This window comes from Oncorhynchus kisutch, linkage group LG19 (assembly GCF_002021735.2).
Source record: "Oncorhynchus kisutch isolate 150728-3 linkage group LG19, Okis_V2, whole genome shotgun sequence".
Lineage (NCBI taxonomy): Eukaryota > Metazoa > Chordata > Actinopteri > Salmoniformes > Salmonidae > Oncorhynchus > Oncorhynchus kisutch.
This window is the reverse complement of record NC_034192.2, coordinates 11,060,317-11,200,555: the sequence shown is the minus strand read 5'-3', so window position 1 is coordinate 11,200,555 and position 140,239 is coordinate 11,060,317. Positions and strand designations below refer to the sequence as shown.

Sequence of the window (140,239 nt, the reverse complement as noted above, 5' to 3'; positions counted from 1 at the left end):
GTCGCAGAGAAACAGCAAGCAGAGGTAAGGGTAAATCCAGAGGTTTCTGTCAATACTTTAAGTAAATAAGGCAACAGCACAATAGTGCACAAAAACAAAACATAAGACCTAAGCAAGGATCCAGGCCAACAGAGGAACCAAAGTAGCCAGGTGAACAGAGGGGGAAATCAAACACAGGTGAAACCAATAAGAAACAATCAGGGTAACCTGGAAACTAGAAACAAGGTAAGGGTGCCCTCCAGTGGTAACCTAAGGAAATACACTCAAAATAAAACAAACTGTGACAGACTCAGAACTGGGTACTTACTATATACATGTATGCACAGTTATTATTTGATCTTAAACACGTTTTAGTGTGTGTGGCTATCAATGCCAACCGGTCAATCAATAAAATGTATTTAAGGTGTCCTAGGCTATAAAGTCCTTTTCATGTCAACATTTGTCACAAAATGCTTTACAGTAAATCCTTGTTATGTTTGATAGTAAACCAGTCCCATGTTGTTTTGTGAAAATAACCACATCTTGTGTATTTGACAGAAGCCAGGGTTGTGTGTGATAACTAAACCCCTGGTGTTTGTGTCTGTCCTGTAGAGTAATGAGATGTTGGAGCTGCAGCGGAGCCGGATGAGAGAGGAGATCAGGGAATATAAGTTCAGAGAGGCGCGACTCCTACAGGACTACACTGAGCTGGAGGAGGAGAACATCACCCTGCAGAAACTAGTGTCCACTCTCAAACAGAATCAGGCGAGGGAACACACACACATGCATGCGGTTGCACACACACACACACACACTGTATCCCCATCCCTACCACCACATGATGCCTCTCCCTCTCTGCTTACCTCTTCCTCCCCTCCCCCTTTCCACTCTCTCCTTCCCACCCCCTTCCTTCCTCCCCCTTCCTCCCTTCCTCCCTCCTTCCCACCCCCTTCCTCCCTCCTTCCCACCCCCTTCCTCCCTCCTACCCTCCCCCTTCCCACCCCCTTCCTTCCTCCCTCCTACCCACCCCTTCCTCCCTCCTACCCACCCCCTTCCTCCCTCCTTCCCACCTCCCTCCTACCCTCCCCCTTCCTCCCTCCTTCCCACCTCCCTCCTACCCTCCCCCTTCCTCCCTCCTTCCCTCCCTCAGGTGGAGTACGAGGGGTTAAAGCATGAGATCAAGGTTCTGGAGGAGGAGACCGAGCTGCTGAACAGTCAGTTAGAAGACGCCTTACGTCTCAAAGACATCTCCGAGGCCCAGCTAGAGGAGGCCCTGGACTCCCTGAAGAGCGAGCGGGAGCAGAAGAAGCACCTCCGCAAGGAGCTGGTCCACCACCTCAGCCTGTGTGATGTCCAATACACGGGCAGCGCCCACCTCACTTTCACCTCAGCTCCACCTAGTGGCACGGCTACGCCTGTCTCCGCCCTGTCGCCCAGCTCAGAGGAGCCGGGCAGGTGTAACGGGCATCTACATGGAGGGTCAGGAACTGGGACGGGGACAGGGTCACTGCCCAGGGCCAATGGAGAGTGTCGGGGAGCGGGGAGGAAAGGAGAGGGGATGGTGTCGGATCTGTTCAGTGAGATGAACCTGACAGAGATACAGAAGCTCAAGCAGCAGCTGCTACAGGTGGGTGGAGAAGTACGGTTCACTCGGTTAGAATGAGTAGAGTGGAGTTTCGGGAGCCTCTGGAGTTTGGTGCTCAGATTTGTCAGTGTTATAAGCATGTAACAATGACAGGAGGATATCTGAACACTTTGGCAAACATAAACATACTCATTCAAACTCATTAATGTACACACAAACAATATTACAAAGTGAACACATGTACACACTGAAACTGTACAAATGAACACGTCTATATCCCCACATCAGCCCCATATTGTAGATGTGGGAATAAGTGTTGAATTATTCAGTGAGAGAGACTGCTGACATAACCTCACTGCATACAGCTCTCTATTCCTGCTCTCCCTCTCTCTCTCTATCGCTCCCTAACTCTTCTCAGTCTCTCCGTCTCTCTCTGTCTCACTCGGCCTGCCCCTCCCTTTCTCTGTCTCTTTTAAGACTATAAATAATACAGTTTATCCCAGCAGTCAAATAAAGCACCAGTTAGAAGCACCAGTGAGAAGTTGTGGGAACAGCTGTTACTGAACCTCTGGCTGTTACATGGACTCTAATCTAAATGTCCGCCATTTTGTTTTATAGTGGGTGTCTTCTCTTCTGTAGTTTCCTCCAGCCCAGTGGGCCAGTGAGATGAAGATGCAGTAGGATGTGTGTGGGGTTGATATGTGTCCAACCATTCACTGCAGTTCCGCAAGGTGAAACTGCATCTCCCCACACATTCCCTCAGCCTCTATCCGATTGGCTGGACTGGAGGAAAGGCTTATTTATATCCTCACTGACACACTAGACTATCGATTCACCCCCAGTAGTGTGCAAGGTTTACTGTTCCCTCTGAAAGTGTGCAGGGTTTAGGCCCTGCTGAAATAAAACTGCATAGATCAGCATACATTTCAAGCTGGTCCATGCTGGTATTTGCTGGTCTATGCTGATTAGTGCTGGTCGGATGCTGGTCAAGCTGGTCAGACAAGAATGGTCTAGCTGGTCACGCTAGTCTGTCCAGCATGGTCTAAGCTGGGTATGCCGGTTTACTAGGATAGTAAACTAGCTGGTTTTGCTGGTGACCAGCCTTCGCTGTGTTTTGGACACATACCAGCTTATGCTGGTGATGTTGGTATGCAAGTGACCAAGCTGGTCCATGCAGGTCTACGATGGTCTAGCTGGTCAAGCTGGCCTGACCATGCCCATCAGTATTACACTTCCCAGCATGCTCTATTGCAGTAGATTTTTTTATTGTTTGTTTCAATATCTCTTTTGTTTGTTGGGTTTTTGCATCTGTTAGTTGGACTTATTGCACCCATTACTGAAATGGCTGTTCCAGTTCTGAATACATGTTGTGTGTGAAGAAAAGTTAAAATTATTGGATATCCCCACACTGGCTGGATTCCAATAGGAATTAAGCATCACTTTGAAAGCCAGCATGTTGGGACTTGATGCTGGTTTTGCTGGTGACCCAGCTTATGCAGGTCACCGTGTCCAAAACACAGTGACGGTTGGTCACCTGCAAAAACAATACAAAGGCACCAAAAAATTAGAGTGAAGGCTGGTCCCCAGCAAAACCAACACCTATGCTTGTCTGTGCTGTTTATTTTCATCAGGGGGGTTGCCTGAGGGATGAGGTGGATGGTGCTGAGTGTGCAGGGAAATTCTGCAGCTTATTTAAGGTTATGGGGCTGGGGATGATAAAGAAAGCTACTAGTTTAACAATAGGCTGAAAATCGCTGTGTGTGTGTGTGCGTGTCCATAGGTGGAGCGAGAGAAAACAGCGCTGTTGATCAGCCTGCAAGAGTGTCAGACGCAGCTGCAGCATACACAGGGTGCCCTGAACGAGCAGCACGAAAGGGCCCAACGCCTCAGCGAGAGAGTCACCGCCCTCAGGCGCCTGCACCAGGAGGCCCAGCTCGCCCAGGAGACACACCTCAACCGAGAGGCCCTGATGGAGCAAGGAGAAGAGGAAGAGGAGGAGAAAGAGAAGGGATTAATACACAGCAGGGGCCAGGCATTCTGCCACCAGACCCCGGGTCTGGAGATCCTCCAGTGTAAATACAGGGTGGCTGTAACCGAGGTGGTCGAGCTAAAGGCTGAGCTGAAGTCTCTGAGAGAGAGGTACAACCAGTCTGTGGAGGGCGGAGTGGAGGAGAGGACCCGCGGAGAGGCCCAGCACAGATCACTGGAGCAGCAGGTGGGGAGGCTGGAGAGGAGCTGCCGGGAAGGTAGGGACAAGGTAGGGGGCCTGGAGACGGAGCTGAGAACAGCCAAGAACATGGCCAGCGAGAGCCAGGGGGCACTCAATGCAGCACAGGACGAACTGGTCACCTTCAGCGAGGAGCTGGCTCAACTTTACCACCACGTCTGCCTCTGTAACAACGAGACGCCCAACCGGGTGATGCTAGACTACTACAGACACGGCAGAGGACTAAGGGGTATCAGTGCCTCGCTCAAGGGTGACGACACCCGCGTTCTACTCACGCCCCGCCTCGCCCGGCGGCTCGCAGCCGTTGCCGCAGCAACCTCATCGTCCACGGCGGAGTCTCGTAGCCCCTCGGATTCTCCATCCAAAGAGCGGTTGTCAGGAGAGGGAGGCCGGGACGGGGGGAGGGACAGGGACAGTCCTGTACCCCGCACCCCTCCTACGGGCTCCCCCAGCATCAGTGCCTCTTCCTCATCTTCATCATCATCATCGCCTGCGGTAGAGCCAGCTGGAGACCTGCGTAGGGAACCCATGAACATCTATAACCTCAACGCCATCATCAGAGAGCAGGTGAATCATTTGAATAAACATGTCAAACTAAGCATTTGCCATACTTAAACACCAATATAATTTCACACGCATATATCATTACATCTTTGTTTTCATTAGCAGTTGAAACCGGAATCAGTTTATCACAGTTTGTGTGCCGGGTGTCACCTTTAGCCTTTGAAATGGTCCTCATGAAGCAGACACAGATTTGAGTGTATATGACAACATCAGCTAATGTTTGCTAACAACCTCCCTTGATGAACATGCTGCAGGTGAGGCACCTCCAGAGGGCAGTGGACCGGTCACTCCAGCTGTCCAGACAGAGGGCTGCAGCCAGGGAACTGGCCCCACTGTTTGACAAGGACAAAGAGGCCTGTATGGAGGAGATACTGAAGCTCAAGTCCCTGCTCAGCACCAAGAGAGAACAGATAGCTACCCTCAGACTGGTGCTCAAAGCGAACAAACAGGTCAGACATGGACAGGGTGTCCACAATATGGATACCTATGGATGGTCATACGCTGTCTAATACTGCCTTGCAAGAATCTACTTTGAGGCTCGTCACGAGAAATCTCCGAAAGCTGTAGATGGTTCTCACACCAAGCTAGCAGGCTACAGTAGCCATGAGGATATATAGAGTATATAGAGGCTGCCGTCACAGTCACACTAATGTCCTCACTTAGAAAACAATTGAAAATTCAAACTCCCTTGGGGGTAACAATGTATTCAGACTTCAATGGGACTTTCTGTTTAAATAAAGGTGAAAGAAATGTCCCTGTTCCCTTGTTCTTGCAGACTGCAGAGAATGCCCTGGCCAACCTGAAGAGTAAGTATGAGAATGAGAAGCACATGGTGACAGACACCATGATGAAGCTGAGGAACGAACTGAAGGCCCTGAAGGAGGATGCTGCCACCTTCTCATCGCTCAGAGCCATGTTCGCTACCAGGTGACTATTTCCCTCCTCGCTCTATCCCTTCATCTCTCTTTCTTCTATTGACTTCTTGTTGTTCACTACCAGGAGAGAGACAAAGGACTAGTTCTACATCCTACCCTTACTATATCTCCTCCGCTCTCTCCATTCTTCTCTCTCTTCTCTACTTCTTCTTATCATGTTATTTTTTCTGAACCCATCTCCACCTACGCTGTGTAACCAAAACGTTTGTTCTTTGCAAGCACCCAACCCCTCTCCTTGAAACTTCTCAGGTGTGACGAGTATGTGACTCAGCTGGATGAGATGCAGAGGCAGCTGGCTGCGGCGGAGGACGAGAAGAAGACGCTCAACTCCCTCCTGCGGATGGCCATCCAGCAGAAACTTGCCCTGACCCAGCGTCTGGAGGACCTAGCCTTCGACCAGGAGCAGTCGCACTGCACCCGCAGCGGCAAGGTGGCCCGCATGAAGAGAAGCACCCCCAAAGTAAGTCCTGGTCCTCCCTCCAGCCCCACCACCGGCACTGGCACCCCTTTAAGCCTGACCTCTGCTACTACAGATGCCACAGCCCTAGCTCTGAGCTCCCCTACGACACATCATAGACACCCCCTCAGCCCCTCCTCCACGGCCCCCTCAGGCCCCACAATACCAGGCAGTCCCCCCTCCCTGGAGGCACCCTCCTCCTCCTGGACCCCCCCATCCACCCCCCACAGGCAGGCTCACTCCCAGTGGGCACTGGGTGTCCGGACGTTAGAGGTCGACTCCCATAGTTTTAGTTTAGAACGTGGCAGTACTGGGCTCTCCAGGCATTACTCCTCAGACACACGGCCGTCTCCTGGCAGGGGTGCTCAGCCTGGCTCGGCCCCCTCCTCCCCCTACCGTTCTCCCATTCTGGGGTCTCGCCGGTTGACATGGAGCTCCCCTCGAACTCGCCCCCTTAGCAACCTGACGCGTACCTCAGCCCTTTACACCCCTACTAGTTCCTATACCCCTTCTAGTTCCTACACCCCTTCCTCCCCTTATACCCCCTCCAGTTCCTATACCCCTTCATCTGCTCATTACTCTCCTTCATCATATATCCCATCCTCTTCATACACCCCCCACACTTCATATAGCCACACCAGCAGCTACAGTCCACTATACCCTAGGTACTACGGTTCCCATCGGCCCCCTCACTGACACTAAACTACAGTTCCCATAAACCTCCTCACTGACAACACTACAAATCCAATGAGTCTCCTCTCTAAACAGAACTACAGATTCCATTGGCCCCTTCCCAGACACTAAACTACAATTCCCATCAACCTCACTGACACTACTACAAATCCCATCCGCCTCTTTAATGACGCTAAATTACATTTCCCATCAGCCCCTGGGGGAGTGGGTGGGGCTCACAGAGAGGAGGACAGACTGGTTTTCTGTTTCTTGTGCCTAAGCCTCTGGTGTCGATGCAGCATCTGGATGAGGCTCTGTATCGGCGTGAATGTTCAGACTGAATTTCCTCAGGGATTTAACACAACATGGAGCACAAGTGGCCCTGCCTTCCTCTTATTCACAGACTGTTGATCGGTCTAAACTACAGGAGAGACAGAACACTTTTCAGACTATACATCAGTAGTTTTGGTCTTGCCCTTTAAATCAAATCACCATCCACACAAGCAAGTGAATATGAGTGCAGGACCTTACCGCTGTTTGGAAAGACAGATGAGAAGGACATTTAAAGGAATTTGTTCAAATGTTGGACTGAGGTCTCCACAGATCAACCACTTGACAGTGTTATTCTCTCTCTGTTTTTAATGAAAATCACACAGATACTGTAACCAAATGTCATTCAAAGCAAGTACTGGATAAGACAGGTCAATGATTATGGATTGTTTGCTATTTTTAATTGTTCAGTTATTACTCACAGCTCTGTAACACTGTCCTCACAATGTTATTGCAATCATCCTCACATCTGCTCTGTAAACCTGGCACATATTTAGAGTCTAGCACCACCCAATGGCAGTTTGTAATATCACTATATATATTCAGGACTTAGACTGAAGACTTCCGTCAAGGTTCAATATCATATTAAACCTGTAACATAAATGACCTGGAATCAGCACACCATGATGGTTTGAATGATAGCATTATGAGACAGAGCGAGATGGGTGATTCTGGGTTTCATATCAGTAGGCGAGACAGACAGTAAGCTGTGGCTACGTAGCACCCCTAGTGCCTCGGAGGGTAACTCCAGAGGAACACATAGATGGATGAATGTAATTAATAGATAGAAAACTCAGGAAGCTGACACACACACTTTTCAACTGGGGTTCGACAAGGACGTATTGTTAACCAGAATTATCATTACACTGTTATAGAAATATAGACAAATTTGAATGACATTTAGGCTATGGGTTAGTTAGTGTAGAGCTACTGTATGATGCATAGATGGGATTCCACAGTTTCTGCACACACGATAGTGTGTCACCTGTGTATGTGTGTGCCTTAACAACTACAGCACCTGATCAGTGCAACGACAATGACTGATCAGACATCATTTCTATCAGCTCACTGCTTTTCTTTAACAACCCTTCTTTTCATGCCAACAACAACAGTTTTCACATGTTTTTTTGGGCCCTATCCAATAGGTTAGAATGGACAATAACAAAGCCTTGCCAAATTATCAGCGTAAGTGTCTCTAAACAGTGCTCTTGATGAGGGATACACTGCTACTGGGTGTTGGCCAGTGAGTAGGCTTTGCCAACTTTGGCCCAATCCATGCACAGTTTGGTTTTGACGGGAAGAACTAAGGGGACGTGGCTGACGCGCAAACCAATATTTCATTTTTGAATTGGTTAAAACTAGGTTAAGGTTATGAGTTTGGTTAAGGTAAGGGTCAGTTATAGATTTTGGCTAGTTGTGCTGTCAATGGGATGCTGGTCAGAAAAGTCTCCTTCGTCTCTCCCTGTTTTGACTCCCCTCTCTAGTATTGGCCCAGTCCAGTCTCCCCCTCCGCCACCAGTCCCAAGTTTGGAGCCCAGAGTACCACAACAACTCTGTGTCTATTCTCTAACAATCCCAGTCTCCATTGGTTCAAGTGATCTACATGTTGTTATAACAGGCAATATGGAGCAACAAAAAAAAACGCATTTGACAGGACTCCTCTTAGCTACTTTGTTGACAACGTTTGGTGAACATTTACATTTGTTCCATAACAGAAATACTGACTGTTCTTGCACTCATTTGTTGGGCTGATTGAATGTTTTTTTTCTTCCAATAGTAAGCCAATGGTGACTGTACAGAAACACAATGAACACTGTAGATTTGGCGTGGGAACCACCTCAGTGACCTTCATGTTTCTATACATGGAGTTAGTATTACTCTGTTTCATTCATTACCCTTCATCACGTTGGCACCATCTACCTGCCTTGGCACAACACTGTACACCTGTTACTTTGAGCAGAACACCTTTGTAGTTGTAGTATAGTGTGTGTTACAATATGGAACATTTCCATTGTAGGGTAAATTAGCTGGATATAGATCTTTTCTGCAACAAGGGAATGAAAAGTGAAGGATTGTCAAAGATCAAATAGATGCTAGGGGTCGCTGTCTTCGCTTCTCAAGAAAGGAAACCAGTGTGACCTCCTCTCTGTGAAACCCTCCTCGTTCCGCCCAACTCGCACTCTCCAATACACACACACACACACACACCAAACTCATTCCAATTTTCGGTCCCGCTACATCAAAGTTCATGCAAGAGGCTCTTAATCCTGTCAAATGCGTTGTTCCCCTTTCAGATGTATTTGTGTCCCACCAGATCTATTGGCCTGTGATTTCTCCCTCTATGTGAATACAGTGAATGCCATTTTCCTCCTCTGCTCTGTTTCAGGAGTCTTTCATAATGTGAAACATTGCCAATCCCTGTGCTAACGCCATATCCATTTTCAGGCAGACTGTTAATAGTTACCATTCATTGTCAGCCAGTTAGCTTTTGAGCACTTTCTATGCATGTGTATATAACACAGAGTATTGGAAAGCTGTATCCTGTGTACAGTGCTATGTTCATACTCTTCGTATATATACTGTAAATATCATGTATAAATCACCCGTATTTTGTGTGTCGTCGTCTTTTCTGTTTTGAGTGGCCTTGAACATCTCTCTCATGTGTTCTCCTCTCATGGGTTAGGGAGGAATGCTTTACACAGCCTGCTCAGTTATTGCACAAGCACACGGGTTCATCATAGCATACTGTAAGCGTACATTCCGTGGAACAGACAATATCAAATACATGAGTTTTTTGGCATTTGAGAATATTTAAGAATTGGAACATTCTTGCAGAACTGTTGAATGTGCTTCTTGAAAATGCTGATATTGGGGTGATTTTCTTTGGTAAGTAGTCTGTATTTTTCCCTTCCTGGATATGATCATCTGTGATGTCCCCTACTCCCCATTCCTGTCACCTCTCTCCAGTACTGTCTCTCCATCTAATCTGTCAGTCTCTCATAGATCGTCAGGAGTCTGCTGCCACAGTGCCGCCAGTCTCCTCACAGCTAAGGTGGGAGAAGGCCTCCCAAGCCAGCAGGTAAACAAATTAGACCAGTACAGGCTAAAACTAGCCTGAATCCCAGTCTGTTTGTGCTATCATGCTAACTCCTCACTCATTATCATGCCACAAAGAAACAATGAGTTGGCAAGAGCACAAACAGATCTAGGACCAGGCTAAAACTTTACATGGGACTGAAACGTTGCATGTGTTTACAGTTTAAGTACATTTCCCCATGTAATTTTGCTTGTACAGTATAGCCAGGGTACAGCATCAGGAATTCCCCCCCGTGTGTTTTGTGTGTGAGTTTTTTTATGCCTTGACCTAACATGAACTACCATTGTAAATTACCACTGATACCTCCTTTTGTCTGTGAGTAATCGAGGTGATGTCTGAGATCTTTGTCAGGTACCGTGTATCTCCTGTTATCTCCTCTCCTCTTCCTCTTGTCTTCTGGTTGTCTCTGGTCATGCTCCTCCCAGACGTAGCATTGTGTCAGTTATCCAGGAGCACCGAGCTCACTGCCCGCTGAGCAGCTACCGCAGCGGCCCCCCACGAGTGCCTCTCCTTTGGCTCGCCCAGCCGCCTTGTCCCCCTGGTCCTCTATAACCCTGGAACTACTACACCCTGACCTCCAACCACATCACAGCACTCTGCAGGGCAGAGCCAGAGCAGTGCCTCTCGCTGTGGAAGAGAAGGACGACGCTCACAAAGACTTTTAAGAGACTGTCTGACTGAGGATTTGTGGGAGAAAAGAGCGACATGCCGCCATCTTTGCTACCAAGCTAGCTATTAGTCATTGTTCATCATGTCTTTGTCTATGGTGTTTTGGGGGTTGTTGAAACATACTTTTATGTTACGACCAGTGATGATTATTTTGTTTGGGTTCAAGAGGTGGACAACTGTTGGGTTTTGCTGAATGTAGCTGTACAATCATTAACGGTACCATACAGTTTGTCGCGAACGCCAAGGTGGCAGTGGACAAAGCCATAACTGTGTATTTGAAATGCATGTAAAAAAGAAAAGAAAGAAGTATTAGCTTTCACAAACACAGATTGTTTAAGTCATTTTCATCGATTGTCCCCACCCCTCACCAAGATCGTAGTTTTTTATATTCTATGGAATTGCTTTCAAACGCACTTTGCTCACGCACCCTACGTTATATGAATATGTTTCTATTGCACTTTTAATGTGTTTTACAGGATAAGAGATTTACAAACATTGTAAAGGCTGACAGTGTTTGTACCATCATCGTCCTTCCTTGCTTCTACAGTATCTATGTTGAAGCATCATCTACGTCCCAAATGACACCACATTCGCCAAAGTAGTGCACTACATAGGGCATAGGGTGCCATTCGGGACGTACTTTTCGTCTCTCTCTCTGAAGGCCTCAATCAACCTGAATGTCAAGCACAAACTGACCAATGCATTCCAATACTAGTTGTGATCGACTGTTTACCCCCACTGGGTTAAATAATGATGTTGAAAGTAGATCTCTATCCAAGATTGCCTTTTGTTTTCTACATCCTGTGTATGGAAGTAACCATGCTGGATTGGCGTGTAGATAGCTTTCGCTATAGAATAGTAGTACTAGTAGCACTGTAGTTGTAGTAATAGTAGAGGTAGTTGGCAGTTTATGCTGTACTGTATTCAACCATGATGCTATGTATCCTAACCTAGAAATACCAATTTGGAGCTTTTCTCAAACCACCACCCAGCAACTTTTAACCATCTATATCAAACGTCCACTCAGTCACAGCTCATAAGCGTGGCAAAATGGGATGAATTCACACACCTCAGCCTGGCTTTAGACAGAAGATTCTGTTTCTAAAGGATCTCTGACCAGAACTGTGGTTGCTAAGTGCAGTTGGGTTTCAAAAACATTGGGTTTTGACATGCTTTTGTGTTATTCTGGTGAATGCTGTCTGCTCCATTCCTTACTAGGCTTCTCAGACATCACGTGAAGTAGATGAAGGAGAAGGAAGGGGTTTTGTGTAACCAGCCGGAGACTGTATTAACCCACAGAGCTAAAAACCCAACGCATTCGTTTGGGAGAGCAAACTTGCTTTTGGAGCCCAATGGCTTTAAACTTATCAGATGGTTCAAATACCATTGAAGGTATACATAGGCCAACTGGAAATACAGTAAGCTATGAAGAAAATGATTCATGTTACTAGCTACCTTTTTCTGGACCTGGAGTGTATAAGTACTCAGGGCACAAAGATGAAACTCTGAATGTGTGTCCCATAATAAAGATGAACGGACTGGCTTGCACAATTTCAACACTACTCGACAACTCAATAAAAACCATTAGACATTCAGACAGCAATATATAAATGTATGGTATCTTTCAAATCATTTTTATTGCATATTTAACCATGTAAAGGCTACATTTCAAAACACAATAAATCCCCCCCTAATCTTATAGGGGACTGCTAAACACTTTCGCATATTTATTTTGAAACATTACCATCAACACCTTTAGGAAAATGGCATTCGAGTTTCGGCCACCAAAGGCTCACAGGGGGCGCAGGGTTTATTGCTGCCATTGTTAAGATCTATCGGATTCGACATCACTGATGTAGATTCATAGCATGTGGAAATTTGTATTGGACTTTTGGAATTTGGTACGCCTATTTACGTTTCTGTTGGAGGAGCAGCTCGGTAATTAACGTTACCTGAGTAAATCCTAACGGCGCCTCGAATCCGATCTCTATTCACGATCAGGTGAACAATACGTTGTATAAAGGTTATTACAAATCATATTACCATGTTTGACGGTGACCTGATGAAGAGGGGGAGTGTGAAGACCACTCATCGTGAGAAGGAGGAGTTTAGGCGGACGGCGGTGAGGAGAAAGGGAAGGGAATACCGCAGGACACAGAAGGTCAGCCGTCTCCAACTGCAGTTGTCTTTTGGAAACGTTGAGTGAGTGCGTCAGCGCAAATAGAACTCACTGGACACATTTCAAATGTATCCTACTATAGCCTAGGTTGTCTGTGTGGTTTTTGCATCTCTTGTTATGATGGATTTAACTCGTTTTGAGCAGATTAGTGGAGATGGATATTCAGTAGCTCCTGATCTGAAGTCATATGTTTAGGAAACGGTGAAGAAGATGCCCACAGCCAACTCATCTTTAGATAGAAAGTCTGACCGGAGAGAGGCAAACACTGGTGTGGTGTGTTGACATGAACGAGTTGTGCATGTCATTGGGGAGCACAATATAATGCTGTCGGGAACTGACTGGTCTGGTCAACCCTGTACAGTTGTGGCAGAACACCAGCCATTCAGTGACGGCCCTAGTGCCTCCTAGTTAGTCCCTAGTTGATGGCTTTCTGTCATGGCCACAATGGAGACACTATTAGCGCCTATTCTCTAATTGTAAACTAACTCAGGCAATGTATTATTAGTGGTTGAGTTACCCTACACTTTTTGTTTTTAGGGTGGCTAGCACAAGTGCATTGAAACTAGCCCATGTTATTTTTTTACTGAAGTGGGTGAACTCAGCCATGTCTAAGGCAGAAGAGGAACATGTTGGTAATTTCACTAGTTATGTTAATCTACCACTGGCATGCCCTGGTGGGTGTGTATCCTGACACAACACTAGTTATGTTAATCTACCACTGGCATGCCCTGGTGGGTGTGTATCCTGACACAACACTAGTTATGTTAATCTACCACTGGCATGCCCTGGTGGGTGTGTATCCTGACACAACACTAGTTATGTTAATCTACCACTGGCATGCCCTGATGGGTGTGTATCCTGACACAACACTAGTTATGTTAATCTACCACTGGCATGCCCTGGTGGGTGTGTATCCTGACACAACACTAGTTATGTTAATCTACCACTGGCATGCCCTGGCGGGTGTGTATCCTGACACAACACTAGTTAAGATAATCTACCACTGGCATGCCCTGGTGGGTGTGTATCCTGACACAACACTAGTTATGTTAATCTACCACTGGCATGCCCTGGTGGGTGTGTATCCTGACACAACACTAGTTATGTTAAAATACCACTGGCATGCCCTGATGGGTGTGTATCCTGACAGAACACTAGTTATGTTAATCTACCACTGGCATGCCCTGGTGGGTGTGTATCCTGACACAACACTGGTTATGTTAATCTACCACTGGCATGCCATGATGGGTGTGTATCCTGACACAACACTAGTTATGTTAATCTACCACTGGCATGCCATGATGGGTGTGTATCCTGACACAACACTAGTTATGTTAATCTACCACTGGCATGCCATGATGGGTGTGTATCCTGACACAACACTAGTTATGTTAATCTACCACTGGCATGCCATGATGGGTGTGTATCCTGACACAACACTGGTTATGTTTGTAAACAACGTTCTCTGGGTGTTGTGTGTTTGTCTGTGCAAATTAGCAGCAGCAGGGCTCAGCTCTTCGGGTTTACTGAAGTTGAGCTAAACTGAAATCTCCTTCTTTCCCCTGCACAAAATGACTGGAGGTTGCCTGTGGCTCTCTAGATTTAGTCTACATAGTGCTGAAGCCATAACAGAGAGTGTCTGGGATGTCTGCCAAGGCATTGACTAAGTACAGCTGACTGGTATAATATGTTACTGTGATTTACTGTCCCTTACATGCTAATGTACTGGTTTATTGTTTGTGAAGATGTAGTGGAGGTGGCAGTATTTCTCACCATGTTTCCTCACTGGACAATAGCCTCATGTTAATGTTATTGCCCCCAGTAATAATCTGGAGACAGTAGGTCCTAGGTCAAAAATCTACCTAGGTAAGATGTTAACCAAATACTCTTGAGTTATTGATGGAACTGTTTTGTCACCTGATTTCACTCAGGAAGCTCTGCCCCTTACACATCCTCTGACAAGACAGTCACACACTGACCATTCTGACAGACTGACCACTCAGTCAAAAAGGGACACTCGCTGATAAGCAATGAGTGGGTTTGGGTGTGTATGAGTCTTAGAGACTGATGCAGGACTCAATTCAAGAACAGCAGTGGTGTGTGTGTGAGCGAAGCGCTCCTCTGTCCTATGGAATGGTGTATGTGAGAAGCGAGGAGACATTTGTCAGATCTGCCAATACTGAAGGGTCAGCGTTATTAGGCTAAACTCGTGTTGGCAGTTGGCTCTTTCCATCTAATTTTTACCTAGCCCGGGTAGCAGTCTGTCTGACTTATCATGCCACTCCTTATCATGGTAAACAGCATGACTGAGTACATGGACTGGAATGTTAGCCTGAAATCCAGAACCTGTTTTGCTAACTTTTGCCCACTTCAAAACAACACGGTCACTTTTGTCGTCCTCTCCTCCTCAGTAGACACCGACTACAGTCTGTTGGTTAAAACATGTAGCCGATTATCTTTCCAGTGACGTAAGAAAGAAATGGAAACTAGAAATGGTTAACACGTTGAGAGAAGTGAGAATGAAAAGCAGTCTGGGGACTGGGAGAAACACCATCTCAGCGACGCGTGGGGAATTTAGCTGTTTCACTTTGATTCCTGGCATTGTTAATAATATCGCTAAGCTTGGCATCATTTTGTCCAGGAATGCAGTTGTTAGTATTTCATTTCTCCTGACATCATTGGGAAAACTCCCGAAAGCATTGGAAACTCGTAGAATAAGCGAGCTAACGACTTCAGTTAAAGAACAATGTCCTCTTTATCATAATAAAAAATGAGGCCACTTCATTTACAAAGGAATTCAGAGGCACCACATTTGGAGTAAAGAACGGTCTAGTAGTGCGCTACACCCATTATGAATTCTGTAACAAGGTGACAGACCATTCTCCTGCTTTTTATTTTTTTTACTGTTTATTCAGTTTTACAGACAATTCACTCATTAGTCAACCCAATTTAAACAATATAATTAACCAAAAAGAAAAGGGGAGGGGAAAAAACTGTCACCTTTTAAAGATACCGTACTTTACACAAGGTACAACGGTTGAAGGGGCAATCTACATTTCAAACAACAAAGCAGCCACCCCGCTAATGTTTCTGTGAACAGCTAAAGAATAGGGGTGGAGAAATGCAACCACTCTCACATTCATAGACCCCAGCTATGGATGCAAAGACTGAGCATCCAGTAGACCAAAACTATAGTTTTAACCATTTGAGGCTATAGTGTTTTGTTTACAAGTACATTGTTCACAAACAACGGGGCAAAACACGCTTACATTTTGCGTTCCGCAAAACGGTTGAACCAAGCTCATGAGTCATCTGCAAGTTACATTATTCAAGAATCAATGGGCACATTTCACCAATCTCAAAGTCCAGAAATGGATGTAGCAATCACAGATTGCCCCTCCAACCAATGTCACAGGGGTGTCGATTACAGATTGATTTTGTAAGTATGCCATCAGGATGGTGGGAGCATCATTACCTCATAGAGAGGAGGTCAATGGAAAGAGCCCTGTCAAGAAATCCCCACTCAAAGCACAGTACAGGGACTGAAAGGAGTGTGGTTTAACGTGCACTGCAAGATAAATGTAGCCTGGTCCTATATCTGTTTGTGCTGTTTTGCCAACTTCTATGGTCATTGTCATGCCAATAGGAGTTGGCAAGACAGCACAAATATAAACGCAACATGCAACAATTTCAAAGATTTTGCTGAGTTACAGTTCACTTAAAGTAATCAGTCAAATGAAATCAATAAATTAGGCCCTAAACTATGGATTTCACATGACTGGGCAGGGGTTCAGGATTGGCTGGACCTGGGAGGGCACAGGCCCACCCACTGGGGAGCCAGACCCAGCCAATCAGAATGAGTTTTTTTCTCTCACTGAAATACTCCTCAGCTTTTTGGAGCATTTCTGGGATTTGTTTTATTTCAGCTCATGAAATATGGGAGTAACACTTTACATGTTGCATTTTTATTTTTGTTCTGGAACCAGGCTAGGATAGATCCCTTACTCAGCTTCTCCCTCCTCCCTCCTTGTCTGCAGTGTCTCCTCAACCTGCCCATCTCCAGAGCCCTGGGAAGAGCCCAGTCCAGGGGCCAGGAGGAGCTCTACTCACAGGGAAGGGATCAGGACCCCAAGGGAGGGGTCTAGCAGTCCACAGCCCAGGAAAGTGTCCTGGGACCAGGCCTAGCCATAGACTGGTGAAGGGGGTACCACCAGGGACCCAGAGCCCAAGAAAGGGACTAGGAATCCACAGCCCAGGAAAGAGCTCCATACAGGGGGGACTAGGATCTCAGTCCCCAGGGAAGGGAGCGGGATCCAGGCTGAACCAGCTGAGAAGCCCTGGAGCCAGGATAAAGAGACATAGACTGATGGCAGGATCACCCTGCAGCCTGCCTGACCTCATTCACCTTGAGGAAAACCAGTCTGTGCTCAGATCCGCTAACAGCAGCCCAACACATACCACCACTTCTATAAGCCTGGACCAGCCTAGAGACCCAGGCAGTGGGTCTACCGACAGCTCACACACAGGACTGAATGCTCACAGTCCAGACAGGGCAGAAGTAGTGGCCTGTAGGGAGGGCAGAGCGAGGGAAATCTCTCCCATAAATATGTTCGGTTTGGACCTGATGTGGGACGCTGTACTGGTCAACGGCCATGTAGGAGACAGAGGGAAGGTGGATACAGGGCTCAACGTGGAACTGTCCCCCTCTCACAGAGCTGCGACTGGGACGGAGGAGGCCATGCTTCAGGAGAGCTCTACAGAAGAGAAGAAGATGAAGAGAGGGAGTGAGGAGGTGAGGTTGCAGGACTCCACTGAACAGAAGCTGTATAAGATTGCCAACGAGCTTCTACTCACAGAGAGGGCCTATGTTGCTCGCCTTCACCTGCTAGACCAGGTCAGTGTGTCACTGTCAACTTCACTGTTCCTGTTCATCCACTGTAGTTATCACCACATGACTTGACAGTATGTATTAATTAGCAGTGTTTTAACACTGTGTGTGCAGGTGTTCTGTGCTCGGCTGACTCAGGAGGCCGGTAAAGGCTTGTTCCCTGTAGATGTGGTGAGGACCATCTTCTCCAACATCTCCTCTATCCACACCTTCCACAGCCAGTTCCTACTGCCAGACCTGGAGACACACATGGGCCAATGGTGAGACAACCCGAATAGATGATGCAATTGAAGTCCTTATCTATAATGGGACTGAAGGACATGATTGGAACCTTTTTATTCAATTAAAAATATGGTTATATTTTATGTAATTCATCCGGCCTCACAAAGACCACAGTAGTTTTAACATTCCTACATTAAATCGCTAGCATATCTAAACTGATTAAATAATCATTTTTTGAACTTTGATCTCCGACCCTTGACCCCACAGGTCTGTGAGCCCTCGTCTGGGTGATGTCATGCAGCAGCATGCTCCCTTCCTCAGGATGTATGCTGAGTACGTGATGAGCTTCGACCACGCCATGGAGCTGCTTAGAGTCTGGACGGAGAGGTCCGCACCATTCAGGAACGTCATACAGGATATACAGGTAGGCCAGTATTTAACCAGGTAGGCCAGTTGAGAACAAGTTCTCATTTACAACTGCGACCTGGCCAAGATAAAGCAAAGCAGTGCGACACAAACAACACAGAGTTACACATGGGATAAACAAACATACAGTCAATAACACAATATAAAAATATATATACAGTGTGTGCAAATGTAAGATTAGGGAGGTATGGCAATAAATAGGCCATAGTGGCGAATTAATTACAAGTTAGTTGGGTGTACTATTTACAGGTGGGCTGTGTACAGGTGCAATGATCGGTAGGCTGCTCTGACAGCTGATGCTTAAAGTTAGAGAGGGAGATATGTCTCCAGCTTCAGTGATTTTTGATTCATTGGCAGCAAAGAACTGGAAGGAAAGGCGGCCAAATGAGGTGTTGGCTTTGGGGATGATCAGTGAAATATACCTGCTGGAGTGCGTGCTATGGGTGAGTGTTGCTATGGTGACCAGTGAGCTGAGATAAGGTGGAGCTTTACCTCGCAAAGACTTACAGATGGCCTGGAGCCAGTGGGTTTGACAACGAATAGGTAGCAAGGACCAGCCAACGAGAGCATACAGGTCGCAGTGATGGGTAGTATATGGGGCTTTGGTGACAAAACGGATGGCGCTGTGATAGACTGCATCCAATTTGCTGAGTAGAGTGTTGGAGGCTATTTTGTAAATGACAGCCGATGTCCACATATTCTAAGTCAGAACCGTCCACAGTAGTGATGAATATCTTATTCATTCTCTTAATCTGCATTTCACCATTCACCTAATGAAAATCAATAGGTGCTAACTTTCCAGTGGTGGAAACATTTAGTCAATCTTGCCCTGTTGTTGATTTTCTGTTATCTTCCAGAGTCGGGAGGTGTGTGGTAGTCTGACCCTGCAGCACCACATGTTGGAGCCGGTCCAGAGACTACCTCGTTATGAGATGCTGCTGAGAGACTACCTCAAGAGACTGCCTGATGACGACTCAGACCACAGCCATGCAGAGAGTGAGTTGACACCTGCCTTACTGTAGCTTAGACATAGTCCAACATACAGTAGATCCACAAAGGCTGGCCTCACTCTTACTGTAGCATAGACATGGTCCAACATGCAGTAGATCCACAAAGGCTGGCCTCACTCTTACTGTAGCATAGACATGGTCCAACATGCAGTAGATCCACAAAGGCCGGTCTCACTGTAGCATAGACATAGTCCAACATACAGTAGATCCACAAAGGCTGGCCTCACTCTTACTGTAGCATAGACGTAGTCCAACATACAGTAGATCCACAAAGGCCGGCCTCACTCTTACTGTAGCATAGACATGGTCCAACATACAGTAGATCCACAAAGGCTGGCCTCACTCTTACTGTAGCATAGACATAGTCCTACATACAGTAGATCCACAAAGGCTGGCCTCACTCTTACTGTAGCAGAGTTCAGGTAGTCCTCATTTACTAGCCAAGACTCACGCAGTGTCATCACTTTTGCTCAGACTTGTAGTAACTTTCACAGAAACCATAATAGATTAGGTTTTGTGGTTTTGTGGTTTTCTAAAAAAATAAGCTGTTGATCTCTTTGCCTGCCTTCAGAGTCTCTGCAGGTCATCTCCATGGCAGCAACACACTCCAACAGCGCCATCCGCCAATCAGTACGTGCAGAACTAATATGCTAATCCTCTACTTACTGCAGATAGCAATTGTCAGTACAGTATATCTAGAGACCATTTCTCTTTAGGCATAGAGGTTACTACTGTTAACCACTACCATCTGTACTTTGTAATTTTGCTATCGGTTTGGACAGAAGTTTGGGATCTGCTTTGTTGTCTAACATCCTCTGTTCTGCTGCGTTGTCCTCTAGGAGAACCTGAAGAAGCTGCTGGAGATCTACGAGATGTTGGGGGAGGAGGACGTGATGAACCCCTCCAATGAGTTCATCAGGGAGGGACGCGTCCTGATGCTGGCTGCCAGGAACTCTGCCATGGAGAGACACCTCTTCCTGGTTAGACCAGCTCACAATATTTTAACCTTTTAATTTACCAGGAAGTCCCATTGAGGTCAGACCGCCTCTTTCCCAATGGAGACCTTATGGAGTTTAGGAACACGCAACATTACATAATGTTGCTATGTATAGGGTAGAACAGACATGATTTTCTGCTATGTATAATGTGAACTGAAATCATCTCTATTTTGTCAGAATCTTGCACTTCACTGACTAGGAACCACTGAACATCCATCCATTTAACCCACACGTGTCAAACTCATTCCACGGAGGGCGGGGTTTCGCTCCACCCTTGTGCTTGATGAATTAAGGTCACTAATTAGTAAGCAACTCCCTCATCTGGTTGTCTAGGTCTTAATTGAAAGGAAAAAACAAAAACCTGCAGACACTCGGCCCTCTGTGGAATGAGATCGACACTCCTGCATTAACGGCTCATTCAGGAGACTCTTGTGGCTCATACTTAAAACCCTTATGTCTTTCTTGCCCCCCCCCCCCCCCCCCCCCCCCCCGCTGTCCATCCAGTTTAACAACATACTACTGTGCTGCACTCCTCGGTTCAGCCTGGGGGGGCAGCGGTTCACCGTGCGGACACGGATTGACTTGGAGGGCATGACGGTGCAGCGCACCACCAACGAACACCACCCCCACACCTTCCAGGTGTCTGGCAAGGAGATGACCCTGGAGAGGACTCTGGACCTACAGGCCAGGTGAGGGGAGGGGGGGGGGTGTCACAATAATATAACTCACCTGAAGGTCTTGGATGGATGTGTATATGTTTTGTATAAATGTTAACATGTGGCTTTGTTTTCCAGCTCTGAACAAGACAAAGAGGACTGGTTAAAGGTAACAGTGCTTTGTCATATTTTGAAACATGTTTAAATGACCAATGGCACATGATGAGTATATAGAGAGAGTACACATGGTCTGACGTGCCTTGTACTTTCAGGCTTTCCAGGACACTATTGATGTTTTCCGACAGAAGAATGAGACTTTTAAGTCTGCTTCTAAAGAAGTAGAGGTATCTGTAAGGATCCTTTATTTTTGTGCAAAACAGAGACTGATAGAATGTTTTCTTCCATTCTTTTGTGTGTGTTCCTCCATCTGTACGGTATGCTCCCTGACTTAATATAGAGGGATAAATCACTGGCAAATGGGTGTGGAGGGGAACTGATCATTTAGCAAAAGGGAAGGAGAAACAACTCATTTGAGATCCTCTTGCATGTACGGGTGGTAAAACAACATGGCGAGACTGAACTGATTTTGAGTGTTGGTCTTTGTTCCTGTGTGCGTGAACAGATGGAGGAGCTGGGTCGGCGTGCCCCTCGATGGATCAGGGACAATGAGGTGACCATGTGTATGAAGTGTAGCGAACCCTTCAACGCCCTCACCCGATGGAGACACCACTGCAGAGCCTGTGGCTGTGTGAGTTAACACACACGTACACACAACACACACTTCACATTCACTAAGGCTGGGGTGAGGTTATGATTAGTTGAAATGGCATTCACGTTCAGTGTTGTACTTCCGTTCTTTCTAACATAACCAGACCGATATGACCATGACTTCCTGTGTGTCCACCTGTCTGTCAGGTGGTGTGTTGGAGGTGTTCAGACAACAAAGTAACTCTGGAGTACGATGGCAACAAGGTGAACAAGGTGTGTCTAGACTGCCACTCCGCCCTGATCCTCCGGGCCAACAGAGGGGAGAGGGCATGGAGGGGGGGCATTCTAGAGGTTCCACACCTCACCTCCACATTTCCATCCCTGCCCTTTCCCCAGGATGTGAAGGTCTTGTCTAGGGTCCCCTTCTAAGGGACAGGTGATGAAAATGGGATGGTGGTTAAGGACATCGCCATGGTTGGCAAGGGGACGGTCATCAATGGCAACGAAAGTGTCACTGATAATGGTTACGGGAGTGTCGCCAATAGAAACGGGATAGCTGTCAATGACAGCGAGGCCTCTCGCTCAAACAGCCTCCGTGTTCAAACACAAGCTATCCCCCAGTCTCTGCACTTGTGTTCAGTGTTAAGGCCTTAATGAGATGCAGTGAGCTCCAAAAGTATATGGATAGTGACATATTTGAAATGATACAATGACTGAGGTTAAAGTGCAGACTATCTGCTTTAATTTAAGGGTATTTTCATCCATATCGGGTGACCTGTTTATAAATTACAGCACGTGTCGTACATAGTCCCCCCATGTTAGGGGACCCATGTATAAGGACACATTCACTTATATGGATATTAAAGTAATGCACAGTATTGGCTCCCATATTCCTAGCATGCAATGGTTACATCAAGCTTGTGACTCTACAATCTTGTTGGATGCATTTGCTGTTTGTTTTTCGTTGTGTTTCAGATTATTTTGTTCCAAATAGAAATGTATGGTAAATTAATATATTATGTAATTTTGGAGTCACTTGTATTGTAAATAATAATATATGTTTCTAAACACTTCTACATTAATGTGGATGCTACCATGATTCTGGAACTTTCTACTACTTTAATACACATAAGTGAGTTTTTTCCCAATACTTTTGTTCCCCTAAAATGGGGAGGACTATGTACAAAAGGTACTGCAATTTCTAAATGTTGGATGAAAATACCCTCAAATTAAAGCTGGCAGTCTGCACTTTAACCCCATAGTCATTGTATCATTTGAAATCCAAAGTGCTGGAATACAGAGCCAAAATAAACAAGCATGTCACTGTCCTAATACTTTTGGCCCTCTCTGTATACCGTAATGGGCTGGCAATGAGATGTATTTTGTGTAAAAACTCGAGAGAAGCAATGTGTTCTGCCTATCCCTATCTGAATAAGAAAATCAATGAACCTTATTTTTTGTATTTGAAATTATTTACCTTTTTGAATAAATAAAGTTGAACTTGTTTAAAAGTGAAGCAAGGTGTTCATTTGAACTAGAAAATTAAAGTTGGAAACTTATCAGCTAAGTTTCTTATGCTAGCAGTATGTGTTATTAAAGAGATTCTCCTATACTTTTGTATACTTTTTTCCACAGTAGTTCTGAAAGTAGCACTCACAACCCAACAATGGTCCCTGAAAATTGCGTACTACATGCAGATATGTGGATCACGTCATTGCTCTCTCGATTAATCCCGCAAGTGTAGGCGTGTTTTGCATCAGCTGGAAGTTGATTGCCTTCGATTTGGAACCAGGCTGCATCCTGGGTTTGAACCAGGTGCCCATTTCAAAGCCCACTGCGAAGTCTGCTCAAAACAAAACTGACGTGTATGTATGTAATTACTAGGATTCTGTGTTTTCCCATGCAAAAGGGATTGCTTTTGATAAAAAGGCTTTTATCTGTCTTCCCAATTAGACATTTTTTTTTTTATTCTAACATTTTAGTTTATGGAAAAGAGAGATTTTTCTGGAAGATGCACCTTGCTGCCTTGTTGACAAAATGACAGAGCGGCGCAGATTACTGTTCCATTTGAGAAGGGTGCTCCTCTCTCCCCGCTTTCGCCCAATGATGTAAGGGGCCATAGACCGGTGTCCCGCCGGCTTATAATAATAGGCTGCAACCGTTCTCTGCTGTGGCCACTGAGCCGTTGGGTCCGCCCTGCAACAACATTGGATAACGCTGGGCAGGCCTCTTGCTAGCTCTTGCTCAGATACGAAAGGCTGAAGCTCATTGGCTAGAACTCGAATTGACAGGAGGCTGGCCCACGTGGAGGGAAATGTAGGGAAGTGGTGCAGCACAGCTTCAAGAAAAGTTGCTTTCAATCTAGGGATTTCGTAGCTAATTGATGTAATAAAGTAATTATTCTCATAGATTATGCATGTATGAACACATTCAGCCCAAAGTGGGAGGTTTAGAAAATACTTTCACCGAAGTACAGGAGCATGTCTTTAAGTAAATATATTCCTATGGAAAACTTTTAAGTCTACACATTTTATGGAGATGGAGACCTTCCACTAAATACACTACATGACCAAAAGTATGTGGACACCTGCTTGTTGAACATCTCATTCCAAATCATGGGTGTTTAATATGGAGTTGGTCCCCCATTTTGCTGCTATAATAGCCTCCACCCTTCTGGGAAGGCTTTCCACTAGATGTTGGAACATTTCTGCGAGTACTTGTTTCCATTCAGCTACACGAGCATTAGTTTGGTCGGACACTGACGTTGGGCGATAAGACCTGGCTCGCAGTCAGCGTTCCAATATATCCCAAAGGTGTTCAATGGGGTTGAGGTCAGGGCTCTGTGCAGGCCAGTCAAGTTCTTCCACACCAATCTCGACAAACCATTCCTAAATATACCTTGCTTTGTACACAGGGGCATTGTCATGCTGAAAATAGGAAAGGGCCCTCCCCAAACTGTTGCTAGAAAGTTGGAAGCACAGAATCGTCTAGAATGTCATTGTATACGTTTTTTTTAACTTTATCAGTATCCTTGACATTATTTTTCTCCTGTTACATCACAAACATGTTACATTTCTCCTGCAGTGCCTAACTATGTTTTGTATGTGTGTAGATAAATGGACAGAATGCAGTCTTTGCTAACGCGAGAACGTTGCTTTTCAGTCTCGCTGTAACGCTGAACTTCTGCGACACGGATTGAATAGAGCCCCAAAAGATTTTGAGAATTTCTGACCATAATTGCAGCCATAAGTGCCATACTGAAAGCCAGTGAGGAGGAAGTAGAGCTAAAGAGAGAGAATGCAGTTTCAAGTCATTTGGCCAACAACTGTTTCGCATGTGTTTCCTTTCATATCATTTTAGCCCTGGAGGCCATTGTGACATCCATTGTGTGGCAACACAGGTAATCAAACTTAGTAAAAAACAACATTATACTTAAGGTAGGTTTAACAAATGTTACGTTTACTAATGAGTCCTTTCCTGTAATCACAGCTTTGGAAGCCAGGCGGAGTGTCAGTGAGAGGAGCTGAAGAGAGAGAACGCAGGTAAAACCGATACAGAAAAGGAGTATTGTTTTCCAGTCAGAAGTGCTGCACCGAGAAGGTGTTTATACCTGCTGTTAACATGCGCCCTCATCTTGTCTTTTTTACACTTTTAACATCTGATCACATCACACTGCGTCATTTAGAATGTGGGCACAATCAGAATGTGGACAACGTCAGGACAAAGACTGCATGTTAGAACCAGGTATTAACAGGGCTGATCCCTCCCTCCTCTGATGCAGGTATCTTCACAGCACCAGTGAGAGGAGTCTACTACATCAGATTCACTGCCATGGATTACCTCACATCACATTCATGTGTGTATATCTTTACCACAATTACAAGAGAGTTCTGTTAAATAACTAATATGGTACCCATGGAGATCTTCAGTACAGGTCTAATGCATTGACTCTAGAGCTGGACGAGGGTGATGTGATCTACATGCGTCTCCCCTCAGGCAGGAGGCTCTTTGATAATTCTAATAACTACACCTTCAGTGGCTTCCTGCTCTTCCCTATGTGAAGGGAGCACTGTCAATTATGTAATGATTTCTGATGTGAACAGTTCGGATGAATCAATAAAGAGCATCGTAAAAAAATAAAAGCCAGACAATTATTTTGTTTACATTTTTATTTCAATGTTTTTTTGTAATTTAGCAGACACTCTTATTCAGAGCGATTTACAGGAGCAATTAGGGTTAAGTGCCTTGCTCAAGGGCATTGACAGATTTTTCACTTATTCGGTATTGGGCTTCAAACCAGCGACCATTCGGTTACTGGTCCAACGCTCATAACCGCTAGGCTACCTGCCACCCTCAGTCATTCACAGTTTACCAACATTGATGTAAAGTGTCTCCATCACAGGAGGTTGGTGGAACCTTAATTGGGGAGGATGGGCTTGTGGTAATGGCTGGAGCAGAATAAATGGAATCAATACATCCATTATTATGAGCCGTCCTCCCCTCACCAGCCTCCACTGGTCCATTACTGTAGATATGCTTTTCTTTGTATTTCTGCCAGTCACAATTGCAGAGGCGCAAACCCAAAACAATTTAAACCTCAACAGAAATGGAGACAGTCGTTTTTACCATTCCCTTCGTATGTTTGACATCGAGAGTTGCGGAAACACACACAAAAGCAGATTTTTTTTGTTTTGAACCCACAACCTCTAAGCGTTGAGGTAGAGATAGAACCACTACACCACCATCACATTGTTTACACTTCTTTGTATGTTTGACAATTAAAGTTGCGGAAATGTACACAAAAGCTAAGTAGACGAGGTTTAAAGCTAGAACCTCTTGGTCTCAAGGCAGTAATTCAACCATTGCACCACCACCTTCATTACATTTTATACCATACTCTTTGTATGTTTGACATTGAGTTGCTGAAACGTACACGATAGTATAGGAAATTAGGTTTGAACTTACAACCTCTTGGTGTCAAGGATGGGATTTAACCATTGAGCCAGCAGCTCATTCACATTTTTCACTCTTTGTGTATTTGACATAGAGAACTGCGGAAACACACAAAAGCATACGTTTAGATTTGAGCCCAAAACCTCTTGGTCAAACAGCAGTGATTTAAAGGTACATTTTTAAAGTCATATAAAGTTGTTACAATTCTATGTTGGACATCATAAAAAAGTGTGCTGGTGAGTCCAGACCCCTCTTTCACCAGAAACCAAATTATTATGTTGATGGCCATTTCTATACAATGCTGACCACAGAGGTTCTGGGCTTAGCAGTGACTTAATGGGATCATTTTATAATTAAACACATTCTACAGATCCCTTTCTATTTACAGACAAAAAGCTTGGTGATTTCTTCTCTCAAAAAACATAGACGTCCTATTAAGAGAAGTGACAAATCCTCCCTCGGTTTGAGGACATGACCACAGACTTTAGATTTAACTCCCCATTTGAAAACATAAGGAAACCTAAGCATGACTTCCTTGGTAAGTTCCTGCTCATAGGCACAGAATCTCCAGAGTTCCAGGATGTTTGTGGTTGGCTCCACTCCTCCAGAAAAAGAGGGTTGGGGATAGACGTGAATGACATTCCTCGGTACTGTACATTTTATTGACAGGCAGGAAGGCGATGGTTAACAGTCCAGACTAAGCATCCATGAATGTCATAGGACAGTACCAAGAACCAAACTCCATTAGTCTTTTCTTGTTCAGTGGCTCTCTCCATTCATTTTTTTGGGGCCTGAGGGTCTCCCATATTCATAAAGCATCGGAGTAGGAATGCTGATCTAGGATCAGGTCCCCCCTGTCTTATTCAATGAGCTCTAAAAGACTAAACAGATCTGAGATCAGCACTACTGAGACGCTTTATGAATACAGGCTCTGGTCTCAGCCTTGCCAAAGTATTCTGACCTCTCATAGTCCAGACTGTCTGTATTGAGTCTGTGTGTCTGAGTGTGTAGGACCCTGTATGTCAGTCAGTGTGCCACCCAGGCCTCAGCTGCAGCAAGGGTGATCGGTGACCAGGAGGCTGTCATAGCCATATGTCTCCAGCAGGTGGAGCAGGAAGAGCCTGTCTCCGTGAGGGTCTAGCCCCATGGCCCTCACACTCTCCTGGGTTAGGATGGGCTCAGGGCTCCCTGCCACCTCACTGAGCGTCTGGAAGATGCGGTTATTCTGCTCCAGGAAAAACCTACAACGGTAAGGAAAAGTAACTTTAAAAATAAGAAATACTTAAAAAATAATTTTTTACAATGTTTTCATGGACATTTGTATTTAGTTTATATGTAGAAATAAACAGCTTAAATTTAAAAAAATAAATAATAATAATAATAATTCAAATTTGAAGGGTTCTTTATAACGCCAGTTGTAGACTGGGTCCTGGTGTAATACACTCACAGAATGAAGTGGTCCTCTTCACTGGACACACAGTCTCCATTCTCCTCCTGAGAATATAACAGCATCTGCCTGGAAACACAATGCTGTCATTATTATCATCACTTATATCCTCTGTATCGACTACAAGAAGATAACATTAACAACATTCTCCCCCTCGGGTTGTTTTGCAGACTGTAATGTACCTCTGTTCAGTGAGTCTGCGGTACTTCTCTCGGTCTGCAGTGTTGAGCCGCAGTAAAGGCTTCAGACTCTCTCTGGTCGTCCTCACATTCTGGTTATCCACATAGACGTCGTACAGGTCCCGCTTCTCCTCAAAGATCTTCTCTGTGGTGCCTACACACACAAGCCCCTCAGGTTTATTGTAATGAGGGTAAAAAGACTCAAGTGTATTCCGCTCAGTCTCGCATAGATGTGAAAGAAATAGACTGGTTGTAGAAGTGATAACAAAACCCTACAATGCATCCACCATATTGCTTTCAGCCATCTTCAGTTTTCAGATCAGTGTAGATGAATTAAAGGGGAAGTTTAAGACTATGAAAATGCCCTATTCCCTGACTCCAGACACTCACACGCTACGTAGGACAGTTCCGTATCCAGGGTATCGATGTCTGCCACGTTGACATAGAAGAAGGGGCGGAACTCTGGCACGGCCACGCCCACCCCCGGGATGGACACGTTGGCCAGGCAACAGCAGCAGTACACTAGGGAGGACAGGAAATAGAGAAATTTAATGATATGTATATAAAAGTGTATGTTTAAAAGTACATAGGTGAGTAGCATTGTGTTCTTTTGAGCATGAAGAAAACAAACGCAACTGAGAAGTTACTGTGTATGTCTGTGTCTGTGCTTGCATCCGTGTCCGTGTGTGTGTCTGTGTCTGCATCCGTGTCAGTGTGTCTGTGCACGTGCATGCGTTAGTGCTCCCCCTCACCTCTATAACAGACCACGCCCACAGGTGGAGGAGAGAAGATGAGGATTCGTCTCCTCAGCAGAGCTAACTTCCACAGGACCATGATCTGCTCCCCAAAGAACTGGATGAACTGAGACATGCAGCCAGCTGGGTGGGTGATCTGGAGGGAGGAGAGCTACTGTCATCATCATCACCATCAATACTAGCAGGACAATGACACACACACAGAACCCTACCACCTGAAAAACCATTTCATATTCCCGTAATAGTAAACCACAACCTCTAACCTTCATCTCAGGGTGCATGCAGTGGTTGATTGCTGCTCCCCAGGCACTGCCAGGACATGCAGTAACCACACTCTCCCCATCGGGGGGCAGCACTGATCTCTTATCCTCAAAGAACGCCTCCAGGGGAGAGTACTGGCCAGGAGTTTTCAACTGGAGCCTGGATCAGACACACACACACACACGTACGCACACACACAAATTGAAAGTCATAGAGGCAATGTAAGCAGAATGCATGCAGGTCCTTATATTCGAGCAAGGGCCTGAGATGGACAGGAAAAGACAGGCAGAACGAAAGAACGAGACTGGGATAGAGATTCACATCAGGGGGTTCTAATATCACCTCTGAAGGGTTAATTCCAAAATATGGTCTATTTTAACCAAAGATTAACCAAACCAGTGGTAACATAAGATTTGGGCTAATTTATAGCTATCTAATGTAAAGCCATTGTGTATCTGTCAGGGAATGGGTCTGTTTAGGAGTCTGGAGGTAGATTACCGTAATGGGGTCTCTCCTTGTCACGCTATAATAACAGCGTAGGTAGAAGTTGCTCCTAAACACTGATACAGGAACAGTTGTTCCCATCCCCCCTAATGATAAATTAGGATTGGGAGTAGGGTTCTCAGCATTCAGCATTCTCTCTTCAACTCTACTAAGGGTTGACATCTAAATTTCAATCTGTGTGTATAACATTGACAACTGAAAATGTGAGTTATGCATGCAGAGTAGACCTCATGTCAGGATCCATCCTGGCCTATCAATGCAACAGTAGTGTCCTTGAAACAACAGATGAGCATGCTACTCACACTAAAAAGTGATGGGCTTGGCTTCCTGTTAAGGCAAGGGCTGATTTCATGGTTTTACTGCTAACCTACAAAGCATTACATGGGCTTGCTCCTACCTATCTTTCCGATTTGGTCCTGCCGTACATACCTACCTACACATACGCTGCGGTCACAAGACGCAGGCCTCCTAACTGTCCCTAGAATTTCTAAACAAACAGCTGGAGGCAGGGCTTTCTCCTATAGAGCTCCATTTTTATGGAATGGTCTGCCTACCCATGTGAGAGACGCAGACTCGGTCTCAACATTTAATTCTTTATTGAAGACTCTTCAGTAGGTCCTACGATTGACTGTAGTCTGGCCCAGGAGTGTGAAGGTGGTTGAAGATATCCCTCTAGTGGTGTGGGGGCTGCGCTTTGGCAAAGTGGGTGGGGGTTATATCCTGCCTGTTTAGCCCTGTCCGGGGGTCTCCCGACCCCTCCTTTCTATCCAGTATTTATGCTGCAGTTCTCTCTCTCTCTCTCTCTCTCTCTCTGCTCCAGTTTTAACTGTTCTGCCTGCGGCTAGCCCTGACCTCCTGACAGCAGGAGTGGTAGAGATACTCTTAATGATCGGCTATGAAAAGCCAACTGACATTTACTCCTGAGGTGCTGACTTGCTGCACCCTCGACATCCAGTGTGATTATTATTATTTGACCCTGCTGGTCATCTATGAACATTTGAACATTTTGGCCATGTTCTGTTATAATCTCCACCCGGCACAGCCAGAAAAGGACTGGCCACCCCTCATAGCCTGGTTCCACTCTAGGTTTCTTCCTAGGTTCTGGCCTTTCTAGGGAGTTTTTCCTAGCCATGTGCTTCTACATCTGCATTGCTTGCTGTTTGGGGTTTTAGGCTGGGTTTCTGTACAGCACTTTGAGATATCAGGTGATGTAATGTAAAATAATGGACAGAACATATGTTGGGTTATTTTGACCCAGCCAATTGGGTTACATGTATAGCCCAACAAATTGGGATTACCCAAACATGGGTTAATTTAACCATCAATTGGTTATTTTTACTCTCATGCTGGTTGACCTAGCAGGTGGGTATTTTCCAGAGGCTTGGTTTATTAGTGTGAGTAAATGTAATTCCTGTTCATCATGTTAAGTTTACATACTGCAAATTAAAATGTTGCTTTTTATTTCAATTTTTATTACACATCCTTCTATAATATTAAAGATGCACTACGCTGAAATCACTCTACCATTTCCTGGTTGATACAATTCTAATAGTTAGCCTAATTTCAGTTTATGTGACAAAACGAGCAAGTATAGTGTAGAGAATCATTGTACCATGTAAACCAGGGTTTCCTAAAAATCTATCCCCGGTCAGGTCGCCCCAAAAGTTGCAGATTTAAGATGATTTATTACTTTTATTACGGTATACCGCCTTATTGGATCCCAACAATGGGGTTTACATAGGCTTTAAGGGAACTCATATACTTCTGTAAGCAGCTACAAAAATGCAAATGTTTAACCATAACATGTGATAACTATGCAATAGAACAGATCAACAGGAATCACATTTACTCTCATGGGAGCCTAAAAAGAGGAAGCGCGAGGAAGAGAGAAAAATAGAAAGTGTATTTTTTTACTCGACAGTATGTTTGTGTACAAAATAGACTGAGTCTGAAATTGGCACCCTATTCCCTATTAGTACACTACTTTTGACCAGAGGTTGCCAGCACAACTTTTGACTCTGGTCAAATGTAGTGCACTATATAGGGAATAGGGTGCCACTTTCAGACTGAGCCTGTCTTGTTGAGCAGGATATCTGACACCCCTTGACTCTCACACACCATGTTTAATGCATGAGATAATTATAAATACCCAGGGAGACGACTGTGACTTGGGGAGAAAGAAAGAGAGAGACTGACATGAGAGAGGATACAGAGAGTGAGAGAAAGTGAGAGAGAGTGAAAGAGAGCATGGGGGATATAGAGCACAAGAAACAGAGAAAGAGAGATCCAGAGAAAGATTGGGAGAGGGGGAGAGAGGGTAGAGGGTGGGTGAAAGAGAGATCCAGAGAAAGATTGGGAGAGGGGGAGAGAGGGTAGAGGGTGGGTGAAAGAGAGATCCAGAGAAAGATTGGGAGAGGGGGAGAGAGGGTAGAGGGTGGGTGAAAGAGAGATCCAGAGAAAGATTGGGAGAGGGGGAGAGAGGGTAGAGGGTGGGTGAAAGAGAGATCCAGAGAAAGATTGGGAGAGGGGGAGAGAGGGTAGAGGGTGGGTGAAAGAGAGATCCAGAGAAAGATTGGGAGAGGGGGAGAGAGGGTAGAGGGTGGGTGAAAGAGAGATCCAGAGAAAGATTGGGAGAGGGGGAGAGAGGGTAGAGGGTGGGTGAAAGAGAGATCCAGAGAAAGATTGGGAGAGGGGGAGAGAGGGTAGAGGGTGGGTGAAAGAGAGATCCAGAGAAAGATTGGGAGAGGGGGAGAGAGGGTAGAGGGTGGGTGAAAGAGAGATCCAGAGAAAGATTGGGAGAGGGGGAGAGAGGGTAGAGGGTGGGTGAAAGAGAGATCCAGAGAAAGATTGGGAGAGGGGGAGAGAGGGTAGAGGGTGGGTGAAAGAGAGATCCAGTGAAAGATTGGGAGAGGGGGAGAGAGGGTAGAGGGTGGGTGAAAGAGAGATCCAGAGAAAGATTGGGAGAGGGGGAGAGAGGGTAGAGGGTGGGTGAAAGAGAGATCCAGAGAAAGATTGGGAGAGGGGGAGAGAGGGTAGAGGGTGGGTGAAAGAGAGATCCAGTGATAGAAATAGAGAGAGTGATGGGGAAAGAGCATGTGTGAAAAACAGCGACCAAAAAAAAGAGAAAGAGCGAGATAAAGACAGAGAGCAAAAAACAGAGAGGATATTATCGACAGATAACATAACTTCAACGGGTTCTACCTGACTTGGTGTTCCAGGAAGCTCATGTATCGGTACAGCAGGGTGTAAGAGGTTGACAGGATACCCACAGACTTCATTCTTGCCCCCCTCTCCACCACACTCTCCACCACCATGTTGGCAAAGCACGCCAGGCCAAAGTACCCACCCTTACGGAAGTATCTGTGGGGGGCCAGAGAGAGGACCATGAGTCAAGCCAAGGGAACATACTGCCCTGACATTTGGCTGTTGTTTCTGCTGACCATCAGATATAACGTTTTGCTGTCCTGCCAAGGAGGCACAGGGGGTGCATCTAAATGTTTAATCTAAAAACTCCTCCTCGCCTTCACTTGTGTGCTTTCCTTCATCAGCTTTGCTATGAAAGAACACGGCAGAGGAGAACAGGACACCGGTAGCATTCCCTATTGTCATGGCTGTTCCTGTGATTTCAAATGAGTTTAAATGAAGGAGACGAGGACAGGCAGCCTATTAGACTACTGAGGTGCATCCATACAGCGAAAGGATGCCACTTTATACTATTGAGATGCACTCGGGATAGGTTCAAAATAAAGGAATCCAGTTAATATGATTGAGATGCGGCCGGGTGTACTTGCATGAAGTCGCTGGAGACTCTGTGGGAGCCGCTGGCCATAGCCTTGAACTCTACTCCCTCCAGGTTCATGTCCCCTGGCAGACACCACTCTAACATGTTACCTAAACAGTAAACACACACATAAAGGGGAGTGAAATTAGGCAATACTGTAGCTATGGTTACCACAACAACTGTCCTAAAATGGGGTGGAAATCTGTGCAAATCTGCATGTAGATCAACCAACCAACCATAGGCCTCAAACTATTTGGAATAAGCCGTCATTACCAAATGAAGTCAATGCCCTCGTTGATTAAAGTCATTCAATCTGCAGTGAAATCCACAGGCTGATTCCCTCTCTCTCCTACTCACTCATTAAGAATGTATAGTCCCAGACAGTCTCAAGAATACGTACATAACAACTCATTGGTTGTAAAGCCGGTGGTCAGACATTATCAATAGATGTGTATATCTAGTCTACTATGGCTTATCTCTCTCCGATATTCCGAGGTGAATGACAGGGGATGCCGTTAGGGTGTGGTCATAGAGAATTCACACATCCCCTGTGACTTTGGGGTTCCTGAGTAAGAATACAGAGGTCTTTGTGTTCAAGAGCATCCTCAAGGCGTAGGTGAATACACACATTATGACCATTGCATCCCATGGTTGGGGTCATCAATTCTCTGGCCTAGTTCAAATGAATCCATCCCAAGTTCTCTGATGCAATTTCTGCAAACAATAACCAGTAGGCCTATAATGAACAATATAAATAATTATTACATGCATGGATGCTATAGGCCTATAGATGTTACATATTGATATACGAGTGTGACCATGCAGGTGTGACCATTCTCTAGGCAGCAGCACAGCACGAAAAAAGATCCGAGGTCCTCGACTCACCTGATCTTGTATCAAATGTCACCACAAACACGGCCACGATCGGATCCTTTTCCTCCCATTTCACCATGATATCGTGCGGCACCTCTCCTTGTCCTGGGGCCGGGGTATGGTCATCCTTGTCAAGACACTGAGCATCCCATTCCGCAGGGGTGGGGACCGTGCTCCTGGATGAGAGGGATGTGTCTATGCTAGAGACTGCTGATGTGAAAGACCCAGGACCCCCCGGACTGGTGCTCCACCCTATCCCCGGCGCAGTGCATCCCAACGCCCGATTGTTGGCAGGGCTCGGTCCCTTGACGTCCTTCTCCTGTTCTGGTGTGGGAACAGGTTTCTCTGCGGGAGGAACCTCCTCCCAGTCCAGTAGCGGTGCCCGGTCGGACTTCTCCACCATTGCGGCTCAGCTGTCAGCGACCCCCGGCTTGACTCTGTGACGAAGGGATGCAGGAGAACAGAATCGTGTACAGACACCGAGCGGAGGCCATTCGTAATGTATTAGCTACGCGTTGGTTGAAATAAATCCATACTCACAATTGCAAATGTTAAATTGATTGATTCCGTTGAAACACAAGCTGTCTACTTTGTGTATGATAGCCTGCTCCTTTTGCACAGGGCCATCTAAAGATGCACATCCACTTAGGTATAAAAAGAGTGTACATAAATTATTATTTCGTTCTTTTGGCGTGCGTTCAAGAATCCACAGTATTATACGTGCTATTTGGAGGTGTTTCTACAAGAAAAAACGTTTTGAAACGTTGTCATCTTGAATACAGCTCATTGTAGGTCTCTAGTTCCTAATCAACGCACATTCAATTTAGTATTTTTTTTAATCGGAACTTGCAACTAAATACTAAGGGGACAATTTGCTATAAAACAAATAATATTTATAGTTTCATGCAATTGTGTTTGAACTATTTAACATTTCAAAATACATGTCCGTTGTTGAATGTACTGACAATGAAACCGGATTTTCCATTAATGACGTGTTCCTGCGACACGTCACTGAATTCCATCAACTAGGGAAGCGGTGCCGTGTCGAGATCTACAACACTGTTGATCAAGGGTTTAGTGTCTTCAGAATGGGTACGTTTTTAAAATATATCTTTTTAATATCTTTTGAAAACGATACTGGGAATGCGCGAGCTATTCTGCCAGCTCCCGCTACGAACCATGCAATTGGGTCAATTGCTAAGTAACATAAATAGGTAGCAAACGCAATCATTATTGTCGTCTCACGGACAGCCACTGTTATTAAGTTGATCAAACTATCAAATCCCATTGAGTCTGAGTCAATTCTAATCACTAACTGGTCGTGATTCGTAAATACTGACAGTCGCTAGCTAGCTGTACTGTTAACTCGATGTGCCAACACGCTGAGTACTTGTAGCCCAGCTAACTTAGCGTTAAATCTCAACCTGATTAGTTGACAAAGGTTAATCACTGGTTATCTATCGCTAGTTATGTATTCCGCTAGTTTTTTAAAGTTAAAATGCAGGAATGTGACACGTATGTATATCATAGTAACCTTGTGTAGCCTCCCTGTATGCTGACTTCACGTCTACCAATAGGTCTGGACCTTTATGGCACAGACAGAACAGGATATAGCCAGCAAGACACTAGCTAGCCAATATAAACTCAGCAAAAAAAGAAACGTCCTCTCACTGTCAACTGCGTTTATTTTCAGCAAACTTAACGTGTAAATATTTGTATGAACATAACAACATTCAACAACAGACATAAACTGAACAAGTTCCACAGACATGTAACTAACCGAAATGGAATAATGTGTCCCTGAACAAAGGGGGAGGGGGGGTCAAAATCAAAAGTAAGTCAGTATCTGGTGTGGCCACCAGCTGCATTAAGTACTGCAGTGCATCTCCTCCTCATGGATTGCACCATATTAAATCATTCATGCTGTGAGATGTTACCCCACTCTTCCACCAAGGCACCTGCAAGTTCCCTGACATTTCTGGGGGAAATGGCCTTAGTCCTCACCCTCCGTTCCAACAGGTCCCAGATGTGCTCAATGGGACTGTGATCCGGGCTCTTCGCTGGCCTTGGCAGAACACTGACATTCCTGTCTTGCAGGAAATCATACACAGATCAAGCAGTATGGCTGGTGGCATTATCATACTGGAGGATCATGTCAGGATGAGCCTGCAGGAATGGTACCACATGAGGGGGAGGATGTCTTCCCTGTAACGCACAGCGCTGAGATTTCCTTCAATGACAACAAGCTCAGTCCGATGATGCTGTGACACACCGCCCCAGACCGTGACGCACCCTCCACATTCAAATCGATCCCGCTCCAGGGTAACGCTCATTCCTTCAACGATAAACACAAATCCGACCGTCACCCCTGGTGAGACAAAACTGAGACTCGTCAGTGAAGAGCACTTTTTGCCTGGTCAAGCGACGGTGGGTTTGTGCCCATAGGCGACATTGTTGCCGGTGATATCTGGTATGACCTGCCTTACAACAGGCCTACAAGCCCTCAGTACAGCCTCTCTCGGCCTATTGCGGACAGTCTGAGCACTGATGGAGGGATTGTGTGTTCCTGGCGTAACTCGGGCAGTTGTTGTTGCCATCCTGTACCTGTCCCGCAGGTGTGATGTTCGGATGTATCGATCCTGTGCAGGTGTTGTTACACGTGGTCTGCCACTGCGAGGACGATCAGCTGTCTGTCCCGTCTACCTGTAGCACTGTCTTGGGAGTCTCACAGTACGGACATTGCAATTTATTGCCCTGGCCACATCTGCAGTCCTCATGCCGAAAGCACGTTCATGCAGATGAGCAGGGACCCCATTTTGGTCTGTAGCGGTAGCCGTGTGATCTACAATTCTGACCGTGTTAAAACATCAATTGTCCATTCCTAAACGGTTTTCTAAACATATGGCCCTTTCTTATCAGCGAGAACTAACCTTTCAAATAAAGATACACTTACCGAGTTGACGTACTACACTTTCACCCCAGTTACAATCAGGTGTTCGGAGCGCTAGATAGACTGAGATTACCTGTGTAATTACCTGCCTTCTGTAAACAAGCGCTGTAATGTGGCGATATAGGTTTAGTGTTCCCACACGGCCATAAAGGTGTGTAGTAATTTAACCTTTTTTTGTGTTTTGAAAGTGATTTCTCGCCGATATGAAAGATGCTTGACTTTCCAAAACCATACCACATGCGATGCTTGTCTGTCAACACTTATAGCAAGCGTCGGGGCTCTTAACAAAAGTCAGCCTGGAAGAAGATACCTTCATCAATTGGCGCTAAAGGTAGTTAACGTCTATGAATGGGCTATACTAGCACGGATTGTCTGTGTAACCCATCTCATGTCCATATGCTCTAGGTGGGTGGTTTTCCAGTCTCTTCTCTGGCCTGTTTGGTACCAAAGAGATGAGGATCCTGATCCTGGGGTTGGACGGAGCTGGTAAAACTACCATCCTGTACCGCCTGCAGGTCGGAGAGGTGGTCACCACCATTCCAAGTAATTAACTTTTTTCCTAATTTGAAAGACTGTTCACACAAGATCTGTTACCTAGTTCCAGGCGCATACATGGAAAATCCATTAGTGTGCTCCAAAATGAGTTGAATGAGTCTCATAAATAGAGGGGTGGTTAAAGTGCATTCCTTTCTTTGCCATTTGTGCTCAAGGTTTTTAAATCTCTGCCATTGTGTCGTACAGCGATCGGCTTCAACGTGGAGACGGTGACGTACAAGAACCTGAAGTTCCAGGTGTGGGATCTTGGTGGACAGACGAGTATCAGGTAATTTCTATGAATATCACAACAAGCGTTTCCTGTTTATGTATACACACATAGACATTGTTCAGTGTGAAAGGTAGACAGACGCTTCCTCAAGACAGCGCAACTTTCCATTCATTATTGTGCCATACCTCTTTACAATTTAGAGGGTTTGGCCTACTTGTTTCTGCCCTTCGTTCTCCCTCTAACCTTCGTCTCTCTCCTTCAAACACTTGTATCTCTCTCCCAGGCCATACTGGCGTTGTTATTACTCCAACACAGATGCTGTCATCTACGTGGTGGACAGCAGTGACCGAGACAGGATGGGCATCTCTAAGTCTGAGCTTGTCACCATGCTGGAGGTAGGTCGTGTGGATAGGCCTATATTCATTGCATTGATAAGAGTGCCGGTGTCAATTTGTGTATGAGGCAGGTATACTGACCGTTGGTTGAGGTGCTCTGGAGAGCAACTTTGGGCAAATAGTAATGCTCAATGTATTTTCTCCATATGACTCTCTCTCTCACGTTGTGTGTGTTTGTCTCTTCAGGAAGAGGAGTTGAAGAAAGCCATCCTGGTGGTGTTTGCAAACAAGCAGGACATGGAACAGTCCATGACCCCGGCTGAGGTGGCCAACTCCCTGGGCCTCCCCGCCCTCAAAGACAGGAAGTGGCAGATCTTCAAGACCTCCGCCACCAAGGGCACGGGCCTGGACGAGGCCATGGAGTGGTGAGGGTTTGCTTGACATTATAGCCATGTAGCAGGCGCTCTTTTCAACAGCGATTTACTACACCCGGATTTAACATCAGCGATTTGAGTTCTCCTGGTCTAGAACACGCTGTCATCTCCAGTTGGTTAACCAGAGTCCCACTCACTGTGGGTGAAATAATAACCACATAGCATATTAAGAGGTAGAGTAGAGGTTATTTTATCACATGTAGAAGAGACATGTCCTGTCCTCGTGGGGGTAGAAGCTGTTTAGAAGCCTCTTTAGAAGCCTCTTGAACCTAGACTTGATGCTCTGGTACCGCTTGCCGTGCGATAGTAGAGGAACAGTCTATGACTAGGGTGGCTGGAGTCTTTGACAATTTTTAGGGCCTTCCTCTGACACCGCCTGGTATATAGGTCCTGCATGGCAGGAAGCTTGGCTCCAGTGATGTACTGGGCCGTACGCACTACTCTGTAGTGCCTTGCGGTCGGAGGCCGAGCAATTGCCGTACCAGGCGATGGTGCAGCTGTAAAAACCTTTTGAGGATCTGAGGATCCATGCCAAATCTTTTCAGTCTCCTGAGGGGGAATAGGTTTTGTCGTGCCCTCTTCACAACTGTCTTGGTGTGCTTGGACCATGTTAGTTTGTTCGTGATGCGGACACCAAGTAACTTGAAGCTCTCAACCTGCTCCACTAAAGCCCCGTCGATGAGAATGGGGGCATGCTCAGTCCTCCTTTTCCTGTAGTTCACGATCATCTCCTTTGTCTTGATCAGGTTGAGGGAGAGGTTGTTGTCCTTGCATCACATGGTCAGGTCTCTGACCTCCCTATAGGCTGTCTTGTCGGTGATCAGGTCTACCACTGTTGTGTCATCAGCAAACTTAATGGTGTTGGAGTTGTGCCTGGCCATGCAGTCATGAGTGAACAGGGAGTACAGGAGGGGACTGAGCACGCACCCCTGAGGGGCCCCAGTGTTGAGGATCAGCGTGGCGAATGTGTTGTTACCTACCCTTACCACTTGGGGGCGGCCCGTCAGGAAGTCCAGGATCCAGTTGCAGAGGGAGGTGTTTAGTCCCAGGGTCCTTAGTTTAGTGATGAGGAATCATGTAATCTGCATGTTGATGTACTATTACTCAACAATGTTTGCTCTCTCTCTCTCTCCATAGGCTGGTGGAAGCCCTGAAGAGCAGGCAGTAAAGACAGCCCACACCTCTTGTTTTCTGTAAATACTCCTGTATAAAATATTTCCTGATTGGACCGCTCAGGAGGACCAGTGACTGCACTCCTTCCAGGGGCACGTTCAGTACGCAAATAGAAATGTCATGAATAGAGCTGACGTGAATCCTTACTCTACATGTCACAGGTTCTACACAATACATTTCTATATGAAGGTTCCAAAACATTGTGCCCTGCTGAACACAGCCCCGCCCTATCCCTGAAGCCTTCACCATGCCTAGCCCCTCCATGCCTTCCAGCCTGGAATAGAGAGGCTGCAATATAGTATATTACCTTGTCCCAAAACACTTACCGCCCATAGCCCTGTGGTGTTTGCAGATCTGAAGAGGACCAAGTAATGTGGTGATGGCTCCACATTAGACCTCCAATTGGATGTATGGCACACATAGATTATATAGTATCTTCTGCCATTTTTGGTGAACCCTTCCAGTTCCTTCTGATCTGTAAGCACCGGGGCAAAGAACTGACTGGCCCCTTCAAGGAAGAGGACCTGAGCAACGTTACTGCAGCTGGTGCTGTTTTTTATTGTACTACTCATACTGAATTATTTTTTTTTCATTCAACTTCTGTTGGGCGTGTAAATAAAGTTTGAGGTTGTTAGTTTAGGCCTTTTCATTGGAATGCTCAAACTTTAATGTCAGTTGTTGGACACTAACTGCTTAATTTGTATGCTACAACTTTTATTGCATATTTGAGCTTGTACAGTGAAAATGACCCTCAGTAACACGGATTTCAGACTGAATACCTTTGTGGTCAAATTATTTATCTCCCACCCAAGAAGCATTATTGTAATGTTCAACAGGACCACTGATACTTTTCCAATAAGATTGTTCAACGAAAGCAGCACAATATAGTATTTAATTGAAAAAGTTGTGTTTGTGTGTAAACCCCTTAGGCAATCTTGGACTTCTCAAATCCTTGACTGAGAATTCATACAGAGGTGACTGTCAGCTCCTGCATTAAGCAGGATATGGTTGCCTGGTCTTCTCATCCATCCTTGCTAGAAAATGGATAATATCATTTCACCATAGCCAAGTCCTTGAGTGAGTTCCTCTGTCTCTTGGCTTTGTAGTCAGGCCTCGATCTTGTTTTTGTGTTTCTTCCTGGCTGCGATGTCAGGGTTAACCACCGCCTGAGAGCAGAATAAAAGGTTAGTGTCTGCTGTTCATCACTTACTCAACGATTTACCAGTTTGGTCACATAGAGCAGGGTTCTCACAACAGATCTGAAAATAATCTGTGGAATAATTTGAAGGTGTAATACAATGTAATATTTATGTTCATGGGCCTGGGGGGCTACCAGGGATATTAGTATCCACCAATGTTATATTTTTTGTTAAACAAGAATAGGCAACTTTTATGGGGCCACAACAAAAATCTGAACTCATGATGGGCTGCAGTTGCTTGTGGGTCTGCATACACAATAGGCAAATGTTGATGACATAAGAGGAAAACTGCTGATGCACAATCAAATTTGTGTGTTCTACCTCGCAACAGTAAATTGAGACGCTGACTGAGTTCCGTATCCCTGCTGTGATTTACGTTTTAAATGTATGTTTTCTCTCTTCCTCGTGTTGAATTGCAGGATATTAGCTTAAAAGCTGTAACAAAAAGTCTGCCACATGACAAAATCTGTTGAATTGCAGGTAATGAGCTTGAAAACTGCAAAACTCTCCCTCTGTGCCAAGAGGCAGGCCTGTAAAGTGTTCCTTTCCAGGGCCTGAGACTTCATTCAAACATGCACTGTCGAATTCAGTGCATGTATGCTATTTTTTTCTCCCTCGAGATGTGTTCTGATTATGAGGGGGTCCCTGATGAATTTGCTGTCACAAAAAGGGGTCCCCAGACCCAAAAAGTTTGAGACCCCTGCCATAGAGTACATACCTGCATAGCCTTGTGTTTCTTGCGGTGGGCCGCCCTCTGTGAGGCATCCTTCTGAACAGCTGAGAAGGTCTGCAGCCCCACCTGCTTCTTCAACAGCTCCTGGGACAGGTTTTTCAGGGTGGGGTCTGGAGTACAACACAGAGATACATTCAATTAGTGCTCTATTTAATCTCTCTCCAGCGGGCAACCAGCATACAGATGACCAAACAGTTGAGAGGCGGTCAGCCACACCCAACAGTGAGGGTAGCGCAGGTGTGTCTCAACATGACCTGGTGGAGGGGGAAAACACATTGCTCCGTTACACCAAGGGGAAGCCAGCCTGTTTAGAGGGTAAAATATTACATTCAATGATCCATGATGTAGATCTATAGTTCTAGACTGTATCATCAACCCATAGAACAAGTGTAGGCACATGGGTTTAATCACACTGCTATACAGAGCAGGCAATAAGCTTAACATACCACAGTACTTTAGGACTTTTTATCTCACCCCAGACAACGGAGATGCCGAAGGTGATTTTCAGACCAGGCCCATCTGATAATTACGTGATGGTTGATCTACAACCAGCGCTCCGACCATAGGAAAGACAGCACAAACAGATGTGGTGCCAGGCTAGAGGTAGTGTCTTACCCAGGATGTTAGTGAGTGGGTCTTGAGGCTTGCTGAGCTCCAGTAGGCTACAGTCCTTGGTGAGTTTGGTGACCAGGGTGAGGTAACTGAACAGCAGTCTGTCTGCTGCCTTCTCCTCCTCCTCAATCTGACAGACACACAGATATAGAGCAGCCGTTAGTACAGGTGATATAAAACATCCTGCTGAGATAATGCTTTTGAAAGTATAACTTTCCACATAGTTTATATCTTAAAAGTTTGATTTGCAAAATACTTCATGTTCGACTCACGTCTTCAAAGTTGTCGGGGTGGATCTCTTTCTCGATGAGGGGCAGCAGGGCATCGAAGCGGAGGCCAAACCGAACCCCCTCTACCTCCACAAACAGCCCACACACCTGGGCCCCCAGACGACGCAGAGACACCTGAGGGTAGGGGTCAGAGGTCACAGCAGGAGGACATGGGGTGCATCTCAAATAGTCTCGAGTGGATTTCTCTCCTTTATTTGCACTTCATCAGACATTTACATTGCTTTATTAGATGCATAGAGAAAGACAATTAAGACTAGTGTGTGTGTGTGTCTGCATGTGTGTCTGTCCGTGCGTCCATACCTTGTCTCCAGACAGCCAAGTGTTGACCAGGGTGAAAAGAGTGTTCTGGTGTTCCTGGTCCAGTTGACTCAGCAGTGATTTGATAGCCATGGCGTCCATCTTCTTACAGCGAGCCGAGTCATCGTTAACCATGGCCAGAGCCAGAGGGACGAAGAACAACCCACTGTGCTGCAGCAGCAGGTTCCAGGACAGAGACTAATCAGTTACACACAGGAGTAGAATTAGGTTGTCCCAAAACAAACTGATCTAAGGTCAGTTTTGAGTTTATTCCCTCTAAATGGTTAGTATGTGGGATCTGTTTCTATAGCCAACTTCAACCAGGAGCAGTGGGTATAGAAAGCGACCAGAGTTACTTACTCGAACTCAAGTAATTATGGGATGTGTGTGTGTCAGGAGGATTGTTGTGGATACCTGAGAGAAGGTCTGGAAGATATAGACCATCAGCTCCAGAGAAGCCTCTCTTCCTGTGTCAAACTCATAACTAAAACAGAGAGAGATTTTAGTATCAAAAGTCACAATCGACTTACATCTAAAACAACGAATCCCTTCAAACACAAATATATCCTACCGGAGCTGGGCCACGATGAAGTCCAGACGTGATCTCAGTTTCTTCCCCAGAGGATGATCCAGGATATACTTCTGGTAAATCTACAGGTGAAAATAACACTCAAATAACTTTTTACAAGACACCTTCAAAATAAAATACAAACGGTAAAATACAGGTTTGAAAATGTATATAAAAAGAAACAAAACCGTACATGTCTGCACTGGACCCTGATCATGCCGTTCTGCCCGGCAACAGACAGCTTGGCCACTTTCTTCATCAGCTCCTACCAGAGATGGTACTACCAGCTTCCTGGACAGGATGGCCTGTAGGTGGCGATAGAGAGGATATAGTACATATTACAGAGGACAGATTAAGAATTTCATTATACACTTTGAAAGCAAATACATCAATATGTCTGGTTAAATAAAGGTATAAAATGCTGGGGTCTGATGTATTAGGTGTAGCAATCAAATATGGTCTCAGGTGAAGAGTGAGGGTGTTAGCTACCTTTAGCAGGCCGAAGGTTGTCGCCTGACGTGATTGGTCATAAATGTCCTCCTCAGTGTATCCCAGCAGCACTTGCAGCTGCGTCTCAGTTATCGTGTGTGTCTTCATTTTCTTTACTAGGATGGTGATGGACTGACAGCAAAAAGAAGGATAATTCAATCAATTTGATACAGACAAATTTCTGTCATTTCTGTGGTGGCAGACGGGCTCCAGCAGGAGGTCAATGAACATGCTCAGCTCCTCAGACTGGCATCCTGCCAGAAACCTCAGCACAATGGAGGAACGCTGCACAGCGCCAGACTGGCCCTGGAACTTACTGCCAGTCTTACTGCGCATCGGCCCAAACAGAACCCTACAGAGGTTAGAGGAGAGGGGGGATGGGTTGGTTATATTGGAGTAGTAAAGGTGACACATATATAGGCTACAAGTTTAAGTTCACTTGAAGATGCAACACACATACACACACGAGTAATCACAAACACACACCTCATAAGCAGTGGGACAAGCTGTGCCCTGTGTGAGGCGTCCACCACGGCCTGCTCCTCTGAGATGTTGAAGTGAACGATCTCATCCTTGAAGTGTTTGTCATCCAGCAGCCTCTCCAGATTCTCCCTGAACACAACAGTCAGCACATCAGTCAGAGACGTTCAATAACGCAGGACTGTAGGTCCAGAAGCACAGGACATGTCAGATATAGTAATAAAAATGTATTTTTCTGTATCACATCAAACACAGAAAGACAGTGTATCAAATGTCCACCAGATATTGAATCCTGATATATTAGCAACTCTATGAGCCTATCGGCCTGGACAGCTTCAAAGAGGCAGCAGAGCAACATTGTTGACAGGGTCTCCACAGGGTCTCCACAGGGTCTACACAGGGTCTACACAGGGTCTCCAGAGTGATTCTGTGAACTAGGTCAGTGGTACATTACGGGAAATGAAATAACAGAACATCACAACTCCTGTTAGATGAGAAATTGAAAGTAAATGGATAGTTTAATAAGGGAATATAGGAACTCCTGTCGGATCTGTGGTTCCTTGGGGGAGGTTAACATTCCAGCTCAGTGATGACTCCGATCTATATCAGTACTGGTAACAATGACTCCCATTGAGAGACCGGGAGTCCATAACGAATAGTATCCCTTACTCTTACTCCAATCACCTGAACAAAAATGTTAAATGGTGATAGTGGAAAGTACATTCTATGCCTGGCACACTGTAAAAGGACTGAAGGTATGTTAAAACAAGAGTTAAGATGAGATGTTGAGTGACAGTGTCGTTTGGAAATAACCCAGAGAGCAGACTTACATGTAGGGGAGGACGTTGGGGTCTTTGTAGGTCAGAACACACTCCAATGCTGCCCTCTGAATCTGCTGGTCCTGGTGACACAGCAACTGAACAGACACACAGTCACACACTGATAGCAGTACACTGACGGAGACTACCTGCTGTTTAGGTAGATAGGCTGATAACGGGTCAGATAAGTACGTTTAATTGAGCATGCAGTTGATATGCAGGCTAAATGGGCATATAGCGAGAACAGCTGAGAGTGAATTGACGCGAGTAGCCGATGTGAGTGCGACCTTTAACGACAAAAACGTCATTTTTAACACGTTTAATAGGGGATCTGCAGTCTCAGAGCATAACATACTTCATTATAACTCTCAGTTCTGTCATGTGTTAAATGCAATAGCTAAGCAGTCGACGCTACCTATGCTAACAGCGGTGCTGCAGTTTCCCAACAACATGAATGTGTTCTCAGATTTATGAGACGACGACTTGGATCTTCATTTTTGACGTGTCTCTTTTTCTGATATATGCAAAAAGAAAAGTATATATATATATATATATATATATATATATAAAAACAAAATACATATATATTTGTGTGTAATCCAGAATTCAAATGTGTATGAAAACAACAATGTATAGGCTAAATATGTTTACACACATGTCTGATGCAGGGGCGCAGCCATGTTGGATGAAGCATCATGGGAACGTTTTGCTTTTCCACGTGGTGAGAAGACACAGAATGGGGTGTGGTTTTGAAACAACTTCAAGGATGACTTTCTGGATACTATATGGATACTGACTGACAGCTCAGTCAGTATCCATATAGTGTCCAAACAGCGTCCATACCAGTGGCTGCTCCTGAGGGGAGGACGGCTCATAATAACGGGTGCAACAGAGCAAATCGAATTGCATCTAACACATGGGTGTATTTGCTACCATTCCAACTATGCTGCTCCAGCCATTACCACAAGCCTGTCCTCCCCAATTAAGGTGCCACCAACCTCCTCTGGTCCATACATGTACTAACTAGTGGAAATGACATGCTGAACACCTGACACATTATACTGGACTGGACATGTTAGTATAAAGATAGCTATATTTTCTCTGGGGCCCAAAAAATGTTCAGAAGTGTGTGTGTGTGTGCATGTGTGTGCGCGGATGTGTGTGTGTACGCATGGGTATGCCTCTGTGTGTGTCCGTGTGTACTAGCCATCCAAAGGGTAGGGCTGATGACAGGGGTACTTATCGGTTCAGCCAACAGAACAATCCCAGCTCTTGATTTCGTGGAGAGTTGGAGAGGTGTGCTCACTGCTACCTGCTAGTAATGTCTTTGAGAAACACACAGGCACACTGAAGACTTCAGAGCTCACTGCTATCCTGTTTCAGCTCATATCCTGTCTGTGACAAGGACATATGGACAAGGACAACATTCTATCTGAACGCACAGCAGCCTACTGCGAGCTATCGTAGATTTCACAGAGAAATACAGATTCTCTGCCGTTCATTGCATTCCAATAACAGAAACCACAAGGGACTACAAGTTGTGGAATAGGACAATCTTCCAGTGAGTACAGTCGCCTATACCTCACAATCAGAAGGCTACAATGGCAGCCTCTCCAGTGATTGGATCCTTTGTGGCTGCGGACTATGCAGTCTTTGCTCTGATGCTGCTGGTGTCTGCAGCCATCGGGGTGTACTATGCCATCGTCGGAAGGGGCCAGAGCAGCTCCAGAGAGTTTCTGATGGGGGGCCAGAGTATGACAGCCGTACCTGTGGCTCTGTCCCTGACTGCCAGCTTCATGTCGGCTATCACAGTGCTGGCCACCCCAGCCGAGGTGTACCGATACGGGGCAAGCTACGGCCTCTTCAGCCTCTCCTATGTGCTGGTGGTGGTGGTCAGCTCAGAGGTCTTCCTCCCTGTCTTCTACAGGCTGGGCATCACAAGTACCTATGAGGTTAGAATCAATCCACCCTGTTGAGTTGATTTGTGTTCTATTCAATTCAACAGAAATTGTATAACATGTTTGGTAGAGATTAGCCAGATGAATTGCAATGCACATTCTAAGCAATTCTAAATCCCTGAAATTAATATATTGGGGGTCACAAAGTATTGTTCAATGTGACCAATTGACAAATGCAATCTATTCAGGAAATAAAATACTGACCTAATTGTGTAATCTTTCTATAAAACAAACAGACTGCTGTTACAGGTAAAATCATAGTAGTCACGGCTCCATTGCTTAATATCTCTGCACCTGTCCATTCCTTAGTCTTGTTGAGATGCTTATGGTGAGATTATGATTGTGATTCAAACAGCTAAAATATGGGTCTGTGTTTTATCTTCATTAGCTGACTGAATCATCCTCTTACTGACTGTACTCTTTGCTTTGTCTTTTGGGCATCACACATGAATTCATGTCCCTGTCCTGTCCATGGGAAATGTAACAGAAAGGTGTCCTATTTCTTTTTTTCTCCTCATGGTCATCATTCTGCAGTATCTGGAGATACGGTTCAACAGAGCCACCCGTCTGTTAGGGACAGTGATGTTCATTGTTCAGACTGTGAGTTCCTTATCACAACACTCTCCTACTCCATATTATGAATTACATGAATATGAGGTGATTATAAGAGCCACCATGTGTTATGTCTCTCTGTCTCACAGATACTATACACAGGAATAGTCATTTATGCTCCAGCTCTGGCATTAAACCAAGGTGCAGTAGTCTCTAAAAGTCATGAAAGAATTTCATTTCGTGCCCCATCGGCATTGAGTGCACTTGAAACCACTCCTCTGCTCAATGATGTCCCTCTCTCTCTCTTTTTCCTCCTCTCTCCAGTGACTGGGATGGATCTCTGGGGTGCTGTCATTTCAACAGGAGTGGTTTGCACGTTTTACTGCACTATGGTACTGGACAGGCAGTGATGTCAATAAATAATGCTGTAAACATAATTTTATGTGACATTTATTTTATCAACATTTACTCCCTGATATAAGGGAGATACAGATGGAGGTTAGATTGAGACTTGATTTGTGTAGCACTGTGGTGACCTTTGAGGTGACCTTTAAACCATGTATGTAACACGGCTGTGGTGTGTATTGTGACAGGGCGGTCTGAAGGCGGTGGTGTGGACGGACGTGTTCCAGGTGGGCATCATGGTGGCAGGCTTCCTGTCTGTCATCATCAGAGCCGTGTTCCTGCAGGGAGGAGTCTCCAACATCCTCAACCACGCAGAGCTCGGAGGACGACTCAACTTCTGGGAGTGAGTGGATTGTCATGTAGATTATAGATGTAAAAGAGTAGGAGAAGATCTGCACCTGGACTTTGCGCAGTATGTTGGCGCAAAATATAAAACATTGCAAATGTCTGAATCTCTCTCTCTTTCTCTCTCGCTCTCGCTCTCTGTCTCTGTCTCTCCTTTATAGCTTTGATGCTAGTCCACTGAGGAGGCACACCTTCTGGACAATCACATTTGGAGGCACGTTTGTCTGGACCAGTATCTATGGGATTAACCAAGCCCAGGTGCAGAGATACATCTCTTGCAAATCCATGACTCACGCCAAAATGTGAGTCATCATCTTCCTGGAAGCATAGAGTAAAGCATGAAGATCTAATTCCTGTTTTTCCCCAGTGTTTAAAGTGGAACTGACAGCATTTTAGCAACATGAAATCTTATTCAAATGTGTTGATTTTTGACACACACAAAAAAAATCTGGCAAGCGAGCACTAACATATGGTTATTTTAATGTTCATACATTCTTAGAATGTTTGGGAATCACGTATAGTAAGGCATTTATGACAGCCGGCCGTGACCGGGAGACCCATGAAGCGGTGCACAATTGGCCCAGTGTCATCTGGGTTAAGGGAGGGTTTGGCCGGCCGGGATTTCCTTGTCCCATCGCGCTCTGGCAACTCCTTGTGGCGGTCTGGGCGCCTACAAGCTGACTTCGTTTGCCAGCTGGACGATGTTTCCTCTGACACATTGCAGCTGTCTTCCGGGTAAGCGAGCAGTGTGTCAAGAAGCCGTGTTTTGTAGGACGCGTGGCTCTCGACCTTCGCCTCTCCCGAGTCAGTACGGGACTTGCAGCGATGGGACAAGACTGTAACTACCAATTAGGGGGAGACTGTAACTACCAACTACCAATTAGGGGTAAATAGACACTGCAGTAAATCAAATCTAATATAAACGACTGTCTCGTCCAAGTCTACACACACCGGTGCGCTATAGCAAATCAGAGCTATGGTAGGGCTGTGTACAAACAAGCCATTTGAGTAAAAGTCTGAAAGTATTTGTTTATAAATATACTTAAGTATCAAAAGTAAACCAGATGGTACTATTGTCTTGTTTTTTAATTTAGGGATAGCTAGGGACACACTCCAACACATGTAATTTACAACAACAAAACACATTTGTGTTTAGTGAGTCCACCAGACCAGAGGCAGTAGGGATGACCGTGGATGTGAATTGGACCATTTTCCTGTCCTGCTAAGCATTCCAAATGTAACGAGTACTTTTGCGTGTCATGGAAAATGTTTGGTGTAAAAAGTACATTATTTCCTTTAGGAATGTAGTGAAGTAAAAGTAAAAGTAGTCAAACAATATAAATAGCAAAGTACAGATACCCCAAAAAAACTACTTAACTAGTCATTTAAAGTATTTCCACTTAAGTACTTTACACCACTGGTGTTTACAGCCAGTTGCAACAGCGCAACAATATCAACAACTAATGCTAGCCAGAGCAAGATTAGCTCAAATGTAACGAAGGAACATAAGATAAACCCTCTCAAACCTTTTCAGATAGTTGGCCGCCAAAATTGCACTGATAAACGATGGGGAAGTTGAAGCCTATTCATCTTTCTGATAACACAAACTCTCTCTCCCCATTCTCTCAATCTTTCTCTCTTTTTTCTCTCTATCCCCTCTTTCTGTCACTCTTCTCTTTCTCTCTCTCTCTCTCTCTCTCTGTATTTTCTTACCAGGTCTCTCTACATAAACCTATTAGGACTGTGGGTCATCATGCTGTGTTCTGTGTTTGCGGGGCTGTGTCTGTACTCCGTCTACAAGCACTGTGACCCCTGGACAGCAGGCATGGTGTCAGCGCCAGATCAGGTTGAGGACACGAACCAGGAAATAACACTTTAATAAAGACCGCAGGTTGATGTTTATTGGGATGAGTTTTGTCCTGGAGGCAGAACTGAGCGATTACTGCTAGATTGGCCAGGTTAGGGTTAGGTAGATTTTATGACAGATTTTGTGGTTGTGTCAGGTAGTGACCCCTCTGCAGAGCTGCCTCCAGAACAAGATTCAAGACAAAAAAAACATTAACCTGTATAAATACCAGGCACTGTGTCGTGTAAATTTGCTGTATTACCAAATCATGAGAGAGCAAACCACACACAAGTCAGAGTTATCATAAAGTCCATCTTTAATTATATGAGCTTCACCATAGCCCTGTGACGCTCAGATCAATTCAGTGTATATAAATGAATTCTCTGAGAGTGCTTACAAAACAGTTCCTAGTATCATTTATAGCCAAGACACACATAGCCAGACAGCATTGGCTATAAATGATCGTTCAGTTTGGTCTCCTAAACCAAAGTTCTTATCTCATTCTTGGTACCACTTAGAACCAAAACATTACACCATCCAATGGCATATATCAATTGTCAATTCTAGACACTCCCATCAAAAATACAACCCCTCCTGGACAAGCTCACAGAGAGAAGAGTGAGCCTCTAGGTCAAGATAAGGGCAACCTCAGAGGGAACATACAATGGTTCCAAACACTGCCATCCTCCTCTCCCCAATGGGAAAAGTAGGGAGTGACTGGCACACAGACATTGTGGAGCGAAGAGATAATTGGTTCCCCCTCAATCATCCCTTCACATGGTTTAAAAGATACGTTTACATATGAAGACAAGCCTGACCTCTCCCCTCACTGGGGCCCAAGTAACCTTTTTCCCACATAAGCATACTTGTGAAAATTGATAAAACATCTTATTTATCAATGTTACCTAAAGGATTCTGATTCTGCTACCACAACTGTCAATATTACTATTCTGCCAGACTGACACTTTCAGGAAATATTTTTTATCAGTTTCAACTGATAACTTTACCAGCCACTAGGTGTAACCACCTTAAACATTTTTTTGTGGTAAAACTTTTTTCCCCGCATCGGCCACACATCCAGACTGTTCCCAGGAAAATATCTCAAATAACCCAAACCCAGGGGTACCACTCAGATAGTCACTGACCATTGACCACACACTTTTTCTCTGTACAGCTGATGCCATATATGGTGATGGACATCCTGAGAGACTACCCTGGACTGCCAGGATTGTTTGTGGCTGCAGCCTACAGTGGGACCCTAAGGTGACTATTCCCATCTAATCCTTATACTGTATGTCAAACTTAATCTTACGTTTGCTTATTGCTACTGTTTATAATGTTAATATGTAACATTATGTTATATGTCTACTAGATTAAGTGTCCTTTTGTTACTATGTGTGCTGAATGCAATATCTCAAGGTTCACAATATCACTACTATGACTTAATATTTACTCTCGCAGCCTATGGTGGGGCACAAAGATGACTATTTCCATAGCACTCACGCACACTGTATGTTATATTTCTGGGTAAATAATAGCACTATATTTGCTCTCTCTTGTCCACAGTACGGTATCGTCCAGTGTCAATGCTCTGGCTGCCGTGACTATTGAAGACCTGATCAAGCCGTACATACACATGTCAGAGAAACACCTGTCCTGGACCTCTAAAGGCCTTAGTGAGTGTATAATATCCATACGTGTCTTTGCTTTTAAGCAGAGCGACACAGGGGAACCCAAGAGCAGACTCAGATGAGGAAACAGGGATGAATGAACCAAAATATTCATTGTTACACAGGGAGATATGGAGTGCAGATCCGGGGAAGCTCAGATGAGTTGCAGAAAAAGAAAATGTGGAGACGGAGGTTGGAGTTAGCTGAGTAGAACAGGGTTAACAGGTCCCGAGGGGAATCCAAGGTAGTGGTTGGGAGTAAAATCCAGAGCAAGGTAGTTGGATGGTGAAATGTGGAACGGGAGACAGGAGCCAGAGGTAAACTGCAATGAGAGTTTTTAACTCTCTAGAGACAGCAGGAGCGGTAGAGATACTCTTAATGATCGGCTATGAAAAGCCAACTGACATTTACTCCTGATGTGCGGACTTGCTGCACCCTCGACAACTACTGTGATTATTATTATTTGACCATGCTGGTCATTTATGAACATTTGAACATCTTGGCCATGTTCTGTTATAATCTCCACCCGGCACAGCCAGAAGAGGACTGGCCACCCCTCATAGCCTGGTTCCTCTCTAGGTTTCTTCCTAGGTTTTGGTCTTTCTAGGGAGTTTTTCCTAGCCACCGTGCTTCTACATCTGCATGGCTTGCTGTATGGGGTTTTAGGCTGAGTTTCTGTACAGCACTTTGAGATATCAGCTGATGTAAGAAGGGCTATATAAATAAATTTGATTGAGAGGATAAACAGTGTCAGGCAGGGAAACAGGCACAGCCGAGTAACAGGATCTTGTCTAATCATAAATGGCTAGAATCATGAACTGACTGAGCAGAGATTACAATCAAGCAGAACAGAAGTGACAGGACTGAATATTTGTAGAGGTCTTGATTATGGAACGAGTTGCAGCTGGTAGGGATCTGCTCTGACTCCAGCACACCTGTCTTCAACCAGAAAGAGGGGGAGAATGTACAGGGGGAGTAACTGCAGGTCAAGAAGACACTAGATGAACACCAGAGGGCATAGCAGGAGCAGATGTGACATTTGCATTTACCACAGAACTCAGAGAGCTATATTCATGTTTGATGATATATTTATCTTCGTATTGATATATTCTTGCTGATATTAGAAATGAATAAACCATGATTTATCATGATTTTAACTGCTATCCCTATGCACCATTCTAGGCTTTCTGTATGGGGCTCTCTGTATTGGAATGGCTGGCATAGCCTCACTCATGGGAAGTCTGCTGCAGGTATGCGATACAACAAAAACATAAAATATGTTGTGTTGAGGTATGCAACTCTAAAAATATGTCTCTGTCTCCCCATGTAGGCAGCTATCAGTATCTTTGGGATCATCGGGGGGCCTTTACTGGGTCTCTTCTCACTGGGGATCCTCTGTCCATACGCCAATGCCACAGTCAGTACAGTCTCTTTAACAAAAGCAGGATTATAAGCATGCAACCAATCTAACTGTTAGCTAATCTCGCTGAACGTTTATGTTGAAGTGCTGATGTGTTATTTCTGTGTGTTCTGTGCTGCAGGGGGGCTTGGCTGGTCTGCTCTCTGGGCTGGTTATGTCTCTGTGGGTGGGGATAGGGGCCCAGTTTTACCCTCCTCTACCAGAGCAGAGTAGGCCTCTGGGTCTGACCACACATGGCTGTAACTTCACAACCGCAGCCGATGCGTTCAACTGGACCACATCCCCAACAGAACCAAGCCTATATACTACAGTACTACAGCAAAATACAGCAGAGAGGTACGTTGTGGGCTTCAGTATCTTTGGTTAAGGACAGGACCGACTTTTTCTGTAGGGAACAAGTATATTGATATGGGCACAGTTAAAACAATTATTCAGTTAGAAATGTACTGTAGAACAGGAATAATTTTGTCATGTTAGAATAGCGAACTGCATCAGCTGTAAACAATATATGCAATGTTATAACTGTTGGATGCCACTATGTTTGTCTCCCCTGCAGACCCTTCCTGGCTGATAACTGGTACTCCCTGTCTTATCTCTACTTCAGTCCTATTGGGTCACTTACAACACTGGTTGTTGGACTGTTGGTCAGTCTACTTTCAGGTACTCTTCCCCAAATGGTAGTGTTGCTTCTTACCATATTACATGTTGTGTCTAATTAACATGTTTTTCACACTAAAATGTGTCTCTTTCCAGGGGGTATGAAGTTGAAGTTGGAACCAAGGGTGACTTTGATGAAAGAAGATACAATGTTATTTTGCTTTTACAAGCTCTTTAAAGCAAGGGTAAGTGATATGAGTGTTTCAATAAATAACCTCCAAGACGTTCTCTCTCTTTCAACCACTTTCCTGTATTCATTTAGCTCTCATCCATACCTAGGCCATGAGACGAGCAGGAAAGCTGGACCTCACAAAAAACAGAGAGAACAAATGTGGAAACAATAACCCCGGCTTCTGCGATGTCCACGAGTTGGATTTCACAAAGAGCAGTCTTCCTACATAACATACTGATAAAACCATGACTTAACAGTTGCTCTTTCTTCTCATACTTCTCCCTCCGCAGTGCCGCTGTTTTTCATGTGACTCATGAATGTCCTGACAGATTGTATCAATATCTCATCTATATCCTCATATTTCTATATACAGTGCCTTCAGAAAGTATTTTATTCCACACTTTGTTGTGTTACAGCCTGAATTCCCCCCCAAAATCCTCACCACACAATACCCCACAATGACAAAGTAAAAACTTGTTTTTTGAAAAAGAAATACAGAAATATCTAATTTACATAAGTATTCACACCCCTGAGTCAATACATTTTAGAATCACATTTGGTAGGGATTATAGCTGTGTGTCTTTCAGGGTAAGTCTCTAAGAGCTTTGCACATCTGGATTGTACAATATTTGCCAATTATTATTTTTTTGCGGTTCTTCAAGCTCTGTCAAATTGGTTGTTGATCATTGTTAGACCACCAAGTCTTGCCATAGATTTTCAAGCAGATTTAAGTCAAACTGTAACTCGGCCACTTAGGAACATTCACTGTCTTCTTGGTAAGCAACTCCAGTGTAGATTTGGCCTTGTTTTTAGGTTATTGTCCTGCTGAAAGGTGAATTAATCTCCCAGTGTCTGGTGGAAAGCAGACTGAACCAGGTTTTCCTCTAGGATTTTCCCTGTGTCATTTATTTGTTATACTGAAAAACTCCCCAGTCTTTATTGATTACAAGCATATCCATAACATGATGCAGCCACCATCATGCTTGAAAATATGGAGAGTTGTACTCAGTAACGTGTTGTACTGGATTTGCCCCAAACATAACTCTTTGTATTCAGGACAAAAAGTGAATTGCTGTACCACATTTTTTGCAGTTTTACTTTAGTGCCTTGTTGCAAACAGGATGCATTTAAAAAAAACTATTTTATTCTGTACAGGCTTCCTGCTTTTCACTATTTCAATTAGGTTAGTATTGTGGAGTAACTACAATGTTGCTGATCCATCCTCAGTTTTCTCTTATCATAGCTTTTAAACTCAGGTTTAAACCGTTTAAAGTCACCACTGGCCTCATGGTGAAATCCCTGAGCGGTTTCCTTCCTCTCTGGCAACTGAGTTAGGAAGGACACCTTTATCTTTGTACTGACTGGGTGTACTGATACACCCTCCAAAGTGTAATTAAAAACTTCACCATGCTCAAAGGGATATTCAATGTCAGATTTTTTTAAATATACCAATAGGTCCCATTCTTTGTGAGGCATTGGTAAACCTCTCTTGTCTTTGTGGTTGAATCTGTGTTTGAAATTCACTGCTGGACTGAGGGACCTTACATATAATTGTATGTGTGGGGTAGAGGAGGTAGTCCCAAAAAATCATTTTAAACACTATTATTGCACACAGAATCCATGCAACTTATGTGATTTTTACTCAACTTATATAGGCGTGTCATAACAAAGGGGTTGAATAGTTACTGACTCAAGACATGACAGCTTTATTTTTAATGAATCTGTTAATTTCAAAGATAATTCCATTGACATTATAGGGTAATTTCTGTAGGCCACTGACAAACAAATCTAAATGTAATACATTTTAAATTCAGGCTGTAACACAACAAAATGTGGAAAAAGGCAATGGGTGTGAATACTTTCTGAAGGTAGTGGATGTAGTAGCCTACATCACATCGACTTGAAAAGACACGTAAAGTTAGGATTGTTAAAAATGAAATATCTTTGACTTGACTTACGTTTCTCATTTATTAAAAAAAATAGGACTATCAGTGTTGTACATTTAAAATAAACATTCATTTGTAATAGCCGTGTCTCATTTATATAATTAAATTACATTGTACATTCTATCATGTATTATTTACAATTATGTACACGAGAGAACTGTAGTCATTTGAACTGTATGATGTCATTTGGTGGATGTCATTCCACAGCTCGAGGTGGGTGGCAAGTGTAGCTCATAACACTTGTCTGTAATATATACCTAACATTTGTGTTTAATTAAGGACGTTTGTGTTGCTAATAACACTTTTGTTCAGGGACGACTAAACTAAAACTTGCACACTGAAGATTCAGCCACCAAATAGCTAGGCTATCAGTCTACCGGTCTGCCTATATTCAGCTCGGCGGACAATTCTTCTTCGTAGTAACGCTTCTTCATGGCTCTGTACTTCCTCAGATAGTACAGGGCCTCCAGTTCCTTGATCACAAACTCCCCACGGTCGACTAGCTTTTTGATCTCCTTAGGGTCTGTGACATCTTTGTTCTTCATAAAGGCACCCTTCAGACGTTCCCTGAAGTAGTCTGCGCCTTTGGGGTATTCCCGTCCCAAAAACAGGAGCTGTCAATGGAAGAAGACAGGTTACCAACGATAATTCCAGGCTTTGGGGATTGTTTTGGAAAGACAGCTAAATATTGCATGAGTGGAAGCAAATTTGGTGTGTGTGTAACAACGGTTGGGTGCATTGACAGCAGTCAGCGTTTAACTTACATTCTTGTACAGCTGTCTAACCTCACTCCTCAGAGGGTTGGCCATGTCACTGCCTGAGACCGTAGCAGCCTTCACTACTGGGATGGAAGAAAAGGACAAAACATACAACAGGTGATTTAGCTGATTATGTAAAACAACAACAGCTCAGAAATGGGCATATGTCTGATTGCTGTCACACATCACATATCCTGTGAGCCTCACAATCTTAGCTGTGTCATGCATACATTTGAGCTTTACCTTGGTTCACTTAGCAGGTAGGTTAGTTAACAGTGCAAATGGGCCACATTGCGACTAGGTCGCAAAGCGAATGATTAGTTAGCTGGCTAGATAATTGGCAGGTGCAATTCAACCAATAATTGCCTTTTGACATTGTGCTGGGAGACATACAAGTAACGTTATTTCTCCCAGCACAACAACGTCAACAGACAAGTCTTGTTCGAATCGTAGCTAATTAGCTAAACTCCCTCGGTTATAAAAACATCCATTGTGATTCATTCACACGATATAATCAATATTCCATTACATTATAATAAGTCCCTTGTCAATAAATCCTTGCAATTAAGTAGTGTCGATAGCTGGTTACTTCGCCCTTCGTCCACACGAGTTCAAATAGGAGTTAATAAACAACGCCGTAAATCTTTTTACATGTCGCAAACCATGGTAACTTGGACGCGAAGACTTGACGGATATCCCAACAAGAGAAGATAGTAACCAACAAATGTTATTTCATTTTACCCATATAGCAAGCTAACCAGAGAGTTATACAATTAATATTGTGGTTAGGTTGATATGTTTACAAGCCAAGTAGCTCGTTTTATAAGTCGACAGCTGTTACTAGCCAGAGTAAGTTAGATTACCAGTTAGCTAGCTAGATAGGACTCAAGGTGAGCAAGTGACTGCAAATCAGCTTCCTTTTACTGCAAGCGTGCTGCACCGTCGGTGTTGTTTCTACTTTGCTTCTTTCAGCCTTATCTTGCTACAACTAAATATTATACAGGAGCGTCAAGTCTAGAACCAAAAGGCTCATTAATAGCTTCTACCCCCAAGCCATAAGACTGCTAAACAATTAATAAAATCGCCACCGAACAATTTACATTGAACCCCCTCCCTTTTTGTACACTGCTGCTACTCGCTGTTTATTATCTATGTAGTCACTTTACCCCCACCTACATGTATAAATTACCTCAACTAACCTGTACCAGTGATGCCAATGACACAAAAACGATTTTCTGTCACACTGTGCCTAGCTGCAAAAGTGCATTGTGAGTGACGTCAGCAGCAAATGACAAATCATTGTTGTCTGACTGCAGCAGCAGTAGTACGGGTTCGACGAGCCAGACCCAATGATTCGTACCCTACAAAAATAAATTGAACTGTATTTTAAGACGGTTAAATGCTCTACTAACAAAAAAGCTGTTAGAATTGTAAGTATATGTATGTCCCTTAAGGTCCTTGTGTAATTGTAATGTGATATTGTACCCCCTAGCTCGATTGTCTAATGTTTGTAATCTATGTAAGCTTGTGTTCCCTCATGTGCTTTATGTATTGATTTGTTAATAAAAATAAAATAAAAATATCAGCGGGAAATAAAAATGGCGAATGTAAAAAAAAAGATTTAAAAAAGAGCCAAACCCAATGAATAGAGTTGGTCATGAATGTTTGATCTTGAACAAACTTGCAACGTCAATCAACATGTCTCAATCAAAATTGTACAGCCAGAAGTACAGAAAAGAGTGGGAGTCTGTACCTGAACAAATGTCAAATCAAATGTTTTGCAGAGATGGCCAGTCAATTTTAGTATTTTTTACATTTATTTTTTATTAAAAACAAATCAATACATAAAGCACATGAGGGAACACAAGCATACATAGATTACAAACAATGGACAATCGAGCTAGGAGGTACAATATCACATTACAATTACACAAGGACCTTAAGGGACATGCATATACTTACAATTCTAACAGCTTTTTTGTTAGTAGAGCATTTAACAGTCTTAAAATAAAGTTCAATTTCTTTTTGTCGGGTAAGAAAATGTGGTTTTCTGTTTGTAAATTTACATTTGTGTATATGAAATTTGGCCATATGAAATTAATTACATAAAAATGTTTCCGCTTATTTCTATCGTATGTTAAGAATCCTAACAGTACATCTCTCAACAATAGTGTAAAATCCTCATAAATGTGTTCAATTATAAACCTACTGATGTCTTGCCACAGTTTTCTTACCTGCATACAATGCCAAAAAAGATGCAACACTGTTTCTGGGTGGTCATTACAAAAGGAGCAATTTGAGTTGATGTTTTCCTTAAACTTCTTCATATAGTGGTTGGCAGGATAATGTTTATGAATAATTTTAAAGGAAACTTCCTTAATTTTGTTAACAAGTAGGTATGTGTGTGGCAACATCCAAACTTTTTTCCAACAGATATTATCAATAAATCCATTCCAATAAGGCATGACATAAGGAACAACAAGGTTCGTATCGCTCTGTTGTTGAATGGACCAAAAGATAAACAAATCTTTCCTACTGATGAGTCAACAGGGTCAATAGAAGGTAGGCTCTGAGGGTCAGGTCTTGACACGTTCCTGAATAACATAGCAACACCTGAGGGAATGGCATCTAAAACAATTGCAAAATCTTTAGGTGTTACAGGGACCTTGTAAAGTGACAAGAATTCCTTATAACTGAGTAAAAGACCCTCTGCATTTACCAGTTGGCTCAACAATAGGACATTATTTCAGAACCAATATTATAAAAACAAATAATTATTTTTATACAATATATCCCGATTATTCCATATATAATATCTGTGTGGAGAAATATCGTGTTTATAAATTAAGGACCATGATAAGAAAACCTGCTGATGAAAAGCAGAAAGTTTCACCGGAACTTTGTCAATATTATAATTGCAAAACAACATGAAGTTAAGGCCACCAAAAGTAGAGAAGACATGATGAGGAATACAATTCCAGATAGAAGTGGGTCTTCTTAGGAATTGTTTTATCCAATTGATCTTAAAAGTATTATTTAAAGTAGTAATGTCCAGAAAATTCAGTCCGCCATTCTCATAAGTGTTCATTACAACAGTTTTCCTAATGTAATGGGTACGGTTTCTCCAAAGAAAGTTGAAAAGCATCTGGTCTATCTCCTTGTTTATTTTACTGTCAAGATATAAAGATAGGGTGCCATATGTTAGTCTAGAGAAACCTTCAGCCTTGGTTATTAGGACTCTACCTTTTAAAGATAAGTCCCTCTGTAGCCATTGATTTAGCTTCTTCTGGGTTTTTTTAATTAGAGGGTTAAAATTGAGTAAGCCTCTAGACTTCTGATCCTTTGTAATGGTTATGCCTAAATATGTAAGTTCTTCTTTTACTGAAATACCATAATATGAAGGTGTCACATAATCTTTGACAGCTATGAGTTCACATTTATTAATGTTAAGATATAGACCAGACGCTTTGGAAAAGGATTGTATCACATTGATCGATATGGAAATTTGGTTAGTGTCTTTCAGAAAAAGTGTAGTATCATCAGCCAGCTGGCTTATAATAATTCCAGCTATGGAAATACCTTGTACAGGACTATTATTTAAAGAATTTGTAAGAAGTTGGGTGATTAATAAAAACAGGTACAGAGAGATAGGACAAACTTGCCTAATTCCTCTCTTTAACTCAAATCTAGGTGAGGTGCCATATTTCAATTTGATAGAGATGTTACCATTTGCATAGAGTCTTAATAGCCTTACAGAAACAATCCCCAAAGCCAAGTCTCTCAAGGGAGTGGAAGAGAAACTGATGCTCTACTGTGTCAAATGCTTTATAAAAATCAAAAAACAATATGAAGCTATCCTCAGTTATTAGGTCTGAGTAGTCAAGTACGGCTACGTTATCACGCAATGACATCACAACGTCATTTAGAAACAAATTAACCTGCCTCCATCAACTTACCCTGATAATTAGTTGGCAACACTGGCCTGTACCCCGGCACACTGACTCGGTACAGGTGTCCCTGTATATAGCCTGGTTACTGTTATTCTTATTGTGTTATTTTTTATTATTACATTTTATTTTAGTCTACTTGGTAAATATTTTCTTAACTCTTCTTGAACTGCACTGGTTAAGGGCTTGTAAGTAAGCATTTCACGGTAAAGTCTACACTTATGTATTCATGTGACAAATAACGTTTGATTTGATATCTCCTAACTTTCTATTCTCTATGTTCTTTCCTTGTAAGCCACCCAAGGATGCAAAGTTAACTTTGTTACTGTTTTGAATAGCATAGCTCTCTCTACATTAGATTCATGAGATATTAGACCTAGTAGATATAGGCCTAGCTAGCTAAATAGATTATAACATGTTTCAATTTCTCCCCAGCATCCGTGAGTCTACTCTTTAGTTATGTTATTTATCTGTACTCACTTTTGCAATGCCCACAAATTGCAAGCATACAGTAGCTTGCAAATTTGTTTATGATCACATTTATGTTCATCAAGTTGAATTGTTGACTTGGTTCAAGTCTGCCAAAAAGAAAGGAGGCAAGCTCATTAAGGCTGAAAAGGAGCAACTTCAGAAAGAATAGGTGAGAAGACAAAAGGAAGGTGGTACTCTAGGACTTCTCATTTAATTCAATCAGAGCACATCAAGCATAACATGTCAACCCTGTTACCCTGAAATATTTTTTTAACATTTTATTTTTTTGTGAAGCTTGCATTTCGAAAGGGGATTTATGGCAAATTTAAGACGAAAACCACAAACCTGTTACGTCAACCCTGTAACTTTAATGGCACTTACTAGTCATTAGTTTTATTTAAGCCCTTGACATGGATTTTTTTTTGGAAAGTTGGACATGTGCTCTTTATGACAGAATGTTAAAATTAGGTGAAAACAATATTTTTGGGGGACCAAGTTACACTACCCAAAATGTTCTCTATTCATGGAACAACCCACATACTGAAGATTCAGCTGCCAAACATCTAGGCTATCAGTCTGTCGGTCTGCCTATATTCAGCAGGCCTAACAATTCTTCTTCGTAGAAACGCTTTTTCATGATGCTATATTCCCTCAGATAGTACATGGTCCCCAGTTCCTTAATCACATCCTCTCCACAATCGACAAGCTTTCTGATCTCCTTGGGGTCTGTGACATATTTGTTCTTCATAAAGGCACTGTTCAGACGCTCCCTGAAGTAGTCTGCTCCTTGGGGGTATTCCCGTCCCAGATACAGTAGCTGTCAGTGGGAAGGAGGCAGGTTACTAGTGATAATCCCAGTGCTTTGGAGATTGTTTGGGACAGATAGTAAAAGATAGCATGAGTGGAAGCAAATCTCATATTGAAAGTAAGTGTGGGTAACAACAAAGCGTGGGTGCATTGACAGCAGTCAGTCAGTGTTGAACTCACATTCTTGTACAGCTGTCTAACCTCTTTCCTCAGAGGGTTGGCCATGTCACTGCCTGAGACAGTATCAGCCTTCACCACTGGGATGGAAGAAAAAGACAAGATTCAACAGGTGAATTACTATTCAGCAGCTGATGTAAAACAGCTCAGAAAGAAATATGCTTATGTCCAATTGTTGTCACATCACGTATCCTGTGAGCCTTATAATATTTAGCTATCCGTGTGTCATGCATAGTGCATTTTAGCTCATTCTACCTTTGTTCACTTAGCAGGTGGGTTAGGTAACAGTACAAAGTCTTACGGCTAGGTGGTAAAGCGAATGATTAGCCAGCTAATAGTAACGTAATTGGCTAAACACCCTCGGTAATAAAAACAGTAATTTGCTTTATTATTAGTCGATTTATTCACACGATATAATTTAGTTTCGTTACATTATCGCTAGGCTCCCTTATCGATAAAATCCTCGCAGTGCTGTGCTGAACCCTATCTGTCTTGCTGAAAACTGGCTACCTGGGAGCATTACGTCAAACAGCGCGTCGATTCCAGAGTCACGGCTAGAAGGGATCCAGCTTTTGTCAAATTAACATCAGATTTGACTTTTCATAGAAGGTTAGAAAACTGGTTCATGGTTAGCTAAAATAAAAAATTTAAAATGAACTTTTTACGTTAATTTGACGAAAGTTGGATCCCATCTAGCCATATCCGAATACAGCTGTTTGAGGGACGAGCGTCGCATAGGAGTGACACGTTCTGAAGCGTTGCAGACAGCCGACCGTGCAATGAGGATGGTGGACTGAATTTTCTGGACTTTACTACTTTAAATAATACTTTTAAGATCAATTGGATAAAACAATTCCTAAGACCCACTTCTATCTGGAATTTTATTCCTCATCATGTCTTCTCTACTTTTGGTGGCCTTAACTTCATGTTGTTTTGCAATTATAATATTGACAAAGTTCCAGTGAAACTTTCTTATCATGGTCCTTAATTTATAAACACAATTTTTCTCCACACAGATATTATATATGGAATAATCGGGATATATTGTATAAAAATACCTCTCTGTTTTTAGAATATTGGTTCTGAAATAATGTCCTATTGGGGAGCCAACTGGTAAATGCAGAGGGTCTTTCACTCAGTTATAAAGAATTCTTATCACTTTACAAGGTCCCTGTAACACCTAAAGATTTTGCAATTGTTTTAGATGACATTCCCTCAGGTGTTGCTATGTTATTCAGGAACGTGTCAAGACCTGACCCTCAGAGCCTACCTTCTATTGACCCTGTTGACTCATCAGTAGGAAAGATTTGTTTCTCTTTTGGTCCATTCAACAACAGAGCTATACGATCTGTTTGCTTGTTTCTGTTTGCTTGTTTCAGCAGGATGTTGTACCTTATGTCATGCCTTATTGGAATGGATTTATTGATAATATCTGTTGGAAAAAAGTTTGGATGTTGCCACACACATACCTACTTGTTAACAAAATTAAGGAAGTTTCCTTTAAAATTATTCATAAATATTATCCTGCCAACCACTATATGAAGAAGTTTAAGGAAAATATCAACTCAAATTGCTCCTTTTGTAATGACCACCCAGAAACAGTTTTGCATCTTTTTTTGGCATTGTATGCATGTAAGAAAACTGTGGCAAGACATCAGTAGGTTTATAATTGAACACATTTATGAAGATTTTACACTATTGTTGAGAGATGTACTGTTTGGATTCTTTACATACAATTAGAAATAAATGGAATCATTTTTGTAATTAATTTACATTTTTTGGCCAAATTTCATATATACAAATGTAAATTTACAAACAGAAAACCACATTTTCGTACCCTACAAAAAGAAATTGAACTGTATTTTAAGACGGTTAAATGCTCTACTAACAAAAAAGCTGTTAGAATTGTAAGTATATGCATGTCCCTTAAGGTCCTTGTGTAATTGTAATGTGATATTGTACCCCCTAGCTCGATTGTCTATTGTTTGTAATCTATGTAAGCTTGTGTTCCCTCATGTGCTTTATGTATTGATTTGTTGTTAATAAAAAATAATTTTAAAAAACGTGCAAGCGACTGCCGACTGATTCCGGTTCATATGCAAGTCGGAACTAGGAAACTCTGACATTTCCTACTTGTTGATTCGTTGAATGCGGCACGCATATTACTACAACCAGTTAGCACATCGGACATGTTAGAGTTGTATAGTTTCAACTAGAACATGAACGCGGCATGACTGATCTACAAAGAACCTTGCGTGATAAATAACTACTCACTGGGAGCGTTTGAGTGGTAAGGCTAAATTAACCGACTGTAGAGGAAAGTCGCGGAGTGAAGTCGGGGAGGTGCATCTGCGACAGCCGAAGGTCTGACACGAATCTGGTTTTCCAACAGCAACGCTCAGATTAATCTGTCAGTGTTGCCATTGTTTATACGTTTTTCTTTATGTCGAAATAAACATGTTTTCAAACCCCATATCATACACTAACAAACTGACATGTGTGTATTGTACAATCAATTAGTGTGAGGGCCTCAAACATCACATGAATTTATCCACTGTATACATTAATCATGGCAAAATTGGTTCCTGTTTAAATGATTTTCTTTGGTTACTTTTGCACGAGTAAAAAAACAACAAATAATTGGTTAACAATGTACAGTAGCTGTCTACAATGCAGGCAATGGCTGCAGGATGAAATTGGTGAAGAGCAACCGCAGAAACTTGCAGTGGACTTCAGTCAAAACGTCATGATCTCATGACAAGTTGGACAATTTTTATTGCAACACACTTTGTCACCGACTTGACAAAGTGATTGGCTCGAACGCGCCCATTATTATTTGTAGTCAGTCAGTTCAAGAGCATAAAACGGTGTTGTATCATGGTTAAATTGGCCTTTAAAGCTGGCTGCAATGTCAAATGCACCCAGTCAGTCAGTCATAATTTAGCCAATGGGTAAAATAATTGGCTCATTCGACATTGAAGCCGACTTTAAAGGCGAGTTGAGACTTGACTGATCTACAAATCACCTTGCATCCTAAATAACTACACAATATCATTTGTAGATCAGTGGAGGCTGGTGGGCGGCGCTATAGTAGGACGGGCTCATTATAATGGCTGGAATGGAATGAAATCAAACACGTTAAACATATGGAAACCACGTTTGACTCTGTTCCATTTCTTCCATTCCAGCCATTACAATGAGCCCGTCCTACTATAGCTCCTCCCATCAGCCTCCACTGTTGTAGATCAGTCAGTCAGTCCCAATTTACCCATGTTACATCACAGTTCTGACGCTCCATTTAATCCTCTATGAAAACCAAATGGTCCAAACATCATGTCTACCATAATCCATTCAAAAGTTATTTAAGTTTTTACCCTTGTAGGATGGACAGAATTTGGGTAACTACTGTAAATCAATGGAGGCCAGAGAAAAAAAACTGTCAAAAATCCTAGAGAGATTTACCCGGTTACCAAAACGTCACACCAGGGTAAGCCTACACAAAACACGACCCTTATTTTAAGTGTTTCTAAGATCCCCTATGGGAAAAATGAATGGTGGAAAAACGATTGGAACCATTTCCCTGTTTGACCGCTAGCTTTTATGGATATTATGACTCATACTATGGTACTCTGTTAGGTGATTTCTTCCCTCAGCTGTCTATCATGGACTCCTGGTTTCAGCCAATCGGTGTGCCCGAATGGACATTTGGACTCTGGCCCTTCCCACTCTAGCTCAGAGTGATCAACATCAGCTGATGAGGATGCAAAGTTTTCAGTGTTTTCTAGAAGTGTTTTGCGTTCATCTGCCATAAGAAGTGATTTTGTGTTTCTATGTGTGTGCTAATGTGTCGTGGTGAACTAGACTGGAGAATAAAACTCTGGATATGGACAGATCTGCCTGGTTCTTGCCAGATCGCCTGTAGTGGGTCAGACCAAAGTAGAGTCCGTTTAAATTACTAGCGGATAAGGGCATCTTCAGCCAACCGCTCAGACGGGTCCAACTAGCCGTTTTTACACCTGTTCTTTTTCAAAGATTTCTCACAAAAACAAGGGTATCTCTGTGAAATGTCAACGAAACACTGAACATATACCAAGCTTTTTATTTTCAAAGCCTTTTACATTAAATTCCGCTTGTGTCATCCTAATTTAGTTTTTTTGCGACCCGCGGAAACAACTTTGAAGACGACGATCACAATGTAAAATCCTCAATAGATGTTACGAGAAACCTGCATTGCAATGTCAACAGAGCTCGGTGCTTATTATCAGATGTATTTGGAGACGAAATCCGAGTTTTGGGATATAGTATCAATAAAATGTTAGAGAAGGAGCCCACTGAACGATTCAGAACATGAATAATCATATTTCTCTTTGTAAAACGGGCAGAGTGGGTGGAGACCCTATGACCTATGTCATTGACCGTGTTCGAGAGCATCAAAACGACTGCAGGTGACTGCCGACTGACTCATCGACAAAATCACATTTCATCATAAATAACGACTCATTAATATTTGTAGGTCAGTCAAACTTTACCCATAATACGGTTTTGATCCTCTTGAACACGGCCAATGTCTTACGTCAGAAAGCACAAAGAGCGTCACTCTTCTTGACGTGAGACAATATGCACCCGATGTATCAAAAACTGGGAACTCGGAAAAATACTATTTCCGACTTCAGTGCATTCACGACAAATGAGAACTCGGGAAAAAACGAGCTCCAACCTGGAAAAATCGCTTTGAACGGTAATCCCACTCGGAATTCCATGTCGGCAACCCAGGCCTCTTTCTAGAGCGCAGACTTTGCGACCTGAAGATCACTGACGTCGAATTTCCCAGATGTAATGAAAGCACAAAAATATACAGTACATTATGGGTTTGAACCTCTCGACACGTGCTTACATGGACCTGTGTGTCAAGATTTTGATTGTATGACTTAATTTGCCTTTTTATTGACGTTTTATTTTGATTGTATGACAAAAACATTTTTGAAAAAAGGGCATTTTACGTTATACAATCAAAATGTAACAGTCCCCAGCTCAGGCCTTTAGCTTACGACCTCGGCACTCCAGTCAAGCCCCATGGGGGAAAGATGAGGCCAAGAGGGTATGTCACTTCTTGAGATGCAAAACAATATTTTAGTGCTTTTGACAGCAAAGATAGATGAAAGGGCAAATGGCTTGGAGGTAGGGAGAATACGATAAAAATTGAGGCCATTAAAAAATCTGTTGACTATCTTCGGAGAAGTGAAATCCCTCAAAAGTGACATGAAGAAAGTGGAAGTTATCTGCCAGGAAAATGAAAAGGTGGCTGAACTCGAGCAAAAGGTGAATGAGGCGGAGAGACACCAGCGCAGGTGGAACCTGAGGCTCCATGGAATTCCAGAGCAGGCGGGTGAGGACATCAAATGAAGAGTTGTTGACATCTGTGGAGCTGTCATTCCCAAATCAAAAGCCAAACTTCAGGAAAATGTAGACAGCGTCCATCGTTTGGGAAGACTTAAGGATCAAGACAAGAGACCGAGGACAACCGTCATCCGGTTCACCAACAGATCTACACGGGATCTTCTTTGGAGGCGAGCGAAGAATTGAGAATTCCTCATCATGCAAAAAATTTAGGTTCACGGAGGATCTGACCTCAGCAGACAAAGTGACAAGAGAGAAACTGTGGTCGATGGTGGCTGCAGCTCGAAAGCCATGGAAAACTTCCTTTTTAAAAATGTATTTTTATTTTTTTAAATCGGTGCAAGAGTGATCATCGATGGGAAAGAAATGTGGCCAAATCAGAACATTTGAGTGAGAGCCAGAGTCTAACTCGGACAGAACTGTCAGGCCAAAAAAAACGATTACCAGGTGAAAAGCAGCCTTTTATTATAAAAATGTACACAAACACTTGAATGAGAAAAGGCTGACCTGAGAACTGGTAAGCTAAACACTAACTATAGGTGAATAACTGCTTATTCTAAAGTCTACGCAATGTCTCCCCCTCGTGGGAGTTTATTTTGATTTATTTCACCTTTATTTAACCAGGTAGGCTAGTTGAGAACAAGTTCTCATTTGCAACTGCGACCTGGCCAAGTAAGAATACTTTGGTAACTTTATGACCATTTTTGTTGTTTTTTGTTGTTGGAGAGGTTAATAATGGGATGGAAATCCTTTTGAGTTACATATCCTTAGGAAAAACGTATATTAGCATAACAAGGTTGTTGGTTGAAGTTTGTCTTATCTCTTTGTTCAATTCATGTCAGGGGTATTCATAATTTACTCAAGCGTAAAGCTATTTTCTTGTATTGCATACAGTTTAATCCAGACTTTTATTTACAAGAGACTCATGCTTGTTCTTCCGATCTTTCTTTTTGGAAAAAATCAATGGGGTAATGATATCTGGTTATCATATGGCAACAACCACTTTGCAGGTGTAGCAGTTTTAAGAGGTGCATTTAAAGGGAAGGTCATCAGTAGTAAGACTCACCACTCTGGACGTTGGTTCATTTTAACAGTACATTTCAACAGTGAAATCTTTTTATTAGGGAATATTTATGCATCCAACAACAAACAAAACAACATGATATTATTTCAAGAATTTGAAGAAATTCATAGAGTTATAGGTGTATTTCAGGATATCAAAATTATCTTATCTTAGGTGGAGATTTTAATTCTGTATCTAATGTGATGATTGACAGATATCCCCCTCGTAACGGATCCAGCATAGTTAATCCTGAGTTTAATAACCGCCGTCTTGGTCTTGGATTAGTAGATATTTGGAGATCTAAATGTCCTGATAAAAAGGACTTCACTTGGAGTAACAAGGACATGTCCAGACAGTCAAGAATTGACTTCTGGTTGATTTCTAATTCAGTAGATAATTCTGTATTCAAGGTATCAATTGAACCATCAATTCTCACTGATCATAAAGTTATATTCTTATCTTTAAATATGAATGGATCTGAAGTTAAACCGAATCGCAGTTATTGGAAACTCAATAGTAGACTGTTGGAAGATGATCATTTCAAGATGGATGCCAAAGATATTAAACAAGACAATTGGAGGAAAGCCCAACTATTTAAGTCTTATGGGGAATGAATGAAGTATGAAATAAGACAAACAGCCAGGAAGAGAGGTAAAGAAATAGCTGAACTTAAAAGATTGAGGGATGATAAACTTAAGGAAATACTTTCTCTAATCTCTATGGAGGACCTTGATGAAGAAGGAAAGTCTGTTATTCTCTTTACAACTACAAATGGACTGAATGTATGAAGAGAGAGCAAAAGGGGCATTTGTAAGATAGCTTTGCTTTATTTGTAGACTTTTACAAGGCATTTGATACAGAACATTATTTTCTTTTTGATAATTAGATTTTTTGGTTTTGGTCAATATTTTCAAAGTGTAATTAAGACACTTTACAATAATAGTAACAGCTCTGTAAAATATCCCATGGAACTTCACAAAGATTCAACATTAGACATGGAATTAAACAAGGATGCCCAATTTCTCCTTATTTTTATTGGTCACACAAGTTATGGCACTTCATATAAATAAGGATAGTTTTAGGGGTATTCAGATACAAGACAAAGAGATAAAATGTTCACAATTGGCTGACAACACCACCATATTTTTTTGAAAGATCATAATGAAGTCAAGAAAGCTATTGAGTGTATTAATGCCTTCACACATGGATCAGGTTTATCTCTAAATATTAGGAAATGTGAATTACTTCCGTTGAAAAGATGTGACTTAAACTCAGGATGTAATATCCCTGTAAAAGATGTGGTCACATATCTTGGTATTACAGTTAGCAAAGATCAGAAAGAAAGGGCCAACTTAAATTTCTCTCCTATTGTAGAGAAAATTGCAAAGAGATTTAGAGGGTTGAACACTCTGGATTTTAAAACCTCTAATATAATATTATAATATAATATTTAAGATTAAATGGATACAAAACTATTTAAGAAATAAGGATTGCATCTGGAATATCATCCCTAATTTAATATTCCAACAAATTGGTGGTCTAGAATTCTTACTCAAATGCAACGTTGATATGGGTAAGATCCCTATTAAGCTGCAAACTTTCATAAACAAGTACTTCTAACTTGGAACCTCATGTACAAACACACATTTTCCCCCTCATAGGTATACAATCTGGAATAATAAAGATATAACATGCAAAAACAAGTCTGTTTTTCCATAACTGGTTTGACAACAACATTATTTGGGTTAAACAATTATTGAATAATGGACAACTATATGATTATCCAGAATATATTAGAACACACAATGTTACATTCACTCCTGAGGAGTATCAAATTGTTGTTAGAGCTGTCCCTAAAGGTGCTATTCTTCTTTTAGGAGAATATAACAGTACTCCAAGTGCAACTGTTGAGGATTCTGTAGCCTCAATACAACTAGAAGGAATTGACATTTTAAACTAACATGCATATAAAGGAAACTGTCAATGTGTTACTATTCCCTCTGCTAAAATGTACTGGACTGCAGCCCTAGGACAAGTGAACTGGAACACAGTTTCATTGTTGTCTGGTAAATATTGAATATCTAATAAGGTGAAAGAAGTATCATACAAACTCATTCATAGAATCTACCCTGTAAAGACCTTTATTATACACAGATTTAAAATAGCTATTGATAACAAATGTGTATTTGGTGATTGTGACCCAGAGACTCTTGACCATTTATTTTGGGACTGCTCTTATGTTAGAAGATTTTATTTTATAATAACTGTTAAGGTTAATTTGAAAGACTCTGATATTATGTTTTATTTTGAAACAAATGATATGGACCCGGATTTAACTTTCATTGTTAATTTGTTTATCTTTTCATGGAAGATTCTTTGTCCATAAAATTAAGTGGGCAGAGAACAAACCCCTTTTCACATTATTTAAGATAAATTGAAATATTTTTTTGAAATGATCAGTAAATGTAAAAACAAAAAAGCAAAGTATCTAACAAATTTAAAATGAATCTTGATATGTAAAACCCCCGTCTGTTAGGTTTATGTGCTCTTGTTTGTATATTTCTATTTTTTTGTTGTATTTGTGTTCATAATAAAAATGTAAACATAAAAAAAAGAGTTCATAAACAACGCCATAAATCGTTGTACATGTCGCAAAGCAAAATTGACCTACTGTGCGTGCGTTACCGTTTCCATGGTAACCTGGACGCGAAAAGAGTTGAAAGCTGACAGATATCCCACCAAGAGAAAATGGTGAGCAGTTTTCAAACAAATGTTAGCTACTTTATCGAACTAGTGAGTTAGAAAATGAATATCTGGTTAGGTTGTTAAGATGTTAAGTAGCTAGATACAGCTAGTTGCATACGTTACTTGCTCTGGCAACAAACTGGCTACATAGCTAACGTTAGCTAACTCTGGTTTAGCTAACTAAGTAATCTAGCTAACGTTAGCTAGCTACTGCAATTATGATGCTGCTGCAAGTCTGTGTTCGTCTCTTTTTGCTTCGTTCAGCCTTATCTTGCTACAGCTAAATACTCTATCCCCTAACTTTCGATTCTGTATGTTCTCTCCCTGTTAGCCACCCAAGGATGCAAAGGTATTTCTGTTAACTACTGTTATGAATAGCATAATATTGATTCATGAGAGATTTAACAAGCTAGGCCCAGTAGATATAGCTAGCTAAATTGAATATAATACCACGTTCTCAGTTTCTCCCCAGCATTTAGATAGCCATGCTCTTTACCTTCATACTCACTTTTGTAATGCCCACAACTTGCAAGAATTCAGTAGTTTGCAGATGTGTCTATGATCACAATTGATTACGTTTGTTCACCAAGTTGAATTGTTGATTTGGCTCAAGTCTGCCCAAAAGAAAGGAGGCAAGCTCAGTAAGGCTGAAAAGGAGCAACTTCAGAAAGAGGAGGATGAGAGAAGACAGAAGGAAGATGGTACTGGTCATTTCTCATTATCATTCAATCCATGACGAAACCTCTGTCATATGCTAATTGTTGTATGTCTGTGTGCGCATTTGTACCATTTGATCTGTGTTATTGAACTGCCATTTGTATCATAGATGCTTCAATAGTATGCACAGTGATACATCAGTAATACATCAGATACACTCATGGGGCTACTTCAATAGCGTGCACTGTATGTTTGACCCATGACTCCTTTCCCCCTCTGACTGTGTAGAGGAGGCTCGACTCCTGGCTGAGAAAGAGGAGCAAGAGAGGCTGGAGAGAGAGAGAAAGGAGCAGGAGGAGCATCAGAAACTGGAACTAAAGGTATTTCCATCACTGACCATTATCATTCATGGTTATCAGTGTGTTTGTGTACAGAGAGGGTTCTTGAAGTTAAACCTGTCCGTAATGTTCTAATGACAAGGGGTGATCATTGCTTGCTTTCTGTGACAGGACAAAGATCGCAGAGAGGATGAGCTGAATGAACTGTGTCACCTAGTGGAAGAGAACCAGACTGCAGTCACCAAGTGGGAGACTGACTCCAGAGCGAAAGCCAAGGTGTGTGATTGTTCTAAAGCTCTAACTGACTTTTGTGTAGTTACTAAGATATTAGCTATGCTAGTCCGAGCCTTCAGGCTATGGTTTTACCAGACACCGTGTCCAAGAGACTACCGTAATGGCCTTGGTAGATGTAGATAAATAAATCAGATGAGCCCCATTTGACATAGTTAAACACTGCTCGTTTTCTCCCTAGTGGGACAGGTACATGCGTTGTGACGGGAGTCCAGACCCGTCAGTCCAGCAGGAGATTAACACCTTCATCAACCTATGGTGCGAGGACCCAGAGGTCCAGATCAAACCGATTCTAAAGGAGTGTGCCCTGGCGCTACGGGTGGGTTTACTATTTAACACCAGGGTAACATTATGGAGACATGAAACAGGAGAAGGGGATTCTACCGGTTCTGAATGTGTCCGATAAGAACGCTCAATTCAGTGTTGCATTTGAAAACACTTGTTCCTGTTTGAGCCCACTTAACGGGACTCTGTCAAGAGCACTTCAATTTGAGACCGGTATTGATCTGTATAAGGATTCTACCAAATGAATGATGAACATAAACACGGCTGCACTTCATCTCCGCCTGCAGCTGCTAGAGGAGCTGGAGGGTATGCTGAGGGACGAGCCTGAACCAGCTGATGCCCTGAGGTACCAGGAGACCCTCCTCTCCATCCAGACTCTCATCCAATCCAAACTTGACCACAGCACTGAGGAGATACTCAAGGTAGGGGTACTGATGTTGTTTAAGACATGCAGAAAACATGTCTGACAGTTTTAGGAAACGACTGTATTTAAGTTTTGTAATGTAAAATGCGCATGTTTTGCTGAGGTCTGTGTGTTTCTCCCTGGCCACAGTGGGCCAATGCTCACTCAGACATTGAGACGGGGAACATGCAGACTGTGGTCCAGGATGACATCATCACACTGTGTCTGTGGGCCAACCTTAACAAGAACCCAAGGCACGTCACAGACGTATGTCTGACTTTCGTTCTATTCACTTCACACAACTAGAGGCTTTCTATCTAGTCTCCTTGCTAACAGTCTTTTTCTACTCAAACCCATTCTTATGGATGTGTTGGGTAAAGAAAAAACAGAACAATTTAGTGTCTCTCTCTCTGTGGCTCTCCAGGTTTAAAGGGTTCCAGTTCGAGGAGGTGGGACTGGGCTTTGAGCTGCCCAAACAGCTGGCAGTCAGTGACGTCGCTGTGAGAATCCTCCACACCCACTACGACCACTTGTCTCACCTGGCTAACCTGAAAAGCCAGAACCCCAGCAGGATGTCCCTGGGCCTGGGGACCAGGGAGGAACTCCTTCTGGAGGGAGCGACCCCCGTGGGGGAGTGTGGGGAGACGGAGGGAGATGGTGACAGGAGAGGGAGCACACAGCAGGGAGGTGCAGAAGAAGAGGTGCAGTCTGTCAGAGGGTCTGAAGGCAGGAAGGTAAGCTGGAAACAAAAAGGATGAATTAATCAAATAAATAAAAAAGTGACAGGCTAACGTCTGTGTGCGTATCCATGTGTGAATGTGTATGCGTGTCAGAGTGCGGTGAGTGTGATATCTATGAAGGAGGAGGGGAGGAGTGGTCAGAAGCAGCTGGAGGATGCCCAACAGAAGCTGGAGGAGAATGGGAGTCAGATAGATACAATGTTAGAGGGAGATGACTCAGGTGAGAGACTACAACTGGCTCAGAGGACAAAGTGGTCAAATAACAGTCCCTTTATATATTTCACTGTTCTGTTTGGATTCTTTTTAGTGTCATGTTTAGGGTTGCAACATTCCTGGAATCAGGAAAGGAATAAGTAGGAAATCCAGAAGTCCTTCAAACAAGATTTCTGGGAAAAAATTGAATTTGGGGAAAGTCTCCAGAATTTTGCAACCCTAGCCATGTTACTATAAACACGGCTTGTGAATTAACCTGCCCCTTTCATTCCATATTGCGATTCCCATGTTCACCTGTACGTGTGTCTTGTCCAGGTGAGGGAGACTCCACCCCTACCCCGATGGACCCAGTGATTGACAGCTATGAGGGTCAGGTGGTTGACCTTCAACAGTACACACCCCTGGGAGGAGTCTTCTACTGCGATGTCTTCCGTCTGCCACCACAGTCCCAACAACTCAATGGATGGGAGATGAGAGAGGTGAACCAAAACCACCAAGTACAGCACCTATGCTGAACAAAAATATAAACGCAACACGTAAAGTTGTCACACAACACAATGCCACAGATGTCTCAAGTTGAAGGAGCGTGCAATTGGCATTGCCTGCAGGAATGTCCACCAAGACCACGTGTAACCACGCCAGCCCAGGACCTTTACACCTGGCTTCTTCACCTGCGGGATCGTCTGAGACCAGCCACCCGGACAGCTGATGAAACTGAAGAGTATTTTGTCTGTAATAAACCCCTTTTGTGGGGAAAAACTCATTCTGACCTCCTGGGCCTGGCTCCCCAATGGGTGGGCCTATGCCCTCCCATGGCTACGCCCCTGCCCATTTTTGTGAAATCCATAGATTTCGGGCCTAATTTATTTCAATTGACTGATTTCCTTTGAACTGTAGCTCATGGAACTCGGTGAAATTGTTGCATGTTGGGTTTATATTTATGTTCAGTACAGTTCAGAAAGTGCCCTTTCTGACAGCAGTTTCCCTTCCTACTCCATGGACTTTCACTGGGCACCCCGTCTGTGGGTTACTGAATGTGTAAACTCCTTGATAAAGTATATGATGCATTAATCAAGGGGACTAGATAACCTTGAGGAAAGTAACAGAACCAGCTTTATTTCAGTGTCTCTCGCCCCAACCCCCAGCTGTTGGACACAGGGCTGCAGCCGTTCCCCTACCCCACAGAGCAGACTCAGATCCAGGGCTCTGCCTCCATGAAGCTGGAGGACAGTGGGGTCTTGACCAGTCCCCCTGTAGGGGTCACAGTCACCCTGCCCGACTCTGTCCTATTCCTGGAGGACCCCCAGGTGGCCCGCTGGGACCCTGAAGGTGAGAGACACCTGGAGAACTGGACAGGCTCCACATGGGACTGATAGTGATTAAAGTATTTAACATGTGCCAGAATCTGAATGTAGTTCCTACCTTGGGGGGGGGCACTCTACCCAGAAATTACAGAACTTTCAGATAGAAATGTGTGGAGTTGACATGATTCCCTTTTCTACATTGAGAGCCATGATGTCTAGTCAACACATCTAAAAATTCTGTCAATCAATAGGTCAGCACTGGAAGACCGACTGCATCAGTGAGATGTCGTACGACCAGGCAGAGCGGAAGATCTCGTTCAAGATGGACTCATTCTACGCCTTCACGCTTCTACAGGACTCGTATGCCAACATGCCGTTCCAGAGCTGGGAGCTCAGACCACTGGGCCAGGACTCTGCCCTGCTCACCATCACCGCAGCCCTCACTGAAGTCAGCATCACCATCAAGGCAAGAACTCTATCTGTCATTGCTCCATCTCCTCCAGACACTGTTGGGTGCATCTCAACAGTTTAAAATGGCTTCCTCTATTCGTGAACATTCCTCAGTGATTCATATCTGGGGAAACAGTATTGTGGAAATCTAGACAAATGTTTTCAGTGGTAATGAAGGAAACGAGGCTATTATTGTATTGAGGAATTACCCAAATCCATGAGATAATGCATCCTGATTCATCTCTCTGACAGGGCAGCAAGTGTATGCTCCAGTTAGACCAGGAGAGAGGACTGAACCACATCCTGGGCCAGTGGATGAGTCCCTCTGAACTACAGAAAGCCATGGTCAGCGCCGGGGTCAACATCTTCGTCAACCAATACTCCGACAAATATGTCAGCGTAAACGCAAAGGTGAGTGCCATCAGCATACTGTGGATTAGATGATGCATGATGTTGCACAAAGCAATGTGGGCACACAATTCATGTTGCTTGTAACACTGTTGAACCTGTATAGCAACAAAAACCTAAACTCAGCAAAAAAAACACGTTATTTTCTTAACATGTGTAAATATTTGTATGAACATAAGATTCAACAACTGAGACATAAACTGAACAAGTTCCACAGACATGTGACTAACAAATTGAATAATGTGTCCCTAAACAAAGGGGGGGTCAAAGTAAAAAGTAACAGTCAGTATCTGGTGTGGCCACCAGCTGCATTTAGTACTGCAGTGCATCTCCTCCTCATGGACTGCACAAGATTTGCCAGTTATTGCACCAAGGCACCTGCAAGTTCCCGGACATTTCTGGGGGGGAATGTCCCTAGCCCTCACCCTCTGAGCCAACAGGTCCCAGACGTGCTCAATGGGATTGGGATCCGGGCTCTTCGCTGGCCATGGCAGAAGACGGACATTCCTGTCTTGCAGGAAATCATGCACAGAATGAGCAGTATGGCTGGTGGCATTGTCATGCTGGAGGGTCATGTCAGGATGAGCCTGCAGGAAGGGTACCACATGAGGGAGGAGGATGTCTTCCCTGTAACGCACAGCATTGAGATTGCATGCAATGACAACAAGCTCAGTCCGATGATGCTGTGACACACCACCCCAGACTGTTACCACCCAGATCCCGCTCCAGAGTCCAGGCCTTGGTGTAACACTCATTCCTTCGACGATAAACGCGAATCCAACCATCACCCCTGGCGAGACAAAACCGCGACTCATACTTTTTTGCCAGTCCTGTCTGGTCCAGCAACGGTGGGTTCGTACCCAAAGGCGACGTTGTTGCCGGTGATGTCTGGTGAGGACCTGCCTTACAACAGGCCTACAAGCCCTCAGTCCAGCCTCTCTCAGCCTATTGCGGACAGTCTGAGCACTGGAGGGATTGTGCGTTCCTGGTGTAACTCGGGCAGTTGTTGCCATCCTGTACCTGTCCTGCAGGTGTGATGTTCGGATGTACCGATCCTGTGCAGCTGTTGTTACGTGGTCTGCCACTGCGAGGACGATCAGCTGTCCGTCATGTCTCCCTGTAACGCTGTCTTAGGCGTCTCACAGTACGGAAATTGCAATTTATTGCCCTGGCCACATCTGCAGTCCTCATGCCTCCTTGCAGCATGCCTAAGGCACGTTCACGCAGATGAGCTGGAACCCTGGGCATTTTTCTTTTGGTGTTTTTCCAGAGTCAGTAGAAAGGCCTCTTTAGTGTCCAAAGTTTTCATAACTGACACCATAATTTCCTACTGTCTGTAAGCTGTTAGTGTCTTAACGACCGTTCCACAGGTGCATGTTCATTAATTGTTTATGGTTCATTGAACAAGCATGGGAAACAGTGTTTAAACCCTTTACAATGAAGCTCTGTGAAGTTATTTGGATTTTTATGAATCATCTATGAAAGACAGGGTCCTGAAAATGGGACGTTTCGTTTTCACGAACAAAAAAGAGAATACAGTAGGTTGGGGTGTAGAAACGTCTGATGCGGTATCTTTCTCCTCCCTTGTAGGACCCTCTAAAAATCTGCAAATCTGGTTAGGCTTAAATGGTGTTGTTGAAAAGCTTGTCATAACATCAACCTTTTCTCCAGGACCCTCTGATAGAACACGCTGTGTATGAACAGATGGCCCTGCTCTCCTCTGCCTTCGCCTTCTCCTGGAGCCAGTGGAACACGCAGTGTGGCCATGAGCGTCTGGTGCTGCAGGTACACTCACACTTAGATGCATACGGTTTAAACACACTCACATCCTCACACACACACTCTGAGTCCTTGGATAGAGGAGAAAGTAACAGAAGTAGGTTCAGAATCAGGAACAAGGAAAGAGCTGCAGTGCATATAGGGGAAACACTGAGCTGGTTGACTGGACAGACTAGATTTGGTTGAGATTCACCTCTAGTACTGACATTTCCTTGCACCTGCATAGTACTTTGTCCGTGCAGATAGACAGGATATTCACCCTACTATTGATACCTTCTCTCCAAAGTGTGAGAGCACCTAGCAGCCATCCCAGTGTCGTTGTGGTGTGTGTACAGTAAGATTAACCTCTCTCCCAGGTGTGTGAGCACCTAGACCCGGTCCCGGTCCGAGAGGACTCGTGGTGTGTGTACCTGCTGGGGGCCCGGAGGAGCCAAAGGCTGAGGATCAAGGAACACAGTGAGGCGTTCTCTCCAGAGCTGGACCCCGGCAGCGAGTTCCACTCCACCTTCCTGCACATGCTCCGAGACTGCATGTCCCCCGCCGGACAGGAACGACGCTCTCACCACCTGTTCGTTGACGCCGTGCACAGACTGCTGCGTGCCACACGGCCTCTCACATACTCCTGACTACAGTAGATACTAGACCCCCAAGCGCTGTCCAACAACCACAGATCTAGGATCAGATTTAACTATTCCCGATCATAACTTTAACCATTAGGGGGAATATGTATATCTGATCTTGTATCAGGTAGGTTAGCGGCAACTTCAACCTACTGTGCGGAACACCGTGGGTATGACTGACTGCTAACTGTGAACTTTAACCCTTACAACAGATGGATCCTCATGTAAAACCACAAAGCTTATTTCTGTAGAATAAAGTTCCTTTATTGTGTAAAGTTTGACTCCCCCTCTTTGGAACATACAAAAGTGGATGAATTTCATAAGTGAGCACTGAAAGAAGTAGAATAAAAACCATTTGTGTGAGTTTGTAACAAAACACTGGTTATAACACAAAGACGCAATATAATAGATACACTAATGCTGTCAAACAATAAATTAAACATGAAAAAAAATGGCATTTTAATTGTTAAAATGGTGGCCTCTTCAGGCAAATACCATAATAGATTCAGAAGTTTACTATGAAATGTGTTTTAAAAAGTCAAAGCGGCTAAATCCATGAGCAAGCATGTTGATGTCCATAGGATGATGGACCAACAAATACTCAAAAAAGGTGTGCCGTGATTGGATAGCATGCGCTGAAGTCCATTACATGATTGGACAGCCCAATGCTGGTGTCCTCCTTGACTTGATTGGTCAACATTGTGCCCACATTACAACAGTCAACAACATTACAATCCCCCTTCCGTAACGGCGCTGTAGAATGTCTCCGGGCACCAATAGGAAATCTGTGGTCAGTGTTCAGTAGCCCCAGTACAAACACCGACTGCTTCTGTCTTCACACACTAACTAGTCTATCACAAGTGATGGTTCAAGTTGCAGAAGACCTTCCAGGGGTTGACCATACCCAGGTGCCTACCCGTCCATCCCCCTCTAAACCGGTGGCTGTCCGTTGTGCCTAAGCCCTGTGTAGGGCCACAGGAGCTGCTGGATGGTCACCCAGGAGTCCCCGGTCCCCACGGGCGCTCCATCCACGGCCGGCTGCAGCACCAGGCTGGCTAGGAGGGCCAGGAGGCCTGCTAGGACCACTACTAGGGCCAGCCAGAGCCACAGTCCTCGGGACCCGCTGGCTGCAGACGCAGGCCGGGAGGAGTAGCCCAAACACGGGGCTGCTGCGGCCTGCTCTGCCAGGATGGGACTGGAGAAAGAGTGGGAGAGGGGGAAAGAGACGATTTAGAATGGACGCCAAAGTAAGACTTAGCCTGGGTTAGCCGAAGCCAAGCTAATGTCTGTCCTTCTTCCCAAAGCAGTGATGTAGCGATGCAGAAACAGACTGGCGCCTAGGCTAAATTAGGATGGTGTTAGCGGCGTGGACTGACCACCACTCCAAAGCGTTCTCTGTAGCACACACCTGGTACACAGAAAATAGAAAAACAGCCCTAGAGCATGTTGAGCGGCGGGGCAATGCATGTCTCACATCCATCTATTCCCATCCTGGGGAGTGTAAGAGATTAGAGCCGAAGGAGAGTTTGGTTGAAGCAGAAACCAGAACCACACGTCCAGAGATTGCTCGGGCTCAGAGACCACGGGCCAGATTCACAAAGCGTTCGCTCTAGACCAGGCATATTGTTCACACCTGTCTTTCTGCTTAGTCAATCTGTACCAGAGTCTGCTCCCCGGACCTAAAGCAGCACAGCCTGGAAGCCAGATGGGCTTATGATTTAACCAACCGCTTTACATTTGTCAAGCAGTTGGCTAAAGCAGACAGGAATCCAGGCTACAGCATCTAGAACCCTTTTCACACTACTGAGCCAAGCCGAGCTGTACTGCTCTGGCCTTGTTACACTTCCACGGTAGTTGGTGGAAAAAACTATCTGAGCCAGGACAGGACAGTATGGTTCAGGTGGGCACGATGGTGTGAAAAGTGTATAAGGCTCAGGAGCGGCAGAGAAGCTACTAAGCCTAACCAGCTACGCAGCAGTAGAAAGCAGTGCTGCCTGGCTGTAGATGGAAGCTAAACACTAGCAGTTGGTTCACTACTAACGTCTTGTTGGGCATAATCAGGGAGGTGATTTTGTTGCCCAGCTCAGTGAGACTGGACTTCCTCTGAACGGGCACTTCCCTTCTCTCCTCGTCTGAAGGAGAGTCTGCGTCGTTGGCAGGCCTGTGGGACGGGGTGGGCATGCACGGTTCACACACACAAAAAATACATACAGACACACTAATGCATGTCTCACACACACTTGTTTAACAACACACACTTAGGACCCACATTTTGTTACATGCATGCACACAGATACTCTGCAGTCAATGTTCCACATGCGCCTGTTATGTTTGCAGGTTCTCCTGCTGACTTGTTACATACATATACAGTACATGGTTGGGGAAATTAAATGCAGAATGTTTGTTTTCAGGTTGGGCTAATATGAGACACGCGAGTGCTTCTGCAACACAGCCGATATAAGCCCTTACCCCTTCATCAGCATCACGAGGGAGGGCTCGTCAGTCTCAATCCAAGCCCCGGAGCTAACAAAGCGCTTTAGAGGAGGACGCGCCGTGCTCTTCCCTGTCACATTCCTGTAACCATGCCACATACATACACAATCCACCCGTCACATTCCTGTAACCACACCACATACATACACAATCCACCCGTCACATTCCTGTAACCACGCCACATACATACACAATCCACCCGTCACATTCCTGTAACCACGCCACATACATACACAATCCACCCGTCACATTCCTGTAACCGCGCCACATACATACACAATCCACACGTCACATTCCTGTAACCGCGCCACATACATACACAATCCACACGTCACATTCCTGTAACCGCGCCACATACATACACAATCCACACGTCACATTCCTGTAACCATGCCACATACATACACAATCCACACGTCACATTCCACGTAACGCAGACTACACAGCCCGCAAGTCATGTTTTAACAAAGTCCCCCAATTTACAAACACCTAGATGCAAATTTCTTCCTCAGAAATCAGAATGGGGTTTGTTTTGCAAAACAGGGTCAAGACTGCGTTTTAAATATTCTTCAACAACTCCCTATTTCCCCCACACAGTGCTGCAGTCTACCTACCAGGGAGATCTGCGGGTGAGTCTCTCCGCCTCCATGTCCTGTGGTTTATTAGGCATGTCAAAATGCATGGGTCCCCCTCCCCCACCGGACCGGGGGATAGCTGCTATGCTGACCCGTCGGGCTGATGCCTGAGGAAAGGAGGAATAGGGAAAACAATACAAGACAGTGTACAGATGCAGACAGTGATCACTACAGTGACTAAAACAGCAGCACATCATATACACTGAGCCTAAACTGACCTACCTTATACGACGTTGCTCCAGATGGTTTCTTGCCTCTGAAATCATCTAAAGGAAAAATATTCAGTATTAGGAAGAAACATAAGATAAGTGTGTGTGTGTGTGTGTGTTCCTCACCCGAGTGTGTTCCTCCTGAGTGGGATCCGAAGGACCTCTCGTTCTGCAGCATGTTCTCCCTCAGCTCAGTGAGCTCAGCATGTTCCTTAGTGTACATCCTCCTCAGGTTCTCTACATGCTGGACCATTATCTCTACTGCCGTGCCTGTACGAGACTCCTGGAGGGGGAGAGAGAAGTCACACAGACGCCAACCTACACCTTCTACCTATAGGACTCTCCTCAAAAAAGGGGAGGGGAGGGAGAGGTGGACAAATCACACAATTCAATTGTACTATACCTGGTGTATGGCGCCCAGCATCTCTGAGCGACTGGACACTCTGGTCATGGACTGGATGAGGATGTCCAGGTTCTTCTGAAGTCTCTGGATGATCTCCATAGACTGGTTATCATCCTCACATAGAGGGGCCAGGGCCTGGGAAGAGCAGACACGAGGAAGGTAAAAGGAAATTGTATGCCCCTCACCTGTAGCAGGTCCTGACAGCGACATTTGGACACCTCACTCCTGTGTCTCCCTCTTCAACCGGTCCCTTCACATGTGGTTGAAGTCTCCCTTGTACCCAGTCCCTTCCCGCTCACCTGTAATAGTCCCTGGCAACTGGACACCTCCCTCCGGACATTCTCCTCTGCCAGGTCTCGTGACCTCTCCTCCAGCCTCAGCCTCTTCTCCAGGGTGAACATGTCACACTTAAAGCCCAGGGACAGGCGCTGGAACTCAGTCTGGCAGAAACACAAGCCTTAACTCTATGGTACATACAGAGAGATAATCAAGAGAAAGAAAATGTTGTAAGCTTACCACTACCTCAATCTCCTTGTCGTTAGGGGACAGGCTGCAATGAGGAAAACAGTAATACAGTATGTGTCACAGTACCTGAGAGCATTTATATTAATATCTTGTAATGAATCTTTCAAATATAAGGTACTGTATGTTGAGCAGCCTACCTGCTTCTGTCCCCTACGGTTGAGTCCTCAGAAACAGAGGCTTCAACTGGTACGACACAGAGAGAAAGAAACATTTGTCTTGCTATTGAGACCGATATCGTTTTTTCCCTAGTCAACCACACAACGTGACAATTTAATTTTGACTTCAGTCAGTAATTAGACTTATACAAGTATTCAAATATTAGGAACGTTCTCAGCTGAGATAACTGGGGTCAACTCACTGTCCTTCTCTGTGGTAACACTTTCACTCAGGTCCTCTTGTACCTTCCCTTCCTCGATGACATCCATACTGCGAGACAGCTCCTGGATGATTGTGGTGAACGTTACACACTCCGTATACACACACTCTCCCTCACTGTACACACACACACACACACACACTTCTCGGTCTCGCTGCTACCCGTCGCCACAGACACACACACACTCGATTCTAACAGACTAATCCAGTGTCACATTGTACAGATCTAGCTAGGTATAATGTAGGACTATCATCCATTCTGCCAGAGCGCTGTGAAGTGCTTCCCTGTGTAGATAAGCACAGAGTCGACTTGAGTGAACATTCTTTCACTTCCACACAAGGCAGGAAAGACAACATTTTCACAAGGTCATGATACTACTTATGCAAAGTTCTCACTATCACAGAGCTCTCATCTCAAATGATTAGTCCACTCCTTTTGATCAGGACTCCTTGTAGCGCACTAGGGATTAGGGTGCCATTTGAGACAGCGAGCCATATAATCATTAAATAGACAGCTCACCAGTTCCTTCTTGAACTTGCTCCTGAGAACCAGGGAGTCAATTTTGGCTCCTGAGGGGTCAGGTATCGTAGCATCCCTTGGACCCTGTGATGGGTCAGTGGGCGCAACATTCAGTCCATCCATAGTCGGAGAGCCTCTGTCCCCTCCTGCCAGACTGACTGTCCCTGTAGAGCCAGTGAAAGAAGTGTTATACACATGCAAAGGCACGCACTCTCCCTCACACACACTGATGGCAGGAAGCCATCGCGCCTGTATTTCCTCCTACCTGACAAGTCCACTTCCACTGTAGGCACCTGCACCACTGACTCCTGTGTGTCCTCCTCCTCCTCTAGTACTGGTAACAGGCTGGTGCTGGAACACACACATTACAGAGCGCTGCAGCAATTCCACCATGCCAAAACAATTGCACAACTTGCCATTATCACTACCGTGTGTCTCCATCACAACCAAAAGCAAGAGTAATGTTCTAAACATTTCAAACAAAGTCAACATTAACCTCCTAACAGAAAATTCATCTCAGCACACAGACAGCATATGTCAGAGAAAAGTACACCACTTCCATCATGTAACTAGGACACAATCATGTATACACACTCACCTGTCCTCTGCTAGCACTCTCTCAGCCAGCTGGTCCTTGGTTAGCTTCTGAGAGAGAGAGAGAAAAAAAAAAGGTGAGAGATGAATACAAGTGGCCTTGTAACATACTTTCAGCACAACTCGTCAGAGGAAGTTAATGATTTAAAAAGTGTGACACGTGCGCAAAATTGCATACCGTACCTGTCCCATGGCATCAGAATGTTATCTCTGCTCTGTACAGTGAATAGAAAGGATGGGGATTTCTCATTTCTTACTTAATGTGCTGGTTGGTGGAGAGCAGCTGTGTGTGTGTGTGTGTGCATGCGCGCGGTCAACGCACTCCCACTGGCAGGGCAGTAAGTAGTGTGGGCGGTGGAATACAGAACACACTACAGCTAGGTAAGAGCGGAAGGCACTAGACTATATAAAGCTGGCTACTCGAGCGCAGAGCTATGCTTTGAGTGGTTGTTGGGTAATGGAACTGTGCATAACAATCAAGAGGAAAATGACACTATAAAAACCAAACTCAAATCTCACCGCAAAACACATACAAGCTGGATCCAGATCCCTTTTATGTATTATCTATGAAGCTTTTAAACTCTACACAACCCATGTTTAGAAACAAAATGGTTATTCAGAAGCAGGGACACAGGACAATCCAAGACTGTTACATATATTCATGCAACAACCAGTCCAGGACATTGCATAATTTATAAGCAAACAGGGTGACGTCAGGCAGATTTGGCCAATAATGCCAGTGTCTTCGTTTCCTGCTACTGAATAACTGCCAGACTGGCAAAGCTGATGTTGCTGTGGGTCATTACCTGTTCATAAAGGGATTAGAAAAGGGTTAAATCGGCAATAATTCATATTTATCCTGAGAGTCCCAGGAAATATCGGTAAAAATCGGAACTGCCTATATAAACGGTTTAAAACCAACATGTATTCACTCACTATACCAGGGTTCTCCCAAAATAAGATTGTCTGTGCATTGCCGGCTTGGCTGCGCCACTAGCCTATGTAAAGATTTCACAGTAAGTGAAACTGATATTTAGTAATGAGAGTAACTTTGATCGCCAATGACATAGTTGTGAATTGAATAGCCGTTCATGAATTCGGAGCGTTATTATGTTCCTCAATTAGTTCAGCGCATTTCAGCAGTAGGTTATTACGACACAGCACGCACCCGGAGTAGGCTATCGCGACACAGCACGCACCCCGAGTAGGCTAAGGCTAAAAGCGTTTTCGAAGCATACAAACTTTGTAACGGCAGTCAAACAAAAGTCACATCCCCAAAGTTGCTGAGCTTGCTAGATAACCAACTAAATGACATAATATCGTCTATTTGGCAAAATCGAGTTGATGATTATGCAGATAGCAGGTCAGTTCGTGAATAACAGAGAGATGAGGAAATTGTTTACATTTCAAGGCATCTTAAAATGGGGATCAACTCTAAAAACAAATATCCATATCTACTCTCGTAACATTTGTTGATCCCACATTCTCTACGGAGGCTCTCATATAGGCAGCAATAGGAGACGCGCAGTGGACGCGGGAAAAGCTCTAGCGGTATTTTGACATGCTTTTGATAACGCAACCTCTAAACTGGTTCGGGTCTCTGTGTGCAGTCCGGCAGTGTCAATTATGTGTGTGATTTTAATTTATGGCGACTGTGTGAAGTATATATGCTCGGATTCCATGCAACAACATGCGTGGATAATGTGCTATTTAATTGTTTTGACAATCTGCTGCTGCACATGTTGTATATCTTGTGGAATTGCATTAGTGCAACATTGCGGGAAAATATTGTAATTTCCCTGTCCTGGTATCCCGGTTATGGTTGTTAATCCTTATAGTTGACTTGAGTTTTATAAACTCACATAAGTCCAACTGGATTACTAGCCTACAAACAGAAACATAATACCTTATTTCTCCCCAAGACACCCTCAGAGAGTTGGGTCACAGTCAGCCATGATCAATGGCGACCCTTGAGCAATTAGGGTTTACTTCCTTGCTCAAGCGCACAAACAGATTTTACACCTGGCTCAGGGATTCGAACTAGCAACCTTTCGGTTACTGGCCCAACGCTCTAACCGCTAGGCTACCTGCTCTTTCACTCCTCTCCAGTCTACCAAACTGACACACAGATCCAGCTCTAAATGCTAATCCTCACCCCAGACATATGAAACATGCACTCTTTTCGAATAAATATGTTTGCTCCCTCTGGGAGTGCCACCCCACTGTGCCTACACAGAGCAGGAGACTGGAATAACAGAAATAGCATGTCCGTCTCTGTCGATGGACTCACAGCTAACCCCTGGGACAACACTTAAATAACCACACACAAACCGGCTCAGAAAATAGAGAGAGAAGTTTAGTCGACTACACAACGGTATACACGTAAACATAAAGACTTATTACACAGACATAACATCCTATGTACACAATCTGGATGAAGAAACCAAGTCAGTCATACTTGCCTCCCTTAGCAAAGTGTGCAGTGAAGCAACTGGAGCAGAATACTCACAGGAGGGAGGGACCATGTGTCCCCCTCCACCCTAAACCCCTCCTCTCTTGGCACAGCCCTCAGCCGACCAGGCCCTGTCCATACCCCTCCATCCCATCCACAACACAACGCCACTCAGCCCAACCAGGAAGAGAATGAACAGAGTGAGAGTAAAAGAGGGAAAGAGAGCGATAGAAAAGGGGAAGTCAAGAGGCGAGAGATGGTGTCACAGTGGCTGTCAATGAAGGAAGTTAGTTTTCCCATCATTGTGCCATCAGTAAAATACTTCCTGTGTATTGTACTGACCTGTGTGTCACTCATATTGGTCGAGGTGGTGATGTCCTCTCCTTTTCCTCTTTCACTGCCGTCTGTCTGCTGGGAGCTGACCCCGAGAGAAAGGTGAAAAGGTATGTGTCGCATAGAGCCCAACCAGAGAAATGACAAATGATTTGGGGTGTGCTTATCTCTCTCAGATAGTAGGAAGCAGCTGGGGTCACTGACTGACTGCGCAAACCTATGAGAGCAAAGTCACTGCCCCAGCCCCGATTACAGGTGCATCGTGGGTATGCAAATTATCGCTAAAGGGGCCCAATTACACAGCCAACATTTCCCTCATTCAACTTGAAACTAATTTGACTGGCAAATGTGTCCAGAGAGGAAGAGAGGCATGCTACAGTGCACTCACACCGAAACTATGACTATTGTAAAAGGCACAGAGCTCTGATCTCACCTGCAAGTCAGTAAAATGGTCTCATTCATCACAGGGTAAGTGCAGCTGGGAGATACCATCTCAGCCAGCCTGGGGGGTGGACTGTTCCCAGCAGTGATGGTCCTGTCGTGTTCTGGTGAGCCAGGCTGAGGTGTGTCTTGAAGAAGGGGCACTATGGTGTCAGGGCTCATTACATCTGGACAAAAGGGTGAGGAGTCATAAGTGAAATGGCATTGGAGAGGGCCATCCAACTCAATGAAATATACTGAATGCATGAAGAGAGATACTAATTTGCTGTAGTTGCAGGCTAGAGAGAGTCAGGGATTACATGGTGCAGAGAGAAAAAGACTGATCAGAGGGGAGGAAGAGTTTGTCTTACCCGATAGAGAAGAGTGGGAGGGAGGGAGTGGATGCTCCTCGGTGTCAACAGCATGCTGGTGGGCGTCCTCAGGCCCAAAGCATTCTGGTAATTTGGCACCCTGAGGCACAACACATACATATCACTTAAAAGAGAAAGAAAAGTATGAATATGATCAACAGACGAGCATCAATACATAACAGCCACCTGTCCATTCAGTTCATGTGAAAAGATGTAGCGATATCAGACTGGCAAGCAACAGTGCCTTTGCTTATCCAACAACAAAAGCGTATAAAACAACCTCTTACGTCATCTCTGTATCAGTGTGAGTCACTGTCCATTCCCTATCGATCCGATTAAGTAAGAAGGAGCGACTTCAGAAGATGAGCCATTCCGTTTAGTCTATCTTGAACTAATGAATAAAAGCAAGGTTGCATGAGTTTGTCAAGTGGGAGGAAAGTAAAAAGTATGAGAGAGGAAGATGGAAAGAGTGCGTGTTCCAGCCTAGATTGGTCCATGTCCTGTTGTCTATTCACCGAGGTGTGGTTAACACTTCTGCTCCTGTTCCAATGCTCTTAAAATGCTTCCTTACTCTGTTCCTTCCTTGGAGTGGTCACTGATCAGACATGATAACAGGACTGGTAAAAGCTACACAAAACCTAAGTGATCAGGATAGTTGATTCATTCAAGGAAGAGGCGAGGGAAGGATGCATGTTCAGTATTTGTATTTCAACGGGGCCTATGACCATTCCCCCTTTTCCTGCCCACCAGCACCAAAGGAAGAAGTGGCCCCTTAAAACTATCACCACCACATATGGTCACATGCACTCCGACGACTGCGGAGATCTACATGCTAGAAGGGACATCCCCCATTCAAAGCAATGTTCCAAGGTAGGGGTTCTACTCAAATGAACACCAATTCATTTATATGACAAACAACCACCAGTCAAGTCTGGAGTGGACAACCAGAAAACTAATCCAGAGAAAAGCTTTAAAGCACACTGACACAATAAGGTTACATACAGAGTAATAGGTTTTAAAGACTGCCATCTACCTGTGGGGATAGACTGTTCACCCTCTGGTCACCGTCTGTTGCCGCTGTGGTTTCTGAGAGAGGAAAAAAGGGAGGGAAGGGGGGGGAAGAGGGGGGTGGAGGGAGGGAGGGGGAGAGAGACCGGAAGGAAGAAAAGCTAATTAGTTAAAGTTGAAAATCATCTCCGTGACATTCAGCTGGGGTCACTGGCAAGGTCAAACTAAGCCCCACCCACTACCATCTTAGACCATATTATTAGCCCGTTAAACTCCCTGTCTGTGTTAGAGTGGGTTTAGAGGCAGTAATAACCACATTCTTTGGGTTCTGGCAGCCAGTGATGCAGGGAGACCACTTCCACTAGGTTTGGATGACTTTAACACCTGGCCATAGAAGGCTGGGGCATAGAAGACTTGCCAACAAACCACACACAAACAAGCCACACACACACAAACGGACAGAAGGCTGGGCCGTCTAGGGGCTTTTAACCAGGACACACACTAAGAGGTCCCTTTCTGGAGACCCTGGCCATCTATGGCTGTCCTTGCCACAAACCCCAGAGGGCTGTGTGGGTGTGGTTCTTCAAGGGTGGCTGAGTACTCTGACTCCAGGGATTACAGGGGTGATCCACACAGGCTTTTGGATGGACTCACTAACCCCTGGTTTACCCAGTGTTTCACCCAGCTCAGTAGCCCAGAACCACAGAGAAACCTTACAGGAACTCCTGTAAACTCACAAAAATACATCCCAATATGGAATTATAATAGGATATGATCATTACTAATCTGTGGAATCCTTACTCACCTCTCAGATCCTCTCCCTCCGTCTGGTCGGGTTCACTTTGCTCCGAGAGAGGAGAGAGAAGGGAGATCCCCCTCATTCCCCCCTCTGGTCCCTCTCCCCCCACCACGGTCCACCTCTCCCCAACCTCCCCAGGCTGGTCCCCCCTCTCCGTCAGTCTGTCCTCCTCCGTCGGTCCCGTCTCCTGACTCTTGAAGTCCCTGTACGTCTCCACCCCCTCGTTCTTCAGGAAGTCTTGGAGGACAAACTCCTCGTCCCAGTCCAGGTCTTCCCCAGCCTGACAAAATAAATGAACTGAATTAAAACCTGTTCAGGGAATCAAATCTATTTCTAAAGCATTTTCCACATTAGCAGAAAGAGGTTTCTCCAGTAACTCTGCCTAGACACCAAAGAGCACGTAGAAGCACAGGGAAAACTGTCTACAAAGTCTAATGAATACAAAACAGTAGGATAAAGTTACTTGTTTATTCAATGTTTTAATTGAATCTGTCCCTACTTAAATAAATGATAGATATATACATAGAATGGAGCCTGTTCAAAGTGCTAATGTGAGATTTCAGAGTTTAACAGCAAATCAAAAACATGGAGTACGATGAAGTTACATTTTCCCAGGAATGCTGATTTAAGATCAATTGTGCGTTTCTCTTCCCTAATAGTTAAGGTTGGGGAGATGGTAAACTGATCCTAGATCTGTGCCTACGGCCGATAGACAAATTAACATGACAGAGCAGGACAGAGAATATTTCTCCTGATCAGAAAGTGCTCTAAGTGTCCACTCAGCCTCCCACTCCATCCTTTAGCGTCTATTAAAACAGCCTCTTCATCTGGATGGAAAACGTACTCCAAAGTTACACAGCTATTCACCATCTGAATCAGAGTTCTATTCTCTGCTATGTTCCATGGCTCTCAACGCCTGAGTCCCAACAGTAGCCCAATATCCACTATACCCGACATCTTTCTCCCATACCATCTTTCTACAAGATATTAAAAGCTACATGCCATCTGTGGCACACGGGGGACACCTCTTCCCCCATTCTTTCTCCATCTCTCAATTAGTCCTACCTGTGGATCGTCAGGGGTTTCACAGCTAGTCTCTGCTGTCCCGTCTACCTCTTCCCTCCCTCCATCTCTCTCCCCCTCCTACCTGTGTCTCCTCGTCGGGGGTCTGGCAGCTGGCCTCCCTGCTGTCCCCCGGGGTATTTAGCTGGTCCAACTCTTCACGCAGCTGCCTCTTCTGATTCTCCTGCTCCTGAACCCTGCACGGACGGACCCACGGAAATTACACACATATTTACAGACAGACACGTAAAGCAACACACTCCCAAAAACATCAACAAAAAGGGTCACTAGCCACAAATACTTCTGAAACCACGGCAATCATGCATCCAGTGAGTACAATGCAAATGAACAGATTCATCACTCTCACCCAGCCCATTGACAGCGTAGTGAAGGGTCCATAACATAACATACTGTACCCAATCCGCAGGCCCATGCAGTGTCCCATGCTGCTGTTGCCCAGCCTGTAGAAGGATGGCAGGAGCTCTGGAGAGCCCCTAACTCCCAGTATCGGACAGCTCCTAACACCCAATCCCAGACTAGTCCAAAGGGCCTGTGCACAGCTGGCTAGCCCAGACAACGTTCCCACAGCCTGGCCTGATGACGCCCCCCCCCCCCCCTTATCCTCCAGAGCAGGGCGGCAGTGTGGAACGGGCCCACGTGGCAGTGAGGCAGCTACAGACAGAGCCATACTAGACCAGGACTCAACCACTACTTAGACAGGTTAGAGGTCACCCAGTCAGACCCAGAGCACAGAGTCTTCAGGAGAGCAGAGGGAAGCAACCAAATATGACCAGATTCCTCCCTAGATCCCTCCTGCACAGTGTCTGTATCTTCTTAGACAATGAAAGCCCCTCCCACCACACTGTAACCCTTTCTTATACAAGACCCGCAAAATCTACTTGACCAGTGAGAGAAAAGCAGCACTAGTTCCTCTTGACCCTCACTTCCAACAGGCACGCACACAAACACACTCAACCCCCACTCACCTGACTGACAGGTGTAGTATCTCAGTGCGGGACCTCCTTATGCTGCTGGCCATCTTGATCAGTTCGTTCTCCAGGGATTTGGTGTACTGGTCCAACTGCTCCAGGCTGAGTCCCCACTCAGTCCTCCTCCGATCCAGCTCAGACTGCACCGCCTGTGGGGGAGAAATGGCAGGGAGTCAGCCTCTTCCTGGAGCTACAGGGTCTCAGGCAGTCAGACAGCCTATCCAGCGGTACTAGACGTACAGTAAAGTATGTCCATCTCTTAGTCACAGTCAGTGACACTACTGCACTCACTCTTTACTCAAGAAGAATGTTTACTGTGGATGTGTCTGACGAATGCAGATTGGAGAGAGAAAGGAGGTGGGAGAGAGGAAAGGGAGGGAGAGAGGGGGGAATGAAAGAGAGAGGGTGGCAGAGGGAGGTGACAAGGACCAAACGAGAGAGAGAGCGAGTGTGTGTGTGTGTGTGTTGCGAGAAGGACTGAATTTACACTAACTAAGCCACGCTGCATTAATAGGCATTGATGGGATAGAGATAGATCCCTAATCTACAATGTTATATAACTCTGGAGAGGAGAGAGAGAACAGCCATATTATGTAATCCTCTAAAAGCTACGAGCAGAGAGAGTCCTATTCAGCCCAAACTCCTCCCTACTCTCCACATTGAACTCAGTAGGGTGCATCTCAATAGCCTAATTGCTCCTTTCCGCATCTCATTTCCTGTATCTGTATTCTGCACTGATCTGAAAGAACAGGATAAGTGAAAAGCAATATGATGGAAAACCAAAAGGTATTTGCGCTTTTCTCTTGAATCTCTGAACCTAGAGAAACACCAACCTCTTCTTTGATACAGATATGTGACCCCCCAGGATACCTACACACACACCTAGAGTTCTCTGGTACAGAGTGACTCAGTAACATCCTCCTCTACCACTGAGCTGGATAGTGGGTTGATACATCCACTCGAATAGCTCTAGTGTGTGAGTGAGGGAGAGAGAATAGAAAAATAGTGAGAGGAGCATGAGTGTGTGTGTGTGTCAGAGAGAGAAGAGAGCAAGAGATAGAACGAGAGGAGCATGAGTGTGTGTGTGTGTGTCAGAGAGAGAAGAGAGCAAGGACAGAGAGAGCAAGATAATGAGAGGGGAAGAAAGGACAGAGAAAGAGTAAGGACAGAAAGAAGGAATGAGAATGAGAGGGAGAGCGAGAGTGTGCGCACCTGCGTGAGATCGAGATAGTGAGTGTGTGTATGCCCCTCACCTGCAGTATGGGGTCTTTACTAGCCCCTGGTCCTCCATAGTGGTGCATGAGTCCTCTGAGTGTTGACAAGATGGAGAGGCCCTCGTCCTTAAAATCTCTCTTCTGAAAACAACCAGAAAAACAATTAATGTGTTTCAGGTTATCCGTGTAACTACTTTAAGTACTAATCAATTCAATTTTCTATGGAAGAAAATAAGTCAAGCATCTACACCACAATCATACCATAGATGCACAAAAAGTAGTTTTCTCCATGCTTTTGAAATGTGTGTTGGTTAGATACCAGTCCCTGCATAGTGTATTGAGTGCATAATTAGGACAGTAAAATTAGAAGATATCTAATGAATTATCAGGACTGCTGTATCTATAGTGTACAATTGGGACAATGTCTGCTGTATCTGCTGTATAGAGTACCAGTTTGTTGACGAGGCTCTTGAACTCCGGGGACATCTGGTCATGTGTGGGGCCCTGCAGGAGCACTAACACCTCCCTGTCCAGAGACTCATCTAGCACAGATGCAAAGCTCAGTGGCGACACACACGACGCACCCTGGAAATAAAACACGACTTGGTCATTAACCCTGAAGCGGATAGGCTGATGGTTTCAGTAAACGATAGCATAATAGGGTCCCTGGAGCTGAAGTTTTGGGTGAATACGGTGGATTGGTTCTCAAAGGTGTGAGCGTACTCAGAGAGAGTGGGTGTTCAATTCACAGGCTGCAAACATGGAACGAGGGGATATATTTAACTGACCTCCGGAGGTGTTTGAGCAAGGGCCAGTTCTGTCTGCAGGGATCCTGAAGTGCTGTGGTTCAACCTGTACGCCACCGACAGGGAGAGACCTGCACTGCAAGAGGGAGAGAGGAGAGAGAGAACCAATCAGAACTACAAAGACAAAAGGACATAGTTAAACAGAGAATACACAGAATTCCCCAAATCTGCTACTAGACCAGTCAAGGCTCCACCTCTAGTACAGTGTACTTACACTGCCATGTCTGGCGGCATCATGTGTATCTGGCTCTCCAGCTTGGTCTTGTCTGCTCTCAACAGCTGTCAGAGACAACAACAGACATCAAACACGGTTAGATAACACCACTACTGCTGCAGCTAATACATATTCACTGCAGCTGACAGACAAAGACATGCATATCATATAGGGCTCTGATGAGAGAGAGAAATCATTTTGCAGAGCTCTCTGGTCGGCGGTTCAGAGCAGTGGGGGTACAGCGTTGCTGCTTGTACACATCCACTCCTTTATGATCTAGTGCATGGGAGTAGGGGCTAAGGGGAGATTTGGGATAGGGTAATGATTATCGAGACAGCCTCCTCACCTCTGTGACTGATGAGTACTCCATCACTGTAGCCATCAGCTCCTCAATCTGTCTGCACTTCTGTAGAGGGGAGACAACATGACAGCAATATTCTTGATTATCGTATTTCCCCCAGGACAAGGTCTCTGAAACGTTCCAAATGTACGATCATATGAATGAACAGATCAACAGACTGTGCCCTGAAGCCTGGGTTATCACTGATCTAAGGACCACAATCTACAATGTGACTTTCGCTTTGTACAGCCGTGTTATCATAGGGAATGTACAGTAGGGGACAGCCCGACTACAACAATGACCCATCTTTATTCATTACTGAACAAAAAGTACTATAAAGAAATGGTTAGTTTTTTTATTCAGATGATACTGACCTGGAGAATGAGGGATTCCTTTTCACTCACGACAGCATCAAAGGAATGGTTATGGACCTGTGGATGAGAGAACAGACACTACACCATGAAACCACTGGCACTCATCCACAACACACAGGCAAACCAATCAGGCGTGGGGATCACTTTGATCCTAAAGGCCAGTCACGTAGGTCCATAGCACTGCACTCCAGGACTTTTTCAGAAGACCATGAAAGGCAAAACAAACATTCACACAACCTTTTCTTCAGGGCACAGTTGACCAGAAACAGATTAAGCCTAGTCCTGGACTAAGAAGCATTCTAAAAATGGAGAATCTTAATTGAAAGTTGTTTTTTAGTTGAGAACTAGGCTTAATCTGTTTCCAGGAAACTGCTTTCTAGTTGCCAACCTTGAATCGCTTATTCCCTCGACAGTACAATAGTTTGTTCAATATTGTTGTGTGGACCCACCTGCAGCTCAGCATTTAGGTCACACAGTTCAATAATCCTCTTCTGGAGGTCATCCATCTCCATGGTGACCTTTATGTTCTAGTCCACAGGTAGGGGGGGAGGAGGAGGGAGAGATGAGTAATTCTACCCTAAAAAGATGCCTTATTTTACCCTACCATGTCAGTTAAAAGTGGACAAATCAGTTTTTCCCAACCCTGGTCCTCCAGTAACCCCAACAGCACACATTTGTATTGTAACCCTGGACAAACACACCTGATTCAACTTGTCAAGTCCTCAATGTGTTGAATGAGGTGTGTTTGTCAAGGGCTACAACAAAACTGTACTGTCGTGGGTAATGGAGGACCAGGGTTGGGAAAAACTGTCTTAGATCCTGGAAAAACAGCAGACAGGAAGTTCCCAGGGGAAGCAGATAGTCCTGCTGCTTTGTTGTTGTGTCGCCCTAGTAGGCACTTAACTGATCAATGACACTGATTGGTCAGTGAGCACAATCCTGATGACTCGCCACCAAATCAAATCTCTCATTAAAAGGAATGACAATCACATAGAAGCCCTCGAGGTGCCTTTACGATGCCTCCAATTAAATACATGATAAAGTAATGAAATGACCCAAGAGCAATGTAGATGTTGATGAAAGGGGTTCTGTTTTGAGAGAAAGGTTTCCAGTACAGCACCTCATCCTGAAGACAGCTTATCTTGGCAATCAGACTCTGGTTCTCTCTCTCCTGTTGGGGAGATGTTGAGTTAGTATAGGTCTGTGGACGTTGTATAGTTAGTTGGATACAGGAAACAGCCAAAGGAAACCAAAACGAGACAGAACAACTTGCATTGATTCTACAAGTGTCTAAAACTCTGTTGGAGGGATGCGACACACTTCCACGAGAAGTTCAATCATTTGGGGTTTGTTGACGGTGGAATATGCGGTCTCAGGCACCACTCCAGAAACTCCGATAAGTGTTCAATTGGGTTGAGGTCTGGTAACTGAGATTGCCGTGGCATATGGTTTACATCATTTTCATGCTCAACAAACCATTCAGTGACCACTTGTGCCTCGTGGACACGGGCATTATCATCCTATGGCGGCATAGCCATGGTAGCCAAAATAATGGCCTGTCCAGCATCTTTATAGATGACCCTAAATGAAGTCAGGAACCTCAACTGTGTGGAAGCACCTGTTTTCAATACACAATGAACAAAAATATAAAATTCACATGTAAAGTGTTGGTCTTATGTTTTATGAGCCTAAATAAGATCCCATAAAATGTTCCATACACACAAAAAAACGTATTTCTGTCAAATTCTGTCCACAAATTTGTTTATATCCCTGTTAGTGAGCATTTCTCCACTGCCAAGATAATCCAGCCACCTGACAGGTGTGGCATATCAATAAGCTGATTAAACAGCATGATATTACATAGGTGCACCATGTGCTGGGGACAATAAAAGGTCACTAAAATGTGCAGTTTTGTCACAACACAATGCCACAGATGTGTCAAGTTGAGGGCGCATGCAATTGGCATTCTGACTACAGGAATGTCCACCAGAGCTGTTGCCAGAGTATTTTATGTTAATTTCTCTACCAAAAGCCACCTCTGTCATTTTAGAGAATTTGGCAGTATGTCCAACCAGCCTCACAACTGCAGACCACGTGTAACTGCGCCAGCTCAGGACCTCCACATCCATTCTTCTTCACCAGCGGGAACGTCTGAGACCAAACACACAGAGAGCTAATGAAACTGTGGGTTTACACAACCGAAGTATGTCTGCACAAACTCTCAGAAACATTCTCAGGGAAGTTCATCTGCGTGCTCGTAGTCCCCACCAGGGTCTTCACCTGACTGCAGTTCGGAGTCGTAACAGATTTCAGTGGGCAAAAGCTCACATTCGATGGCCACCGGCACGCTGGGGAAGTGTGCTCTTCATGGATGAATCCTGGTTTCAACTGTACTGGGCAGATGGCCGACAGAGTATGGCGTTGTGTGGGCGAGGTGTTTGCTGATTTTAACGCTATGTACAGAGTGCCCCATGGTGGTGGTATAGTTATGGTATAGGCAGGCATTAGCTATGGACAATGAACACAATTGTATTTTATAGATGGAGCATGTTTGGGATGCTCTGGATCGACGTACACGACAGCGTGTTCCAGTGGAGTGGGACAACATTCCAAGGGCCACAATCAAAAGCCTGCTCAATCTCAAAGGAGATGTCTCGCTGCATGAAGCAAATAGTAGAGACACCAGATACTGACTGGTTTTCTGATCCACGCCCCCACCTTTTCTTTAAGGTATCTGTGACCAACATATTCAAGTCTTTTTTTTTTTTTACTGATTTCCTTATATGAACTGTAACTCAGTAAAATCTTTGAAATTGTTGCATATTGAGTTTATAATTTTGTTCAGTGTAGATAGTTGAATAGCATGACAGTGAAGTAGTGTGTGTGAGTGTATATACCATATGTTTGGTCTGAGCTGAGGCCCTGGCTCTGCCCTCCTCTGTACAGCTCAGACTCATCTTCATCTCCTCCACCTCATCCTTCAACATCTTCTCCTTCTGGGCCAGCTGCTGGCCTCTACAGGGAGGAGAGAGGGACATTATACTTGGGTGTGTGTATGTGGGGCCTAATAGGAGGTTCAATTGAGAGAAGGCGGAATAGGAAGGCAGGCATTTCAAAAGTATGTGTGTGTGTACAATCCATACAGTCTGGCCTGTGACTTGAGCTCCTCGTTCTCCTCTGCTAGTTTCTGGTTATGGTCCTCCATGGTCTCCACATTCTGCTTCAGCTTCCTCACCTCCTCCTGAAGCTTCTGGTTACTGAACTGCAGGTCGGTCACACAGAACACCAGGTCTGACGTCTCACTGGGGAGAAAAACAGTCACATACAGGGTAAAACACGGTTAGTCAAATGTCAAATTGGACAATTGCATGTACACACGAACACGAGCATTACTTACAGATCTGTTCGTGACACCTCCCCTCCAAATGCCTCCAGACTACCTGAGGTCATGTTCAGCAGGACAGACCTCTTAGCTGATGGAGAGAAGGAGTGAGAGAAGTAGTCTATGCTTATAGAAAGAATGAGATGACTTGCTAAAATGAGAAGTTGTGTGTGTAAGAGAGTGAGTGAGTGGTGGAGCGAGAGAGAGCTACTTGGAGGCATGGTACAAGAGAAAACCTTCACCCCTCACAACAGTCATCCATTTCTCTGATTAGTCCTCTAATGTCTCCTATATGTCTGACAGGCTCAGAGTCTGACAGACTATACAGTGGCTTGTGAAAGTATTCACCCCCCTTGGCATTTTTCCTATTACAACGCGGATTTTTTTTTTGGGGGGGGGGGGGGGGGGGGTTGTATCATTTGATGTACACAACATGCCTACCACTTTGAAGATTCAAAATATGTTTTATTGTGAAAAAAGAGAATACAAAAAAAACAGAACTTGAGCGTGCATAACTATTCACCCCCCAAAAGTCAACACTTTGTAGAGCCACCTTTTGCAGCAATTACAGCTGCAAGTCTCTTGGGGTATGTCTCTATAAGCTTGGCAGTGGCACATCTAGCCACCGGGATTTTTGCCCATTCTTCAAGGCAAAACTGCTCCTGCTCCTTCAAGTTGGATGTTCCGCTGGTGAACAGCAATCTTTAAGTCATACCACAGATTCTCAATTGGATTGAGGTCTGGGCTTTGACTAGGCCATTCAAAGACATTTAAATGTGTCCCCTTAAACCACTCGAGTGTTGCTTTAGCAGTATGCTTAGGGTCATTGTCCTGCTGGAAGGTGAACCTCCATCCCAGTCTCAAACCTCTAGAAGACAAACAGGTTTCCCTCAAGAATTTCCCTGCATTTAGCACCATCCATCATTCAATTCTGACCAGTTTCCCAGTCCCTGCCGATGAAAAACATCCCCCACAGCATGATGCTGCCACCACCTTCCCTGTGGGGATGGTGTTCTCAGGGTGATAAGGTGTTTTTCCTTGATGGCCAATAAGCTCAATTTTAGTCTCATCTGACCAGAGTACCTTCTTCCATATGTTTGGGGAGTCTCACACACACCTTTTGGCAAACAAACATGTTTGCCTATTTCTTTCTTTATGCAATGACTTGTTTCTGGCCACTCTTCCATAAAGCCCAGCTCTGTGGAGTGTACGGCTTAAAGTGGTCCTATGGGCAGATACTCCAATCTCCGCTCTGGAGCTTTGCAGCTCCTTCAGGGTTATTTGGTTTCTTTGTTGCCTCTCTGATTAAGGCCCTCCTTGCCTGGTCCATGGGTTTTGGTGGGCGTGCCTCTCTTGGCAGGTTTGTTGTGGTGCCATATTCTTTCCATTTAAAAAAAATGGATTTAATGGTGCTCCATGACATGTTCAAAATTTGATTTTTTTAAATTTTATATCTCAACCCTGATCTGTACTTCTCCACAACTTTGTCCCTGACCTGTTTGGAGAGCTCCTTGGTCTTTATGGTGCCGCTTGCTTGGTGGTGCCCCTTCCTTAGTGGTGTTGCATAATCTGGGGCCTTACAGAAGAAGTGTATATATGCACTGAGATCATGTGACACTTAAATAAAGTCCACCTGTCTGCAATCTAACTAATTATGTGATTGGTTGAACCAGATCTTATTTAGGGGCTTCATAGCAAAGGGGGTAAATACATATGCACGCTCCACTTTACCGTAAAAAACAACAATTAAACAAGTAATTTTTTTTCATTTCACTTCGCCAATTTGGACTATTTTGTGTATGTCCGTTAGATTTTTATTTGGAATTAATGTATTTAAATTACAGGTTGTAATGTAACAAAATAGAAAATATGCCAAGGGAGATGAATACTTTTGCAGGCACTGTATGTCTGTATCAACTCACCTGACAGGCTGTCTCGGAGTCTGACAGACTCTTGAGTTAGGTCCTCTGGTGTGTCGTCCCTGTGGTTGTGGTGAAGACAAGGAGACAGACACCCAGAAACATGACATTACAGTCACACAATATCACAGGCTTACTTACACACATGCAGAGGTTAATGTATCTGTTACAACACAAAAGTTACAGAAGCTTATCTAATAGACAACAAGCTCTTTGATGAGAATATTCAACTGAAAACTTGGTATCCATTTGCCCGTGTGACAGAACACATGAACTAGAACACAGCACCCTCTACAGGCAAAAGAGGGACAAGACAACATGCACTGCTATGTAGTGCACTACATTTGACCACAGCCCTGGTCAAAAGTAGTGCACTATAAAAGGGAAGAGTGCCATTTGAGGGGGCACAGAAAACATCTCCAGTACCCATTCTTTCTGCAGTCATCGATCCACTCCTTCATGATGGCGTGGTAGGTGTCCAGGTCTATGGAGACATCTTTGTGCTCTGGGTCCAGCATATTACACAGGTCCTCCAGCCCGCTGTCCTCAGAACCCCGGCTGGTGGTGTGACGCAGGTAGTCCACGATACGAGACACGTACACCTTACCTGAAGGAGCAGGAGGAGGCCAAGTTACTGTCTTTATCATAGTCATTTACTGGGTTACTGTAGTCAGTCTGGTGACTAGCATGGGAAGGGACCTCCCCAGGAGTCATAGCAATCGCCTTCCTCCGCCTGAGGTTCTTTCAGTAACAGCTTTTAGTAAACAAAATAGGACTGTGGAGAGACAACCACCCACAGGGAATCTAGAGCACTTGTATCACATCATTGACTGCTTCAGAAACAAAGGAAAGAAAGCAGACCTGCCTACACCCCAGTGGAGTAAATTACTGGCTGCCTTTTTAACAAAACTTTATCACGGTAAGTGTGTGTATGAGATTGTGCCTCCTTATGAGTGTTTGATACGGTGAGTCGGGATAGAAGAGTGTGTACTCCACAATGGGCTAGATTTGATATTTTGAGTGTACTTCTGTGATCAGTATATATTTGATACTTTGAGAGTTTAATGCTGCATGTGAGCGAGTGCGTACCTCTGCGCTGGGTGTCACAAACATGGAAAATGGTGTCTAGTAAATCCTCTTCACAGATCAGACTGACCTCAGTCATCGTGTCCTTCCGGTTCTCAGAGGACATGGCTCCTACACACACACACACTTTCTGTAACTACACTGGCCAATGGCCACTTCATCAGCAGACATCAGTGGCCAATAAACATGATTGATCTTCTGTCAGTTGCATAACATTCCTTGAGGCAACATAATAAAATGTACATACTGGTGTGTGACATAAGAAGAGATGGCAAATGGAAAGGAGTGTGTGACAGGCCTGAGGAATGCTCTTAACCTCGTGATCAATAGTTATCATTGATGTTCACTAAGAACTGAGCAGTGCTTTCGTAATCCCACAGTGAGTGTGTGTGTTCCCCTTACCGTCTCCCATGGACAGTCTCTTGACAACCAGGGCCGGGTAGGGCAGCTCACACTGCAGCAGGTTGGCCGTGGAGTCTGACGAGCAGAAGTTGAGGTTGTAGGACAGCAGGCTCTGTGCAGGTGTGCAAGTCAGAGATGGGGTCCTGTGCCTCTCGCTGCCGTCAGACCCTGTCCCCGCCTCAGGCTGAGTAAACTGGTGACCATGAGAGAAGCTGAAAAAAGTGTCTCCAGTCTGGACAGCTGGGGTGGAGCAGTCCCTCTGCCATCCTCTCCCTTGCCCTCCTAACCCCACCCCTACCCCCCTCCACTCCCCAGGATTACTTGTTATGGTAAACGTAGCATTGACCGGGGTTGGGGGGTTCATGGTGGGGTTGGCTGGGCTGGAGTTAGGACAGTGGGAGCTCCTGGGAAGCTGGGGTGAACCCTTAGGGGTTAACATCCCCTCCCTCTCGCGCTTCTTCAGGATGACTTCCAGGTTGCGGCGCAGGCTGGACTGGGGGCTGTTGTAGCTGCTGGACGTGAACTTTGGGATCTGGAAGGGCGAGGAGGGGTTAACCTCACGGTCATGCCGCTGGATGGTCTGCAGCTTACGACAGATGCTGTCAACAGGGTTGTGGCGTTGACGATGGGTCACTCCAAGGTCCATGCTGGAGCAGGGGGTGACAACACAAGAACTAGAGGGGAGAAGCTGTCATTGGAGACCGGCCTCATTGTAAACATGAATTTGATATTAATTGACCTGCCTGGTAAAGTAAAGGTCAAATAAATCATTAAAAGGAGACGGGTTTAGTGAAAGGAGAGGAATTACACTGATAGTCCATCACACCAGATACTTCCCAAGTTCATCACATTTCAGACATCCCAAATAGACTACAGTTGTTGATTGAGGTTGTTGTAGTGTATCCTTCTTGTGTTTCTTGTGTGTAGACCATAGGATTAGTTTTTAAATGGGAGCAACAGAGCACAGCACGCCAGCAGTCTACCTAGATAAAAATAACGAGCTTACCTGAGCCACTAACTGAAAGGACACTTATTATTAAATCAAATCTTCTGTAAACTAACAAATGTTTCTAAAAACATTAAACTAATAAGAGTGAGTTACCCTAATATATATTTTGTTGACAAGACAAAAATGTTGTAGCCTTGTGTTATGCAAAATACGATAACAAGGACTGCCATGAATAATTGACGCCAATTTTCTTTCTTTTTCAATAAATATGAACGACAGACTATCGTAGTTTATACTTCGATTTTGATGTAGGCTACTTACCTCTCTTTACCGTGTTGCCTATCTTTTGTAAACGTAAATAGTCCTCTTTGACGTCTCAATTCGCTTGATACAGCCTTCAAAGTCAAACCACACTCGGGAAATCAATCAGAGCGCTTGAGTGACATGTGTTTGCAATTTGAAACCGACGAGGTAGGTAGATCACTCATCTAAAACCAAGCCAACACTGACCCTTTGTGGCCAATAATATTGTTGCATCCCTGTTTGATCACAGACCTTAGGACTCACAAGTCGAAAGTCAGTTATTTTTCAGGGTAAAAATCCACAATTGGAGATGTGTGATTGGAGAAAGTGGTAAAAACCAACAAATACGCTGTACCACCGGCCAGGTGTTGTCTATGAAGTTGATTACAGTGTGCCTACCCTGCACTGGTGTAAAGTACTTAAAGTACTACTTAAGTCGTTTTCGGGGGTATCTCTACTTTACGATTGATCTTTTTTGACCATTTTGACTTTGACTTCACTTACATACCTAAATTATGTACTTTCTACTCCATACATTTTCCCTGACTCGTACTCATTGCATTTTGAATGCTTAGCAGGACAGACAGTTATTCAATTTGCACACTTATCAAGAGAACATCCCTGGTCATCCCTACTGCCTCTGATCTGGTGAACTCACTAAACACAAATGCTTTGTTTGTAAATTATGTCTGAGTGTTGGAGTGTGACCATAGCTATCTGTAAATAAATACAAAAGTACTTTTTTAATGTATATTTTAGCAACAACATTTACTTTTGATACTTAAGTATATTTAAAACCAAGTAGTATTTTACTGGGTGACATTCACTTTTACTTTAATAATTTTCTATTAAAGTTATCTTTACTTTGACTCAAGTATGAGAATTGGGTACTTTTTCCACCACTGCTGCCCTGTCCTGTGTTCTTTTGTATCTTTAGCTAATAAAGAGACTGCACCATGTCTTTCGATTAGAATAGAATAGAGCTGAGCTAACTTTGAAGAATAGAATATCGTGTCAACTAATGCCAAATCAATGTACCTATTTTGCAGTAGACGTGCTGTGATCCCAATGTAAACAGCACACCTCAATGTAAGCTAATGGATAACTTTGTTACTGTTTATATCAATACAAACATGGTTCTGATGTCTGTGAGATAGTACAATTGATCATTGCCAGGGTTCTGCATGGAGAAATGTGTTCTAAGAGTGAAGAACAGGTTAGGTCACATCATTTCCTCAGAGAGAGCTTATAGGCTAGTGAAAATCTACACCAAAGGTCCATGTTGGAATGTCTTTTGTACAATACAAGTTCAAAACCTCTCTCTCTCACTCTCTCTGACAAAGTGTGTCTCTTCAGACCCATGCTTAACATGAACTGTATGTCCAAGTCTGCAGAGAGAGCCTGCCTGCCGGTAAGAACACACATAGAGCACATAATATGGTATCATACCAACTAAAGTACAATAATAATAGTTAGATACACTCTAATTCATATCTCATGTACACTGAAGAATGAAACACTGTTAACACTTTCCACAACATATTTTGTAATGAATGTTCTGTCCTCATGCTCTCTCTCTCTCTCTCTCTCTCTCGCTCTCTCTCTCTCTCGCTCTCTCTCTCTCTCTCTCTCGCTCTCTCTCTCTCGCTCTCTCTCTCTCTCTCTCTCTCTCTCTCTCTCTCGCTCTCTCTCTCTCTCTCTCGCTCTCTCTCTCTCTCTCTCGCTCTCGCTCTCTCGCTCTCTCGCTCTCTCTCTTCCTGTCTGTGTCTTTTGAGACGTCTGTGCATCATTTAGCATCAACAATGGTATGGTTTATTTTAGTAGGCTTTGATAAACTTAGGGTAATACATGCATGGGAGACAATGTACATTTAATATATAAATGTGAGAAGAACCGTAAGTGAAAAGCCATAAACAGCAGGGACAATTCAGGGAGGAAAACCTGTTTGGTTGTATACCACAACGCATATTATATACTGAACACAAATATAAACGCAACATGTAAATATAAACCCAACAACAACATTTTAATGAGTTACAGTTCATATAAGAAAATCAGTCGATTTAAATAAATAAATGAGGCCCTAATCTATGGGTTTTACATGACTGGGTCTGTTGGTCACAGGTACATTTAAGGAAAAGGGTAGGGGCGTGGATCAGAAAACCAGTCAGTATCTGGTGTGACCACGATTAGCCTCATATGGCGCTACACATCTCCTTCGCATTGAGTTGATCAGGCTGTTGATTGTGGCCTGTGGACTGTTGTCCCACTCCTCTTCAATGGCTGTGCGAAGTTGCTGTATATTGAAAGGGACCTGGAACACGTTGTTGTACAGAGCATCCCAAACTTGCTCAATGGGTGACATGTCTGGTCAGCATGCAGACCATGGAAGAACTGGAACATTTTCAGCTTCCAGGAATTGTGTACAGATTCTTGAGACATGGGGCTGTGCATTATCATGCTGAAACATGAGGTGATGCGGTGGATGAATATCACGACAATGGGCCTCAGGATCTCGTCACGGTATCTCTGTGCATTCAAATTGGAAGCAGCTTATGGTAGAGAAACAAACATGACATTTTCTGGCAACAGCTCTGGTGGACATTCCTGCAGTCAGCATGCCAATTGCACACGCCCTCAAAACTTGTGTGACCGAACTGCACCTTTTAGAGTGGCCTTTTATTGTCCCCAGCACAAGGTGCACCTGTGTAATGATCGTGCTCTTTAAATCAACTTCTTGATATGCCACACCTGTCAGGTGGATGGATTATTTTGGCATAGGAGAAATGCTCACTAACAGGAATGTAAACAAATGTGTACCCAAAATTTGGGAGAAATATGTTTTTTGTGTGTATGGAATATGTCGGTGATTATTTATATCAGGGGACCAACACTTTACATGTTGCGTTTATATTTATGTTCAATGATACAACCTACCTCTGTACACATATAGTCAGGTCCCAAAATGATTGACAACCTTGATAAAGATGAGCTAAAAAGATTGTATAAAATAAAAAATACAAATACTGAGCTACATTGCACACATATTTTTTGGGGAAAATTATAATATTTTATTCTAATACAATTGCTGAGAGAAAGAGATTTTGTTTAACAAGTAATCTTTTTTTTCTAAAATAGATAGGGGTACAAATGATTGCCACCCCTGCTTCCAATATACTGTACCTCACCTTGCAAGGATAATGGCACCAAGCCTTTTTCTAAAATATTTGGATTGGAGATTGGAGAACATATTTGGAGGGGTCTTAGACTATTCCTCCATACAGAATGTTTCCCAGTGTCATGACTTGGCCTGGAGGTAGGTTTTTGACAGTCACAAATACCTCTTTCCCCCATTTTTCCTCTCTCTACCCTACTGATGTTACATTTGCAAACCCCTTTGGTTAACACAGAGATTCTGGGAACTGCAGAAGGTGGGGGGAAATGAACTATATTCTGGTAAGCCGACCAATTGAACATATGCGGTGGTACTTAATGAATATGATGTCAGTTCGGTTGTCATCTGAGACATTCTCATCAATGATAAGATGACATAAACTCTACAGTGGAAAGTCTACACATCAGAGTTATCGGATTCACATGGAATTGTTGTTAAATTTAAATGTTTGAATATGAAATTATTCGTGATGAGATGAAATGTGATTTTAGCTTCTAAAATGTGAGATTTGGGTTTTCATAAGGTTAGGGCTATGCTCAATCAGTGGCAAGCCCCTGTGAAGGGACATGGGCTATAAAACGTTTCAAACACACCCTCCTCTCCCTTCCTATATAAAGCCTTGACGACAATTTATTTTTATTTCACCTTTATTTAACCAGGTAGGCTAGTTGAGAACAAGTTCTCATTTGCAACTGCGACCTGGCCAAGATAAAGCATAGCAGTGTGAGCATACAACAAAGAGTTACACATGGAGTAAACAATTAACAAGTCAATAACACAGTAGAAAACAAAGGGGGGGTCTATATACAATGTGTGCAAAAGGCATGAGGAGGTAGGCAAATAATTACAATTTTGCAGATTAACACTGGAGTGATAAATGATCAGATGGTCATGTACAGGTAGAGATATTGGTGTGCAGAAGAGCAGAAAAGTAAATAAATAAAAACAGTATGGGGATGAGGTAGGTGAAAAGGGTGGGCTATTTACCAATAGACTATGTACAGCTGCAGCGATCGGTTAGCTGCTCAGATAGCTGATGTTTGAAGTTGGTGAGGGAGATAAAAGTCTCCAACTTCAGCGATTTTTGCAATTCGTTCCAGTCACAGGCAGCAGAGTACTGGAACGAAAGGCGGCCAAATGAGGTGTTGGCTTTAGGGATGATCAGTGAGATACACCTGCTGGAGCGCGTGCTACGGATGGGTGTTGCCATCGTGACCAGTGAGCTGAGATAAGCTTGGCGGCGTGAGTGAAGGAGGCTTTGTTGCGGAATAGAAAGCCGACTCTTGATTTGATTTTCGATTGGAGATGTTTGATATGAGTCTGGAAGGAGAGTTTGCAGTCTAGCCAGACACCTAGGTACTTATAGACGTCCACATATTCTAGGTCGGAACCATCCAGGGTGGTGATGCTAGTCGGGCATGCAGGTGCAGGCAGAGACCGGTTGAAAAGCATGCATTTGGTTTTACTAGCGTTTAAGAGCAGTTGGAGGCCACGGAAGGAGTGTTGTATGGCATTGAAGCTTGTTTGGAGGTTAGATAGCACAGTGTCCAAAGACGGGCCGAAAGTATATAGAATGGTGTCGTCTGCGTAGAGGTGGATCAGGGAATCGCCCGCAGCAAGAGCAACATCATTGATATACACAGAGAAAAGAGTCGGCCCGAGAATTGAACCCTGTGGCACCCCCATAGAGACTGCCAGAGGACCGGACAGCATGCCCTCCGATTTGACACACTGAACTCTGTCTGCAAAGTAATTGGTGAACCAGGCAAGGCAGTCATCCGAAAAACCGAGGCTACTGAGTCTGCCGATAAGAATATGGTGATTGACAGAGTCGAAAGCCTTGGCAAGGTCGATGAAGACGGCTGCACAGTACTGTCTTTTATCGATGGCGGTTATGATATCGTTTAGTACCTTGAGTGTGGCTGAGGTGCACCCATGACCGGCTCGGAAACCAGATTGCACAGCGGAGAAGGTACGGTGGGATTCGAGATGGTCAGTGACCTGTTTGTTGACTTGGCTTTCGAAGACCTTAGATAGGCAGGGCAGGATGGATATAGGTCTGTAACAGTTTGGGTCCAGGGTGTCTCCCCCTTTGAAGAGGGGGATGACTGCGGCAGCTTTCCAATCCTTGGGGATCTCAGACGAGATGAAAGAGAGGTTGAACAGGCTGGTAATAGGGGTTGCGACAATGGTGGCAGATAGTTTCAGAAATAGAGGGTCCAGATTGTCAAGCCCAGCTGATTTGTACGGGTCCAGGTTTTGCAGCTCTTTCAGAACATCTGCTATCTGGATTTGGGTAAAGGAGAACCTGGAGAGGCTTGGGCGAGGAGCTGCGGGGGGGGCGGAGCTGTTGGCCGAGGTTGAAGTAGCCAGGCGGAAGGCATGGCCAGCCGTTGAGAAATGCTTATTGAAGTTTTCGATAATCATGGATTTATCAGTGGGACAATGTAACCTCCTGTTCTGAGGATGCGAGGACGACGGTCCGATGTCAGAATGGTTCAGATAATAACTACAGAATGAAGCCAACATCAGAGTGAGCTTTGGTTGCGAATGGTATGAACGTTGAACTCTTATTCACTACAGAAGTGATACCTTCTAGCCGTTGAGTTAGCAACAGCAGCTGCAAACGCAGGTTAGGAAGGAACAGACAGAGTATCCCGTCTACCACACAACAACGTTACAACAACATATCCAATTGACCACCAGAGACATTCTTCAAAGGACAAAGGACTCGATTTGGCAACACAGCCTTCCATCTTCCAACCTACCGAAGCGCAAATGGGCGGTAATTTAGAATGCATAAGATACTGTATTTACGATAGCACAGCTTCGTCCTTTTGTTCCTCAGTCTTCCCGCTCTTTCACTCAAACCCAGCCCCTTTTCTTTTGTGCAACAAGCTGTCATATCTGTTCCGCCCGCTAGGGACGTTTTCCTTTATGACGTCATTTGTAATCAAGTTATGATCAATTATGTGTATGTGTAATTCAGTGTGATTAGTTAGGTATTTAGTAAATAAATAATTTGTCACGTTCTGACCTTTATTTTCCTGTGTTTGGTATTTAGTTAGTATGGTCAGGGCGTGAGTTGGGTGGGCAGTCTATGTTTGTTTTTCTATGATTTGGGTATTTCTATGTTTCGGCCCAGTATGGTTCTCAATCAGAGGCAGGTGTCATTAGTTGTCTCTGATTGAGAATCATACTTAGGTAGCCTGGGTTGCACTGTTTGTTTGTGGGTGATTGTCTATGTTGATGGCTTGTTTCAGCGCAGCTCATATTAGCGTCACGGTTGTTATTTTGTTTACTACTTTGGTATAGTGTTTCAGTGTTCAGTTCTTTCTTTATTAAACATTCAACATGAACACATATCACGCTGCATATTGGTCCTCCGATCCTTCTCGCCTCTCCTCTTCAGATGAAGAGGAGGACAACCGTGACAGAATCACCCACCAACCAAGGACCGAGCAGCGTGGTAAAGGACAGCGACGACAGCAGCAGCAGCATCAACAACAGAGGCCAGCATCACAGGACTCCTGGACATGGGAGGAGATACTGAACGGAGAGGGACCCTGGGCACAGGCTGGGGAATATCGCCGCCCCAAAGCAGAGCTGGAGGCAGCGAAAGCTGAGCGGCAGCGATATGAGGAGGCAGCACGGCAGCGCGACAGGTACGAGAGGCAGCCCCAAAAATGTTTTGGGGGGGGGGGCAGCCGAGGTGTGGTACTAAGCCAGGTAGCAGACCTGAGCTCACGCCTCGTGCTTTTAATAAGCAGCGCATTACTGGTCAGGCACAGTGTTATGCGGTTAAGCGCACGGTGTCGCCAGTGCGTGCCCATAGCCCGGTGCGCTATAGGGCAGCCCCCCGAAAGTGCCATGCGAGTGTGGGCATTGAGCCAGGGCGTATGGTGCCTGCTCAGCGGGTCTGGTCGCCGGTACGCAGTTTTGGTCCAGGTTATCCTGTGCCGGCTCTGCGTGCTGTGTCTCCGGGGCGCTGGGAGGGTGCAGTCGGTCCTCTGCCTGCGCTCCGCTCGTGCCGGGCAAATGTGGGAGTGGAGCCTAAGGGAGAGGTGCGTGTAGTAAGCACTAGATCTCCCGTGCTTACCCACAGCCCGGTTCAACCTGTGCCTGCACTCTGGAGGGTCCGGGCTAGAGTAGTTGTCCAGCCTGGGGAAGTGGTGCCAAGGTTGCGCACCAGAGCTCCAGTGCTCCCCCACAGCCCGGTCCTTCAGGCTCCTCCAAACACCAAGCCTCCTGAAGGTCTCCCCAGCCTGGTGGTTCCTGTGGCAGCCCCACGCACCAGGCTGTCTCTCTGTCTCCTTCCTCCAGGTGGTCCCGCCTGTCCGGCGCCGCTGCCGGAGTGTCCCGCCTGTCCGGCGCCGCTGCCGGAGTGTCCCGCCTGTCCGGCGCCGCTGCCGGAGCCCCTCAGCCCCGAGCTTCTGCCCCTCTGTCCAGAGCTTCTGCCCCTCTGTCCAGAGCTTCTGCCCCTTTGTCCAGAGCTTCTGCCCCTCTGTCCAGAGCTGCCATTGAGAAGGGTGGCCATGGTTAGTAGGCCACGGAGGCGGACTAAGACAATGGTGAAGTGGGGTCCGCGTCCCGCGCCAGAGCCGCCACCGCGGACAGACACCCACCCAGACCCTCCCCTATAGGTCAAGGTTTTGCGGCCGGAGTCCGCACCTTTGGGGGGGGGGGTACTGTCACGTTCTGACCTTTATTTTCCTGTGTGTGGTATTTAGTTAGTATGGTCAGGGCGTGAGTTGGGTGGGCAGTCTATGTTTGTTTTTCTATGATTTGGGTATTTCTATGTTTCGGCCTAGTATGGTTCTCAATCAGAGGCAGGTGTCATTAGTTGTCTCTGATTGAGAATCATACTTAGGTAGCCTGGGTTGCACTGTTTGTTTGTGGGTGATTGTCTATGTTGATGGCTTGTTTCAGCGCAGCTCACATTAGCGTCACGGTTGTTATTTTGTTTACTACTTTGGTATAGTGTTTCAGTGTTCAGTTCTTTCTTTATTAAACATTCAACATGAACACACATCACGCTGCATATTGGTCCTCCGATCCTTCTCGCCTCTCCTCTTCAGATGAAGAGGAGGACGACCGTGACATAATTAAACCCAATTTTGTATTGCTGATTCAACTTGTTAGCCAGGGTTCGTGAAGATAACCAAGAATTTACAACTTTCAGATGAGACTAAATTAAGGTGACGATTTAATATTGACTGCTATTGATGTAAAATATTACTAGGTCTTTAAGAGTTTATTCGGAAGATAACAGCTCTATAAATATTATTTTGTGGTGCCCCGACTCTCTAGTTAATTACATTTACATGATTAGCTCAATCAGGTGATATTAATTATGGAGAAATTATTTTATAGAATAGCATGTCATATCACTTAATCCGGCATAGCCAAAGACACAACACCAGTATCCTTTGTCTGCGCTTATGGACTGCTCCATTCAATTTAAACCACAGGTTTTCAATGGGGTCCAAGTCCAGAGACTGAAATGGCAATTGCAAAATGTTGATTTTGTGGTCAATTGACCATTTCTTTGTGGATTTGGCTGCGGCCAAGTTTAAGCCTCCTGGGAGATGCAAACAGGTTTTTGGCTAAAATGTCCTGGCACTGGGTAAATGTCATGATGCCAATGCCCTCAGCTCTGTCGTTGTTGTGTCATCAGCAAACTTGATATTTGAGTTGGAGTCGTGCGTGGCCATGCAGTCGTGGGTGACCCATGGAGTACAAAAGAGGGCTAAGCACACACCCCTGGGGGGGCCCCGTGTTGGCTCAGTGTGGCGGAGAAGTTGTTGCCTCCCCTCACCACCTGGGATCGGCCCGGCAGGAAGTCCAAGACCCAGTTGCACAGGAACACATATAAATATATCTATGCACTATGCCGTGCGGCATAGTCAAGATACAATAGATGGTATAAAATACAGTATGAGATGAGTAATGTAGGATATGTAAACATTATTAAAGTGACATTATTTAAAGTGTCTAGTGATACCTTTATTAAATCAATTTATTTAAGTGGCCAGTGATTTGAGTCTGTATGCTGGCAGCATAACAGTTTAACAATCTGATGGATTTAAGATAGAACCTGTTTTTCAGTCTTGGTTCCAGCTTTGATGCACCTGTACTGACCTCGCCTTCTGGATGATAGCAGGGTGAACAGGCAGTGGCTCGGGTGGTTGTTGTCCTTGATGATCTTTTTGTCTTTCCGGTGACTTCGGGTGCTGTAGGTGTCCTGGAGGGCAGGTAGTTTGCCCCCGGTGATGCGTTGTGCAGGCCGCACTGCCCTCTGGAGAGCCTTGCAGTTGAGAGCGGTGCAATTGCCGTACCAGGTGGTGATACAGCCCGACAGGATACTCTCGATTGTGCATTTGTAAAAGTTCGTGAGGGTTTTAGGTGCCAAGTTTCTTCAGCCTCCTGAGGTTAAAGAGGCGCTGTTGCGCCTTCTTCACCACGCTGTCTGTGTGGGTGAACCATTTCAGTTTGTCCGTGATGTGTATGCCGAGGAACTTAACTTTCCACCTTCTCCACTACTGTCCCGTCGATGTGGATAGGGGGGTGCTCCCCTGGCTGTTTCCTGAAGTCCACGATCATTTCCTTTGTTTTGACGTTGAGTGAGAGGTTATTTTCCTGACACCACACACTGAGGGCCCTCACCTCCTCCCTGTAGGCTCATCTCATCATTGTTGGTAATCAAGCCTACCATTGTAGTGTCGTCTGCAAACTTGATGATTGAGTTGAAGACGTGCATGGCCACGCAGTCATGGGTGAACAGGGAGTACAGGAGAGGGCTGAGAACGTACCCTTGTGGGGCCCTAGTATTGAGGATCAGCTGGGTAGAGATGTTGTTACCTACCTTCACCACCTGGGGGCGGCCCATCAGAAAGTCCAGGACCCAGTTGCACAGGGCGGGGTCGAGACCCAGGGTCTCAAGCTTAATGATGAGTTTGGAGGGTACTATTGTGTTGAACATCATTCTTACATAGGTTTTCCTCTTGTCCAGATGGGATAGGGCAGTGTGCAGTGTGATGGCGATTGCATCGTCTGTGGACCTATTGGGGCGGTAAGCTAATTGGAGTGGGTCTAGGGTATCAGGTAGGGTGGAGGTGATATGATCCTTGACTAGTCTCTCAAAGCACTTCATGATGACAGAAGTGAAGGCATACGGGGAGATAGTCATTTAGTTCAGCTACCATAGCTTGCTTGGGCACAGCAACAATGGTGAACATCTTGAAGCATGGAATAGGGAGAGATTGAATATGTCCATAATATACAAATAAAACAGCTTGTCTATGACTAATGGGAGACCAGTTGGAAGTAAGCTACAAAAAAAAAGGACATATGCCTATATCCACATGAGCTTCTATAGATAACCTTATGGAAAACCTATGACAACCCTGCTTGAGAAAGCCGTCTGGTTAAGCTTTATAATGTGACTGTCCCATGTGTGTGAGGGTTTATGCATGACCGCCTGTCCACAATAACATTTGTCCCACAAAATGTTATAAACCAAATCAAACATTACACATTTTCAACGAAAACCAATGTTGTGGTTGGCCCAGGCACCTAGATCTAACATTATACAATGGGCTTGACAGCGAACAAATGTTTAATCTGTAAGCGGTTTAGGAGAGTGTGTTGGTGACAGAGAGAGCGCGCGCGTCTTCGGTTGTGTATGATTCATCATGGCGAGTTCTACAGCCGTCCCCCCATCAGCAGCGAACGCTCCATCTCTCAAGGTAAACGTCCTCTTCCCAGTAACCGAAAAACGGCCATGCTGGATGACCTCGCCACTGCTAACCTATACGTTATCGTTGCCTATTTCTGAAAATGACGGGATAAGAATTCTTGACGCAGGTCACGTTCAGTAAACACTAAACCGCGTACGACCGACAAAGATATGATTGCAATTCAATACACTTGTTTCAACTGCGCTGTTTTTGTTGTTGTTGATATACCGATTTAAAAAACGATTTAACATATCTATATTGCTTTGCCCTATGTGTTTTGAGATGGCAGCTGTAGCATGTGACGACACATTTTATATAACTGCATCACGCCGACGGAATGTTCTGTTATTCGTCTGTTGCTCTTATAACCAGCCTGTCTATTACAGTAGCCTACAGTAGTAGCCTGTTTTTATAGGCTGCCTACCAATGGCTCATAATAACTATGAGGGGTAATCAGTGACGTTTTTTCACAGTATTTACTGCATGATCACATGTTAAAATAGCTTACATTATAGAATAGAAATCAACCACAATTATTATTATTATACCTGTTATTATTTTATGATTATCCCTTTGCTTGTGGAGTAATGGTAGCCTAATGTAAATGTAAGCCTTCAGTTCACCTGGCGACAGACTATCGTCTTTCTGCAGGTAAAATGATCTCCTGTGCTGAGCAGAGCAGGGAATTCAACCCTCACACAGGCCCTCACAGACAATACCTAGTCCTATCCTCATTCAATTTACGTCAGAAAACCTCACTGTTCTTTCCGACAACCCCATCTCTCCCTGCTCCCCATCCCATGCTGTTACCAATTATAATTTTTTAAATAACTTACCCTGTTATTCTATCATTGTCTGAATACATTACCCGAGTGTGAATTTTTTAATAAGCTTAGGCTTATAAGTAGTTGATTACAACCTATGTAAAGTTGTCATCTATATAAAGTTGTTTACAATGTCCCCCCAGGGCTCCGGTAATGATGTATCCAGCAGAAACGGCATGGAAGACAGTGTCCACAGCTTCAAGGTAACATTCTAATCATTCACCCGGTGGTATAATGTATATGGCAACGAGCATTATTCTGTGTAACACATTGTGATCGCTGCCTCATTCACTACAAGTGTGTGCGAAGGCATGTTGTACAGCAATGCTATTTTAATGTGGAACAGTTCAGATATTGCACATACAGCTACATTAGTAATTTATATTGCATGTAAACTGCAATCACAAGACATTTGAAGTTTGTCAGTGTATGGCAAACTGGAGACGCCTACCCCTCCAACTGCCCATTTCAGTGTGGTGAATCAGATTAATCACTTGCCTTCAGTGAGGAGCCCAGCTGCACCATCTTGATGTTTCCTGGATATGATTCTGATATTCATAAAACCTCCCCTGGTTGTCAATCAAAAGGTCCAGATCACACCAACAGCATGGACACCTCCCCCCACCCACATGGCTCTCCTAATGCCTCTCAGTCCGTTAGATCCAAAAAAAACACACACACCCCTACAAAAACAACAATACTTCCTCCTCAGCAAAATGGAGTCAAAGAAATCCACCTGAGATCCTGAGATGTTCATTTTATAGATCCATGGTGGTTAACCCCTTCTGGGGCCCCTCGTTTGGCTTGTGCTCCCCAGACCCCTGTGCTAACCACATACTCAATGTTGTTGCCCTTTGTGGCCCTCAGAGAGGTAGAGAGAGAGGAGGATGAGGGCCCTGGTCGATCCAGGAGGTCCTGTGTCGTCTCTGCTGAGAATCCACTTTCCCAGATCACCCTAAGCACCACCTGTCAGTCAGGCTGTGAGCTGTGACCTGTGGTTTGTTTTAGGTCTGATTTACTCTGCTGTCTAATGTTGCATAGGGAGGAGACAGCCAGGCAGGCGGCAGGCGCAGGTGGTGATTTGGTGATTAGGAGAAATAGAGGGGAAGAGAAAAGGTTGGAGAGAAAAGGGGTGAGAGCGAGAAAGAGAAAGAGAGAGAGATTTGTCATTGACTGTGCAGGACCATTAAAAGAGTTGGACACTGCTATAGACCATTTTAAGACTTTACATTCAGGGCTGGGTTAAGCCTATAATTAATTAATCAATGTCTGAGAAAATGGCCTCATAATACTGTAGATGCTACAGACTCATAATTGCATCAGGTCTGTAGTCTTGAACTACTGTACGAGCACCTCTGTAGTACTGTACCTGAGCCTAGCTTGTGTACGCTATAGACCCCTGTGTTGTTACTGTACACACTAGTAGGAATCTGACTCCTGTTTTGTGACCCACCTGAGCTGGATGTTGGAGGATTTATAGTTTGGTAATCCCTGACCAACGGAGCATGTGATGTTACACTGAACATGGATTACTTGAAACTCATTCACCTTACACAGCTAAGTCATGCTCACGTGTGCTATTACATTAGTTAACAGAGTTATCAGCATAAATGGGCCTATCTCAGATTCTTCACAGCAGGTCAGAAGTGATTTGTCATGCAACGCACTTCTTAAAAGACGTGTGTGAATTCTGAATTAATGAGAAGATATAGTCATCAGAAACTATACTGTATTTTATCAAATTTGATCACACTTGAAGTTTTAAAATATCAATCTGTCAGATTCATGGCTGGATAAGTAAATGGAGATATTAGACCGAAACATTGGTAACCATTGCTGTAGTCAATGATATGTGACTGTGAGAAAGAGAGAGAGTATTCTGATAGTTCTCTCTGACTGTTGGCCAGCACTACCCCTCTGTAATCTGAAATTACACAATGCTGCTACAGGTCTGTGTTTACACGTGCAGACAATTCTGATCTTTTTTCCTCTAATTGGTCTTTTGACCAATCCCATCAGATCTTTTCACGTGATACCTTTTTCACAGCTGATTGGTCAAAAGACCAATTAGTGAGAAAAAAGATCAGCATTGGGTTGACTGTGTAAATGTAGCCCAGGAAGGGTAGATCTGAGACAGACCTCATCCAGACAGGCACTGAGAGCAGCCAACCACAGCAGAGCATTTGCCTTTAGCTACTGATCTAGACTAAATTTGATATTTACCCCCACCCTTATGGTTAATGTTAGGATTGGGGGAGAGTTATCTGATCTGAGAACTGTGGTAAAGGCAACTCCTACCCTAAGAGCGTTTGTGTAAGGTGTCCTCTGTGGTTGTGTTCGTTTATTGAGTAGCTCATGTTCCTAGAAGTTAAAAGCCTGGGGTGTCCTCTACTGGCCAGCGGGAGAGTTGCAGAACTCTGAAGAGCGTGATGAGATACAGTGCATTTGGAAAGTATTCAGACCCCTTGACTTTTTCCATATTTTGTTACTTTATAGCCCTATTCTAAAATTGATTCAATTGTTTTTCCCCCTCATCAATCCACACACAATACCCCATAATGACAAAGCAAAAATAGGTTTTTAGACATTTTTGCAAAAGTATAAAAAAATACAACACTGAAATATCACATTTACATACAGTAAGTAATCAGACCCTTTACTCAGTACTTTGTTGAAGCACTTTTGGCAGCGATTACAGCCTTGAGTCTTCTTGGGTATGACGCTACAAACTTGGCAGACCTGACTCTCTCCGGATATACTGTCCCCATCCATATAGCCAGCTGGGTTCTCAGTACATTGCGCAGACAGGAATAAAGAACTCTCTGGGAAAAAGAAAGGTGGGGGTGTATGTTTCATGATTAACTACTCATGGTGTGATTGTGATAACGTACAGGAACTCAAGTCCTTTTGTTCACCTGACCTGGAATACCTCACCAATAAATATCGACCATATTACCTCCTGAGAGAATTCTCTTCGGTTATGGTCACAGACGTGTATATTCCCCCTCAAGCCGATACCACGGCGGCCCTCAAGGAACTACATTGGATGTAAGGCAAACTGGAAACCACATATCCTGAGGCCACATTTATTGTAGCTGGGGATTTTAACAAAGAACATTTGAGGAAAACACCACCAAAGTTCTATCAACACATTGCCTGTAGTACTCACGCTACAAAACTCTCGACCATTGGCTACAAGGTCCTCCCCTGCCCTCCCTTCGGCAAATCAAATCACGACTCCATTCTGCTCCTCTCTTCCTAAAGGCAGAAACTCAAGCAGGAAGTACCCGTGCTAAGGTCTATTCAAAGCTGATCTGACCAATCAGAATCCATGCTTCAAGATTGCTTTGATCACGTGAACTGGGATATGTTCCGGGTTGCCTCTGAGAATAACATTGACATATACACAGACACAGTGACTGAGTTCAACAGGAAGTGTATAGGAGATGTTGTTCCCACTGTGACTATTAAAACCTACCCTAACCAAAAACTATGGATAGATGGCAGCATTCGCGCAAAACTGAAAGCTAAACACCTTCTTGTCTACTTTGAGGACAACACAGTGCCACCTACGTAGCCCGCTCCCAAGGACTGTGAGCTCTCGTTCTCCATGGCCGACGTGAGGAAGACAATTCTGCCGGACCAGACGGTATCCCTAGCCGTGTCCTCAGAGCATGCGTGTGTTTACGGACATATTCAATCTCTCCCTATCTCAGTCTGCTGTCCCCACTTGCTTCAAGATGTCCACCATTGTTCCTGTACCCAAGAAAGCAAAGGTAACTGAACTAAATGACTATCGCCCCATAACACTCAGTTCTGTCATCATGAAGTGCTTTGAGAGGCTTAGTTAAGGATCATATCACCTCCACCTTACCTGACACCCTAGACCCACTATAAATTTGCATACCGCCCCAACAGATCCACAGATGATGCAATCGCCGTTGCACTGTACACTGCCCTATCCCATCTGGACAAGAGGAATACCTATGTAAGAATGCTATTCATTGATTATAGCTCAGCATTCAACACCACAGTACCCTACAAGCTCATCATTAAGCTTCGGGCCCTGGGTCTCAACCCCAAACTTTGCAACTGGGTCCTGAACTTCCTGATGGGCTGCCCCCAGGTGGTGAAGGTAGGAAACAACACCTCCACTACACTGATCCTCAACACTGGGGCCTCACAAGGATGCGTTCTCCCTGTTCACCCATGACTGCGTGGCCACACACGCCTCCAACTCAATCATCAAGTTTGCAGAAGACACGACAGTAGTAGGCCTGATTGCCAATTATGACGAGACATCCTACAGGGAGGAGGTGAGGTCGCTGCCGGAGTGGTGCCAGGAAAATAACCTCTCCCTCGACATCAACAAAAACGAAGGAGCTGATCGTGGACTTCAGGAGACCGCAGAGGGAGCACGCCCCTATTCTTATCGACGGAGCCGCAGTGGAGAAGGTGAAAAGTTCCTCGGCGTACACATCACTGACAATCTGAAATGGTCCACCAACACAGACAGTACAGATGTACAATCGAGAGCGTCCTGTCGGGCTGCATCACCGCCTGGTACGGCAACTGCACCGCCCGCAACCTTCACCTGTCCTCCAGGACACCTACAACACTTACAGCACCCGATGACATACAATGACATACAGTATATTACACCCAAAGCAGTGTGTATTATGAGTTTACATCTAAACCATGACCTCTATATTCCCCCCAGGCGGCTGACCTGGTCATTGAGCTGTCCCAGACCCACAAGGCCAAACCTGACCTGACCAATCTGGTGTTTGGAACTGTGTTCTCTGACCACATGTTGACCATAGAGTGGACAAGCAATGGAGGCTGGCAGAAACCTCACATCAAGCCCTTTGGTAACCTGTCTCTCCACCCGGCCTGCTCAGCCATGCACTACGCTGTGCAGGTAGGAAACACCACCTTGTTAGAAAGTTCATGTGTCTCACGCTGTCCATTCTTGCTGCCCATCTGACAGTGATGAAGACAACAGTGGAAATATGTCGGTGGATTGTTTAGTTATTTATGTATTTATTTTGTACTAAAATAACTTAGGCAAACTATATGTATTTTAAATATGTCTAATAACATTCATTCAATCAAGGATATGACAAAGCAGCAGGAGGCAAAATGAAGGATGGCAGAAATATTTACAAAATATTGGCGAAACGACTGTCAAAACAAACAACAAGTCTGCAAACAACCCAAATGAAAAGGAATAGGCTTAAACAGGCATTTATAGCTAATATAACTTACTTGGCACAGGAGGGGTTAAACAGGCTCTCACCAGCCTCCCAATGAGCAATTCCAACACTGGTAAAAATGTACAGATCAGCATCTACACTACAGGTATATCTACACTACAGGTATAGGACTTTCCCCATGGTCGTCACATCTTACAGCCCCAATTTCACTGTCTTCAATCAGGAAACAGACTGTGCTGCTGAGATGCTGAGAGTTTGTGTTGAGAGCTTAAGATGAATGCACTATACTTTAATTGTAGCTCTAATAAGAGCACAGCTAGGAAGGCTGAAGGACAGTGGATTGGACATAAATGGCCAACACAACACAGGGCTACCTTCCCCTATATGCACTGGAACTTACTATCACACACACATACTGTAGGTTCAGGAAGCCAATTTCCCATTCTGGTCCTCATTCATTAGGTTTACATTTACATTTTAGTATATTCACTTTGTTCAGAGAATGACTAGAGGTCAATGGTTCTCTCCTGTCTGCCAGTCTTAACCCCTGTCTCTTTCCTCTCCTCTGTTCTGCGGTCAGTTGTTTGAGGGTATGAAGGCATACCGAGATGCTGATGACAAAGTGCGTCTCTTCAGACCCATGCTCAACATGAACCGTATGGCCAATTCTGCAGAGAGGGCCTGCCTGCCGGTAAGAACACGTACAGGCTATGGTACTATACAGCACAAGCCTACACCCTGGAAAATAATACTCTATTTATTCTGAACAAAAAGCTTATTTCTATCAAAATTACATCCATGTTAGTGAGCATTTCTCCCTTGCCAAGGTATTCCATCCATCTGACAGGTGTAGCATATCAAGAAGCTGATTAAACAACATGATAATTACGAAGGTGAACCTTGTGCTGGGGACTATTAATGGCACTCTAAAATGTATGTATCAAGTTTTATGGGAGCGTGCAATTGGCATGCTGACTGCACTAATGCCCACCAGACCTGTTGCCAGAGCATTTAATGTACATTTATTTCGACCATAAGCCGCCTCCAACATTGTTTTAGAGAATTTGGCAGTACGTCCAACCGCCCTCACAACCGCAGACCACATGTATGGCGTCGTGTGGGAGAGTGGTTTGCTGACGTCAACATTGTGAACAGAGTGCCCCATGGTGGCGGTGGGGTTATGGTATGGGTAGACATAAGCTACGGACAACAAACACAATTGCATTTTATCGATGGCCATTTGAATGCATAGAGATACCGTAACGAGATCCTGAGGCCCATTGTCATGCCATTCATCTGCCGCCATCACCTCATGTTTCAACATGATAATGCACTGCTCCATGTCGCAAAGGATCTGTTCCTGGAAGTTGAAAATATCCCAGTTCTTACATGGCCTGCATACTGACCAGACATGTCACCCATTGAGCATGTTTGGGATGCTCTGGATCGACGTGTACAACAGTGTGTTTCAGTTTCCGCCAATATTCAGAAACTTCAAACAGCCATTGAAGAGGAAGGGCACAACATTCCACAGGCCACAATCAACAGCCTGATCAACTCTATGTTAAGGAGATGTGTCTCGCTACATGAGGCAAATGGTGGTCACACCAGATACTGACTGGTTTTCTAATCCACGCCCCTACTTTTTTTAAAAGGTATCTGTGATCAACAAATCCATATCTGTATTACCAGTCATGTGAAACCCATAGATTAGGGCCCAATTAGTTTTTATCAATTGACCAATTGACTAATTTCCTTATATGAACTGTGACTCAGTAAGATCTTTGACATTTTTGCATGTTGCGTTTATGTTTGTGTTCAGTATAGATACAGTGTCTCATATCTACAGTGTGGCATATCATATACAGTACAAGACTGGAACAATGTTCCCCAGGACATCAACATGTTTGTCTCTGATCCTGATCCTGCTAGTACTGACTTTGCAGATAACCTTTTAATTGAGAAAAACTTACTACGACTGTGGTATGTGGTTGTCTCACTTAACTGTCTTAAGATGAATGCACTAACTGTAAATCACTCTGGATAAGAGCCTGCTAAATTACTTTCTACAGTGTCTGCTGCAGTCACTGAATGTTCTGTTTGTTCATATTTTTGTCCCATTTCTCCTTTCCCGGCTCAACCTTTAATTTGTCCTCTCTCCCTTTCCCCCCTCCCTCCTCCAGGCCTTTGACAGGGCAGAGTTGGTAGAGTGTATCAGGAGGCTGGTACAGGTGGATCTGGAGTGGGTACCCAAGTCAGACTCTGCCAGTCTCTACATCCGACCCACTTTCCTGGGTACTGAGGTGAGGAGATGACCAACCAACCACTCTCTGTCTCCTTCTGTGAGGGACTGTCTCTTTCACTCTCGTATGCTGTGACAGGGCTACCTTCCCCTATACTTGTTGGTGAAGTAGTAATCATTCGTTTGTGAATAGCTCGAGTATGTCAACTATTGGTGTGTGTGTGTGTGTGTGTGTGTGTGTGTGTGTGTGTGTGGCCTGTGTCCCTTCCTAGCCGTCTCTAGGAGTGAAGAAGCCGTCCCGTGCTCTGCTTTATGTGATCCTGAGTCCTGTTGGTTCCTATTTCAGTACAGGAGCTAAGCCTGTCTCTCTCTGGGCCGACTCCAAATACATCAGAGCCTGGAGAGGAGGGACTGGAGACTGTAAGATGGGAGGGTAAGAGGAGGGACTGGAGACTGTAAGATGGGAGGGTAAGAGGAGGGACTGGAGACTGTAAGATGGGAGGGTTAGAGGAGGGACTGGAGACTGTAAAATGGGAGGGTTAGAGGAGGGACTGGATACTGTAAGATGGGAGGGTTAGAGGAGGGACTGGAGACTGTAAGGTGGGAGGGTTAGAGGAGGGACTGGAGACTGTAAGATGGGAGGGTTAGAGGAGGGACTGGAGACGGTAAGATGGGAGGGTTAGAGGAGGGACTGGAGACCCTAAGATGGGAGGGTTAGAGGAGGGACTGGAGATTGTAAGGTGGGAGGGTTAGAGGAGGGACTGGAGACTGGAGGATGGGAGGGTTAGAGGAGGGACTGGAGACTGTACGATGGTGCGTTAGAGGAGGGACTGGAGACTGTAGATGGGAGGGTTAGAGGAGTGTCTGAAGACGATAAGATGGGAGGGTTAGTGGAGGGACTGGAGACTGTAAGATGGGAGGGTTAGAGGAGGGACTGGAGACTGTAAGATGGGGGGGTTAGAGGAGGGACTGGAGACTGGAAGATGGGAGGGTAAGAGGAGCGACTGTAGACTGTAAGATGGGAGGGTTAGAGGAGGGCCTGGAGACTGTAAGATGGTGCGTTAGAGGAGGGATGGGAGACTGTAAGATGGGAGGGTTAGAGGAGGGACTGGAGACTGTAAGATGGGAGGGTTAGAGGAGGGACTGGAGACTGTAAGATGGGAGGGTTAGAGGAGGGACTGGAGACTGTAAAATGGGAGGGTTGGAGGAGGGACTGGATACTGTAAGATGGGAGGGTTAGAGGAGGGACTGGAGACTGTAAGGTGGGAGGGTTAGAGGAGGGACTGGAGACTGTAAGATGGGAGGGTTAGAGGAGGGACTGGAGACGGTAAGATGGGAGGGTTAGAGGAGGGACTGGAGACTGTAAGATGGGAGGGTTAGAGGAGGGACTGGAGATTGTAAGGTGGGAGGGTTAGAGGAGGGACTGGAGACTGTAAGATGGGAGGGTTAGTGGAGGGACTGGAGACTGTAAGATGGGAGGGTTAGAGGAGGGCCTGGAGACTGTAAGATGGTGCGTTAGAGGAGGGATGGGAGACTGTAAGATGGGAGGGTTAGAGGAGGGACTGGAGACTGTAAGATGGGAGGGTTAGAGGAGGGACTGGAGACTGTAAAATGGGAGGGTTGGAGGAGGGACTGGATACTGTAAGATGGGAGGGTTAGAGGAGGGACTGGAGACTGTAAGGTGGGAGGGTTAGAGGAGGGACTGGAGACTGTAAGATGGGAGGGTTAGAGGAGGGACTGGAGACGGTAAGATGGGAGGGTTAGAGGAGGGACTGGAGACTGTAAGATGGGAGGGTTAGAGGAGGGACTGGAGATTGTAAGGTGGGAGGGTTAGAGGAGGGACTGGAGACTGTAAGATGGTGCGTTAGAGGAGGGATGGGAGACTGTAAGATGGGAGGGTTAGAGGAGGGACTGGAGACCGTAATATGTAGCATTAGAGGAGGGATGGGAGACTGTAAGATGGGAGGGTTAGAGGAGGGACTGGAGACTTTAAGATGGTGCGTTAGAGGAGGGACTGGAGACTGTAAGATGGGAGGGTTAGAGGAGGGACTGGAGACTGTAAGATGGGAGGGTTAGAGGAGGGACTGGAGATTGTAAGGTGGGAGGGTTAGAGGAGGGACTGGAGACTGTAAGATGGTGCGATAGAGGAGGGACTGGAGACTGTAAGATGGTGTGTTAGAGGAGGGACTGGAGACTGTAAGATGGGACGGTTAGAGGAGTGTCTGAAGACTGTAAGATGGGAGGGTTAGAGGAGGGACTGGAGACTGTAAGATGGTGCGTTAGAGGAGGGATGGGAGACTGTAAGATGGGAGGGTTAGAGGAGGGACTGGAGACTGTAATATGTAGCATTAGAGGAGGGATGGGAGACTGTAAGTTGGGAGGGTTAGAGGAGGGACTGGAGACTGTAAGATGGGAGGGTTAGTGGGGGGACTGGAGACTGTAAGATGGGAGGGTTAGAGGAGGGACTGGAGACTGTAAGATGGGAGGGTTAGTGGAGGGACTGGAGACTGTAAGATGGGAGGATTAGAGGAGGGACTGGAGACTGTAATATGTAGCTTTAGAGGAGGGATGGGAGACTGTAAGATGGGAGGGTTAGAGGAGGGACTGGAGACTGTAAGATGGGAGGGTTAGAGGAGGGACTGGAGACTGTAAGATGGGAGGGTTAGAGGAGGGTCTGGAGACTGTAAGATGGTGCGATAGAGGAGGGACTGGAGACTGTAAGATGGGAGGGTTAGAGGAGGGACTGGAGACTGTAAGATGGGAGGGTTAGAGGAGGGACTGGAGACTGTAAGATGGGAGGGTTAGAGGAGGGACTGGAGAATGTAACATGGGGGGTTTAGAGGAGGGATGGGAGACTGTAAGATGGGAGGGTTAGAGGAGGGCCTGGAGACTGTAAGATGGGAGGGTTAGAGGAGGGAATGGAGACTGTAAGATGGGAGGGTTAGAGGAGGGCCTGGAGACTGTAAGATGGTGCGTTAGAGGAGGGATGGGAGACTGTAAGATGGGAGGGTTAGAGGAGGGACTGGAGACTGTAATATGTAGCATTAGAGGAGGGATGGGAGACTGTAAGATGGGAGGGTTAGAGGAGGGACTGGAGACTGTAAGATGTGAGGGTTAGTGGGGGGACTGGAGACTGTAAGATGTGAGGGTTAGTGGGGGGACTGGAGACTGTAAGATGGGAGGGTTAGAGGAGGGACCGGAGACTGTAAGATGGGAGGGTTAGTGGAGGGACTGGAGACTGTAAGATGGGAGGATTAGAGGAGGGACTGGAGACTGTAATATGTAGCTTTAGAGGAGGGATGGGAGACTGTAAGATGGGAGGGTTAGAGGAGGGACTGGAGACTGTAAGATGGTGCGTTAGAGGAGGGACTGGAGACTGTAAGATGGGAGGGTTAGAGGAGGGACTGGAGACTGTAAGATGGGAGGGTTAGAGGAGGGACTGGAGACGATAAGATGGGAGGGTTAGAGGAGGGACTGGAGACTGAAAGATGGGAGGGTTAGAGGAGGGATGGGAGGGATGGGAGACTGTAAGATGGTGCGGTAGAGGAGGGCCTGGAGACTGTAAGATGGGAGGGTTAGAGGAGGGACTGGAGACTGTAAGATGGGAGGGTTAGAGGAGGGACTGGAGACTGTAAGATGGGAGGGTTAGTGGAGGGACTGGAGACTGTAAGATGGGAGGGTTAGAGGAGGGACTGGAGACAGTAAGATGGGAGGGTTAGAGGAGGGACTGGAGACTGTAAGATGGGGGGGTTAGAGGAGGGACTGGAGACTGTAAGATGGGAGGGTAGGGGGGGACTGGAGACTGTAAGATGGGAGGGTTAGAGGAGGGCCTGGAGACTGTAAGATGGTGCGTTAGAGGAGGGACTGGAGACTGTAAGATGGGAGGGTTAGAGGAGGGACTGGAGACTGTAAGATGGTGCGTTAGAGGAGGGACTGGAGACTGTAAGATGGGAGGGTTAGAGGAGTGCCTGGAGACTGTAAGATGGTAGGGTTAGAGGAGGGACTGGAGACTGAAAGATGGGAGGGTTAGAGGAGGGACTGGAGACTGAAAGATGGGAGGGTTAGAGGAGGGATGGGAGACTGTAAGATGGTGCGGTAGAGGAGGGATGGGAGACTGTAAGATGGGAGGGTTAGACGGGGGACTGGAGACTGTAAGATTGGAGGGTTAGAGGAGGGACTGGAGACTGAAAGATGGGAGGGTTAGAGGCGGGACTGGAGACTGTAAGATGGGAGGGTTAGAGGAGTGCCTGGAGACTGTAAGATGGTGCGTTAGAGGAGGGATGGGAGACTGTAAGATGGGAGGGTTAGAGGAGGGACTGGAGACTGTAATATGGTGCGTTAGAGGAGGGACTGGAGACTGTAAGATGGGAGGGTTAGAGGGGGGACTGGAGACTGTAAGATGAGGGTGTTAGAGTAGGGACTGGAGACTGTAAGATGGGGGGTTTAGAGGAGGGATGGGAGACTGTAAGATGGGAGGGTTAGAGGGGGGACTGGAGACTGTAATATGGTGCGTTAGAGGAGGGACTGGAGACTGTAAGATGGTGCCTTAGAGGAGGGATGGGAGACTGTAAGATGGGAGGGTTAGAGGAGGGACTGGAGACTGTAATATGGTGCGTTAGAGGAGGGACTGGAGACTGTAAGATGGGAGGGTTAGAGGGGGGACTGGAGACTGTAAGATGGGGGGTTTAGAGGAGGGATGGGAGACTGTAAGATGGGGGGTTTAGAGGAGGGATGGGAGAATGTAAGATGGGGGGTTTAGAGGAGGGATGGGAGACTGTAAGATGGGAGGGTTAGAGGGGGGACTGGAGACAGAGTCTATGTTCCAATATCCTACATTTCACAAGTTAGGATTGGATTTTGTTACTGTACCCTTTGAGTAAAGGCAGGTCAGACATGACAGTATTCTTTTGAGATGCAGTAAAAATGCTTGCTTTGCAACGTGTTCTTCTAATTTGTCCTGACCCTGATATCCCCACCCTGCCAACACTACTAATACAGCTTTACTCCAGATTCAACTCTAAAGAGCTTTGGATTTCATTGTGACACCATTTATGTACAGTACACAATAGGGGCCCACGCTTGGTTACTCTAACGACCGGAACAGTGTCAAATCATTCGGATTGCGACACATGGAATTTAAATGTAAACTGACAACTCTCGTTTGTGGATTAAAATGAACGTGAACATTGGGAGTTGTTTACAGGAACTACGGAGCATCTATCTACGCCCAGTATGAAGCAGCGGATTATGGGTGCCAGCAGGTCCTCTGGCTGTACGGAGACGACCATCAAATCACAGAGGTCGGAACCATGAACATGTTCCTCTTCTGGAATAATGAGAATGGAGGTAATCATGATCACTTTCAGTGTCATGGCCAATGAGTTTAGAGATAATAACTTTGCTTTACTAGGGCTATTGCAGTTGGACAAGACCAAAGAAAATACAGGTTGCGTTCCCATGCTCCGACATTCCATGCATCAACCAATGGTTGCATGCCACATAATTGCTAGAACATATGACGTGGTTAGCTAATACTTAAAATTCCTATCCAGGCATTGTAAGATCTGGCATGCGTCAGCAACGTCTGAGCAGGGGAACACGACCGTCCTCCTCTGGATCGGTTGATATGGACATAATATTACTGAACAGGAAACGGATCTTTGTGTCTGATTGTACAACATTGACATCTAGTGGGCAGAGTGTATATCACAGCAGCTGCAGTCTCACATAGCCAGTGCTGTTCTTCACCTCTTCTCTTATCTCTGTAAACTGGGTTCAGATCGGATATTCCATTGACACTAAATGACCTGTTTAATTCATTTGTGCATCCAACATTTTTCTCTTCAGAGGAGGAGCTGGCAACGCCCCCTCTGGATGGAATAATCCTACCTGGGATCACGCGGCAGAGCATCCTGGAACTCACCAGGAAATGGGTATGAGAGAGAGAGAATTATATACAGTACATTCAGAATGTATTCAGACCCCTTGACTTTTTCCACGTGTTGTTATGTTACAGCCTTATTCTAAAATGGGTTAAATAGTTTTTTCCCCCTCATTAATCTACACACAGTATCCCATAATGACAAAGCAAAAAAAATTAGAGCTATCTTCTGTATACCACCCCTACCTTGTCACAACACAACTGATTGGCTCAAACGCATTAAGAAGGAAAGAAATTCCACAAATTAACTTTTAACAAGATGCGCCTGTTAAATGAAATGCATTCCAGATGACTACCGCATGAAGCTGGTTGAGAGAATGCCAAGCCTGTGCAAAACTGTCATCAAGGCAAAGTGTGGCTACTTTGAAGGATCTAAAATATATTTTGATTTGTTTAACTCTTCTTTTGGTCACTACATGATTCCATATGTGTTATTTCATAGTTTTGATATATTCACTATTATTCTACAATGTAGAAAATAGTAAAAATAAAGAAAAACCCTGGAATGGATAGGTGTGTCCAAACCTTTGACTGGTACTGTAAATAGAGAGGGTAAGAGGGGGGCAAGTACAATGTGTTCTCTAAGGGTAAGACACAAGATAGTTCAACAACAACACAGGGCACAAGCTAGGGGGCAAGAGAGAGATAGAGGGTTGAACTTTCCATGGCACTCTGGGTTTAAGGGAAAGATGGACTTGACACCCGCATGGACATACTAGCTGGGCTGCTTCCATCTACTACAAGGGCACAGGCACTATACCAGGGGTTATCACTGGCCATTAAACCAGTAGCCTGGTTGCCAGATCAGATACATGCATAGCATGACAAGGAATCTTGGGGGACTTGGCTAAAGCACAGGCAGCAAAGATACCACACTGAGGTGTGTGTGTGTGTGTGTGTGTGTGTGTGTGTGTGTGTGTGTGTGTGTGAGAGAGAGAGAGAAGGGCTCTCCAAACCCGGTCTTGGAGAGCTACCATACTGTAGGTTTTGACTCCAACCTTAATCTAGTGCACCTTATTTTAATCACTGGTTGATAAACTGAATCAGGTTAGTTACAACTGGGGTTGGAGTGAAAACCTACAGGAGGTTAGCTCTCCAGGAACAGGGTTGGAGAGCCCTGGTATATAGAGAGAGATATATAGGGAGAGAGAGAACTATTGTGCAGCATGCAGGAAGTCTTCAGCAGAGATGAGAAGCTAAGCGTTTCCAGAAGCCTGCCCTTGTATGAGTTTCATTAGGTATATTTTCCTCCTCCACTTCCCTCTCTCCTCATCCACCTCCCTCTCTCCTCATCGACTCTCCTCTTCTAGGGGGAGTTTAAGGTTTGTGAGCGGTACCTGACCATGGCAGACCTACGCTGTGCTCTGAAAGAGGGCCGTGTTAAGGAGATGTTTGGCTCTGGTACTGCATGTGTGGTCAGTCCCGTGGGACGCATACTCTACCAGGGAGAGGTACACAACCACTACTCACTACCCTTACAACATATGGATGAATGACTGAATGGATGACTGAATGGATGACTGAATGGATGACTGAATGGATGACTGACTGATTGGATGGATGACTGAATGGATGAATGACTGAATGGATGACTGAATGGATGGATGACTGAATGGATGGATGACTGAATAGATGGATGACTGAATGGATGACTCAATGGATGGATGACTGAATGAATGGATGACTGAATGGATGGATGACTGAATGGATGACTGAATGGATGGGTGACTAAATTGATGACTGAATGGAAGGATGACTAAATGGATGACTGGATGGATGGATGACTGAATGGATGGATGACTGAATGGATGGATGACTGAATCGATGACTGATTGGATGTATGTATGACTGAATGGATGTATGTATGACTGAATGGATAGATGGATGACTGAATGGATGGATGAATAAATAGAGGAAGGAATGATTCCAATCAAGCAATTTCACATGTTTAACACTTTGTCATAAACCGCTGAACAGCTACTCCAGAACATAGTATTTTTTAAATTGTGTGTGTGTGTGTCTCTCTCTAGAACCTACATATCCCCTGCCAGGACGATTTCCCCCAGCTGGCCTCTAGACTGATGAAGGAGCTCACAGATATACAGGTTAGATACACCCCACTGGTCACAGACATCAATTCAATGTCTATTCCACACTGGTTCAACGTAATTGAATTCAACCAGTGTGTGGTCAGTGAGACACGTGTAACGGAGGTAGATTGTACTTTAACCTCCTCTCGCGCTATCAAATTGAAACCTTTTCGGAGGCGCAGCTGGCTAAGAAGTTGTCCGGTTGGCGGTCACGTGTGTTTGCGAAGCAGTGGATCACTCATTTGAGCCCAGAAAGTGGACAGGGACAGTGAAGAAAGCTATACAGTTAGGCAAGCACAGTGTACTTCGTCACGCACGTAACCAAACACGTACGTATGTATGCAGGCACACACAGCAGATGTGGCCTCTCCCACAGTAATGGTAACAGCTGGATGGACGTTAGGGCCTGCCAACTGTCTGACCTAGACTGATGTCATCCTCAGCACACAGACTATTCCATAGAGATACATACTAGATTCATCTCGATTCTGTCTCCTCTGTGTTAGTGTATCAGGGCGGTTTTGTATTAGTAAAGTGTAGTGGGTATTCTGCCCTGTAGCTTGCCACATATCTGTATGTTCTACTCTCCATCACTTTGGTTAAGAGCTGTAAAGGGATACCATCCCACTCACCCTGCCTGCCCACCAGAATATCTGGTGTTAAACTGAGTGGGTCATTCATTCAGTGTAGATCTTTCTCAGTATCTCTCTCTCTCTGTCTGGCCATCTCTCTGTTACGTCTGTGAGTTTGTGTTCCTCTCTGCCTCATATCATTTCACCCTGTCAGGGCTAGGTCAGGTGATTATTGTTTCCCCTCTAAATCTCCTCATTGGCACAGCTTTGTGTAAGAGCTTGCGTGTGCCTCTTCTGCCCAATCACTAGTGCTGTGTGTGTGTGTATCTGTGCGTTTGTACCTGTGTGTGTATCTGTGTGTGTATGTGTGTGTGCATGCCTGCCTGCCTGTGTGTGTAAACCTTATCTGAGTGTATGTGTGGCCCTAGCGATAGCTTCTCCCCCCCCCCCCCCCCCCCCCTTCAGCTCATTGTGGCGCCGACACACACCCAGACAGAGGAGATAGGAGGAGGTTCATGTAGTAATGGCTGGGCAGGGATGGGAGATAGAGCAGACACACAGCCCTGAAAGCTCTCATTAAGATGCCTGCTGTAATTACACAAACTTAATTATTGTCTCAGCCTTTGTGATCAAAGCCAAGACACCACAAGGCTGCTTGAACAAGAGAGAGAGAGAGAGAGAGAGAGAGAGAGATAGGCAGGGAGAGAGGGGAAGGGAGGGGAGGGGAGAGACGGAGGAGCCTAATGAACAATAACATCGACAAAATTAAGAAAAAAAACTCCAGTTAAATCTGTTGACATTTAATTTGGATGAGAAACAGAATGGCATCCCCAAGAAGAAGACATTGGGCACAACAAACACGTTGTCTAAGACGAGGGGAGTGAGGGATGAGAAGAGGGATGAAAGACGGGTTTACTAACACGGCCCTCCGTTTCTCTTTCATGTTAATTAGAAATTGCATTTCTTTTGTTTCTCATCGCGGGTGCTTATTTATTTTCACGACTCCGTCCATTAGAACTAATTTGCAACATGAGACGTAAATAATTGGATTTGTCTCCGCGGTTGTCGCAGTTCAGGAACATTCTGTTTTGATTTGGTCGTTGTTTTGTGTGTGGCTGAGTTGGCAAGATTTCCTTGGCTTATTTGTTCTTTTGGTTTTGTGTTTTCGGTCGCACCATTCACTGTGTTGTAGCCAAGGAGTTGAAACAGTTTGCGACTGCTAATGTAATTGTTGGCCTGTTTTTATGCCTGTTTGACCCCAGTTTAACCTTTGACCTTCTGATTACCTTTTCTTTCCTTGGTCACAGTACGGCCGGACCCAGAGTGACTGGTCTGTCCTCGTGTAACCAAGACAAAGTGGTGTGGGTATCTGGGACAAGCACACACAAGCTGCGTATGCATATACGCAGACACACACACACACACACACACACACTCAGTTTGAAATCCCATAGGGTCAGTAGCAATGTTATTCCACTCTAACTCTGCTCAAATTGTGCACGACCTCCCCATTAACACGCCCTGCCCTGCGCAGAACTGACACGCAGACGGTGTAGATCTCAATAGTCTGCCCTGGTGTGGCAGCCCTGCTAAAGGGTTAGCTCTAAAATATTACCAGCAGAAGGTTTAGAGGAGTAGCAATGACCAGCAACTAATGTTCAACCACTTTGACTCAGTAGACCTTTTAGAAGGGTCATGTTACGTAGGCAGATGTTATGTATTTCAGTATCGTTACATGCACGTGTGTTGTTTGAACCCGTGCCATGTGAAAACCTTCTTTTTGAGTATGGCATTTCTATTTTTAATAGATGATTTTAGAATTGTATTTCGCACAATTATATACATTTTAATGTGAGCTTAAATGACGGAGCAAGTTTATCATGGAACGCAGTTTAGTGCTGCTAAAAGAGAATGATGAGTGAATTAAAAGAGGGCACCGGAAATAAGCCCTGATATATCAGAGTGAGAGAGATCCCTGACGCCTAGAGTGGTAGAATGATACACCAACCACTGGTATCAAAGAAAGCACAAGTCGAAGTAGCAGGTAGTAATATCATTCCACGCCAGTTGCTGTGCACAATCAAGTGTGTGATGCTTAATGTCAAAATGTATGTTATATCTACAATCTGTTGATGGTGACGTCTAATCAAACATAATACTGGTTATTTGTGTGGAGATGAACTATCATGGACCAATGTCTGTCATTTACTGTAGACCTGGATTGACCTAAATTTACTGTAGACCTGGATTGACCTAAATTTACTGTAGACCTGGATTGACCTAAATTTACTGTAGACCTGGATTGACCTAAATTTACTGTAGACCTGGATTGACCTAAATTTACTGTAGACCTGGATCGACCTAAATTTACTGTAGACCTGGATTGACCTAAATTTACTGTAGACCTGGATTGACCTAAATTTACTGTAGACTTGGATTGGCCTAAATTTACTGTAGACCTGGATTGGCCTAAATTTACTGTAGACCTGGATTGACCTAAATTTACTGTAGACCTGGATCGGCCTAAATTTACTGTAGACCTGGATTGACCTAAATTTACTGTAGACCTGGATTGACCTAAATTTACTGTAGACCTGGATTGACCTAAATTTACTGTAGACCTGGATCGGCCTAAATTTACTGTAGACCTGGATCGACCTAAATTTACTGTAGACCTGGATCGACCTAAATTTACTGTAGACCTGGATTGACCTAAATTTACTGTAGACCTGGATTGACCTAAATTTACTGTAGACCTGGATTGACCTAAATTTACTGTAGACCTGGATTGACCTAAATTTACTGTAGACCTGGATTGACCTAAATTTACTGTAGACCTGGATTGACCTAAATTTACTGTAGACCTGGATTGACCTCTCTCTCTATCTGCACAAGATCTGTTTTATGTCAAGTTCTATATATACGATGCAATGCGTTGAGTGATACAATATTGCCTGTTCTGTTGATCCAAATAATAAATATGCACCAAAACATACGTTTGTGTCTACTGCATTATGTTCAGTACAGTGTGTGTGTGTGTGTGTGGTTCCCCAGGGCAGGGCCTGTGGTTCTTGGCTGAGCTGCCTCCCAGTGAAAATAGGGCTGTTTGGTGCTGGTTCCAGCCCTGTGCCCTGTGGCAGGCTGGTATAGAGCCCAGCCCACATATCTTACCAACTTACCCCCTGGTACAGCTCTCAGCTCCCAAGGCCTTAGATACAGTACTTTTCCCCTTGCACTGTAGTCCTTTTTAACTGGTTGTTGATCGCATGCAGGACAGGAAACTGTAAAAAATTCCCCAACATGTGGCGGCTTGCAGGAGAATACTTCTCCTTTCCATCCCATCTCCTTCTCTCTCTTCTCCCTCTTCTCCCTCTTGACTCTAAGGATACATCTCATCTCCCTCTATTCTCTCTCTTCTCTCTCTTAGTCCTCTCCATCATCTCCCTCTATTCTCTCTCCTCTCTCTTAGTCATCTCCATCAACTCTTTCTTTTCTCTCCTTCCCCTCTTTATTGTCACTCTTCTTCTGTTTTCTTCTTTGCCTCCCTGCAGAGTGCCTTGGAGCGAGGAGCTTACACCCACCCACCCTCTTTTCTATAACCTGTAGGGAACACAATATATGGTCTATACTTGGCATGTAGCTTTCTCACTTATGGGTGGCACAAATTGGGAAATGGGCAAGGTATATGCAAATGAAATATTCTACTATTTACTGTAGTGTTTTTTGTGTGTATTTTTGCTGACTGTAATGTTTTTGTGGACATTACTGTAGTATTTACTACTGAGTGTTTTTGCTGATAATACTGTAGTTTTTACTATAGTATTCTCCAGTATACTACAGTATATTACAACATTCTATAGTATGTGTGTAGTATAGTACTCTACAGTATACTACAGTTTACTACAGAAATCTATAGTAAGTTCTGTAGTATTCTATAGTAAATTGTAATATTTTTTTCATGTGGTCCCCTGTGGTGTCGTAGCCCTACATCCAGAGACAAGCAGGGACCCTATCCACCCTCCTCTCCTCCTCTTAGCCTGAAGATAAGATGATGTTTTAATTGTCACATCTTATTTAGACAGCAGTGACATTCACTAGGGGACAGCACAGAGCGGAGGGGCGGGCCAGAGTAATCAGATGAGATGGAGAAGAGGGAGAGAGAGAGAGAGAGAGAGAGAAACCGCTGGCGCCCAGTCATCAAGCAGCTGCAGCAAGAGGAATTTAGCTCTGAGCGCTCTCCATCTTCCTCCCTCCCTCCCCTCCCTCGCTTCTCTAATCTCCGCTCTTTCTCTCCCACCGCCAGGGCATGATCTGATTTGACAAGCACGACACTGTCATCTTGAGTTTGTCCAATTTGAAATGCTAATTAGTGAACTCGCAGCCGTTTTGTTTCGCTCGCCGCTGTTGTTTGTCTTCTAGTTGTCTTCTCTTGACTCTTTCTCCTTCCCCTCTGCTCTTTCTGAGGCTGGAACTTCAGACCCTGGTCTGTGTCTGAGACGCAGACAGTGGAGGAAGATGGTATCAGGGTATTTAGGTCATAGCACCACGATGAGGAGTCCCACAGGACAAACAAAGGCGTCATGATCGAGGCAAACAGATGCGTCGTGATTGAGGCAAACAGAGGCATCATGATTGAACACAATCCTCTCTGATAGAGAGGGCTAATGGCTGGGAGGCCAGGAATGATCACCTAATGGCTGACGACTCGCTGTCTCTCACTTTCTCTCTCTATATGTTCTTCTCTCTCTCTCTGACCTCTCTCTCCCTCTCTGACCTCTCTCTCTCTCTCTCTGACCTCTCTCTCCCTCTCTGTTCGACGTAACTCTGACAGCTCCAGGGGCTAAGACAGAGGAGGAAAAGGGGGAGAGAGCTAGAAATACAGAATGAGAGAGATAAATAGAAAGGAAAAAGGAAGAGATCCAAAGGAGAGACGGCTCTACAGCCGTGCCCCACATCGCCAGCAGGTGGCGGTAGCAGCGTACACCAGCTGTGGTTACCGCCACTGATCCGTCCGTCACAGCATCAGCGCCAGCATGCCTCATGTTTCTCATTTCCCCATTTCTGGGATCCTGGATCGCTGCCAATCAGAATGAAAATGGATGTAGAAGTAATCTATGTTATGGCTGTCTTAATACCCTGATACAGTGATGAAATCATTTAATCACAAATCATCATCATCTCCCTCTCCTCTTTCTGTTAAACTCTGCTGTTACATTCAAATGTTTTAATTTTAATTTTAAATAAGAGCCTCTCTCTGTGTGATTAAGAGGAGATTTAAGCACTCTGACAGAAAGACAGCTCCTAGCCTAGCTCTCCCTGTCTGATGCCGTGTGATGGGTTTTGTTAGCACCCGGGACAGAACGTTAGGTGTCACTTGTAGAGATGACATTATATCAGCATTATCCCTGCCTCACACATGTTATCTGCCTTAACAGAGTTTTAGGGAGTTTTAACTACAGCACTGCTTAACGGCTTAAGGATGGAGGGATGGCGGTAATGGAGGGATAGACGGATAGAGATAACTCTGGTCTCTTCACTCACAGTCACACTAAAGGCTACTGTGGTTTGTGTGACATGCCAAATGTACAGGCCACAAAACGGACCGGTTAGATAATACTCAGATTCTACTGACTTCAGGTCTGATGATAAAGGTCTAAATTATTTCTATAAGTATTTTCAAATTCCAAAATGTAGAACAATCCTACTGGGCACAGATGTCAATTCAACGTCTATTCCACATTGGTTCAACGCAATTTCTTTGAAATGACGTGGAAACAACGTTGAGTCAGCCAGTGTGTTCCCAGTGGGAGGGAACAATGCCATTGTTCAGTTGTAGGCCTTTCAGATTGTTATTCATCTTCGTTCATTGCCATACACAGCAGTGGAAAGGTAGGGCTAGATGCTGGTGTGGAGCACAATGTCTGTGTGTCGACTTCCTGTGGTGTTCTCCCTTCAGTGTATCACCCCCTGGCCAACGCTACACTGTCCCGCTCCATTTCTCCACCTCATCCCTCACTTCATCCCTCGCTTCAGGGACGCAACACAGACACAGAAGAAAAAGGGGTCTATGTGGGGTTCCAAACATTTGATGTCTTGTGAGTTGTGTGTTGGGGAGCATATTGGTGATGAGGATTTTACTCCGTTTTTCATGCGTTATTTCTGTCCTGCACCTGAATCAATGGGATGCGTGTATATTTTATTTTCCAAAGGGTCATGATAAACTGGCAGTGGAGTTTTGTGTGTGTGCGTGCGTGTGTGTGTGAGAGAGACGAGTCCTGATGGTGAGTAATGTTCTCCAGGCCTGGCGGCTGGCACTGCTCTGTCTCCCTGCAGGTGGGCATGAGTCACTGTACACACATACAAAGACACACACACACACACACACACACACACACACACACACACACACACACACACACACACACCACTCTGCCAAAAGAGAAGCCACCCAGAGCTCCTTGACCACCTCAGCCTCCTACCAGCCAGCAAGGCAGAGGACGTAGCAGCCAACTGGCCAACGTGCACCGAGACAAGCCAGCACTACATACCAGTACAGCACAGGAACAATGTGCCCCTCTACTTTCTCTCTGTCTCGCTCTGTCTCTGTCTTGGTTGCTCTCTCTTCCCTCTCACTCTTTCGCTCCTTCTGTTTCTGTCCAGCTCTTGCTTTGCTCTTTCCCTCTCTGCCCCACTGCTCACTGCTCTTTTTCTCCCTCCCTCCCTCCCTCCCTCCCTCCCTCCCTCCCTCCCTCCCTCCCTCCCTCCCTCCCTCCCTCCCTCCTCTCCCTCCATTATCAGTCACTCATATCTTATAGAGTCATATTTAATGGTCTGTGTACTGTACAACACTGAAAACCATCTGTAAATCAATGTTCTTTAAGAGGTGGCTTCACCCTAGGTTGATGGATTCATCAATAGAGTATTTTATAGTCGACTGATTGGTGTGTGTGTGTGTGTCTGTGTGTGTGTGTGTGTGTGTGTGTGTAAATGTGTGTGTCTTTTAAGTACCATAACATACATGGCCTCTAAGTGCCGATAAAACGGTTAAGCACTGTAATTGTAATTTACTCCCTGCTGTGTTGAGATTCCCAGGAGAGGTAACACCACTCGACATACACACACACTCACACACACTCACAAACACTCACTCGTCTCGTCCTCTGCATGTTTTAGAAGGGTCCAATTGTAAAGAATACACCACAAACAGCAGTTCCTCTCTGCATATTCAACATCTCTCCCCTGCAGAGTCAGTGGTTTGATCTTTACATGGGAACAGACTTCAGTCCTCTCCACTCTCTGACTACCACTGTGGCCTGGCACACCCTGCTGGGAGTTGTTGGTCCCTACTGGTCTGTTAGGCTGTGTCCCAAATGCCACCGTATTCGCTTTATGGTGCACTACTTTCCATTTATAGTGCACTACTTTTGGCCAATATTAGTGCACTGTAAAGGGAATAGGTTGCCATTTGGGACACAGTCTTACCAGGTCCTACTGGTATTTTAGGGGCCACAGGGTTAGAGCGGTAGCTGTGATTTATCATGATTCATCCCATCTGCTATGAACTAAAGAATAGCAGAGCTGGTTACAGAGTCAAAGGGACTAGTTCTCTTAATGAAGATAGACGTTGCTTTGCTCCTACGACCTTCGTGAAAGTGCAGTCAGAGTACTGACTCTATGTGTGCATGTGTGGGTAGTCTTTGATTGCACACTCAGGTACTTTTGTTTGTGTGTGTGTGTATATACATGTGTGTTTGTGCTTGTGAATGCCTGCGTGTGGTCTCTCACCCCTCACATCAATATTGCACTATGCCCTGGGGCAGCTCAGGGACGGAGTTACTTTGCTCTCCTCCTTTATCTCTCCTCTCCTTTTCTCCTCTTCCCCCTCTTCTTCCTCCTCCACGTCCTCTCTCGCTCCCCTCCTGAACCTTCAGCCTTGTTTACGGTCAGCCTCCCTTCACTCCCACAGAGAGTACTAACACAATAACAGCCTAACCGTACAGAGAAGAACACTCTCTTAGTCAGAACATCCGTTCCCATTAGTTAGTTCAGATGAAACATCAATGAAATGCCATTTCACAGAACTCCTCTTTGAATCGACTGTGACCCCCGCATGTTCAGGTAGCTTCACAGTCAGAGAACCAATGCCAGCTGTAGACAATGCCAGCTGGAAGCTGGGTTGTAACCTTGTGTTTGTTCCAGGCTTCGAGGCGAGCGGAGTGTGAGGAGATGTGAGAAGAAGAATAAGAACACAGGGAGCTTGGACAGGGTCAGGGACAAATAGTAATGAAGACCCATCTTTGTGTTTTCTCTTGGAGCTACAGAGCTATGGAAACTGCTGCCGTACACAGATGCAGAACCATTCCTTTGTCTTGCCTCCCGTGACCTGTTCTGATGTTCTCAGACCTGTGGTTGGAGGCTGAATAGCAGCAGATCGCTGTGTTTTCTTCCTATTAGCTATAAAAGCATCAATAGCTCTTCTCTCTCTCTGTCTCTCGCTGTTTCTCCATTTCTCCTTTACTGTTCCCTTCTCTTCTGTATGTGTGTGTCTGTGTTGTGTCTGTTCCCTTCTCTTCTGTATGTGTGTGTGTCTGTGTTGTGTCTGTTCCCTTCTCTTCTGTATGTGTGTGTCTGTGTTGTGTCTGTTCCCTCCTCTTCTGTATGTGTGTGTGTCTGTGTTGTGTCTGTTCCCTCCTCTTCTGTATGTGTGTGTGTCTGTGTTGTGTCTGTTCCCTCCTCTTCTGTATGTGTGTGTGTCTGTGTTGTGTCTGTTCCCTTCTCTTCTGTATGTGTGTGTGTCTGTTCCCTCCTCTTCTGTATGTATGTGTGTCTGTGTTGTGTCTGTTCCCTTCTCTTCTGTATGTGTGTGTGTCTGTGTTGTGTCTGTTCCCTCCTCTTCTGTATGTGTGTGTGTGTCTGGGTTGTGTCTGTTCCCTCCTCTTC

At 44.7% G+C, this 140,239-nt stretch overlaps 10 protein-coding genes, 1 long non-coding RNA gene and 1 other non-coding gene across 37 annotated transcripts in view; 7 read left to right on the top strand and 5 right to left on the bottom strand.

Annotated features, from left to right (window-relative positions):
- The window catches only part of LOC109864606 (protein bicaudal D homolog 1-like), a 37,120-nt gene extending 24,889 nt beyond the window's left edge, over window positions 1-12,231 (top strand). The window contains exons 3-10 of one of the 4 annotated variants that reach the window (XM_031797349.1): window positions 592-744; window positions 1,130-1,606; window positions 3,345-4,358; window positions 4,610-4,804; window positions 5,131-5,282; window positions 5,540-5,750; window positions 9,753-9,828; window positions 10,272-12,231. In XM_031797349.1, the coding sequence (XP_031653209.1) occupies window positions 592-744; window positions 1,130-1,606; window positions 3,345-4,358; window positions 4,610-4,804; window positions 5,131-5,282; window positions 5,540-5,750; window positions 9,753-9,800 (2,250 nt within the window). In that variant the 3' untranslated portion in view covers window positions 9,801-9,828; window positions 10,272-12,231. Of the gene's footprint in view, window positions 1-591; window positions 745-1,129; window positions 1,607-3,344; window positions 4,359-4,609; window positions 4,805-5,130; window positions 5,283-5,539 lie in introns of all 4 variants that reach the window. The other 3 variants (XM_031797350.1, XR_004204184.1, XM_031797348.1) reach the window with 3 other exon arrangements.
- Window positions 12,232-12,336: 105 nt separating this feature from the next.
- Window positions 12,337-23,106, top strand: LOC109864302 (FYVE, RhoGEF and PH domain-containing protein 4-like). Its single transcript, XM_031797351.1, has 12 exons — window positions 12,337-12,676; window positions 16,732-17,588; window positions 17,697-17,842; window positions 18,072-18,228; window positions 19,088-19,226; window positions 19,812-19,870; window positions 20,080-20,220; window positions 20,743-20,927; window positions 21,033-21,063; window positions 21,167-21,238; window positions 21,517-21,642; window positions 21,810-23,106. The coding sequence occupies exons 2-12, from the start codon at window positions 17,061-17,063 to the stop codon at window positions 22,029-22,031; spliced, it is 1,806 nt and encodes a 601-aa protein (XP_031653211.1). The 5' UTR covers window positions 12,337-12,676; window positions 16,732-17,060; the 3' UTR covers window positions 22,032-23,106.
- Window positions 23,107-23,287: 181 nt separating this feature from the next.
- LOC109864305 (uncharacterized) lies at window positions 23,288-25,793 on the top strand. Its single transcript, XR_002251428.2, has 4 exons — window positions 23,288-23,467; window positions 24,963-25,002; window positions 25,092-25,144; window positions 25,384-25,793. It is a non-coding gene; the product is annotated as an uncharacterized LOC109864305 (long non-coding RNA).
- Window positions 25,794-27,198: 1,405 nt separating this feature from the next.
- Window positions 27,199-35,946, bottom strand: LOC109864303 (DENN domain-containing protein 11-like). The gene is made up of 11 exons (XM_020452015.2): window positions 35,890-35,946; window positions 34,896-34,999; window positions 34,368-34,792; window positions 33,493-33,592; window positions 32,903-33,061; window positions 29,200-29,356; window positions 28,934-29,072; window positions 28,572-28,703; window positions 28,185-28,335; window positions 28,003-28,071; window positions 27,199-27,796 (listed from the first exon to the last, which is right to left on the bottom strand). The coding sequence occupies exons 3-11, from the start codon at window positions 34,756-34,758 to the stop codon at window positions 27,601-27,603; spliced, it is 1,494 nt and encodes a 497-aa protein (XP_020307604.1). The 5' UTR covers window positions 34,759-34,792; window positions 34,896-34,999; window positions 35,890-35,946; the 3' UTR covers window positions 27,199-27,600.
- On the top strand, window positions 35,326-40,789 carry LOC109864304 (ADP-ribosylation factor-like protein 1). The gene is made up of 6 exons (XM_020452016.2): window positions 35,326-35,447; window positions 37,711-37,848; window positions 38,047-38,128; window positions 38,355-38,466; window positions 38,653-38,831; window positions 39,978-40,789. The coding sequence occupies exons 1-6, from the start codon at window positions 35,444-35,446 to the stop codon at window positions 40,006-40,008; spliced, it is 546 nt and encodes a 181-aa protein (XP_020307605.1). The 5' UTR covers window positions 35,326-35,443; the 3' UTR covers window positions 40,009-40,789.
- A 1,541-nt stretch (window positions 40,790-42,330) lies between these two features.
- On the bottom strand, window positions 42,331-42,458 carry LOC116355127 (small nucleolar RNA ACA64). The gene has a single exon (XR_004204371.1). It is a non-coding gene; the product is annotated as a small nucleolar RNA ACA64 (small nucleolar RNA).
- A 4,642-nt stretch (window positions 42,459-47,100) lies between these two features.
- Window positions 47,101-54,946, top strand: LOC109864599 (sodium-coupled monocarboxylate transporter 1-like). The gene is made up of 15 exons (XM_031798246.1): window positions 47,101-47,451; window positions 47,992-48,057; window positions 48,159-48,210; window positions 48,334-48,401; window positions 48,603-48,757; window positions 48,921-49,061; window positions 50,476-50,605; window positions 51,780-51,868; window positions 52,172-52,281; window positions 53,458-53,525; window positions 53,606-53,692; window positions 53,817-54,031; window positions 54,252-54,355; window positions 54,449-54,537; window positions 54,632-54,946. Exons 1-15 carry the CDS (start codon window positions 47,101-47,103, stop codon window positions 54,752-54,754), a joined length of 1,848 nt encoding a protein of 615 aa, XP_031654106.1. The 3' UTR covers window positions 54,755-54,946.
- A 1,264-nt stretch (window positions 54,947-56,210) lies between these two features.
- LOC109864701 (electron transfer flavoprotein regulatory factor 1) lies at window positions 56,211-58,548 on the bottom strand. Of its 8 annotated transcripts, none has more exons than XM_020452570.2 (3): window positions 58,428-58,548; window positions 57,235-57,311; window positions 56,211-57,084 (listed from the first exon to the last, which is right to left on the bottom strand). In XM_020452570.2, the coding sequence occupies exons 2-3, from the start codon at window positions 57,277-57,279 to the stop codon at window positions 56,839-56,841; spliced, it is 291 nt and encodes a 96-aa protein (XP_020308159.1). In that variant the 5' UTR covers window positions 57,280-57,311; window positions 58,428-58,548; the 3' UTR covers window positions 56,211-56,838. The 8 variants fall into 8 exon arrangements, with proteins under 8 accessions (XP_020308159.1, XP_020308160.1, XP_031654243.1 ...); XM_020452571.1 differs by having other exon boundaries at window positions 58,418-58,513; XM_031798383.1 differs by having other exon boundaries at window positions 57,235-57,308; window positions 58,418-58,474.
- A 3,282-nt stretch (window positions 58,549-61,830) lies between these two features.
- Window positions 61,831-67,273, bottom strand: LOC109864298 (electron transfer flavoprotein regulatory factor 1-like). Of its 5 annotated transcripts, none has more exons than XM_020452005.2 (3): window positions 67,160-67,273; window positions 62,634-62,710; window positions 61,831-62,463 (listed from the first exon to the last, which is right to left on the bottom strand). In XM_020452005.2, exons 1-3 carry the CDS (start codon window positions 67,161-67,163, stop codon window positions 62,218-62,220), a joined length of 327 nt encoding a protein of 108 aa, XP_020307594.1. In that variant the 5' UTR covers window positions 67,164-67,273; the 3' UTR covers window positions 61,831-62,217. The 5 variants fall into 5 exon arrangements, with proteins under 5 accessions (XP_020307594.1, XP_020307597.1, XP_020307593.1 ...); XM_020452008.2 differs by lacking the exon at window positions 67,160-67,273 and adding an exon at window positions 63,296-63,367; XM_020452004.2 differs by lacking the exon at window positions 67,160-67,273 and adding an exon at window positions 63,141-63,265.
- A 4,476-nt stretch (window positions 67,274-71,749) lies between these two features.
- dnai7 (dynein axonemal intermediate chain 7) lies at window positions 71,750-79,598 on the top strand. Of its 2 annotated transcripts, XM_020452000.2 has the most exons (16): window positions 71,783-71,841; window positions 72,167-72,184; window positions 72,449-72,536; window positions 72,781-72,872; window positions 73,002-73,106; window positions 73,303-73,440; window positions 73,694-73,828; window positions 73,960-74,063; window positions 74,234-74,543; window positions 74,643-74,769; window positions 75,078-75,241; window positions 75,908-76,091; window positions 76,318-76,532; window positions 76,769-76,927; window positions 78,596-78,709; window positions 79,060-79,598. In XM_020452000.2, exons 1-16 carry the CDS (start codon window positions 71,839-71,841, stop codon window positions 79,327-79,329), a joined length of 2,226 nt encoding a protein of 741 aa, XP_020307589.1. In that variant the 5' UTR covers window positions 71,783-71,838; the 3' UTR covers window positions 79,330-79,598. The 2 variants fall into 2 exon arrangements, with proteins under 2 accessions (XP_020307590.1, XP_020307589.1); XM_020452001.2 differs by lacking the exon at window positions 72,167-72,184 and having other exon boundaries at window positions 71,750-71,841.
- Window positions 79,563-103,741, bottom strand: LOC109864295 (lymphoid-restricted membrane protein). 11 transcript variants are annotated; one of them, XM_031797619.1, is made up of 37 exons: window positions 103,519-103,741; window positions 102,249-102,895; window positions 101,850-101,957; window positions 101,187-101,367; window positions 100,764-100,822; window positions 98,857-98,932; window positions 98,603-98,761; window positions 98,357-98,474; window positions 96,580-96,630; window positions 95,909-95,986; window positions 95,460-95,516; window positions 95,092-95,151; window positions 94,746-94,810; window positions 94,514-94,607; window positions 94,176-94,310; window positions 93,765-93,866; window positions 92,509-92,660; window positions 91,608-91,719; window positions 90,467-90,740; window positions 89,687-89,739; window positions 88,654-88,753; window positions 88,296-88,470; window positions 87,872-87,947; window positions 85,082-85,128; window positions 84,749-84,834; window positions 84,484-84,647; window positions 83,947-84,028; window positions 83,726-83,771; window positions 83,580-83,613; window positions 83,363-83,503; window positions 83,064-83,198; window positions 82,787-82,943; window positions 82,674-82,717; window positions 82,431-82,558; window positions 81,793-81,897; window positions 81,365-81,484; window positions 79,563-80,518 (listed from the first exon to the last, which is right to left on the bottom strand). In XM_031797619.1, the coding sequence occupies exons 2-37, from the start codon at window positions 102,892-102,894 to the stop codon at window positions 80,254-80,256; spliced, it is 4,485 nt and encodes a 1,494-aa protein (XP_031653479.1). In that variant the 5' UTR covers window position 102,895; window positions 103,519-103,741; the 3' UTR covers window positions 79,563-80,253. The 11 variants fall into 11 exon arrangements, with proteins under 11 accessions (XP_031653479.1, XP_020307586.1, XP_031653480.1 ...); XM_020451997.2 differs by having other exon boundaries at window positions 102,249-102,922; window positions 103,519-103,740; XM_031797620.1 differs by having other exon boundaries at window positions 83,586-83,613; window positions 102,249-102,922; window positions 103,519-103,627.
- A 10,497-nt stretch (window positions 103,742-114,238) lies between these two features.
- LOC109864297 (branched chain amino-acid transaminase 1, cytosolic) lies at window positions 114,239-134,294 on the top strand. Its single transcript, XM_020452002.2, has 11 exons — window positions 114,239-114,423; window positions 115,382-115,441; window positions 119,959-120,159; window positions 121,035-121,145; window positions 122,638-122,757; window positions 122,969-123,129; window positions 127,900-128,042; window positions 128,544-128,629; window positions 129,948-130,088; window positions 130,668-130,742; window positions 132,607-134,294. Exons 1-11 carry the CDS (start codon window positions 114,370-114,372, stop codon window positions 132,643-132,645), a joined length of 1,191 nt encoding a protein of 396 aa, XP_020307591.1. The 5' UTR covers window positions 114,239-114,369; the 3' UTR covers window positions 132,646-134,294.
- Window positions 134,295-140,239: the final 5,945 nt, after the last annotated feature.

What these genes read in the sequence shown, in the direction of transcription:
- LOC109864302 (XM_031797351.1), top strand. Translation starts at nt 17,061, where the DNA reads ATGGCAGGATCACCCTGCAGCCTGCCTGACCTCATTCACCTTGAGGAA. An exon ending in AGACCACAGCCATGCAGAGA is followed by an intron (nt 19,227 to 19,811) that starts GTGAGTTGACAC and finishes GCCTGCCTTCAG; the next exon opens with AGTCTCTGCAGGTCATCTCC. An exon ending in ACAGCGCCATCCGCCAATCA is followed by an intron (nt 19,871 to 20,079) that starts GTACGTGCAGAA and finishes GTTGTCCTCTAG; the next exon opens with GAGAACCTGAAGAAGCTGCT.
- LOC109864303 (XM_020452015.2), bottom strand. Translation starts at nt 34,758, where the DNA reads ATGGTGGAGAAGTCCGACCGGGCACCGCTACTGGACTGGGAGGAGGTT. An exon ending in GCATGCACCCTGAGATGAAG is followed by an intron (nt 29,073 to 29,199) that starts GTTAGAGGTTGT and finishes TCCTCCCTCCAG; the next exon opens with ATCACCCACCCAGCTGGCTG. An exon ending in GAAGAGGACCACTTCATTCT is followed by an intron (nt 27,797 to 28,002) that starts GTGAGTGTATTA and finishes TTACCGTTGTAG; the next exon opens with GTTTTTCCTGGAGCAGAATA.
- LOC109864304 (XM_020452016.2), top strand. An exon ending in AGCTTGTCACCATGCTGGAG is followed by an intron (nt 38,467 to 38,652) that starts GTAGGTCGTGTG and finishes TTGTCTCTTCAG; the next exon opens with GAAGAGGAGTTGAAGAAAGC. An exon ending in CTGGACGAGGCCATGGAGTG is followed by an intron (nt 38,832 to 39,977) that starts GTGAGGGTTTGC and finishes CTCTCTCCATAG; the next exon opens with GCTGGTGGAAGCCCTGAAGA.
- LOC109864599 (XM_031798246.1), top strand. Translation starts at nt 47,101, where the DNA reads ATGGCAGCCTCTCCAGTGATTGGATCCTTTGTGGCTGCGGACTATGCA. An exon ending in TGATGTTCATTGTTCAGACT is followed by an intron (nt 48,058 to 48,158) that starts GTGAGTTCCTTA and finishes TCTGTCTCACAG; the next exon opens with ATACTATACACAGGAATAGT. An exon ending in CAGCAAAATACAGCAGAGAG is followed by an intron (nt 54,032 to 54,251) that starts GTACGTTGTGGG and finishes TCTCCCCTGCAG; the next exon opens with ACCCTTCCTGGCTGATAACT.
- LOC109864701 (XM_020452570.2), bottom strand. Translation starts at nt 57,279, where the DNA reads ATGGCCAACCCTCTGAGGAGTGAGGTTAGACAGCTGTACAAGAAT. An exon ending in TTAGACAGCTGTACAAGAAT is followed by an intron (nt 57,085 to 57,234) that starts GTAAGTTAAACG and finishes TTCCATTGACAG; the next exon opens with CTCCTGTTTTTGGGACGGGA.
- LOC109864298 (XM_020452004.2), bottom strand. An exon ending in TTAGACAGCTGTACAAGAAT is followed by an intron (nt 62,464 to 62,633) that starts GTGAGTTCAACA and finishes TCCCACTGACAG; the next exon opens with CTACTGTATCTGGGACGGGA.
- dnai7 (XM_020452000.2), top strand. An exon ending in ACTCCAGAGCGAAAGCCAAG is followed by an intron (nt 73,107 to 73,302) that starts GTGTGTGATTGT and finishes TTTTCTCCCTAG; the next exon opens with TGGGACAGGTACATGCGTTG. An exon ending in ATGAGCGTCTGGTGCTGCAG is followed by an intron (nt 78,710 to 79,059) that starts GTACACTCACAC and finishes CCTCTCTCCCAG; the next exon opens with GTGTGTGAGCACCTAGACCC.
- LOC109864295 (XM_031797616.1), bottom strand. Translation starts at nt 103,094, where the DNA reads ATGAACTTGGGAAGTATCTGGTGTGATGGACTATCAGT. An exon ending in GATGACTGCAGAAAGAATGG is followed by an intron (nt 100,823 to 101,186) that starts GTACTGGAGATG and finishes CCACAACCACAG; the next exon opens with GGACGACACACCAGAGGACC. An exon ending in TGCTGGGCGCCATACACCAG is followed by an intron (nt 82,944 to 83,063) that starts GTATAGTACAAT and finishes CTCCCCCTCCAG; the next exon opens with GAGTCTCGTACAGGCACGGC.
- LOC109864297 (XM_020452002.2), top strand. Translation starts at nt 114,370, where the DNA reads ATGGCGAGTTCTACAGCCGTCCCCCCATCAGCAGCGAACGCTCCATCT. An exon ending in CCACTTTCCTGGGTACTGAG is followed by an intron (nt 122,758 to 122,968) that starts GTGAGGAGATGA and finishes GTCCCTTCCTAG; the next exon opens with CCGTCTCTAGGAGTGAAGAA. An exon ending in GGAGACTGTAAGATGGGAGG is followed by an intron (nt 123,130 to 127,899) that starts GTAAGAGGAGGG and finishes AGTTGTTTACAG; the next exon opens with GAACTACGGAGCATCTATCT.